General features: G+C 32.0%; 2 protein-coding genes and 1 long non-coding RNA gene across 6 annotated transcripts; all 3 read left to right on the forward strand.

Annotated features, from left to right (window-relative positions):
• The first annotated feature begins 2141 nt into the window (after positions 1-2141).
• On the forward strand, positions 2142-8930 carry LOC143238039 (uncharacterized). Its single transcript, XR_013020388.1, has 3 exons — positions 2142-2163; positions 5000-5208; positions 8711-8930. It is a non-coding gene; the product is annotated as an uncharacterized LOC143238039 (long non-coding RNA).
• Positions 8931-25527: 16597 nt separating this feature from the next.
• Positions 25528-65784, forward strand: LOC143239169 (juvenile hormone acid O-methyltransferase-like). Of its 4 annotated transcripts, XM_076480028.1 has the most exons (7): positions 37875-38008; positions 38697-38846; positions 40328-40535; positions 47283-47570; positions 48954-49161; positions 50249-50396; positions 52484-54912. In XM_076480028.1, exons 3-7 carry the CDS (start codon positions 40510-40512, stop codon positions 52666-52668), a joined length of 855 nt encoding a protein of 284 aa, XP_076336143.1. In that variant the 5' UTR covers positions 37875-38008; positions 38697-38846; positions 40328-40509; the 3' UTR covers positions 52669-54912. The 4 variants fall into 4 exon arrangements, 1 of the variants encoding a protein (XP_076336143.1); XR_013021039.1 differs by lacking the exons at positions 37875-38008; positions 38697-38846; positions 40328-40535 and adding exons at positions 25528-25659; positions 65416-65784 and having other exon boundaries at positions 52484-54573; XR_013021038.1 differs by lacking the exons at positions 37875-38008; positions 38697-38846; positions 40328-40535 and adding exons at positions 45832-45982; positions 65416-65784 and having other exon boundaries at positions 52484-54573.
• A 26228-nt stretch (positions 65785-92012) lies between these two features.
• Positions 92013-102730, forward strand: LOC143238620 (juvenile hormone acid O-methyltransferase-like). Its single transcript, XM_076478997.1, has 5 exons — positions 92013-92169; positions 94250-94537; positions 96760-96967; positions 98485-98632; positions 102401-102730. The coding sequence occupies exons 2-5, from the start codon at positions 94251-94253 to the stop codon at positions 102586-102588; spliced, it is 831 nt and encodes a 276-aa protein (XP_076335112.1). The 5' UTR covers positions 92013-92169; position 94250; the 3' UTR covers positions 102589-102730.
• The last annotated feature ends 41449 nt before the right edge of the window (positions 102731-144179 follow it).

Below are 144179 nucleotides of genomic sequence, written 5' to 3' on the forward strand. Positions count from 1 at the left end.
TACTCAGTGTTCTGTGTATGTTTGGAAAGACAGGTATTTTAATAGGATAGTATACAAATTTCAACTTATATTTATGTATGTATTACTTACGTTTCATAAAGGTGGATGTGTTTCTTTAGGGAGGTGGTTTTATTAGGTCCATTGTTCTTGCTTTACAAAACTAAGGCTCGACACGGCCATGTGGTTAAGGCGCTTGACTCGTAATCTGAGGGTCGCAAGTTCGAATCACTAAAACACCTATCATGATCGTCCTTCAGCCGTGAGGGCGCTATAGTGTCACAGTCAATCCCACTATTCCTTGGGAAAAGAGTAACCCAATATTTGGCGGTGGGTGGTGATGACTACCTACTTTACTTCCAGTCTTACCCTGCTAAATTAGAGACGGCTAGCGCAAGTAGCCCTCGTGTAGCTTTGCGCAATATTCAAATCCACACCAAACCCAATACAAGCGAATGTTATTATTAAGATTAAATATTTATATTGTGTTAGTAATTGTAATTTGATTTAAAATTTCTTTGGTTTAATTATGACTGTTTTCACCTCCAAAGGTTTACATTGTTTCTATGGCTATAAACTATGACTTTGTAATGATGTTGTTACTTTAGGCAAACATTGTTATTTGGAATTTAAGATACCTGCCATTTTGTTTTCATAAGTCATTTAGCTAACTATTATAATTTTGTATATTACATTATATGTTTATTAAATTGTTAGAATGAGTTAGTTATTATAACTAACAATTTACATCAAATCCTGAAGAGATTCCTCGTGTAATTCTCAATATAATTTAACATATAGTGTTACTTTATAAGTGTATAATCACATATAACACATGTTATAGTTATCTTATGTTAATTCTTTGTACATATTTTCATTTTTGCCATTTTTGCTACAATTAAGTTCAAGGAATGAAAAACTTTCTGCTTAATTTTCTTATCGTAGAATCGAATTATAATAGCAACTTTTGCCATAAATCTTTAACTGGCATCAAGAACGCTAATTGTTAGGAAATATAAAGGTCGTCATGTGGTCATTCGTACAAACGGGGTGGAATATATCGACTGTTTGCCTAAACCAAGTAATGCTTTTGTTTTCTCTATAAACGAAAAATTCCATTTTCGTATATTTCAAAACTACATTTAAACTTATTAGTTTTTCCAGATACAGACATAAACGTAATAATTAAAAGATCTTTAACGATAGGTAAGGTGATTTGTTGAATGATATTTCCTTATAATGATTTCGACCATATGTTTTTGTAACATTAATTATAAAGTTTTGTAATTTTCGTATATCGTCACAAGCAGGAAACTGTCCTTTAAATACAGTAACAAGTATTACACATAGTTAACAAAATATTTGGAATTATAGGCATCAAAGTTGATAATATTGTTGGACTAGCTTAAAATAGATTATGTCCATATTACTCTTTGTTCATTCCACTTCAGCTGAGGTAAGATAAACTAATATTGTAATCAATGGGGTTTTACAATAAAACAAGTAGAGAAAGAAATGCTCGACTCACTCAATAGTTTTCAGAATCCACTATATTCATATTGTGTAGGATACTGAGAAGAAGTATTAAAAATACATCATTACACGCCCTCTGCTTGAAAAGGACAAGCACGAAAATTTGAATAAGATAAAAGACGAGCAAAAAGATTACAAATATAGTGTATTCTCCTATGAAAACATATAGAGAGTATATGCAAACAGTATAAAGTCAGAACAGTATTGAGAAGCACAACTCAACTGGATAGCAGATAGAACACGCAAAACCACGTAAAGTAGAAATTAAACTTACGTTTTTATGTAAGAACAATTATTATAATATACCAAGTATATCGTTCCACAAGAACAAAAATTAATTAATATACTTTTCCTACAGCAGCAGTTATCACACGATGATTTTCATTTATATAATTTATATTTGTGACAAATAATGTTTGAAAAGTTCACTTATCAATACATACGTGTTAGTAAGAAACTGTACGGTCACTACAAGTAGACATTTATTTATCAAGGAACTCGATTTGTATTGACTAGTATATCTGATTACTAAGGAAAAAACTGTTTGTCAGAGTTTAAATATCATGACTCTGGACTGAAGTTAGTCGTGTTTATTGAGAGTGAATGAAAGACATCAGGCAGTAAAGTTTTAAAGTAAGTGACAAATAATATTTTATTCAATGTAAGTTATTTAAGATTATATCGATAACTCAAACCTTAATATTTAATTTAAGATTATTCAGGCTAGAATACTAAAACTTTAAGGGTATTAAGCACAGTTTGTATCATTTAAGGCTTCATTTTCAGTAAGTGAAAGATGAATACATATTTTTAATTGTATAATAGTATTATCAGTTGTTATATGATGGTCCTTTCGTTTTTTAACATTTTGGTAATAAACATATTTTCATAAATATTGTGTGAACAGAATATTTATATTTCTCGTAAAGCATAAAAATGCTAAACATTTTATGTGCTCCATCACTGCGGGTTTTGATCAATGGATTCATAAGCCCACTGTTTTCTGCTGAACTACGTGAGCTGTGTGCAGAATAAGTTTAAAATCCAATAGACGTTAAAATGCGACACAACATACGTGGATAACCCAAAGGCCTTTCTTGTTTTATATTAAACTACTTTTAATCTGTTGTAATGTCGGGTCTTGAAAGCTAAGGAATAATACAACAATTGTATAAATATTCAAACACTGTTATTATCGTTATAGTACGTCCTTACATTTTTTACGTGTATTATGTTTTTGTTTTAATTTAAGAAACTTTATTTTCTCTGGTTAATGACATTGTTTTCATTCGCTTGTGAAAATGCGTTTTTCTACACATAAATAGAATACATTATTTGAATTTCCACCTGTCCTCAATGGTACGTCTGAAGGGTTATGCGAAATTGACTCAGTTTACTAACAATATATTCATAAGAAACACTTAAAAAGAGAAAGTACAAAAATAAGCACTTCATAACTTCAAGACTATCACACTACGTCTCGAAGCTAACCGGTTCTAACTGGGACTTTGTTTTAGACTTTGGATGTGGTCCTGGTGACGTAATTAAAAATATACTTTTATCACACTGTCCGAACGCAACAAAACATTTTGCTGTTGATATTCAGCCAGCTTTTGTTGAATTCGCCAGAGAAACATTTAGTGTTTGTTTGTTTTTGAATTTCGCACAAAGCTACTCGAGGGCTATCTGTGCTAGCCGTTCCTAATTTAGCAGTGTAAGACTAGAGGGAAGGCAGCTAGTCATCAGCACCCACTGCCAACTCTTGAGCTATTCTTTTACCAACGAATAGTGGGATTTACCGTCACATTATATCGCCCCCACGGCTGAAAGGGCGAGCATGTTTGGCGCGACAGGGATGCAAACCCGCGACCCTCAGATTACGAGTCGCACGCCTCAACACGCTTGGCCATGCCGGGCCAACATTTAGTGATGAAAGGATTGAGTACATGGTTTTAGATATAATATAAAAGTAAGGAGAAAAGTGTCATTAGATATATATGTGTATATAGAAATAGTCATATATGTTGTGTATTTTTTTTATGTTCAGTTACCTTAGCTAATTGTTTGATTAATGATTACAGTTATTTCAAACCAGATATACATAATTTTAAAGAAGGCATATTTGTTTTACTGATAATATCTGTTTCACTTTTCTTCTCATTCGTTATTTTTAATACCAAATGGTGGTATGCAGAGATAAGGAAGATCTTTATATGAGGTCAAGCTAGACTCATTAAACAGCATATGTATTTTTTTGAGATAATCTACTGTTAATAAATGTGTAAAAATACTATATAAAGAAAGTCTAAAATATAAAACTGTTATATTGTGACAGCTAAGAATACTTTATATTGTAGAAAAATTGAGGAAGTAGTAAAATCGAAATCATAATATAAATTTATATTATGACTCTGACTTACTCTTAAGGTTGCTGTGTTGTCAAGTGGCTTTGTTTAGCAACTTCCTCTTGAACAAATATACTAGTTGTTAAATACGCATGCAAAAATCACTGACACAAACATTTCTATGTATTATTTTGTATCAATAAATGGTGAAATTGAAAGGTTTTAGGAACGTAATCACATTAATAGTAAACCAATAATAACTCGTCTTGAAACCGTACATTCTGAAGATGTTGTTTGTCTTTGGTTTGTTTTGAATTTTCGTGAAACGATACACGAATGTCATCTTCTCTAGCCATCCTTAATTTAGCAGTGATACACTAGAGGGGAGTCGTCTAGTCTTTACCACCCGCCACCAACGTTTGAGCTATTCTTTTATCAGTGAATAATATCAGTTTTTCTGATACATATATGCATGCTTGTGAAGTATTAACAATTTTTCAAACCAGTTAATTAAGAAAGATAAAGAGAAGAAATCGTATTAAATAAAAAATGCACTGAAGAATGAGTTTATGAAGTTATGTAGAGCATAAACTTTCTATGAATACAAATCAAATTGTAAAATTAAGCTGCTCTTATGTAACCATATACATTACGTAAGTAGTGACAGTGAAGCTTAAACCTAATAAAATAAACGTTATATTTAGTCCAGGGACCTAATTACAGAGTTATCTAAAGTATATTTATAATCTTAAGTCTAAGGTAACAAATATAATTGACATTCAACAACAAGATTTACTTATAACTGTCATAACACTTATGATATAAAACTTTCATATAACTGTGCTAGGGTTGATCAAATTACAGGGGTAAATGTGGCTGAATTAAGGACGACAAGAACATTTAACATTTGATAAACTTTACTCACTTCTCCGATACATTATGTTTCTTTAAAATAAAGTTAACTTTACAACAATTGTTTTACCATAGTTATGCGTAATAAATGCATTGTGTATAATGGGATGTGAAATCGAAAATAATTGAAATATATGTATTATTGAGTATTCAAAATAAACTTTTTAGTTAATATTACTAAGAAATGTAATACATCGTAATTTTTTTTTTAGGACTCCTCCGCAATGGGCGAAAATGTTTGACAAAGTCTTCGCTTTCTTTTATTTTCACTATGTCAAAGATATTAGAAAGTTTCTAGAGATTCTTTGTGGTGTATTAAAACCAGGGAGCAACTTTCTATCTATTCGGTTTTCTATTTGGTTAGAGATGTCTAAAAATGATGAGTGGAAACACAACTTTATCGTAATAATTGTTAGCTATGGTATTTATATTGATTTTATAAGTATAATCTGTATATTATGCATTTATTTTAACATAACATGAGTATGTTTGTTTGTTGTTTTAAAGGAGAAATCTGCGGATTCTACGTTCTACTCAAAACGGGTATCAAAACCAAAGTTTTAGCATTATATCTTATCGCTAGCCACTGGTTGATAAACATGAATGTGTATTACTTCAATAACTCTTTCAAATCTGTTTACTTTTTTGTTAGAATGCTACATTTGTCAAATAATATATATGAACCTAGAACACAATAAATATTTTTATTCGGTATTTTCAACAGTCTAAGATATTTCGCAAGTCACTTTAATTTCTGACTTGTTTATTTCATCTTCTGAAAACTGAGGTAAAAGATCAGCAGGCTTATAATTTCCCAACTTTAAAGTTGAATTCAAGACATTTAGGTATTACACATAAAACTGGAACAGTTGCAGTAACAGTTTGAAACTTGTTCCAGAATATCTGACAGTTGCTTGTATTTCTAACGGTACACTTAGTTGTCGTTTAAAATATTTAGAAACCCGACTTAATAAATAAATATAGAAATAGCTCTACCCCTTAACAGTCCAAGGATATCAAAAAATATTTGCCACACTTTAAGGTATGATACTGTCATAAAAGTGACAGTCAATGTCTCAGAATAGACGGTGGGTTAAAGGGTGTTAAATGGCTGCTTTCTCTTTAGTCAGCAGCTCATACGAGCTGTCGTATTTAAAGATAGGAGCAAATATCTTCAGTAACTTTGTCATAATGATAAATATAATGCTCTTAGGCCAAATAAACACAGTAACTGCGCTACTTATTAAAAGTCAGAATGAAAAATAGATTGAAATAAAAATTATATGTTATTGACTAAAGGATGTTTGGGAGGTATGTTGTGAACAGAATAACGTTTATATAAATAATATCCATACATTTATTTTCATTAACATGATAAATTATTTGTGCTAATAAATTTATATTTTTATGTTCAGATAAAATCGGTACGGAATTTTAAAATTATCCTATATACCAACAGGAATTAGAAAAATATATTCCATTTACGCTTATGTCGAATGATTATTTTACTGAAATCAAGAAAGTGGGAGAAAAATGTGGATTTGTCACCCTTGCTGTAACTTTAAGTTTGAAATCTATTATTTTTGATTCAGAAAAACAATTTTTGGGCAAGAGTAGGATTAACTTTGTATTGTTAAGTGTAGGATTAACCTTGTATGTGTTTTGGTTATGTATTCCTACAGTTATCTTTAAAAAAACATGGTAACCTGTCTGTAATGATTCTAAAACTGTCATATCTAAGTGTGACATGTTTAATCAAATACAAATAATTGTTGTTCTAAAAGTAGCCAGAGTACATTATTAAACTATATTAGACAAATAAGAAAATTAGACTGAAATCTAAAGTCATAATAATTTATAACTGAAGATTTCGAGGATAACTGATGCATAGGTGCCATAAAGTAACTAAAGATGGTTTTACTGGTGTCAGGCTTTTCGTGTGTTAGATAGTGCGTGAAGCAAAATGGTGTGTCTTTCAGTAAAGATTTATTGTATTGTTCCAATAATGTTAGTTTTATGAATAAAATTGTTTAAAACGTCTGGTATATATATATTTATATCCGTGTATTATATGTGTTCTTATGATTTTATGTTTTCACTGTTAGCTAATTTTACTTAGAACTAAATTAAAAATCCTCTTTACACTAAATTTAAATAATATTAGGATAATGGCTGAAAATGCGATAACATCGAAACACATAAATTAATGGTAAATTAATACTCCTCGTTAGATTAGTAATTAAAAAGTAACATTATTTAAGATGCCGAATTTTAGTTCTGATCCATATAAATATATTAATTTAATCAGAAGCTATTGATAATGCCAAGAATCTGATGAAGAAAGTAGAACAGATAATTATTATTTTACCAGAATTAAGTGCCTTTGATATTCCAAGGCCGCTCGAACACAAACAAGGTGACTGTTTTTTACCACCATAGAAATCCCCAGTTTATGTGCCAATTTTTTTCTTACTAACCCTAAAACGAGGTTAAAAGCTAAAGTGATATAGGATAGCTTGGTTTTATTGACGATTGACTTTAGGTACAAGGAATTGCAAAATATAAAATTTTAATTTTTTTACCTCACCTTCTTTCATTTTCTTTATAACTTTCAATAACACGTTACTTAATAACTACAATTCATATTTTACGGTATAGCAGTTTTAAAATTAACATATATTTTACATACGGGTAGAGGTAATCGAAAATAATTGTGGTTCTACATAATCACCTTTTTAAGTACTTTACTTTTGTACTAACATTAAAAGTCTGGTATAACTTTAATAGGTATCTGTATGCTACTCTAATCATTGTTTAACTGATAACATACCTATTTCTTATTATAAAAATATATATATATTTGTGTTCGAAAACGAAGCGATGTCTAACATCTTTATTTCTTATACATCTTGAATAGTGTTTATTAGTCTCGCTTAAAAGTATCTTACATAATTTCGGATTACTCTTTTAGCCCTATTTATCAATTACTTTGACTGAGTTACGTTTCAATTATCATTTTACACGCTTGCATTCCATCTATTTAACCATGAAATTAGTTCTTTATAGTGACAAAATTAGCATAAAAAGAAAAAATAAATCATATTTGATCATTTGACACGGAGAAGTTTTATATTATATAAGAAAAATTTCTAACCAAGCTAACTAGAGCTTTATACATAACTTAAGGAACACTCAACTTCCTTTCAATTTCATTATCTAACAATAGTCACTTTACATTTTGAAAAATTCAGATTTCTTCATTTATCAAAAAAAGAAAAGATAAAAACCAATATCAACGGTTTAATAAGGTACAAATATCTAAATATATTTTCCTGAATGTTTAATTACCGAGCGGTTTTTATCTTTAATATTTCAATATTACAGTATTCTTGAATAATATATTATTACATTATTTAATTTAAAATTTATTTTTAGTTATTTTTGCAGCTGGCTTCACTGATTAGCCTAAAGATTCTTAGCAGTAGAAACAAGCATGAAAATGACTGTTAAACGTTTTTTTAATTCGGTAAATTAATACTCCTAGTTAGATTAGTAATTAAAAAGTAACATTATTTACGATGTTGAGTTTTAGTTCTGATTTATATAAATATTTTGATTTTGTCAGAAGCTACTATTGATAATACGAATAATCTGTTGAAGAACGTCAAATAGAGTATTATTATTCTACCAGAAATGTTAAAACTAGCATAAAACCACACTTCACTATAGAGTTCAAATTACCCTATGATTCTCACTGCTACCAGTGACTGTCAGGACATCTGCACGCAGCACCAGAGTACATGCAGCAAGTTTTAATGTATTAATTTAAGTGTGGAAGTATGAGATTAGTTTTATATTAAGTGCCGCAGGTATTCCAAGGTCGTCTTAACACAAAAAAGAATACTGTTTTTTTACCGTCACAGACATCCCCAGACTGACTGTCATTCCCACTAACACCAAAACGATGTCAAAAGCTAAAGTGATACAGGATATCTGAAAATCAAGTAATTGAGAATGCTGACGGAACAGTCACTGTTCAAATTAGTGCTCTTGAGATTTGTTTTCAGTCTAAAAGTTCTAGATAAATGCTGTTGACGTGTCTTACCCAATATACTCTTAAGTTGTTACTAATTATCATATTAAAGCAAGATTGAGTTTTGTATCAGACAAACACAGAGTTTTAAGTTAATCTGTTACTCGAAGAAAGTTGGTCATTAATGGAGTATTAGTATAAAAATTGTAATTTACTTTTTTATCAATAAAAGTTGGATGTAAAGTGTACTACAGTGTTATAATAATAATCCGAAAAACATTAATATTACATATATTCTATATAGAGATTTTACGTTTTCTTCTTTCATACATGTCGCACACGGCTAATTGTAGCCGGAAGATTGATGTCCTGATAGTATCTCAGATGATCTCAGTAGTAGATTTACGTCATGTCATGGTACACCCAAGTAAAGACAAACTTCATAAATGAAATCTGTCATTGTAGGATAGTTAATTTTATTTATAATGTAATTGCAGCACTGTAAAAGAAATGTACCTCACCGGGAGATGAAAACAGTGTTTGGTAAGACGTTCACCAACTGAAAATAGAAAATAAATCGATAATATTATTAACATTGCAAGATTGCTATGGGAAATAATTGAAAACGTTATTTTTGGTGGAGTAATCTATCAATGATTCAGAAATAAGCTGGAAATTGTACTGTTAATTCTAACACAAGTCTGTGGTTTAGGCTTCTTTTTTCTCTATTTACGTGACCTAAATAATTAATTAAGAGCAGCTTAATTTCACAGTTTGATCGTTATTAATAAACCAAGAATATTTATACTCTAGATAAGTGAAAAAAAAAAACTCGTATTTCTTTGTATAGTTTAATTTGTTTCATAGTTCATGTTTTATATTCCCTTAACTTCACGTTTTTAACAAGTTGCTCGAGATTTCAATATTTCACGCTAACACGTAGACCCACAATCATGTACATACACACAACTATGAGATAATACTCCTTATCATTGTTGCGTTACTTATCACTTTGTCTGTTTCTTTATGTTAGATACTATAACATCTTTCTCAACAGGAAGTCTCTTCTTTTCTCTCTCTTCAAATGAATGTACTTTATACTCTTGAAAAAGTTAAATATGTACGATGTTTAATTATGTTAAAATCGGTTTCTTTCCATCTTCAAGGTAATAAACAACTCATTTAATTCCTTGAAAGTTTAAAGTTTTTTTTCTTTTCCTTTTAAAACTCTCCGTCTTGTATAAGAGTTTCTTTTATTTTTAGATATATCCAGAAAATCCCTATCTTTAGGATCTAGGTTTTCATGATATAGTCGTCACTGGTTCATTTCAAATGTTTCGAGTTTCTGAAACCTTTTCAGTTCACCATTTAATGATAAAATTTTGTATACAAAACGCGTATGTCAATCATTATTTTACTCTGTACGAATAGCTAACAGCTGAGCACATTTATTTAACCCATTTACAAGATAGTAACCTCAAGGGTACAATAAATATCATGAAAAAGATTACTCACTAATTATGAGAGTAACTATAAATGTGTATTTCACGAATTATATTTTCAATATATGTTATAAAAAGAAAGTTATAAGCTTTCGCAAAATAATAAGTTTACATCTTAATCTTACTTTTAATAAAATTTTCACATATGTATTAACGTGTAAAATGTGCAAAAATTAGATATGGTGACTTGGTGAGTCTACCAGACTTTGTATAAACCACTATACACAAACATTTGATATCAGACAGGACAAATGAAGTTGATAAATCAGTAATAACGTACATTTTTTGAAAATATATACATATGTAAATAATTGACTGAACATATTTCATTAATAAAACCATCACATTTATCTAACTTTATTCGAACCATATAAAAATATATGGTTATTTCTATGAATATATAAAATACAATTCTAGTCTTAGTTTTTTGCTATATATAAAATCATGTATTCAGTCCATGGAGCTAAACTCAAGCCAGTCATGAGGGTCTAAGTGTATGTTTCCAAAACAATTGAACCTGAATGTAACATCATATCTATCTTACTTGTACTTTCGAGATACATTGTTGGCCAAAATCTTAAGGCCAATGAACATAAAGAAGAAATATGCATTTTGCGTTGTTAGACTCAACCACTTATTTGAGTAGAGCTTCGAATAATAGGGAAAATGTGAACACTATGAAATTAGTCTAAATACTAGCTGGTCAAAAATTTAAGACCATACCGAAACGAAACGTTAATCGGTAAACACGTAACAAAATTTAGTCATTTGTGTTCAAGCATTAGCGTTGTCAACATCTCACACTGACATCTCCTGTGTTACATTGGGCAAAAATATGATAAAGGCTAAAAAGTTGACAGAGTTTGAACGTGGCAGAATTGTCGAGCTACAAAAGCAAGGTCTCTCTCAACGTGCCATCACTGGTGAGATTGGGCGAAGTAAAATTGCTATTGAAAATTTCTAAAAGACCCTGAAAAATACGGAACGAAAATTTCAAGTGGTCGGCTCAAGATAATTTTGCCGGCGTTAAGCAGGAGTATTCGACGGGTTGTGCGGCAAGACACCAGCCGATCGTCGAACCAGATTAAGGCCCTTACGGACACAGAATTCAGCTCAAGAACAAAAGGACGGCATCTATGAGAGAAAGGCTTTAAAAAGCGTAAACGTCTTCAAAGGCCACGCCTCCTTCCACACCACGAAACAGCTCGGTTAAACTTTGCTGAGAATCACCAAACATGGGACGTAGAAGAGTGGGCAAAAGTTTTGTTCTCTGATGAGAAAACATTTAACCTGGATGGCCCAGATATCTTCCAGCGTTACTGGCACGATTAGGATATCCCCCGGAGACATTTTCTACACGACACAGTGGAGGAGGCTCCATCTTGATTTGGGGTGCTTTCTCCTTCCATGAAACAATGGAGCTTTAGGTTATACAGGAGCGTCAAACAGCAGCTGGCTACATTGACATATAGGAGAGAGCATTTTTATTGACCGAAGGCCCTCGCTTGTGTGGAAATGACTGGATCTTTAAGCGGGACACGCTGCAATCAACTATGCTTGCAGAACAAAGGATTTTTTCATGGCGAATAATGTGATTCTTTTGGACTATCCAGCGTGTTCGCCTGAACTGAACCCCATTGAAAATGTTTGGGAGTAGATGGCAAGGGAAATCTATAGAAATCGACGTCAATTCCAAACAGTGCATGATCATCGTGAAGCCAGCTTCACCACTTGAAATAACATTCCAGCCAACCTTCTGCAAACGCTTATATAGATCATGCTAAAGCGAATGTTTGCAGTTATTCGCAATGACGGCCGTGCAACTCACTACTGAGACCTCTTGTTGGGCATTTCATACCCTATTTAGACCTCTTTTCGGTATGGTTTTAATTTTTGACCAGCTAGTATTTAGGCTAATTTCATAGTGTTCACATTTTTCCTATTAAATGCTAAAAAAGTTTTTTTACTTTTATTTTTTCTTTTCTTATTTTCATCTTTCAAAGTTGTTGAGTCTAACAACGCAAAATGCACATTTTTTATGTTCATTGGCCTTAAGATTTTGGCCAGCAGTGTACCTGTAGCGCCTTATTTTAAACTACGTTTATATACCCTTACTTAACTAATATCCTCGCCACATTAAACATGCTCGTTCTTTCAGCCGTGGAGGCTTTATAAAGTGACGGTCAATACCACTGTTTCTAGGTAAAAACGTAGCCCAAGAGTTGGCAGTGGGTGGTGATGGCTATATGCCTTTCCTCTAATATTTCACTGCTAAATTATGGATGGCTAGCTCAAATAGCCCTCGTTTATCTTTGCGCGAAATTAAAAACAAACAAACTTAACTAATGCAGTAAAACGGGTTGCACGTGCTCTGATGCTACATTCAGATGTTCTAAACTAAACTAGCAGTAATGCAGAACCTTAATCGATACATTAGGACTTATGAGAATCAGAAGATGACCTTTGAACTCCACAGTAGAGTGTAATTTCTTTTTTTACCAATTTGAACAATTCTGGGAAAATAACAAATTCAGTTAGCAGTAGCTTCTGATGAAATCGATTTATGTAGATCAGAACTAAAATTCAGCCTGGTAAATAATATAGCATTTTAGGAACTAGTCAAGTGAGAGTATTAATTCACCAATGACTTATCAGTTTGGTACCAATGTCATTATTGCATTTTTAATCATTATCCCAATAATATCTAAAGATGGGATGAAGGTGATCTTTTAAGTTAGTCCTACATCCTCGTAGCTAAGTGTGGAAAAAGAACATTATAATAACAATAGAAATATATATTATATCATCTACCAAAGTAAAAACATATGTTTTGAGCTGCAGCTTCCAGTTTTACACACAAGCACACATACACATATATATGTTTAAGTTATTGTGAAAATGAAGGAAGCCAAAAACAATCTAGGTTTTGACCACACAGTATTTTATGCTCTGAACCCAAAACGAACTTGTATTATCTCTAAAGTAAACAATCCCGCAGTTCTGAAAATTATCAGTATTTTGGTATAGCTCTATTGATGTTTCTTTGTGTAATGGGTTTTACTATAAACAATGAATTGAGACATTGACAATAAATAATTAACTGTCAAAAGCTACCAAACAACTCCAATGTGTATTTGAGAAATGATGAATAACTATGAAATTTCATATATTATTTTTCTAGATGTTATACAAGACTTATCAAGGATCTCTGTTAATTTATGCACATTCATTAACCTTGAACCCGAACTATACCAAGGCCTATTACTATAGCTATAACCTTTGCGCTACAATTCATTTGAGCATCCATGTATTACCTAAAAGCAATACTTTCGTTTGTGGCTAAATTACGTGTTTTTTTCCTACATGCTATTTTCTTTCTCAGAATATGGAAATATCTGTCATATGAAGTGTTGAACTGAACTCATACAAAACTAGAAAAAGGTTTAAATTAATTTGGTCAAAATAGGAAGATTGCACAACGACCTATAAGTGTGTACAGGAGCTGAGATAAAGTGAAAGTGATTGGCAAAAAAAGATGCCAAAACTACAGCAGTCTATTGCAGACAAAAAACGAAAAATCTTTGGAACTGTAAACAAAATATGACATATGCAATAAGATATAAAAAATAAACGATAACATAGTTCATTAGAGTCTACAAAATTACCCAGTTAAATAGTCTAAAGCTGTACTAAAAGAGGATAATGGAGTTTCATTGTTATCCAGGACAAAACATATATATATATATATATATATATATAGTCTATTGAAAGAACAAATAATCTATTATAGTTTTGCTGCTGTAATATTGTATAGAATATGACGTAGACACAGGTAAATTATACTTACACATTCTTACATACTCAGAAGCCAATTTTCTACCAGTAAAATGAATTAACGAATAATGCAAAAGTAATTCTTTGTTCGTGGGGCAATTTTCTCTTTCACTTGCTTTTTCGAAAAATGTGTTTAAAATTAACGGATATTATTCTCACAACAAAAATCTATGTTGACTGCTTTTCAACTGAATTGTAGTTGCCAAAACTATCCCATATCGAGAGATGAATTAGGAGTAATTTAAAAATAATACATTGTTTTCAATAAGTTTTTTTATACACTCAAAAATGATATACGTGAACTTGTATGAGATAGTTAAAATAAGTTTAATGAAATATGAATTTCAGTTTTCTGCCTTTTTTAGTTTATCAAATTCTAGTTTATTTCCAAATCATTCTTAAATTACGTCCCCAAAAATAACATTTTCAACTATTTCCTATAACAGTCTTGCAAGCTAATTACTATTGTTTTTTTTTTCTGTTTTAAACAGGCGAACGTTTTACCAAACACTATTTTAATTTCCTGGTACAGTAAATTGCATTGACAGTGCTGCTGCAATTACCTTATAAATATAGTTAGTTATCCTACAATGACAGATTTCATTTCTGAAGTTGCTTTTAATTCAGTGTACTATGACATGAAGTAAATTTGTGGCTGCGAACATCTGAGACAGTATCAAGCGAGAGGTTAGTAAATTTCATTATTTTTATTAATATTCTATTTATAATCAACTTTCTTCAAATTATACATTAACTGACAACTTTAACACGATATTTAGTCTTGATTTAATCTGGTAGTTATCAACGTCTTCAGGGTATATTGTGTAACACACGTTAACAACATTTAACTATAATTTTTAGACTGAAGACAAATGTCAAGAATAGTAAGTTGAAAAGAGACTGTTCCGTCAGCATTGTAAGTTACTTCACATTTCTTAAATGCTTCCCCAAAGTCTTTCAAGAATTTGTCGAAATTTTTCAAAAGTATTTGTTTAACAGTTTCTTCTGGCAAAACGGACACCTGGAAATCTGCAAATTATTAAAAAAATTCTTACTGTGAGTAAATGTAAAGAATATTCAACAATCAAATACTTTTATGTTTACCATTTCACTCCTTAGCAAGAAAGTTATTTCATGGATCACCCACTGAATTAAAAAGATGTTTAATAGTCATTTTCGTGTTTTTTCTACTAGAGAAACTTTAGATCAATGAGTGAAACGAGCTGCAAACATATCTAAAAATGAATTTCAATTTAAAATATATAATAACATACCACACGAAAATACTATAATACTGACAATCTGTCACTTTTAAGTTAAAAACTTTTGTTTGTTTGTTTTGGAATTTCGCACAAAGCTACTCGAGGGCTATCTGTGCTAGCCGTCCCTAATTTAGCAGTGTAAGACTAGAGGGAAGGCAGCTAGTCATCACCACCCACCGCCAACTCTTGGGCTACTCTTTTACCAACGAATAGTGGGATTGACCGTCACATTATACACCCTCACGGCTGAGAGGGCGAGCATGTTTAGCACGACGGGGGCGCGAACCCGCGACCCTCGGATTACGAGTCGCACGCCTTACGCGCTAGGCCATGCCGGGCAAGTTAAAAACAGCACCACAATTAAATTCCCAAGAAAACATGTTTTTGGTTGTCGTTCCTTGTTCGACTGTTTCTATTGGTTTTTCTTTTATTTTTATAAATCATGAAATCCGAAATTTATTAAATATAACATTATTATTAGGAAATAATAAACTTTGAAGGATTTTGAGTTTTCCTTGAGTTATATGTTAACGCTTTCATTAGTTTAGTTAAAAATTTATATTTATATCGTATAATATAAAACATTTAGCGTGTCGTATGGTAAAATGTTGTTTATTTTCCTTCCTTTTCATGCCAATTTTGTAAGTGAATAGATTTGGTTTCTGTGTTAAATAGATTAAGTACAACAGTGTAAGAAAGATAATTTAAAAGTATCTAAATATAAGTAATAGATAAATAGAGTTAAAAGCCTAATAGGTAAATGCATAATATAGATTTAAGTGATTCTAAGAAAAGCAATTGATGAACTATAAACAATACAAATGTCACTGAACAGGATAAGATACAGAAAAATATTAACTTATATCAGACTTTGTGTCCAATGAAGAACAAAAGTAATTATTACATTAATTACTTTCTATTACCTATATCTGTATATACACTCACGTTTTAAGTCGATTCTAAAAGTGCTATAATTAAAATTGACGAATATTAGTTAGTAAACAACATATTTCTCAATGTAATAATAAATAAAAGATTTTAAGGAAAAAGGTGTAAAATTCTAAATTTTAACTAATCATTGCACCCAAAGTATTTCATCAGCAATACAAGTTATCCTGTATTACTTCAGTTGTTAACTTTATTTTTATTCAAATTCTGGTTATGCCAAAGTTCTTGAAAAAGATTGTGAGAAAATAATTCTCTTTGTGTAATTCTTTCTGTTTTATTTTTGATTCGCAAATTTTAATTAATATAATTCTAGAGAAAAACAGTTTAAAATTTTCTTTATCTGACATTAGAAAGTTTTAGAGATCTGCATATTTATATTTTATATATTGTGAATAAATAATGAACTACAATAGTATATTAATAAAAAGTATAGTTAAACCTAATTTACCTAGTTTACCTAATTATTTCACTTATAAACATTAAAATACACTATTAATTTCATAAAATAATTTCTAATTGTTACAACTCCATGACAATGGAATAATTTGTTTGACAAAAACTTTTCTTTTTTTATTGTTTCTCATGTTAAAGTCTGTAGAACATTTCTTAAGGTACTACGGAAAATATTGAAATCAGTGGCTACTACCTCATTCATGGGGAAACCTCAGGGTCTCTGTTTTTCAATCAGTTAGTAATGTAGAAAAAAGAAAGGGAGAAAAGCATTTTATTTTATAATTTGATTATTTTGGAAAAAATGACTCAAAATAGAAAAATTCATGTAATTTACTACTTTATTTTTAAAAAAATTAGTTTTCTTTTTTCAATGTTTTATAACATGTAAAGTCTAGAAGAAGAAATAATAACGTATTTAAATATAAAATTGCTTAAAAAATTAATGTAATCTGCGAGTTTATTTTCAAAAAAGCATATAGTGTCCTTTTTTCCTGTGTTTTATTACATGAAAAAATCAGAAAATATATTAACGATTTATTACTTTAAGGCTATGGATAAATATAAACTTACAAAGTGTAAATTTAAAAAGAAAACATTTGTACATTCTGAATAGACCTCAAATTATGATCAGTTAATTTAGGTAACAAAGAATGGAAAATATTTGTAAGAAGACCTCGTTAATAAATGTGTATTTTAATGTACACTGAGTTAAGGATGGAAAATAAACATTATTGATATCATAACCAAAAAATTATATATATGTGTTTGTTATTGCAAAACTAAAGGTTATGACATCGCAATTTCTTATGGTCTGCAACAAAAAATACATCTGTACTATCTCTAAGGTAAACAAAATGCAGTCACGAAAATTATTACTATTTTTGTATGATTCTGTCGATGTGTTTCTATCCATAAATGGCTCTACAATAAGCAATAAATTAGGACATTTATAAAATATTCATTCTTTCAAGCTCTCAAAAGACTCAAATGTATATTTATCAAATGGTGAATAACAACCAAATCTTAGTCGGTACTTTTCTAGATGTAATACAAGAGTTAGTTCTCCGCTGATAAAACAGTAAGCATTCGGATTTACAACACTAAAATCAGGGGTTCGATTCCCCTCGGTGATAGCCCAATTTTGCTTTCTACAGGTTTAATTTAACCTGGTAAAACCAACAAAATTGCTGCACGACGAACTGTAAATTGTATATGAGAGCTAAAAAAATGTTTATCGATTTGCCAGAAAAAGGATCCCGACACCTCAGCAATACATTAGTGCTAAAATACGCAAGTTCTTTGGAAATGTTAACTAGGTATATCACATGTAGAGAGATATAAAAAAAAGCCTACCCGATAACATTGTTCATTAACTTCTGCTGAACAACACCGTTAAACAATCTGTACCAGGAGAGGACAATGCAATGTCATTGTTATCTAGGACAAAGCATATGTAACCACCTTAGTGCCTTAAAAAGGCAAATAATTTATTATAGTTCTGTTTTTATAGTATTGTACAGAACATGATATAGACACTGAATTAACGAATATTGTGAAACTAATTCTTTGTTTGTGGGGCTATTCTATTTTACAGTTATTTGTTTGAAAATATGTTCAATATATAGACATTTAATATTAAAGAAAATTACCGTCACCATAAAAATATATATTCATTGCTTTTCAACCCAGTCATAATTAACGGAACTATTCATTTCATAATAATTCAAGATATATAATATTAATGTTTTTCGGATTATTATTATAACACTGGAGTACACTTTATATTCAATATTTTTTCTGCTAAAAAGTAAATTTCAGGTTTTTTATTAATATTCCATTAATGACCAACATTCTTCAAGTAACAGATTAAGTTAGAACTCTGTTTTTCTCAAATACTATATTCAAACTTGATTTAAAATGATAGCACTACGTCACACAAATTTTGTTCCTGGATGTTATTTCTTAATTGTCTATATTGTAAAAGTACAGAAAATGACCATTATTCCCTTGAAACTTTGCTTTTGTGAACTGGATAATGAAATCTAGAAATTAACTTATTTTCTACGTACAAACAGGCAAATTTGCACATTTTTATTTACATAAGGTCTGAATAAAACAACATATGAATCAAGATTTACATGTATTTATACTGAAGTTATATAAAAATGTTTAGAAGAAAATAGTTTCTCGAGATTTGCGACTGTAATGTAAATCACTTTCACGTATCAGCCCCCATATATAGTCTGCAATCATGTTTTCGTTATACGCTCCTTGGTAGCGACATTCAAAGTTAAGTATATCTTGGAGGAAGCGCTTGCCTTGCTTCTCTGAGTATGCTCTCATGTTACCCTTGAATTTATCAAGATGAGCGTCAAGGACATGGACTTTCATGGACATCCTGCAGCCCATTTTGCCACAGTTCTTCATCAGAGTCTCAACCAATTCCACATAATTTTTGGCCTTGTGATTGCCCAAGAAGCCTTGAACCACTGCAAGAAAGCTCCCCCAAGTTTTTTTCCTTTCTACTGAACTTTTTGGGGAATTCCGTGCGCTCCAGAATATTATTTAATTGTGGTCAGAGAAGAAGAAACAAGCTTTGACTTGTACTTCAGATAGCTTGTGGAAGAAGTCTCGTAGGTACTTGAAGGTTGCAGACTCCTTATCAAGCGCTGTGACAAATTGTTTCATAAGACCCAATTTTATGTGCAATGGTGGAAACAACACCTTCTGGAGGTCCATTAGTGGCTCGCACTTGACATTGTGTCTCCCTACAGAGAACTCGGACCGTTGTAGTGCGCTACGGTGTCCCTGCTGTCCCAGCGGGAAAGATAACAGAGAAACTTGGTGAAGTCTCCTTGGAGAACCATCAGGAATGCAACCGTTTTGATGTCTCTGATAACCTTCCAGCCATACTCATCATAGTTCAAAGCTTCTAGTAAGGTCTTGACGCTTTTGTATTCTTCTTTGAGGTGCACAGAATTTTAAAAGGTCTAAAACTTGTATATTACAAATCTTACTATTCAAGCAAGCAAAAATTGTCCGTCTTACATTATAGAGTTTTTCGCAATGCTCGTAGATAAAATGAGGTGCCAACAGTTTGTCTTGATCCCCGACAGGCATGTCGAAATATGCCTTGTAGGCTTCACACATTTTAGTAGATGCTGTCACAGAGTACTTTTTCATTCACTCTTGTCTTGATAAATTGGCAACATACATAGCAGAATGCATCTGGAGAATGCTTACAGCTTCTTGATGTCATCTCTGATAAAATCAATTAGGTCTATGTGTTCACTTAGGCAGTTAGAACTAAACTGAGGAGTTGGAGGTGAGCCCCTGAATATATATATATATATATTACTATGGAACGTCTAGAAAATTCTAAAAGGTTTTTGAAAATTCTCGTAAGTTCTACAACATTCTAGAAAATTCTTGTAAGTTCGAAAAAAATCTTTATAAGCTACTCAGTCCTAAATTAACCGGGAATTTTCTGGAAAATGGGTAAATTTGAAAATTTCATTACACAGGTCACAAAAGCAAAGTTCAAAGAGAAAAATAGGTTTCTTTCATTTACTTTAGGTATAAGCAATTTGGAACTAACACTTTCTGCCCAGAGACAAGAAAAAGCAAAAATTTTGTTACATAGCGTAATTTGTTTGTAAACAACTGTTCATCAGAACTAAGAAAAGGGATACGATATATTTAGATATCTTAATTTTCATCTTTTTAAAGAAGAGAGCATATACGGGAATCATATATATTCAACTGCCGTACATTGGACATAATCAACAGAAGTGTCTTTCTTTTCATAAACTTCCCCTGTTGTTCAGCAGTGTGCTTACTGATGGGCCTGGCATGGCCTAGCGCGTTAAGGCGTGCGCTTCGTAATCCGAGGGTCGCAGGTTCGCGCCCGAGTCGCGCTAAACATGCTCGCCCTCCCAGCCGTGGGGGCGTTATAATGTGACGGTCAATCCCACTTTTCGTTGGTAAAAGAGTAGCCCAAGAGTTGGCGGTGGGTGGTGATGACTAGCTGCCTTCCCTCTAGTCTTACACTGCTAAATTAGGGACGGCTAGCACAGATAGCCCTCGAGTAGCTTTGTGCGAAATTCCAAAACAAACAAACAAACAAAGCTTACTGACTTACGATGCTACAATTTGTGGTTAGATTTCTCGCGGTAGACACAGCAGCTAGCCTAATGCTGTTTTGTGTAAAAACAAATAAATCTGAAGAAAAACGGCGCTAATTTCACGAATAATATCACAAATAATGTTGTGATAACGTTTGAATTCTGTCTTCGATTAAAACTTATGCACTGAATAAACTGTTACTTTTTATAAATTCTGTGAATATACTGATCGAAGAAAGTTTCAGAAAACTTCCTAGTCTTGATCAAATTATAAGAATAAGTGTGAGAAAATGAATGACTGCTAGCTCACGTTTTGTTTCTATACCTTGTGTGAATAAATTGATTGAATAAAGTTTCAAAGAGTGTTTTGTTTATTCATACATTCTAAAAAAAAATAAGATCCTTATTCAAATACCAAGATGTACTTATAATTGTTCTGATAATTGTGACATAAAATTTTCAGTTAACTGTCCCAGAGTTGAACAAATTATAGGGGTAAGTGTAACAAAATGAGGGCCGGCTAGCGCATATAGTTATCAAGTAGCTTTACTTACTTATTCGAAGAAATCCAAATTCTATCTTGAAACGTGATTTGCTCGACTCTTCAACAATATTCCAGCGCGTTTCCGTAAAGAAATATTGTTGCTTCTTACTTTCAAGAATTCTCTACAAGTTGCGAGAGCAGATGGTACTTACGCATACACGATCAAAACTATACGTCACATGCAATAAAATTATATAGAAAGAAGAGTAGGCTCTAAAATATATGTACAACAGTAAAACTGTTATATTATTCACTTGTCAAAAGGGTTCATAACATAGATAAGAATGCCATTGAGCTGCTATTAGTTCGCCTATTAATATTAGTCTACATGGCTCCAAAATCGAGATATAAGTTTGTAGAGAAAGAAATACCATCCACTATGGGAAATTAAACATCGCATTTTAGCTTGTAAGTCCATAAACTTACCACTTATACATCAGGAGACGGAATTGTGAATGAAAGAACCTTGTTTCTATAAATGAGTTACTTTTATCATTCTTGAAAAAACGTTAATATTCTTGTTCAGATTTATTTAATATTGGTAAGATAGGGGAAATGACCTAGAATTTGAAATGCAATTAATTAGATGCTTTATGTATAAAAATATAATATAACAGAATAAGCAGGTTTCACTACGCTATTTTGAAATAGTTTCTGAATGCAAATCAGTAAAGTGTGTGTCAGCGACAGCCCATGCAAAGTTGAGAGAGAATGGAATGTATGACAAGTACATTTTGACTTTGGTGTTATATAATTAGTTGAGTCTTTGAAACTTGATCAACGTTGATCAATAAAGTATACACACTACATTTCTTATCCATAAAAGCAGCATAGTTATCGCTTTCAAGAAGACGGCAGCAAACCAATACATACAAGTATATTAGTAATTCCCAATGAAATCCAGTAGCAAAAACATATATAATATAACAAATACTCTGGAAAACGTACAAAGTCATAGTGAGATGTGTCCATTAGCTTGAGACAACACAAGAAAGTATATGCACCTAAGATTTCAGCGGTCAGTTGAACTCCGTCAGGGTTGGGAGGAGCTTGGATAGTACTTGTGACAGTACATGAGCAAATATTTCAGTTTATGGTTAAAAGAGAGCAAAACTGCAGATGAAATTATCTATCAGTTATTCCTATACAACAAGGGAGTTGATGTTCTTCAGGAAATATATAACCAGATAAAGCCTGTTAAAAATGCAAGAGTGTGTTCAGGAGAGGCAGGAACAGTACCACTGTGTACACAGAGTTGCTCTATTGTTTACTCCAGATGAAGTCTAATGCATCGGTTTTGTGTAATGTAATCTTGAAGACACGCATGAAATGAGCTGTTTATTGTTCAGAAGGCTGGTAGCATTAGCTCAGACAATTATCTGAGTAACGAGAGATAAAGTTTTAGTGTTTGTTTGTAAGAATGAACAATTGGATATCGAGCTGTTAAAGACCAGATAATAAAGGTAAAAGTAATCAGTGTTGGTAGTAGCATCAGATTTGCGAATGTTTTACTGAGGCTGAAAGCACTTGAAGGTCACTTGTTGAGCATTGTGCAAACAATCTAGACTAAATGCGGTGGAAACAACTCAGCGATTTGTTGGTGTAATATGTTAATGTATTTGTCAGACCAGATAGCTGAATGGGTCGAAGAACAGTAATTTGTCACAATTAAGATATGTTCTCAATGTCCAAATACAAATACTTTATGGTGAGAGAAAACTACTTGTATTTTTGCTATTTGTGATATATATTTTTGCCACTACTGGCATATTGGAAGTTTAGCATCAGATGCATCAAGTTTCATTGAAGTGGCTATTTAACTTTAAATTATCTGGTAGATATGATAATTCATTGAAAAATAATGTTGCCTAAATACCACTTTGTCGTAGTGCATTTACAGGCCTACAACATTGTGTTGCTACTCGGCGAGTATTTTCCCATTTCTGGAAAGCCGTGACTGTGGACACTTTGTAGAAATTGATATAATAGCCATTTTCAATATAGTTATAACAAGATATGGAGTAGAAGATGTCACTGGTTGATTAATGCCGAGCTATGTTTAAGTAATACATGTCTACCGTTGTTGAAAGTCAAAAACCTACAATGCAAAACCGAATAATTTTAAACAAAGAACCAAACATCAAAATATGTAAAATACAGGTAACCAGCTCTATTTAACAAAACAGTCACACCATAAACCAACACATCGTAGTACGAAGGAACCATTACCGAGCTGTTAAACAATCTTCTGTCAAGGTACTATTACTGAGCTGTTAAACAATCTTCTGTCAAGGTACCATTACTGAGCTGTTAAACAATCTTCTGTTAAGGTACCATTACTGAGCTGTTAAACAATCTTCTGTTAAGGTACCATTACTGAGCTGTTAAACAATCTTCTGTCACTTGACCTCTTTTTGTTTCTCCACTGTATACTAATGAAAGAAACTTTATTACCCATTCTAGCCTTATTCATATTTAAGTTTTACCTACAGTTTCTTATGATAAAGTTTCACCTGGTGTTTCTTGTAACAAGTTTTATGTGCTATTTCTCGAAAAGAGCAGTGGAAAAGATATTTCAATTGGATCAAATTGGATAAATAGGTAAAATTATATGTCATTATCAATTAAGCTCACAGATATTGGTTTAGATGAATATTTTCTTAATATAATTTCATCAGAATATATAGTATTAAAGCATGGAAGGAGCATCTGATTTGAGAAAGTTTTGTAAATTGTACGTGAAGTTGGTATCATATTTGTAAAGGAAAAAGAAACATTTGTTGAAAACTGCTGGTCAAATGTAATAGTTTGTGTCATCTGATCAAAAACAGCAAGAATGTGTAGAAGCTTGATGTAGTTTCAGTTTTATTACTTCTTACTGGAACAGGACACTGTACAGGGAGAATAATGAACACTTATCAGAAAGTATAACATGTTTCTGTTGTCCAATAGAAACGTAAGACGGCAGCAGAACTACAGGTAGCTGAACAACTGGAAATTTGCAGAAACTTGGAAATTCTCTTGTTCTCAGGATACTTGTTCTATAGGCAATACAGTTGATGAGTGCACGTGTAGGCCACAAAAATATCATTTGACCAGTGCTTGTCGCAATAGTTATTGGTTGTAACAACCTTGCTTTATGATGTCATTTAATTTATGCTTTTGAACGAACTTTTGATTAAATAAACTTCATTCAATCTTATATATGAATATAGGAATTTCGGTATTTAAGGTGACGTTTTAGCCTTGGTCACTTTTCCTATTGACCAGCCACTGGATTTCCTGTGTCGTTGCAGTGACAGTATTCTCGAAGCCCTTTTCTCTTCCTTCGTTTGTTTTGTTTGTTTATCGAATTTCGGGCAAAGCTACACGAGGGCTATCTGTGCTAGCCATCCCTAATTTAGCAGTGTAAGACTAGAGGGAAGGCAGCTAGTCATGACCACCCACCGCCAACTCATGGGGTACTCTTTTACCAACGAAGAGTGGGATTGACTGTCATGTTATAACGCCCCCACGGCTGAAAGGGCGAGCATGTTTGGTGTGACAGGGAATTTTATGTTATAAAAATAATAACGTTATTAGATTCAATTGATATTTTATGTTATTAAATGTACAGAATAACTGACAACTATATTTTTCCTGTAATACCTGTCCTCTGTCTTGACGTTTGGTGATGGTTTATCAAATTTGAAAACTATAACTTGTAAGACATGTTAACTTGAACTTTTGACTGGAAAAACAACTCGAGAAAGGTATGCTGAACGGTTAGTGTTCTGTCAGTATAATAAGTTAATTCATACTTCTGTAAACCTATAGTATTCCAAGAATTTCTCTAATTTCCATATTAAAAAAGCTAGTGATTTTGTACAGTTAGTTCAAAGTTTATATTAATATTTTACAATAATTTAATCTTTTGTTTATGTTTTATAGTTTAAATCAGTGTATCTCAAAGTGTCGTTTATGTCTTACAGGTGGCGTCAGGAGTGGGTTCAGATGGTGCTAAGCAGCGACAGAACATAATCGGAAGGTACCCACTTTATTAAGAAGTCTCTCTTCAGATCCGATTTTCACCTTCAGCTCACCAACTTGGAGTCAGATATCCTTAGCCTACTGTCTGGTCAAAAGCGGTTCCATCCCTCGCACTGAACAGTTGTTTATTTCCAGGTACATAGGTAAGTTTGAATATAATTATTATTACTTTACAACTATGTTCAATGTGCAATATTAATAAAGTTCTTAAGCCTCTGTACATTATGCGTGTAATTAAGTGATTATCTTCCTTTAGGTAGCTGTCACTAAACATGTTCGCCGTTTCATTATTATGTGACGGTCAATCCCACTATTAGTTGGTTAAAGAGAAACCTTTCGTCTAGTCTTACACTGTTAAATTGGGGGAGGGCTAGTGCTTCTAGCCTCAGTGTGGCTTTGCGCTAAATTCAAAAGCAAACAAAAAAATCTTTTAGATAGCAGTTGGACATCGCTAGCCCCTCCCTTTCCGTGGTACACAGATAAGTTTGAGGTATTAAAAGTGGTATGTGGGTATTTAAAGCTTGAAAAATACTACTTTACGTTATGGTCACTTTAAAAATATTTAAGGGTGAAAGGCTATATTTCCAATAAATAATCTGTTAAGATTTCTAATGATTTAGAATTTTTTTTATCATTAATTGAAAGAGATACAAGTTCAATTAATTTAAAAGTTAAACATCCCTTTCTAATATAAAATTTTGTGTTTATCTTTTTGAGTAAAACAGGTTTCAAAAAAAGCAACTGTGTAATACTCATCGCTCTCAGTGAAATATTCATGTAAAGTGCTAAACTTCCATACGTATTAATATAGTGCCTGATGTTGAATATTGTCGTCTGCCTTAATAAGCATCCTTGTGTATAAATGTAGGATATAGTAAATAGCACACATGTTTGTCAAGTTTGATGAATTACAGCTATAAATAAATCGTATTTTATCATGTCATAGATGTTGATCTGCTATTAAGACATTAAGAAAATCAGTATAAGCTCCTATGGTACTGTAAATGGATGGTATGCCAGATGATATAAGCACGATATACGCTTGATTTTAACGCATACATATTTCATATCATACACGTAAGCTTATATATGTTTCGTATTATGCACATGTCGTTACAGAACAAACAGCTGTGGGGAGATTCATCGTTATTCGAGATTGTGTTAGATTACTTGGTAAGTACAATGTCAAGTCATTCAGCAAAAATAACGTATTACTTTCGTTAGTAGAATCTTGCTAAATCACGTTAACTTGCAGTTCTAATTTTGTATGGATATAATATGTTTTTCACTCTTTAATTAAAAATAAAAATGTCAAAAGTATGCTGTTTCTAAGAGTCCTCGGGTCGAACAAAAAGGTAGATAAATAAATGAAAAACTTCTACAATTTATACGGGGTTAACGGAAGTATAGGTGAGGGTTTGGTTTGTTTCAAATTTTGAGCAAAGCTACACGAGAGCTATCTGCGTTAGCCGTTTGTAATTTAGCAGTGTAAGCCTAGAGGGAAGGTAGCTAGCTCGTCATCACCACCCTCTGCCAACACTTGAGCTACTCTTTTACCAACGAATAGTGGTATTGACTATCACATAATTACCGCCCTACGGCTGAAAGAGCGAGTATGTTTGATGTGACGGGTATTCGAACCTGCGACCCTCTGTTTACGAGTCGAGTGTTTTAACTACCTGGCCATTACGAGGTGCGGTGGTAATGAAAGAACGTGGAAGATACAAACTATACTTACCAAGTTCACAGGCGTAACACTTGCTTTCATATAATGTATTGAAGAAAATGTAACTGTTTGTTTGTAATTAAGAACAATGCTACGCCAAGGGTTACCTCTGTTTTGCCCACTACAAGTATCGAAACTTGGTTTCTGGTGCTGTAAGTTGAGAGACATACTACTGTGCCACTGAGAAACGAAATGGTATTAAAAAGTAACTTTGAAATACAAAACTGTATTTTTTCGTATTTTCAAACTTAACTTGTTAAAACATTGAAGCAGTATTTAAAATAAATAATGTAATAGATAAAATTAAAGTTATTCCTATGGCACATGAATCACTTTTATACCAAAAGAAAATCCTGGAGTGAAATTTAACAAGCAAAGTAGCAATAACTAATAAACTTTACGACTTGGAGAGAGGAATCTCTTGCATATATATAACAACAAAAGGACTATAGATGAAATATGAAAGTTAAAAACAGATTTTGAACTTTCAATTAATAGCAGACGAATACAGGGTTGAGTTTCCCATATTTAATCACCTTGCTTATCGTATTATTTTAAAATACATGTTAATTTGATAGTTGTGAAATTAGAAGATAAAGACCCCCTGTTCATTTAGTAGTTATATTATCTAACTTAGGTAAGTTAAAAACATCGAATAAAAACTCAAAAGCTATAAAAGTTAATATTAAATATAATGGAAAACAACAGAACTACTATTTATAAAAGAAAGTAAATTGGATAAAAAAATTGGCGTTAGAATCGGTTACCTGATAAGTATGACTTATTACTATATTTTGAAACCAGTTATCACAAATCGCTTGCTAATTCGGTATATAATCCACTAATGAACTACTTTCTTCCTAAGCAGTGAAATGGTAAACTTGATATTATTTCAACTGGTTAACATTCTTTATATTTACTTAGAGTAAGAAATTTTTATGCTTTTGCAGATTTCTGAAAATCCATTTTGCCAGGAGAAATTGTTAAAAAATACAATTAAAAAATGTCACTAAATTCTTGGAGGACTATGAGGAAACATTTAAGAAATATGGAGTAACTCACAATGTTGACGGAACAGTCAATGTTCGACTACTCTTCTAGAGATTTGTATTCAGTTTAAAAATTCTAGTTGAATTCTATTAACATGCCTTACACAATATACTCTTAAGAGGTTATTAGCTCTTAGATTGAATCATGACTAAATACAATGTTTCAAAAAAACCCACAAGAAATGTAGTTATAAGTAACGTGTATCTTTACTAAAGCTTGTTATTAATGAAGTCTAATTAAAATATTGTACTTTTCTGATTTTTTAACAACAAAAACTGAAAAGCAATATGAATGAGATTTATGATATTAATCTGAAGAAGTATTGAATATTGAATATCTTCTAACAATGACTGCTAAGTTGCCTTATTATACACTTCTTCAAACAACTGGAGAAAATAGATCTACAACCATCACATAAACAGAAAACATTGATTGATTTTAGCTTATCATAGATACAAGATATTAGTTTTGATACTGAGTCATGGGTTTGCAGTCTCAAGTTGACGTCACGAAAGAGTACATATATTTAACAACAAATTTCAAAACCTAGATATGTCATTGTACATAACTGCAGCAACACTCTAATTAACCAATATTGTAAAATAATTCTTTCTTTAAGGGAATGTTCTTCCTTTCATGTTTTGTCCTGTATCCATCTCTCAGAAACGAAGATAAGGGTTTGGACTTTGAGTGATAACAATCATGCAATAGAAAAAAATATGATCAGTTTTTTGTTTTGTAGAAATTAAGAAACGTTTTAGTAAACAATATTGTATCACCGGTAAGTTATGTTTCATTAAGGAAAATGAAAAAAAAAAAAATGTTGAAAATTAAACTTGTTGCCTAATGGTGATAATTTCATGTACAAACGATAATGAGACTTATTTACTCACCATAGTGAGTTAATAATGAAATTGTTTATGCTGCATTATTTTATTGTTTAATAATTGGAGTTTATTATGGGACAATTCTATAGATCTAAACAAATTTATGAACTACGTCTTTAGAAAATAACTTTATCAGATCAATATCTCGCCATTGGAGTTTCTTATATTGAATTTTTTTTTATTAAAATCTTTACATCTAAATAAAATTACGATCTATGTCTTCAGAAAGGGCCTGGCATGGCCAAGCGCGTAAGGCGTGCGACTCGTAATCTGAGGGTCGCGGGTTCGCGCCCGAGTCGCGCTAAACATGCTCGCCCTCCCAGCCGTGGGGGCGTATAATGTGACGGTCAATCCCACTATTCGTTGGTAAAAGAGTAGCCCAAGAGTTGGCGGTGGGTGGTGATGACTAGCTGCCTTCCCTCTAGTCTTACACTGCTAAATTAGGGACGGCTAGCACAGATAGCCCTCGAGTAGCTTTGTGCGAAATTCCAAAACCAAAAACAAACAAAATGTCTTCAGAAAGAAACTTTCTGAGCTCAGTATTTCGTTATTACAGCTTCGTCAGGAGCTACCGTTATCTCACAAATTTAGTTCATGACGAAGTTGTAATAGCGAAATATTGAGCGAAGTAAGTTACTTTTTGAAGACATAGGTCGTCATTTTATATAGATGTAAAAGATTTTAGCACAAAAATAAAAATTCAACATAAGAAACTTTAAACTGTTCTTTTTCAAATTAAAACAACAAAATTACGAAATAAAATTTAATACACCACGACAATTAATTAACTTTTAACATTTAAAATGCCAGATAACACAGTTTCAGGCTACTTGAAATCGTAATACGTAACATAATAAATTGGAGTCTCGCCCAAGATAAACCATATTACGTAACAAGACAAAAAACAAATCATTGTCTGGTTAATTAACTTTTAACATTTAAAATGCCAGTTAACACAGTTTTAGGCAACTTGAAATCGTAATACGTAACAACACAAAAAAACAAAGCATTGTCTGGTGATTTTCCCGTAAAATTTTGGTTCCGAGTTTTAGTACTTTCACTTTCACCCTAGAAGCGTTATAACGTAAATCCCATTATTCGATTACAATGTTAGTATTCCGAGGAATGGACTATTTGTTTTCTTCCAATTTATCTGTAATTTCTACATCAGGAATGATTAGGGTAAATAGACTTGAACGGTTTTGCAAAACGCAATAAGAAAGAAGTAAGCAATTGTTTGGTTTAGATAAGAAAATAAACTAATATAAGAATCAGTTATCTGTCATACGAATTATCGGTTATATAAATATATATATGTACGTAAGTAATAACGTTGTCTATTAAATACTTGTCAAGCGTCTTTTCACATCTTTTAGTTTCTGTTTTGGAATTGTTTCCAGTACAATATCATTCACACCTCTCTCTATATATAAAGTGGCTACGGACAATGGATGTATAGATGTAAATAGATGTATATATATATATTTGACGGTTTTTATAGAACTACATTTAAAATCTTTAGAATGAACAAGGTTTATGATGTAGAAAAACAGACCTGAGATCAAAATTTAACAGATATTGTTAGTTTGGTTTTTGTTGAACCAAAGCCATACCGTAAATATTCTAGGCTTTGCTCATCATGGATATCAAAATCCAATAATTACACACTGTGTAATTTATGAAATAAAGTTAAAAGATCCAATGCAAACACTATATCAAGGGTACAAAGTTCCAAAGCATCCCTTCTTGAATTTTGTAACTACTTTGATATTATTAAGTAAACATGAGTCATTTCAATATTACTGCCTATAGTTTAAGATATACTTTGAACTGAAATTTATTCTATAGTACGGTAATAGCTGATGCAATTGTACTGAGAAAGGTTTTTGTAGTTAAAAGAGGCCCAAACTTTATTAGTAAAAGTTTTGCAAAAGGTCAGTTGTAACAAATGTATTGGATTCACTGTTTTATACTTATCTTAACATCGACGTTTGTGTAAGTTAAATTTGTATCTATAAATGCATGTAACTTGTATTGTTAAATGTATACTTCGAAATTCCCGCCTATTCCTTATATTTGAAGATCTTCGAGTGTAAGAATCCACAAGGTACTATGTGTATATGTAAAATACCAGTGTTGTTGACTTGAATGAAACTTCTAAAAAGTCTTATCTCAAACTTATACAAAGTAACCAACGAAAATATCATTGGTTGCTACAGTTAGCATAACATAAAGCTCGGAAGCCATACATGTTATTAACGCTTATTAATCGTAAAACTACAGATATTAGACCAAAACGTTTACAAATTTCGAACATTAAAATAATTTAACCTCATTGAATTATCTTCAACGGAGAAATTTCACATGAGATGAAGCTACATAACTTTCCTCAAATGAAGTTTATCTGTATATCAACGCAGAATGAATTCGCTCATCGAGAACCGTCAATAAATATTTAGTTACAGACAAGATAGAAGACACAGTATTGTTTGTACTTTTGTCAAACTTTTGTATATACATCATTCTTTGTAATTACCATTATTATGAGTTGTATTGCTGTTTGTATATTAAAATATATTTGTGTTAAGAAAATTTCTCAGTTTTTTTAATTTCGCGCAATTCTACACGAGGACTATCTGCGCTAGCCGTCTCTAATTTAGTAGTGTGAGACTAGAGGGGAAGCAGCTAGTCATTACCACCTACCGCAAATTCTTGGGCTCCTTGTTTACCAATGAATAGTGGGATTAATCGTCACATTATAACGTATCCACGGTTCAAAGGGCGACTATGTTTGGCACAGGTATTCGATACCGCGACTACTGGAATACGAGTCGAGGACCTTAACCACCTGGTTATTCCAGAGAGTGTGTGAAAAAATAAAATTGTGTGTATCAATCTTGTTAACAAATAACACAAATTTGATACACATCAAATGATATTATATCAGTCAAACGTGAAACTGCTTCTAAGTCATTGGTGCGTTTCCTCAGAAAACCAGACAAGCTAAATTGTCATTCACAGCATAAACAGACAATAGTTATTAGTTGGTTTATCTAAGACAGAAGTGGCAGTTCGCAGTCTTAAGTCAACGTCATGTAAATGCCTAGGCAGTTAGAAGCAATCTTCGTTCAAATGATTTGTTTTTATAAGATGGCTAAATATGAGTTTATTGAATTGTAGTAAAGCTATGGGGAACCTTACTTTCGTGGAGGAAGAGACAAACACAATGTTTACTAAAACTTTCACAAAAGTAATAAAATATAACTTATGATGATTTTTATTTTCCTAACGTAGTATTTTAAAGTCTAATAATTAGTTCTGGACGTGACTGCAATATTATTATGAAATGAACTGGAATTTAACAAGTTTAAAAGGTATAACTGTAGAAGAATTATTTAGCTAAATTCGTTTTTCGAACTTGTCTCTGACAAGTACACGTGTAACATTTTAGTGTAGATAAAACTTCTATCTTGGATTCATGATGTCGTGCAGAACGCTACGATTACTTATGTTGGTTTTTGTTTGAATTTCATGAAAAGCTACACGAGGGCTATCTCAATTAATCTTCTCTAATTTTGCAGTGAATGCCTAGAGAGAAAGAAGTTAGTTTATCACTACTCACCGCCAGCTCTTGGGGCTATATTACCAAGGAATAGCGGAATTGACCATCACATAATAACGCTCTCACGGATGAAAGAGCGAGCTTGTTTGGTGAGAGAGACACTTAATCTCGTTATCTTTAGACTGCGAGTCAAGTTACCTGCGTTAGTCGTCCGTAATTTAGCAGTGAAAGACTAGAGAGAAGGCAATTACTCATTACCAACCACCGTCAATTCTTGGGATACTCTTTCAACAAAGAATAGTGGGATTGAGCGTGACATTATAACGCCTCCACGGCTCAAAGGGCAAGTATGTTTGGTAGGATGTGCATATGGATCCCTGACCTCAGAGATTACTAGTCGACTACCCCAACCATCTGACTTTGAATGTCCATAGAACATAAGCCTGATAGTATACAGAGTTTACCTTGCATTGTTTACTTGAACTTTATAGCTACAACTTTCAACCATAATAAAGCATTTGAGAAAACCTTTACAAAGTGTTCAGTACAATGCTTGAAATGTATCAACATGAGGGCGATAATAAGTTACTATGTCTTTCCTATCTGAAGAAATCGTTAACGACCATACAGCTGAAATGGCGAGCAAGTTTGTTTGACGGGATATTAATAAAGTAAGAATGTATAAACGTAGTTTAAAATAAGGTGCTACAGATAACCTGAGAGTGCAAGTAATACAGGTATGATGTTAGATTCAGGTTTAATTGTCTTGGAAACACTTAAGCACACATGATGGCTTGACTTTAGCTCCATGGACTGAATACGTTATTTTAGATATAACAGAAAAGTAAGACTAGAATTGTGTTTTATATATCACATAAATAGCCGTATATATATGGTTAAAATAAAGTTACCTAAATGGGATGGTTTTGTTAATAAAATATATTTAGCCATTTCAATTGTTTACATATATATATTTTCAAACAATGTACGTTTATTGTTGATTTATCTACTTTTTTTCTCCCGTCATTAGTAATATCAAATGTTGGTGTACAGTGGTAACGAAGGACTTTATATAAAATCAAGCTAGACTCACCAAGTCAGCATAAGTAATTTTTTTTTTACTAATACACAGTTAATACATCTGTGAAAATAATAAGATTAAGACACAAAATTATTAGTTTGTGAGGCTTAGAACTTTCTTAATGTAACGTATATTAAAAATATATTTCGTGAAATGCACATTTACAGTTACTTTCATGATCTGTAAATAAGCTTTTTCATGACATTTGCTGTATACTTGATGTTACTGTCTTGTAAAGTGGTTGAATAAATGTACTTAGTTGTTAAGTATTCGTACAGGATAAAATGATAATTGTTAAACATTTTGTCATCAAATGGAAAACTGAAAAGTTTTTTGGAAAATCTAAACTTTTGAAGTAAACCAATGACGAATATTCATGAATACGTATATCATGAAGATAGCGATATCCTGGAAAAATCTAAAATCAAAGACTTATGGAAATTTCAAAAGAAAAAACGACTTTAAACTTCAAAACAATTAAACGAGTTGTTTATGGCCTTCAAGATGAAAATAAGTCGAGTTTCCTACTCTTAAACATCGTAGATACCCTCTCCAAATAAGTACGTTAATTTGATAGTTGTGAATACTTGAAGAGAGAAATGAAAGACACTTCCTGTTGATAAAGATATAATAATATCTAAAACAAGCAGACAAAATGATATGTTACGCAAAGAAGGCCTGTTATATTTTATTTGTGTGTGTATATGTGTGTACATATATACAAGTATGTGTGTCTGTATATTAGTGTGAATTGCTGGAAACTTGTGCATCTTGTTATAGACGTGGAGGGAAAGGAATAGGAACCATGGACAATGAAGTAGATAAAACAATACAAAGAAATATAAGTTTATTCACTTATCGAGAGTATAAACATACTTTGAATGAATACCAAACTGTGAAATTAAACTGGTCTTAATTAATCAACTATGTTAGTTTAATAACGAAAAAGAAGCCTAAACCACAGGTTTATGTTACAACAAATAGCATAAAACACTTAGGTATCCAGCTACTCCACAGATGTAAAGCGTTAATAATTAGAAATAATATGAAATAGTATTAATGTTAATAGAAAACGTATACTTAGATGGATCTGTGAGATACGAGGATAAACTAAATTAAAATATATAGACAAAGTTGGAAAACCAATAACTGAAAACTTTCCTTTGAGACATATGTCTTTTATCCGCGTTTCTGCATAAAATGTGTTTTACGACCAACGTGAGATATTATGTTCAAAAATTTGTTTGTAAACAACTGTTCTACAGAACGAACAAAAGGGATACGATATATTTATGTATGTTAATTTTCTACCCTTTAAACAACAGTGCACATATGAGGATCATATATATTCAACTGCCGTACATAGCACATAAATGAAAGAGGAGTCTTGCTGTATATAAATTTCTCCCGTTGGATCCTACGTCCTGGTGTTAGATTCTCCGCAGTAGACGCAACAACTAGCCTAATGTTGATTTGTATAAAAACAAACAAATCTGAAGAAAATCGCCGTTAAGTTTGACGAATAATTCAATAGATAAAGTCATGATGTGCTAACTTTTTAATTTTGGAATTAAATCAAGATTATTATCTCTTACTTTAAGCTCTGAATCAACACCTTATACATAAACCTAGAACAGTTGTTGTAACGACTCAAAACTTGCTCAGTTATTCCGCTATTTGTTTTGCCTGTCTTTCTAATGGTACACTTGTTTGTCAGATGTTTAACACAACAAAATAAAATACTGTTTCAATAAATATATTGAGAAATATCTTTATCTCTTAGGTCGAGGAAAAGTCCGTCCAATACCACCAAATACTAGCCAAACTTTACCCAGTGAGTGCGTTATAACAATAACAGTTAATGTCTTAGTTAGTGGGTTTTTCGCTATTGTTAAATGGTTTCCATTTATTCTGTCACTATGGCAGCAAATAGCCTTAAATGTTAAACAACGACAATAGCATCATATGATAACAGACCCAACAATTATACAGTTAAAATATTTCCTCATGCTTACGAAAAAGTAATAAAAATTCATATAAATTTTTTATGGAATACAAAGTGCGTTTAATACACTTACAGTTTTAGTATTTTAATCTTGTTTAGATTTAAGCTAAATATCAAGGATTACGTCAAACTAGATAGGCCTGAGTAACATACTTTATATAATATAATTTATTATTTACTTTAAAACGATGCTTTCTGATACTCTCAATAAACACGACTATTGTGAGTCCAAGATCAAGATATTAAGCTCCTCTCGACCAATATCAGGTAATATGTTATGTATCCAGAAAAACTAAGCAATCACGAAATTGCGTTCCTTGAATGTGGTTTTTTTTGTTGTTGTTTAAACGTAGTGACTGAATAGTTTTCTGTTAACACAAGTATATTCATAAGGGTACTTTTTCAAACATTATTAGTTGCTAGCGCTTAAATACGAATCAATATAAAATCAATAAAAATATTTGAAAAGTATATTAATTAATAAGGGGTTGATTTCTTTTACTACATTATAATACTTGTTTTATATAAATACTTTAATTTAGTTTCTACTTAATGAACTTTACTTGTTAGATATTAATTACTTTACAGCCTTGGTTTCAGCTCCTTACATAGATAACTAAATATTTTCTCACCAAACAGAATAGCTATAGTCTTATTTGTATTGTCTGTCAGCTACTAGTGTCTACCTCAGATAAGAAATTAATAGACTGTTATGTGAAGAAAACACTGTTTCAGGAGAACATGGAGAAGAGTGTAGTTATTATGGTATTATCATCAGTATACTGAAAAATGTATTATGAAAGTAGAGGTTTTGGTGTATTAGAAACATAGGATATAGAAGAGAAGTGACAAAACTGAACTTTGTGGAATTCTTACATGTACAGGGTGTTCGGAAAATCACTGTGCAGTTTTGTAATCATATTTTATTCAGTCTATTTCAAGCCAGCAGCTGATAGCGGTGTTTAGAAACAAAATAAAAAGGATCCAGGCCTGTATTGATGCCAACGGGGGTCACCTTCAACATTGTTTATGATTGTCATTCATATTTACCTCCTGTATTCTATATTGAAACATGTCTGTTAATAAATATATAAATGCACAGTGACTTTCCGAACACCCTGTAGAATAAAGGTTCAAGAATGTGCATTCAAGAAGGTGATTGTCTGACCATTATAAGGAACGAATTTATGATACGAACAATGCAAAATCTGACAGACAAAGAACGTTACTTGATTATTAAACCATAATACCTTAGCAAATCAATATATATTTTTTAAAAATTGTAAACCATTATACAAAAATGTTGGTTTACATTAAAGTGATTGTTAATGTCTTTTAAAAATACAGAATTTTACGCTGTGAAGAAAATAGGGAATGAAAACCATCGCGCATTTGTTGCAACAGATTATGATAAGAAAGAAATTACTTACGATAGTAAACAAGGATATGCTCAAAATATTTAATAAATACACATCTGAATATAATTGTATGGTAGGTAACACTTAAAGAAGGCGTATTTTGCTTAGAATACTCATATGAAGAAATAGAGTTTTTAATGTGCAATGAAGAGAGGTGTCTGCCTGACTATTATATAGAGTGAACTTATAACACGAACATTAGAAAACCGAAGTGACGAAGAACATACACGATTATAAGACCATGAGATTTATGTTGATTACAACAGATTTTTGAAATGTGATTAGACTGCATTCTTACTATGTAGAGAAACTAATAATTAATATTAAGGATTTACACGGTCTTTGAGTACGACGAGTAACACATACAGTTTATTTTGAATAATATGTTATTAATGTAAGCTAAATATTTTAAAGATAAACTTAAAATTACAGGATTTATATATTATTAAAATGATACAACGGAGACTTTCTTTCTTAGAATGAATTAAAAGCAGCCCAGTATTATTCGAATAGTCTAAGAGAGATTTTAGAGTAGACAGATTCCAGACTATTACATTACGATTCGAAGATGGCCAGCTCTAACAGGGACTTTGTTTTAGACTTTGGATGTGGTCCAGGAGACGTTACTAAAAATATAATTTTATCACACCGCCCAAACTTGAAAATCACTTGCCATTGATATCCAATCAGATTTTGTTGAGTTCGTCATGAAAGAACTTGACGATGAAAGGATTGTATACATGGTTTTGGATATAACACAAAAGTAAGGAGAAAATTGTGTTTAGATATGTATAAGAATAACCATATATTTAAATATATATTATGTTCATCACTTTAACTGGATGATTTGAATAATGAAACCTGTTTTGATTTTAATACTTTCAAACAATACATACTTATTTTTAAATAATATACATTTCCTACCGATATACCAACATTATTGTTCCTATTCTTATTTTTCTCTGATATCAAATGGTGTGTACAGTGTAAGTTAGATTAACTAAAACAGTATACGGAATGTTTTGAGATAAACCACTGTTAATGAAGATGCTGGTAACGTTATTGAAGGTAATTTTTAAATATAAAGCAGAATTTTTTTGACAGCTTTGAATCTTTCTTATAACAGGAAAGTTGAGGTAATATCAAAAAATAATGTAAATTATGTTACTGTTATAATATGCGCTTCACTTTTTAATCACTTTTTCTGTACACTTAAGGTTGTTGTCTTGGTAAATGGCCTTACTTAGCTACTGCATAAATGTGCTAGCTGTTAGCTGTTCGTACAGATATGATTATTATAAAAAATTCTCTATAATGTTTTCTATCATTACTTGGTGAAATGGAAACGTTTTAGTAACCTAAAGACATTAAAAATAAAGGAGTAAAGTCTCACCATGAAATCATACATCTTGAAGGTATGGTTTTAGTGTGTTTTTTAATTTTTAATTAAGATACACGAAGACCGTATGTGCTGGCCGTACATAATTTAAGCGTCATAGAGGAGAGGGAAGGAGCTAGTCATCACAACCCACCTACAGCATTTGGCTACTCTTTTACCAAATAATAGTAGGACTGACAGGCACATTATAACACACCTACACGTGAGTGTTATCTGATATATATGTACATACATGTATGTAAATAGTTAAAACTTCTGAGACTGTTATTCAGAAAAAGGTAAAGTGACAAAAATAGAAGACTTATAAAATGAAGTAAATTGTATGCTGAACTATGAATATATGAACTTACGGAGAGTATAAAATTTTACGAATATAGATCACACTGTGAAATTAAGCTGCTCTTAGAAAAACCATCTAGACCAAGTAAATTGTACAAAAGAAGCCTAAACCACAAGTTGCCTTATAAGATAAACATCATAAGAAGCTTAGGAAGCCAACTCCTCATTTATCTAACATATGTAAAGCGTTAATAATCTGAAAGCTAACGTATCTTACAATGTATGAAGTGTATATTTATTATATATATATATGTATTAATATATGTATTGTATAATCAACAGTTTGCATCCATAAACAAGTATTAATATGAGAAGTAAATGTGTACTTAGGTGACCCTATTATAAACTAAACTAAAATATATAGATTGACGTTAGAAATTCAATAACTCAAAACCTTTTTTTTTTGGGACGCATCTCCTTTCTCTGCTTTTCTGCACAAAAAACATTTTAGATTGAAATTAACTTAAAATAATTCGAATGTATACAATTGTTCTCAGAATTAACAAAATAGGCACGACACAGTTAAGTATCTTAATTTTTTCTCTTTAATGAATAGAGCAGAGACGGGGATTATATATATATTAAATTGTCGTACACAGCGGATAACGAACATAGGTGTATTCCTATATATAAATTTCCACAGTTAGTCAGCGGTATCTCAACGGACCTACAATACTACAATCTGGGCTAGGTTCCCCTCGGTTGATACAGCAGCTGGCCTAATATTGCTCTGTATAAAAACAAACAAGTATAAACAAAACTGGAGCAATGTTTCACGAATAAGTCTACAGATAAGGTTAAACCTTGTTGTGATAATGTTTTAATTCTAAAATTAAAACGATGTCTTCACTTTTCAGTTGATTTGTGTTCGATTAAAAGTTGTATACTGAATAAATCGTTTAGTGTTTACCTTTTGCGAAGATAATGATTTAATAATGTTTCAAAGACCGTTTTATTTATTTATATATTCCAAAAGAAAATAAGATTGCTATTTTAACACGAAGATGTACTTATAAATTTGCTGATATTTATAATATAAAACTTTCAGAAAACTTTCTTGTGCTGATCAAATTATGAGAGTACGTGTGGCAAAATGAGGAACGAATTGCTCCCGTAGCCTTTAAGTAGATTTACTCACTTATCAGAAAAAAGTATCCAAATTATATGTTTGAAATAATGTTAATATTAAAATTTTTTCCCAGTGTTATCCAAATATATACATAGTGTGCAATGGGCTGTTAATTCGAAAATTATTTTGATATATGAATCAGCCGATTTCAAAATAAATGTTTAGCTTATATTGTTTAGAAATCTAATACATCATTCATTCATTTTTCCTTTTAGGACACCTTCTCAATGGGCCAAGATCTTTGACAAAGTCTTCGCTATCCTTTCAATTCCCTGTATCAAAAACTTTAGAAAATTTCTAAACATTCTTCGTGGTATATTAAAACCAGGAGGTTATTTCCTATCATTCAGTATAGCATCATCTCCTCAGTTTTCTGTTTGGTTAGAGATGTCAAAGAATGAAGGATGGAAACAGCACTTTATCGTAAGAATTGATATTTCTCATATTTATATTGATTTATATGTATATTTTGTACTTATTTTAATATCGTTTCAAAGTTTTGTTTGTTTTTATGATGAAAGCAACGTAATCTGCTACCAATGTTCTACGTAATTTATATGCAAAAACGGCTCGTTTGGGCTGAGAAAACACTTTACATAGAAGAGCGAACAACGTTTCGACCTTCTTCGGTCATCGTCAGGTTCACAAAGAAAGAGGTAACTGACCGGAAGCTGACCACATGTTTGAAAGGGGTTGTGTAACTGTGTGTCGAAATGTAGAGGGCGGTATTAGATGTTTGAATATATAATTTTATTTATTATATTAATATAGGTATAAAGGCGTTCCTTTATATTGGTTTATTTTGGGTTTAAGTTGTTGTATAAGTAAGGCTTCTTTAATTTTACGTTTGTTTATGTTTGTTTCTTTATTTAGTATTTGAGTGTTTTCTATGGTTATGTTGTGTTTATTTGACTTGCAGTGTTCGAAAACGTGTGAAGGTGACTTTTTATGTTCTTTGAATCTGGTTTCCATTTTTCTACTTGTTTCTCCAATATAGAAGTCGTGACTTATCGATAAGTCATCGGGTGATAAAGATGAACGTATATTATTTCAATGACTCTTACAATTCAGATTACTTTTTGTTAGAACGCTACATTTGTCCAATAATGTATTTGAAGCTAGAACACATTAAATATTTTTATTCTGCGTTTTCAAGAGTTACGTATTTCGCGATTCACCTTAATTTCTGACTTATTTATTTTTTCGTCTAAACAATCTGACTAAAAAGATCCGCATGTTTATAATTTCCCAACTTTGAAGCTGAATTCAAGACATTTAGACATAATGCATAAAACTGAAACAGTTGCAATTTACAGTTCGCAAATTGCTTCAGAATATCTGCAAGTTGCTTGTTTATATAACGGTACACTTGATTGTCGTTGAAAACATTTTGAGATCCTGTTTCAATAAATATACTTGAAAGTAGCTCTATTCCTTAAGTGTCCAAGCAATATCACAAAATATTTGACACATTTTGAAATATGAGAGCATCATAAAAATTACAGTTAACATTTTAGAATAGAAGTTGAGTTTTAAGATGTTGAACCTTCTCTTTAGTCGGTAGTTCGATACTTAGGATGACGAGAGATAGATAGCCTCAGTAGCTTCGTCATAAATAGAAATAACATATTTTTAGACAAAACTGACCATTTTATTACGCAACGTATCAGTCTTAAAAGTAAAAAAATAGATTGAAATAAAGTTTTATATTTTATTCATCTAAGGACAGAACAAAGTCAACATAAACGATATCGATCAATGTATTTTTATTAACTCAGTAAACTGTTTAAATTAATCATTTAATGATTTTAGTATCACAGACAAAGTACACAAAATATTAAAAGTATTCTATTTTTATAATAGGGATTGAAAAATATATTCCTGTGAGTCAAATGTTGAAAGATTATTGTAATGAATTCAAGAAATTAGCAGAATAATATGCATTTGTCTCCACTGCTGTAACTTCAAGGTTGGAATCCTTTACCTTCAGTTCAGAAAAAAGGTTTACGGGTAAGTATAGTGTTAACTATATATGTATTTCAACAAGGTATTTTGGATATGGATTCTTATGGTTAACTTTATCAAACACAGAAATCTAATTGTGATGATCTCACAACATCAAATTATAACTGTGAAATATTTTTCAATTACTCAAACATGCGTACATTTTTTTTAATTAAATACAAATATTTTTCATTTTAAAAATAATCAGAGCATGTTTTCTCGAATACAAGTAAAGACTAATAAATATTGAAAAAATAAGAAAAGAAAACTTCGAAAATTAAAATTAAAGTCTCAAGTTATAATTGTTTATCAATTAGCACATCGTGCGTTACTGCTGCATAGACATAACAAAGTAGCTGAAGATAATTCATCTAGTATCATGCTTTTTTGGCGTCAGATAGTGCGTGAACTAAATCGTTTTGCGTTTTTCAGTAAAGTTTTATTACATTTCCTCAATAAAGTCATTTTTATTAGCATGGTTTTTAAAACGTTTCAGGTATATGTTTCTATATTACTCTGTTAGTAATTTAATCTTAAATCAAAAATCCTCTTCACACTACATTTAGATATCATAGAGATAATTACTAACATTCGATAACATAAAGGGCACCTAACTGGTAAATGAATTGTAAATAAATACTCCAAATTAGTCTAGTTATTAAAAAATTACATAATTTACTGGACTGAATTTTTGTCTGATCTACATAGACAGCTTGGTTTAATCAGAAGCTACTGATAATACAAAAAAGCTGGTGAAGAACGTGTACTAAACTTTCATTATTTTACCAGAATTGATAAAACTGGTTTAAAGGTTCCATGTATTGAGTTAGATCCTAAAACACTACCAGTTTATCTTAGGACATCTGCAGGTAGCACCAGAGTACATGCACCAGGTTTTAGTGAATTCGTTAGGGATAAGAACTTAGTTTTAAATAAAGCGTCTCAGATCTTACAAGTATGTCATAAAAATAACATGCAATTAAGGTTCAGTGACGTTGAAATCCTACACATGATGGCTGTATTTTTGTACCGTGAACATAAGCCGAGTCCGAGCACAAAGTGTTGTCCTACTAAATCCAAAAAAAAAAAAAGTTAACAACCGAAGTAATACAGGGTAACTTCTATTGTTGACCAAATACTTTTGGTGAAAGGATCAGTAAAATTTAGAAATTTACAACCTTTTTCTTAACATCTTTTATTTTTTTGTTATTTTCAGTAACATGTTCTTTACTAACTAATATTCGTCGGTTTTACGTTATAGCAGTTTTAGAGTTGACTTAAAACGTGAATGTATATACTGATATAGATAATCGGTAATAATTAATGTAATAATGACTTTTACTTTTTACTGTATATAAAAATTCTGATATAAAGTTAATATTTATACGTATGTTATCCTGTTCACCAACATTTGAATTGTTTAGAGGTCATGAATTGTTTTCATTAGAATCACTTAAGTCTACACTATGCATTTACGTATTAGGTTTTTAACTCTATTGTATTATTTAAAATCTCTTTCCCGTACTATTGTGTTATTTAACCATGAAACCAATTCTATTTAGTAAAAAAATTAGCTTGAAGAGGAAGGAAAATAAACCATACTACACCAGCTAACACTGTAAATGTTTTACATTATATAACTTGAAATTTTAACCAAACTAACGAGAACATTAACATATAATTCAAGGAATACTCAAAATTCTTCGAATGCTATATTTAATAAAGTTAAGTTTTCATGATTTATAAAGAAAAAGAAAAAACTAATAGAAACATTCGAACGTGTTTTCTTGGGACTTTAGTTATCGTGCTGTTTTTAACTTAAGAATTAGTGTTTTTCACAATTACAGTATTCTAGTGTAATATGTTATTATATATTTTCAATTAAAATTTATTTTTAGATATGTTTTCAGCTTGTTTCATTGATTGGCCTAAAGTTTCTTTCTGGTGGAAACAAGCACGAGAATGACTATTAAATGTCCTTTTAATTAGGTGGATGGTTCAGGAAATGACAATTTCCAAACTGAGGACTGAAATGGTAAACACAAAAGTATTTTGATTGTTGAATATTCTTTATAGTTACTTACAGTAAGAATTTTTTAATCATTTGCAGATTTCTACGCGTTCCATTTGCCCGAATAAACCATTAAACGAATATCATTGGAAAAATTCGAAAAATTCTTGAAAGATTATGGGGAATCATTTAAAAAAATTGAAGTAACTCACAATGCTGACGGAGCAGTCACTTAACCTACTGTTATTGACATTTATCTTCAGTCCAAAATTTATAGTTAAATGTTGTGAACGTGTCTTACACAATATACTCTTGAAAAAACGTTACAAATTATCAGATTCAAGACTAAGTATATTGTTAGATTCATCATTTAATCTATTATTTGAAGAAAGTCGGTTATTAATAAAATATTAATAAAAATAATGAAATTTACCTACCTCTGGCTTTTCATAGTTCACGTGTATCATTTCTAAGTGGAAGAAAACCGATATTACAATAAACAGTGTATTGAATTTAAGAATATTCCTGATTTATCTCACGATAAGAAACAGTTTTGCCAACTATAATTCGGTTGAAAAGCAATCAATGTAGATTTTTATGGTGAGAATAATTTTTTAAGCACTTATAGTTTTTTAAAACTTTGGTGTAAGAGAGTATTACCCTACAAACAAAGAGCAACTTTTGATTATCGTTTAATTCATTTTACTGGTAGTAAAATGGCTTCTTAGAATGTAAGAAGGTGTAAAAATATTTTACACTGTGTTTACGCTATATTCTGTACAATATTACAACACCAGAACTACAATACATCAGTTGTTCTTTCAAGATACTTAAGTAGATATATATATAATTTTTTCCTAGATAACAATGAAACACCGTTATCCTGTTTTATTACAACTTTAGACAATTTAACTATGCACTTTAATGATAGACTGAAATGAACAATGTTATCGTTTAGTTTTTGACTAACTTATATCTCATTGGAATATTGACTAAAAATGCAACAACGAAACGGGTAAATCAATAGCACATTAATACTGTTAGCTAGATTAGTTACAAAACATTAATATTTACATGATTTACTAAGCTGATTTTAAGTTCTGATCAATGTAGATAACTTGATTTGTCAAAAGCTATTAGTAACAGAAATAATCTGACAAAGAAGAATGTATACTGGAATTTTATTATTTTACCAATACTGCTGAAGGAACAGTTAAAGGAATCACACTTCATTATGGAGTTCAAAGGTCACTTTATGATTCTTAGAAGTCACAAAAGTATCGAATAAAGACCTTCACTACAGCAAATTAAGTTTAGGATATTAGCGCGTAACGTAGTTTTACTCTATTAGTTTGAATTTGGGTGCATAAACGTAGATTTAAATAAGGTGCTCCAAATATCCCGAGGGTGCAAGTAATACAAATATTATGTTAGATTCAGGTCCACTTGTCTTGGAAAATTAAAATGCATGTTTTGATGAATGTTTTATTGCCCTAATGTGGTCAACGTGAAAGTTGTTATCTTGATTAATATGATGACCAGACTATTCTTTACATTTACTCGCAGTAAGATATTCTTTTGATCATTTGGAAATGCCCTAACCTTTAAAGTATGTTAGACCATCAGTAACTATTATTAATATATACGTGCTCACTTATCAATATATACGTGTCAGTAAGAAACTGTACAGTCACTACATGTAAACATTTATCAAGAAGCGTGATTGTTTTTACTGGTATATCTGATTACTAAGGAAAAAAAAATGTTTGTCAGAGGTTAAATATTGTGACTCTGGACTGAAAATAGTCGTATTAACTGAGAGTGAATGAAAGACATCAGTCAATAAAGTTTTAAGGTAAGTAACAGATAATATTTTATTCAATGTAAGATATTAAGAATTATATCGATAACTCAGTCCTTAATATTTAACTTAAGACTATTTGAGGCTAAAATACTGAAAATTTAAGAGTATTAAGCACAGTTTGTATCATTTAAGGCTTCATTATAAGTAAATATTTGATCTCTCCTTAACGATGGTATTTTCGTCATTTAAGCTTCTAATATTAAACATAATTTCATAAATATCGTGTTAATAGAATATTTATATTTCACGTAAAGCATAAAAATGCTACACATTTTATGTGCTCCATCACCGCGGGTTTTGATCAATGGATTCATAAGCCCACTGTCTTCTGCTGAACTACGTGAGCTGTGTGCAGAGTAAGTTTAAAATCCAATAGACGTTAAAATGCGACACAACATACGTGGATAACCCAAAGGCCTTTCTTGTTTTATATTAAACTACTTTTTATCTGTTATGATGTCAGGTCCTCAAATCTAAGGAATAATACAACATTTCTATAAATATTCAAACACTGTTATTGTCATTACAGTACGTTCTAAACATTTTTTCATATGTATTCTGTTTTTGTTTTAATATAAGAAACTTGTACTTTCTCTGGTTAATCACACTGTTTTCATTCGCCTGTTAAAATGTTTTTTTCTACACATAAACAAAATTCGTTAGTTGAATTTTTACCTCTCCTCAGTGGTACGTTGGAATGATTATACGAAATTGACTCTATCTATTAACAATATCTACAGAAGAAACACTTAAAAAGAAAAGTACAAAAATAAGCACTTTCTCTATATTGGCAGTGACTTGTGTAAATTTCTTGAACCTTGATAATCTAATTAGTAAAAATACAATGTGATGTAAGGCGGCAAAACTATGTTCAATAACTTTGTAAACTGATCACACTTTTACAAAATCATTTAATCCTCAAGATCCTCGGATGGATTAGCCTTAAAGTTCTGGAATTACAAAACTAAATCCAGAGTGCCTTGATACTGTATTCCAGAGCGCACAATACATTTTGCTGAAATGAACAAGAACGAAAACTAGAAGACTATCTAGTAAGAAGTGATCTTTATAGATGTTAGCTTTATTTTCAAATTAATATACCTCTTTTCAACTATAAATTTGAGTATGATTGATTTTTATGTTCTATGAGTAGGACGAGTAAAACATACAGTTTGTTTTGTATAAAATGTTGTTAATGTAAGCTAAAAATCTAATAAAAAAACTTAGAAGTATGGAATCTATATATTATTAATATGATGTTTTCATACAACGGAAAACTTACTTTCTTTAGAATGAATTCAAAGCCAGCTCAGTATTGTTTAAATAGACCAAGAAAGAATTTAGAATGGATACATTCAAGACTATCACACTACGTCTCGAAGCTGACCGATCCTAACTGGGACTTTGTTTTAGACTTTGGATGTGGTACCGGTGACGTTACTAAAAATATACTTTTACCACACTGTCTGAACGTAACGAAACTTTTTGCTGTTGATATTCAGCCAGCTTTTGTTGAATTCGCCAGAGAAACATTTAGTGATGAAAGGATTGAATACATGGTTTTAGATATAACACAAAAGTAAGAAGAAAAGTATCTTTAGATATATATAGAAATAGTCGTATATTTGATGTGTATTTTTTATGTTCAGTTACCTTAACTAAATGTTTGATTATGATTTCAGCCATTATGAACAATATGTAGATAATTTTAAAGAAGGTGTATTTGTTTTACTGATAATACTTATTCAGTTTTCCTTTCATTTCTTATTTTTGATATCAAATCGTGGTATACAGTGGTAAAGGAGTTCTCTATATGAGGTCAAGGTAGATTCACTTAAACAGCATGTGTATTTTTTGAGATTTTCTACTGTTAATAAATATGTAAACATGTTATATAAAGAAAGTTTAAAATATAAAACTGTTACATTGTGAGAACTTAATGTAGCAGTGATACACTAGAGAGAAGTCAGCTGGCCTTCACCACCCGCCGCTGACGTTTAGGCAACTCTTTTACCAGTGAATAATGGGATTTTGCGACACATTATAAAGCATGGATCAGCTTTCTGATATATATAAACACACACATATATATAAATGTGTATGGATGCTTGTGAAGTATTGAAAACTATTGAAACAAGTTAATCAAAATCAAGGAAAAAAATCTATAAAATAAAAAAGTGCACTGAAGAATGTTTGAATTTCGCACAAAGCTACTCGAAAGCCGTCCCTAATTTAGCAGTGTAAGACTAGAGGGAAGGAAGCTAGTCATCACCACCCAACTCTTGGGCTACTCTTTTACCAACGAATAGTGGGATTGACCGTCACATTATACGCCCCCACGGCTAGGAGGGCGAGCATGTTTAGCGCGACTCGGGCGCGAACCCACGACCCTGATATTACGAAGCGCACGCCTTAACGCGCTAGGCCATGCCGGGCCCTGAAGAATGAGTTTATGAAGTTATGTCCAGTATAAGCTTTCTATGAATACAAATCAAACTGTTAAATTAAGCTGCTCTTATGTAACCATATACATTACTTAAGTAGTACCAGTGAAGCTTAAACCTAATAAAATAATCGTTATAAGAAGCTCAGGTACCTAATTACACAGTTATCTAACGTATACAATAATTTTATGTCTAAATGTCATAACACTTATGATGTAAAACTTTCGTATAACTATGCTACAGTTAGCCAAATTATAGGGGTAAAAGTGATGGGATTGAGGACGAGTGGAACATTTAATATTTGAGTTCCTTTACTCACTTCTCCGATACAAATTGTATCTTTAAAATAAAGTTAACTTTACAACAGTTGTTTTACCACAGTTATGCGTAATAAATGCATGGTGTATAATAGGATGTGAAATCGAAAATAATTGAAATATATAAATTATTCACTATTCAAAATAAACGTTTAGTTAACATTGTGAAGAAATGTAATACATCGTAATTTTTCTTTTTAGGACTCCTCCGCAATGGGCGAAAATGTTTGACAAAGTTTTCGCTTTCTATTCTTTTCACTACGTCAAAGATATTAGAAAGTTTCTGGAGGTTCTTTGGGGTATACTAAAACCAGGGGGCTACTTTTTGTCATTAGGAATAGCATCATCTCCACAGTTTTCTGTCTGGTTAGAGATGTCTAAGAAAGAAGAGTGGAAACAGTACTTTATCGTAAGAATTTACAGCTGTGGTAGTTTTTGTGATGTTATGATATATTCTATATATTATACATTTCTTTTATCGTAGGGTGAAAGTTTTTGTTTGTCGTTTTTAAGGATAAAGCTACGGGTTCTTTATTATACCCAGAACGTTTATGAAAACCCAAGTTTTAGCATTATAACTTATCGCTTCGCCACCGACGATAAACATTACTTCAATGACTCTTTCAAATCAGTTTACTTTTTGTTTGAATGCTACTTTTGTCTAATAATATATACGAACCTAGAACACAATAAATATTTTTATTCGGTATTTTCAACAGTTTAAGGTATTTCGCAAGTCACTTTAATTTCTGACTTGTTTATTTCATCATTTAAAACTGACTTTAAATATCAACACGCTTATTATTTTCCAATTTAAAAGCTTGAATTCAAGATAGTTAGATGTTATACATAACACTGGAACAGTTGCACTAACAGTTCGAAACTTGCTCCAGAATATCTGACAGTTGCTTTTATTTCTAATGGTACACTTAGTTGTCGTTTAAAACATTTAGAAATACTAGTTCATAAATATGTATAGAAATAGCTCTATTCCTTGACTGTCGAAGCAATATCACAAAATATTCGCCACATTTTTATGTATGATACTATTATAAAAGTAACAGTAAAGAAATGTCGCAGAATGGATAGTGTGTTATAGGGTGTTAAATGACTGCCTTCTTTTCCGTCAATAACTCAAAACTAAAGATAGGACTATATATCTTTATGTCGCAGAATGGATAGTGTGCTATAGGGTGTTAAATGACTGCCTTCTTTTCAGTCAATAACTCAAAACTAAAGATAGGACTATATATCTTTAGTAAATTTGTCACAATTATAAATATCATCCTTTTAGGTAAAACAAACAGAGTTATTGCACCACTGATGAAAAGTCGAAATGAAAATTAGATCGAAATAAAGTATTATATTTTATTGAATTTATTGTCATAAATAATTTATCACATTAATGAAAATGAATGATTTATGCTAATAAATACATATTTTTGTGGTTAGATATAATCGGTACTGAATTTTAAAATTTTCCTATGTACCAATAGGGATTAGAAAAATATATTCCATTTACGCATATGTCGAATGATTATTTTACTGAAATCAAGAAAGTGGGAGAAAAATGTGGATTTGTAACCCTTGCTGTAACTTCAAGTTTGAAATCTGTTACTTTTGATTCTGAAAAACAATTTTTGGGTAAGTGTAGGATTAACTTTGTATGTTAAGTGTAGGATTAACTTTGTATGTTAAGTGTAGGATTAACTTTGTATGTATTTTGGTGATGTAGTCCAACAGTTATCTTTAAGAAACATGGTAACCTGTCTGTAATAATTCTAAAACTGTCATATCTAAGTGTGACATATTTATCAATTATTAAAACATGCATACGTCATGTTTAATCAAATTCAAATAATTGTTGTTCTAAAAGTAGCCAGAGTACATTATTAAACTATATTAGACAAATAAGAAAATAAATTGAAATCTAAAGTCATAATAATTTATAACTGAAGATTTCGAGGGTAACTGATGCATAGGTTTCATAAAGTAACTAAAGATGGTTTTACTGGTGTCAGGCTTTTCGTGTGTTAAATAGTGCGTGAAGCAAAATGGTGTGTCTTTCAGTAAAGATTTATTGTATTGTTCCAATAATGTTAGTTTTATGAATAAAATTGTTTAAAACTTCTGGTATATATATATTTATATCTATGTATTATATGTGTTCTTATGATTTTATGTTTTCACTGTTAGCTAATTTTACTTAGAACTAAATTAAAAATCCTCTTTACACTAAATTTAAATAATATTAGGATAATGGCTGAAAATGCGATAACATCGAAACACATAAATTAATGGTAAATTAATACTCCTCGTTAGATTAGTAATTAAAAAGTAACATTATTTAAGATGCCGAATTTTAGATCTGATCCATATAAATATATTAATTTAATCAGAAGCTATTGATAATGCCAAGAATCTGATGAAGAACAGATAATTATTATTCTACCAGAATTAAGTGCCTTTGATATTCCAAGGCCGCTCGAACACAAACAAGGTGACTGTTTTTTACCACCATAGAAATCCCCAGTTTATGTGCCAAATTTTTTCTTACTAACCCTAAAACGAGGTTAAAAGCTAAAGTGATATAGGATAGCTTGGTTTTATTGACGATTGACTTTAGGTACAAGGAATTTCAAAATATAAAATTTTAATTTTCTTTACCTCACCTTCTTTTTTTCCTTTATAACTTTCAATAACACGTTACTTAATAACTACAATTCATATTTTACGGTATAGCAGTTTTAAAATTAACATATAATTTACATACGGGTAGAGGTAATCGAAAATAATTGTGGTTCTACATAATCACCTTTTTAAGTACTTTACTTTTGTACTAACATTAAAAGTCTGGTATAACTTTAATAGGTATCTGTATGCTACTCTAATCTCTGTTTAACTGATAACATACCTATTTCTTATTATAAGAATATATATATATTTGTGTTCGAAAACGAAGCGATGTCTAACATCTTTATTTCTTATACATCTTGAATAGTTTTTATTAGTCTCGCTTAAAAGTATCTTACATAATTTCGGATTACTCTTTTAGCCCTATTTATCAATTACTTTGACTGAGTTACGTTTCAATTATCATTTTACACGCTTGCATTCCATCTATTTAACCATGAAATTAGTTCTTTATAGTGACAAAATTAGCATAAAAAGAAAAAATAAATCATATTTGATCATTTGACACGGAGAAGTTTTATATTATATAAGAAAAATTTCTAACCAAGCTAACTAGAGCTTTATACATAACTTAAGGAACACTCAACTTCCTTCCAATTTCATTATCTAACAATAGTCACTTTACATTTTGAAAAATTCAGATTTCTTCATTTATCAAAAAAAGAAAAGATAAAAACCAATATCAACGGTTTAATAAGATAAAAATACCTAAATATATTTTCCCGAATGTTTAATTACCGAGCGGTTTTATCTTTAATATTTCAATATTACTGTATTTTCGAATAACATATTATTACATTATTTAATTTAAAATTTATTTTTAGTTATTTTTGCAGCTGGCTTCACTGATTAGCCTAAAGATTCTTAGCAGTAGAAACAAGCATGAAAATGACTGTTAAACGTCTTTTTAATTCGGTGCATAATCCAGGGTATGATAAGATTCTTACTTTGGAGTAAAGTGATAAACATAAAATTATCTTGACAGATGAATATTTCTTTAGATTAACTGACAGAAAGAATTTTTTAATTATTTGTAGATTTTTATGAGGCTACTCTGCCTGAAGAAATCGTTAAACAAATACCAGTGGAAGATTTTGACAGATTCTTGAAAGAATATGGGAAAGAATTAAAGAAAAATCAAGTAACTAAGAATGCTGACGGAACAGTCACTGTTCAAATTAGTGTTCTTGAGATATGTCTTCAGTCTAAAAGTTCTAGATGAATGCTGTTAAAGTGTCTTACCTACTACACTTTTAAGTTATTATTAGTTATTATTTTAAATCAAAATTGAGTATAGCGTTAGAGAAAAACAGAGTTCTAAGTTAATATGTTACTTGAAGAAAGTTGGTAATTAATGGAATATTAAATATAAAAACTGAAACTATTTTTTGCAAGAAAAAATGGGATATAAAGTGTACTCCAGTGTTATAATAATAATCCGAAAAACATTAATATTATATATCTTGTATTATTATGAAATGAATAGTTCCGTTAATTATGACTGGGTTGAAAAGCAATGAACTATATCTTCATGGTGACGGTACTTTTTCTTTAATATTAAACGTCTGTATTTTGAACATATTGTAAAACAAATAACTCTAGGATAGAATAGCTCCTAAAACAAAGAATTAATTTGGCAATATTCGTTAATTCAGTGTAGTGATAGGAAAATGGCTTCTTATTGTGCAAACATGTAGAAGAATAAACAACGACATTAAGTGTTTTTTTTCTGAAATTAAACTAACATATTACATTAACTTTCAAGCATTTTTTATTTAAATACATTATTGTTTCTTATTCTAGGCTTTTCATGTTATAAAACATTGAAAAAAGTAAACTAATTTTTCAAAAATAAAGTAGTAAATTTCCAGAATTTTTCTATTTTGAGTCATTTTTCAAAAATAACCAAATCTTTATTCAAAATATTTTTCTCCCTTTCTTTTTTGAACATTACTAATTGGAAAATAAAAATCCTGAGCTGAGTCCATGAATGAGGTAGTAGCCAATGATTTCAATATATTCTTTAGTTCCTTAAGAAATGTTCTACAATATTTAACATGAGAAACAATAGATAAAGAGAAGTTTTTGTCAAACTAACTATTTCATTGTTATGGAGTTGTAAAAGTTAGAGAATTATTGAAAAAAAACATTAGTTTATTTTAATGTCTATAAGTGAAATAATTATGTATAGACCGAATTTTGAATACACGTTTAATTAATATTTTGATTAATATATTACATGTGATCATAATTTATCCACTAGATATAAAACATGGATGGGCATATCTTTAAAACATTCTAATGTCAAAAAATAAATGTCAGATAAAACAAACTTTAATCTGTTCTTTCTGAAAGTAAATTTATTAGGTTTGCGAATCAAAAATTAAATAAGTTCCTCACAAACAACACAATTTGTCTGAGGCTTCTGATTTCTTTTTGTAAAACCACGAAATTGCAAAAAAGGTCTCATCTACAACATCTTTCTAAAGTGAAATGGTATGATGTCCTGTACACTTTTGTCTCCACAACAAGTAGTTGCCGCGTATCCTACAAAGTTTAATCATGAATCCTCTGCCGAAACAATATAACAAAGAATGGTCCGATAAACTTGTTTTCTCACAGTGCAGAGACCTAGTTGCTTAACAGTAGTGTGAAGTGGATTCTATAAAACTGTCAAGGGGATAATTCTGTCTATTTTACATTGTTTTCCAAGGAGACATAACTCTAGTAGTACAGTTGGCTCTTTCAATACAATGGACACAATAATGCCATCTAATAATTCTATCACTAATCCTCTGTATTTTATGACTATCCCTGCACTAAGTTTCATCCATATTAACGGGTATTTTTCTAAAATAGCATCACTCACTAAGCCTAAGTTGTTTTAAATTTTATAAACAAGCGAGATATATAGAGGGAAACTAGGATATCCAGGTAGAATACCTAAAATTTCTTTTTATTAACATTTGTTCATTAAACGTGCATCAATCAGCATTGAAAATACTCGTGGCTACCAACTGAATCTAATGACTGCTTCCTTCTTTAATCTTTACAGCCAGTTAAATTACATAGTTACGTTTTACACCATTGCGACAATCCAACTGGCACTAGCAAGACAGATATTGCGGTAAGTAATCTGGATAGTGTTACATTTCGAATATACAGAACTAGATGAGTTACAATCACAAATTATTCATAATTACTCTCGAGCCATGTCATCATTCTTGTTATACTTACATGTATTCTTTCTTCCACTAGTGCAGCGATAAGTCTGTATGGAAAAATACAGATGTAACTATCTACATTTGAGTTGGATATTCGTTTCTTCATGGCCACTTTCTATTCCTTTACCATAATTTTCGTACCTATATCTTTATACCTTATATTAATTATTATGGTATGTCTCTTTCTGAATTATTCTATTTACTTGAATCATTTTGTCTTTACCATTCTGTACTCGTCATGATTGTAATTAATACCACTCATTATGTAGATATGATTTAGACATAACTAGTAAAAGTTTTAATTCTTCACCAGTTGGTAGTGATAGTCTTTTAAATCTCATCCAGCTAGACACTAAAATATATATGGAAGAAAAGTGAATTAGAATTATACTTTGAATTATGGTAATACATCTTCTAACCAGATTTATATGAAAAACAACACTCAAGCTTTTCTTTTAATATACATAAAGATCCGTCAGCCTATCGAGAAGTGTCATATACTTAACATTTCCTCTTTATTTCGTGAATATTTCCTAGCCTGAAATACAATTATCCTCAATATATGTGTTCAAAATACTTCGCGTAATGATACTTTTTTAGTTAAAGGTCTCAGGCACCGAAATGTCTGTAATGAACTTGTTAAGCCCTTCAGTTCCTCTCACAACTGAGATCAGATTTTTTACATGACTTGCCAATTATGCTATCCCATTTACTTGAATATAAACGAAACTTCTACATCAACATTTATTGATAAAGACAATCCTTTTGTTGTCTTTTGAGACAAAAAGTTCCAATATCTACAAGAACAAATACTGGAATTTGAAATTTCTGATGACGTATACATGTTATCCAATACCTCCATACCAGATCTTACAACCACCTTTAATTGCACCGTGGAGAACAAATACATGAATGGTCCCGTAATAGTTTTAACCATCTAGCTCTACAAAAAAACTAAACAAGTGAAACATTGCTCCTAGCCTGGATAGAGTTATCAATAAACATTCATTCCATGTTGGACTTTCTTTCTGATTTTGTCAATACTCTTCTTCTTCACAATTGATTTAACCTCAATCTTAAAAAACCTCCTACTTTTTCTGATACACAATAAGCCTTTCTCAACTATTATCTACAACCATCCTATCAATCTTATAATATTACCTAATAAAACATTCAAGTATATATTGTTAAGTGTTTATATTAATGAATTACAGACGATAACCTATTGCCAGATACACAGGTTGCGTTTCATCTCTTCCTTTCTACACGATGTAAAGAAATCACTTTAATATAAAGAAACGTTTCTGTAGGTTATCTATTATTTTTTTGGAAAGACTTCTAAGTTAGTCTGTTAACAGTAGTAGGTCGTATATAGTTTAAAGTACAAATTCAAACCTCAACGAATAATATAACACATCCTACAGCATTACTCGTATGTAATCTAGTAATACTAGAACTTGCTATGACATTTGAAAAAGGGCTAGTTAACGAAATGCTTAACCCATTAACTAGATAATTTTCATTATAACTACATGAAAGATGTATATTTATCTATATAGGACTGACTTCAAAGAGTGAGCTAGATTTGTAGTATAATAAAACAATCAGATGAATAACACATCAACACAACCTCTTTGCATATGAATATTAATATCAATCAATAAAGATGAAATAAAGTTGAACACCAAGGATAAACAGAAACAAACTTACAGCATATTCCAGTCTATCAAAGGTTTTCCAAAACCTAAAGTTTCCGAAATGAAAAAGGTTTATAATATACAAGATTCTCAGGAGAATCGTAAAGCATCAGATCTCATGAAAATGAATACATCAAGAGATTAATAATGAAACAATGAAGAAAAGCACTAAGAATATTCAGACTGAACAAAACATGTTCTTCTCAATTAAAGTTGTTTTTTTGATTTTATATAAATAAAACAAAATCAGATATTTATTTATAAGGTAACAATTCCGTTCAGAACACTTAAATTCACCAAAGGCTCCAACGGAAAGTAAAACATCATTTACAAGAGTTAGCTTTAGGGATGTGTCAGCTTTTAGGTCTGTAATAATGGTTTTAACCATATTTTGGTGAGCCAATATCTTGTTCAAGGATCGGTGTTCTCTAATTATATCACCCTGTGTCTGTGGTTTCTGATATACCTTTAAACACAGAAGAACGTATTCCTCCTTATCTCTCAAGTTGACAGATCCCAAGAAAGTGGTAAGCAATCCACGATACATAGTACGTACCTGTATACAAAAACAACAGGTGTTAGTTCCAAGTTAAGGTTTATAATTTGTACTTTAAACATTGTATGAGCTATTACTGTAAACATTTTTAATATTGAGCATTTGTTTTTTGAAAGCATACATATTGTATGAGTTTATGTTTAAATGAAACCACAGTTAGGGCACTTCACTCGAGTTTGTGGGTAGTAAGATCGAATCCCTGTCTTACCAAACATGATCACTCTTCCAACCGTGTGAAATTATAATGTTTCGGTCAATTCCACTAATTCTTGGTAAAAAAAAGTTCATCAAGAGTGATGATTAGCTTTCTTCCCTTAAGTCTTTCACTGCAAAGCTATATGAGAGCTATCTGCGCTAGCCGTTCCTAATTTGGATTCACGATGACATATGAAACAATGTCTCCACTTATGTTTATTTTTTAATTTCGCGCACAGCTACACGAGGGCTATTTGCTTTAGCTTTCCTTAATTCCAACCTCAGACAACTGGAAAATATAGAGTGTTTGTTTTCTTATAGCAAAGGGACATGGAGCTATCTGCTAAGCCCACAGAGGAGAATCGAACTTCTGATTTTAGCGTGGTAAATCCGTAGACATACTGCTGTACTAGCGGTAGACCCAATTATATGAGGAAGTGTACTGTTAATTTGAAAGTAATTCCAACTTTAACTACTAAGAAAATTTAGCACCTCTGATTAGAAGATATATAATATTCAATACTTATCATATTCCCACTATTCGTTGGTAAAAGAGTAGCCCAAGAGTTGGCGGTGGGTGGTGATGACTAGCTGCCTTCCCTCTAGTCTTACACTGCAAAATTAGGGACGGCTAAGGTTTCTCCTCCTGGGTGGGGGTTGTGCGGTAGGCTAACAATCTACTCACTTAAAAAACCAGCCTGTTAATGAATCCGCAAGCGATTGCTACCCCATGTTCCTTCATGGAATCGAGAGGCATAATAATAAAATAAATGAAACTTATCACATTATTATTACAATTTTCATTTGTATTTCTTTTCATTTTTTATTGTTAAACAATTTGTAACGTCTAATAGTATTTTTATTAGATTCCATTAATAATAAGCTTTCTCGAAGTAATAGATTAATTTATAATTATGTTTTTCTGTAACACTGTATTAGTCTCAATTTAATCTGAGAAATAATAACATATTAGGAGTATATTGTGTCAGGCACGTTAACAGAATTCAACTAGAATTTTTAGACTGAAGACAAAACTGTAGAAGAGTAGTTGGAACGGTGACTATTCCATCAACATTATAAGTTACTCTATATTTGTGAAATGTTTTCTCGCAGTCTTCCAAAAACTTTCGACATTTTCCAATGGTATTTGTTTAACGTTTTCTTCTGACGAAACGGATTCGTAGAAAAATGCAAATGAGTAAAAAAAATTAATACTATAAGTAAATATACAGAATGTTCACAAGTCAAAATAATATGAAGTATTACCATTTCACTGCTTATGATGAAAGTATTTAATTACTGGATTGTACACGGATTTAAAAACCTTTATGACAGTCACTGAAGTTCGTTGCGCTCGTATATACAAACATATTTTTAATTGAAAGTATGTAATGGCACATAACACAACAATACTGTAATAGTACCTATTTTTAAAAATTAAAAAGCATGTAGTGTAGTAAATGTAAAGAACAAATTGAGAAATAACAAAATCAGAAGAAATTTGAGAGTCTCTGGTGTTATGTATCAGCGTTCTGTTGAGTTTTTATTAGAAATTTCTCATTGTGTATTAAACATTCTGAACTTTTAAAGAACGTAATATGATTGGTTACGTTCTCTCTTTTTCGCGCTAATTTTATCACTCAAGGTACGTCGTTTCTTGGTTAAACAGATTATATGCAACTGAAAACAATCAACAGTTGTAAGTAGTTTATTTCTTTTTTTGTGAAAATATCCAATATTCTGAAATTAAGCCGAACCTTGTCTTTAGAATTTCGCGCAAAGCTACACGAGGGCTATTTGCACTAGCCGTCCCTAATTTTGCAGTGTAAGACTAGATGCCAAGTAGCTAACCATCATTACCCACCACCAACTATTGGGCTACTCTTTTACAAACTAATAGTGGGGTGACCGTTACATTATAACGCCGCCACGGCTGAGAGGGCGAGCATATTAAAAAAGTATCCATAAGGTTCCACATAAAAGGCGTGTAAAAACATTATTTCTGTGTATTATTTTCTCTTGATAAGAGAATTAGAGTGGATCTGACAGAAATCTATAAGATTGCAAAGGGAATTGTAAGTGTTGATGCATCATTGTTTCTCGTAGTTAAAAGTGAGGACAGTAGGACTATGGTACAAACATATTAGCAGGCTAGAAGTCATCTTCAACAAAGACAATTCTAATTTACCTTCCATACGTATTAATATAGTGTCTGCTGTCGAATATTGTCGTTTGTCTGAATAAGCATACCTGTGTATAAATATAAGCTATAGTACACAACAAACGTGTTTGTCAAGTTTGATGAATTACAGCTATAAATAAATCATATTTTATCATGTCATAGATGTTGATTTGCTATTAGGACATTAAGAAAATCAGTATAAGCTCCTATGGTACTGTAAATGGATTGAATATCAGATGATATAACCATGATGTACGCTTAATTTTAACGCACACATATTTCATATCATAGACGTAAGCTTATATATGTTTCGTATTATGCACACACTATGACAAAACAAATAGCGGTGTTGAAATTCATCATTATTCGAGATTGTTGTAGATTACCTGGTAAATACAATGTCAAGTCATTCAGTAAAAATAACGTGTTACTTTTGCTGGTAGAGTTTTGCTACAATCACGTTAACTTGCAGTTCTAATTTTGTATGGATATAATATGTTCTCTGGTCGAACAAAAAGGTAGATAAATAAATGAGAAACTTCTACATTTAATACGGGGTTAACGGAAGTCTAGGTGAGGGTTTGGTTTGTTTCGAATTTTGAACAAAGCTACACGAGAGCTATATGCATTAGCTGTCTTGTTTAGCAGAGTAAGACTAGAGGGCAGGTAGCTAGCTAGTCATCACCACCCTCTGCCAACACTTGGGCTACTCTTTTACCAACGAATAGTGGGATTGACCATCACATAATTACCGCCCCACGGCTGAAAGAGCGAGTATGTTTGGTGTGACGGATATTCAAACCCGCGACCCTCGATTTACGAGTCGGGTGCTTTATCCACCTGGCCATGCCGGGCCAAGTTGGTGAGGGCCACATCTAATGGAAAAACGTTGTTTTTAATTAGTGAGTTGGTTCAACACAATTCAATCATTATTTTCTGTTCTTCGCTGATACAGCGTTAAGTCTACGGACTTACAACGCTAAAATCAGGGCTTTAATTCCCCTCGGTAGACTCAGCAGATAGCCCGATGCGGTTTCGTTATGAAAAAACTCACACATTTTTTTCTTCTGTTAAGAGCTGAGGATTTAATGACGTGTTTAAGACAATGTTCAGGCATGGAAAGGCGGATTTTTTAAAGGCTTTCGCATGTTTACTACTCTTAAAAATTCTAGCGTAGAATATCACAGACTGTACGGATCAATCTCCATAGTTTACATAGTTTTTCAACTACTTGTGAGTACGTATTTCCCTCTTTTAAAACACAAGTATTCTGTTTCTGCTGGGTTTTATGTTGGTTGTTACGTTTTAATTCAGTTAGTTTCAATGAAAAGCCCCTAGCGACAATTTTGAGTTTTTTCCACTTTTGTCTGCTTCGCTGTAAATGAATTTGTTTAACAATTTTACTTTCTATGAAAAGTTTAACATTTTGTGCTTCACCTAAACTATGAGTTATTGGTTTAGCTTATTTAAAAGTGAAGCGTTAGTTTAGTATTTTCATTCACATTAAGTGTGAATTGATTTTTATTCTATTGGTGAAATCCAAATAAGAACATACATTTCACCGAGTATAGCGAGAATTAGTGTTGATGTATCTTACCTTAGCTGGAATCATTTATTTTTAACTGTACTTCTTGTAGTGACAAGTGGTTTTTATTCTATAAAACCTAATTTATCTCTTTCTAGTCACCCATTATCACACATCTGTGATTACTTGTCCGTAGTTTGTTGTCTTGTTGTGTATTGTGTTATAGTTTATTTCCATTAGTAACTGTGAAAGTAACATCAATTATTTATTCTTTATGTTCAACTATGTTTTGTCTCTTTCCTTTCTGTGACTCAACTGTTGCATTTTCTTCGAAATACGCTTTTTCTTACCAGAAGATTTAAATTTTCTGTTTTGTTGGCCAATCGCGAGATGTCACATTTTAAACACTAGCTCCGAAAATAATGTAGGTCTAACTTCAAATACGTTTCAATAAAATTTAAAACCAGTGGTAAGTGCTTCTAACTTAATTAACTCTAATAGATAACCAAACACTTTATTAACCAATTAGCTCGATAACAAAATAGACGTCATAATCTTACTACCAATAGTCGCTGAACTGACATTATCAATCAGCCAATATTCAGTTACTCGTCTTTTTTTTCCTAATAACTTACTTATAATAAGATGATCATTTGATTTTTCACTTCTACATACGTTTTTGTATGTGTTTCGTAACCTTGTTTCTTGGTGATAATTATATGAAAGGTTTAGATCATGATATAGCTTGTTAGAGTTTTTAATAGATCATAGCTTAGAGGGGTGCATATTAATATGTTGATTAAGTATGTCCCATGAGGAACATTTACACTTAACATTCACGTATATATATATAGCTTTAGGGTGCTTGAAATTCAATGGTTTTCAGCGAGATTTTTATTTTTTAAAACTATCGTACAAATTGTGAAGACTTTAGAATCTGTTATATTTCAACATTTTCTCTGTAAACCTTATAGGTTTACATTATATTTTGAGTTAACATGTACTTATATAACAGCACTGTTTAATTGGTGTTTATGACGACATAAATTAAACGTAGCAGAAATGAATATTCATAAGGAGGGAAAATTATGTATATATTTGTAATGAAACTGCAGCTCGAGTAAAAAAAATATAAAAATGATATTTTCTTTGCCTTTGTGTGGCCTGTCATTTCTTGACGAATAAGGTAACAACTGTACTTTTGTAATGAGAGTCGTTGCCCATACCGTCGACAAGATATTTTAATTATGTCGTCGTTGATTCGAGAATCAAGTTATATAGTGTCTCTTTAGCGTGAATAAAAGGTATCTGTTCTCAAAGGTTTAATTACCTCACTGAAGTTAGAACTATCCTGCAGTCCCAACAAGACTTTTTCTTAATGTCGGGTCCTCGAGGCTTAGGAATATAAAAAGATTAGAAGACTATAGATGTTCAAACACTGTCATTATTTTTCGTATAAGTGAGAGAGTGTATTTATTAATTTTTATACCTGCTCGCGGTTCGTATAAGAAATAAAAGAATTATATCTTGTCTGCATAATCAGCTTGATTTTTCCTGTTTGCCAGAAAGTTTCTTTATATGTGTTCAACCAGAATCAAATTTCATTATCACAATGCCTCGACACAGGAGATCAGCCGTATGTTTAAGCGCTTGTATAACTAAAATTCGGTGCAAACAACAGATAGCTCAATCACTGCTTTGTGTCTAACAACAGAAAAACAACTACAGCAATGCAAAATCCAGAAGTGCTTCAAACTGAAATACATGAAACAAACATTTTGTGCAAAAAATTGACAATATATCTAAATGTCATTAATGTTGATATTTAAGCTAGTAGACCTGGTTGTTAATATAGTCCAGTAGAACAGGCACAACATGGCTGTTAGGCGGTCCAATAGACCTGGAATGACCTCGTTTTCAACGTAATTCCCTGGCAATGTGAGGTCCGTGAGTTTGAACCCTATCTCACAACATGCTTTCTTTCCAGGTGTGGGGGCGTTAGAATCTACGTTTCAAAGAACATAAAACAATCTATGTTTCAAAGAACATAAAAAGTCACCTTCACACGTTTTCGAACACTGCAAGTCAAATAAACACAACATAACCATAGAAAACACTCAAATACTAAATAAAGAAACAAACATAAACAAACGTAAAATTAAAGAAGCCTTACTTATACAACAACTTAAACCCAAAATAAACCAATATAAAGGAACGCCTTTATACCTATATTAATATAATAAATAAAATTATATATTCAAACATCTAATACCGCCCTCTACATTTCGACACACAGTTACACAACCCCCTTTCAAACATGTGGTCAGCTTCCGGTCAGTTACCTCTTTCTTTGTGAACCTGACGATGACCGAAGAAGGTCGAAACGTTGTTCGCTCTTCTATGTAAAGTGTTTTCTCAGCCCAAACGAGCCGTTTTTGCATATAAGAATCTACGGTCTATCGCGCTATTTGTAAAATAAGAGTAGGTCAGTAGTTGGCGATGAGATGGTATTAAACACATGCAGGGACAGTAAGTGCAGATAGCTGTATGTTATTTATGTATTAGATATAATATATTTTGTAGTATATTTATTTACATAAGATAAATTACAAAATTCAAGAATAATGCATTATATCTCGAAGGTGAACGAGTCTAACTATGATATTGTTTTAGACTTTCGATTTGGTCTTGGCGAAGTTACTAAAAATACAGTTTTGTCACTCTGTACAAATTTGATCAAGATTACTGTTGTTGATATTCAGCCCGTATTTGTAGACTTCGCTAACGAAACATTTAGTCATGAAAGAATAAAGTAAATGGTCTTGAATATAACACACACATACATACATAGATATTTAGATGTATTTTTATATATATTTCTTATATTAACGAGGGATTTTACGAATAATTGTGCGTTTTAGATTTTAGTCTTTTCAATTAATAGATATTTTAAATTAGTGTACATTTAATATTAATCTACATATATTAATTTTCCTTTGATTTTGCGATTATAATAAATAATATGATGAGGTACAGTGATAATGAAAGAACTTGGAAGATATTAAACTATACTTACTAAGTTGACACGCGTAATATTTGATTTTATATAATGCGTTTGTGGAAATGTTGTTGTTTGTTCGTAATTATGAAGAAATATACGCGAAGGACTATCTCTGTCCACCACGAATATCGAAACCCAGTTTCTAGCATTGTACGTCCACAGACATACAACTGTGCCACTGGGATGAGGCGAAATGCTATTGAAAAATAAGTTTAAAATATAAAACTGTCATTTTTTTCGCATCTTCAAACTTAACTTGTTAAAACATTGAAGCAGTATTTAAAATAAATAATGTGATAGATAAAATTAAAGTTACTCCTATGGCACATGAATCATTTTCATACCAAAAGAGAATCCTGGAGTGAAATTTACCAAGCAAAGTAGCAATTACTAATAAACTTTACGACATGCAAGAGAGGGATCTCTTGCATATATACAACAACAAAAGGACTATAGATGAAATATGAAAGTTAAAAAACAGATTTTGAACTTTCAATTAATAGCAGACGAATACAGTGTTGAGTTTTCCATATTTAATCACCTTGCTTATCGTATTATTTTAAAATACATGTTAATTTGATAGTTGAGAAATTAGAAGATAAAGACCCCCTGTTCATTTAGTAGTTATATTATCTAACTTAGGTAAGTTAAAAACATCGAATAAAAACTCAAAAGCTATAAAAGTTAATATTAAATATAATGGAAAACAACAGAACTACTATTTATAAAAGAAAGTAAATTGGATAAGAAAATTGGCGTTAGAATCGGTAACCTGATAAGTATGACTTATTACTATATTTTGAAATTAGTTGTCACAAATAATGAAAAATAAATCCAGACCAAGATTATTCTTAAAAAGAAAAGAAAATTATACAGGTGAATCTGAGAAACTGAGCCGTTTTTAGAAAACTACTTAGGTAGCATAAATACCGCAAAGGAAGCTTGAAACAAAAGTATTAAAATAAAATAAATATTATGAAAATTTAAGGGAACTAATCAAAATATGTAAACGTTAAAAGTTTAATTATTAATATACAGTGAACTTTATACCCGTAAAAGGTATTAACATTACTCTAGTACAAGTATAATTAAATTAAGTGATCAGAAAGAAGAATAAACCTAATAAAATTACATAGAATGCGGTTGGAGAGAAAGCTCATTTATAAGGGTACGTGGCTTCACTCTGCAATTCTTAATAGAAGTGTTTTATTAAACATTCGTCGGACAATTGTTGAAATAATTATTCTATACGACTGTCCTTCAGAGCCAAAAATAATCACAAGATATTAATGTTATGTGACTATTTTTCCTTTGCTTAGCAAAAAGTCATACTAGGATAATCTATCCTAGTGTTTAACACATCACATTGGAATAAAAAACCTATGGGCTAAAATTATGTTCTGATATATGAATTAACCGGGTTTTAAAAGAAACAGTTAATAATTTAAATAAAAAACAACAACTAATCTATCTATCTATCTATCTATATATATATATATATATATACATATTTCTGGTTTCTATGTTAGGACTCCCTCGCATTGGGCCAAGATGTTTAACAAAATCTTCGCTTTCTCTACAAATTATTATGTCAAAGATTTTAGAAAATTTCTGAAGATTATTCATGGTATATTAAAGCCAGGGGGCTACTTTATCTGTCTTGGTATAGCCTCAGCTCCCGAATTTCCTGTTTCTATAGAGATGTCAATGATAGAAGAATGAGAACAGTATTTCATCCAAAGAATTTATATTTGCAATAATTATGTTATTTTTTGTGATTTCCTAACATTCTTCGCACATTTCAAGGAAGATGTTACAAATCTAATACTTATTTTAATAGAGTGTCTTCAAAAGAAATTGTTAGAAATATCCGTCGCTTTGCACCATAATGTATTTTAATAATCACGAAATAAATCCTTTTGTTTTGCAATTCTTTGTTTCAAAATTTTTGAGTAAAGCTACACAAAAGGTTATCGAGCGTGATGGAACACTAAAAGGAATCCAGCCAGTAAACAATGTACATCGACAACTCTTAGGATATTCTAATCTGACTTAGTAATGCAACCTGACATTCACTTTAATAGCCTTAGTCAGTTTATTTTATATTTGTGCAATGGATTTTCAACCATGAATTCTGTGTCGTGCCCAACCTACCACCTTCACATTGAGTAATTACATTCATCATTAATGAAACAAATGGAATCCCGGGGTAGGCAGGGGATATAATATTTCGTTTGATCAAACATTAAGAATTTTTCTTTGTTAAGCAAGAAGATACCAATAAGCTAGCGGTTTTCTGCCCACAGCGAGTGTCGAAAGTCCAATATAAGCACACAAACTTATCGTTTAGCCACAGAGAAAAATATTAAAGCACTACGATTCTTTCAAACTAGTTTACTTACTAAAAGAATGCTGCACTTACCAGTTGATGTATGTGAATGAGAAACACTTTAGGAGTTCATATTATGTATGTCCAACTGGATATGTATATTTCACAAATCACTTGACCAATTGTCATATCGCATGAGTTTTGTTAAGATTAAGATTTAAGACATTATATTTAAGGTTGAAATAGTTACAGTAACAGTCCGAAATTTACCCCAAAACGCCAACTTGCAGTTTGTTTGATTGTTTAGCAGTTAATTATACAATATGTATACCATATTTTATTAATTATATGTAGAAAAAAATTCCATCCTTTTAGCTAAATAACTTCTTTCTCTCTATTTAATAATTAGAGATGGCGGTAGGTAACTTTGCCACAGATATATATAACATCTAAGGATGTATTGGAGTGTATTTTGGATAGACTAATATAACACTTGTGATATGGATAAGTTTCGTTTCAGTTACTTAAGAAAATCTATAAATTCACTGTTTCAATATCACAGAAAAACAAGTACATATAAATAAAACTATTTTGCTATTTACCTACAGGGAATAGAAAAAAAAACCATCCCATTTTGTCATATGTGGAAAGATTATTGTAACGAACTCAAGAAACGATCAGAAGAATGTGGAATTGTCATCTCTGTTGTAACTTCAAGTTTGGGATCCTACACTTATTCTTCAGGAAAACAATTTATTGGTCAGTGCAGTATTAACCATTTACACGTTATACCAACACATTTTGATAGTATATATATACTTGGAGTTAGCGTTATCAAACACGGGATTCTAATTGTACTGATTCAAAACTTTAATTTCATATTGTGTCATTTTTATTAATTAACTTAAATAAATATGATTAAGCTAATAATTAACATTAATATTATTAATTATACATCATATTTAGTCAATTACAAATTACATTGATGAGTGATCGAGGTTTCCTCGAAGACAAGAAAAGTTTAATAAATATTAAACATGTTTGGAAATACAGCTCCGAAGATTATAATTCAAATCACAAGTCATAATAATTTATAACTGTACACAACGTGGATAACTGATACAAAGATACGAGAAAGTAACTAAAGATGATCCTACTGGTGTCCTGGTATTCAACTTTCAGATAAAGCGTGAAACAGACTAGTTTGTGTTTTTCAGTAAAGTTATATTCCACTTTTACTGCTTCGTCAGTTTTATTAATAACGTAGTTTAAATTTTCAGCTATTTATATATATATGTTACACATATTGTTGACTGAAAAATCATCTTCGCGCTGTGTTCAAATGTTATTAGCCCTCCAATGGCTCAGCGGTATGTCTGCGGACTTACAACGCTAAAAACCGGGTTTCGATACCCGTGGTGGGCAGAAGACAGATAGCCCATTGTGTAGCTTTGTGCTTAATTCAAAACAACAACAATTAGATGTTATTGGGATAATGGATAAAAATGTTGACAGCAATAAGGTGTACCAAACTGGTCGACCCGGCTTTGCGTAATTAAATAATAGTTAAGGTAACGGGCAGTTTTGCTATGCTCCCGATTTTCGTTATATGTGACCAGGACTAAAAATAACACCAAAATAAAACAATAGAATAAAAAGTAAAATAATCAACGATTAAGAGAATGTATACGCATGCGTTAAAAAGTAACTGGTAACCCTTACACAGCAAATACTTACTGTCAGTATCCTTACCTTGTTTAATATTATGTTAAAGGTTGCATCACACAAGATAATTCTAATTAACGCACGTTATATAAAATGTCATTTACAACTTGCTTTAAAGCTTTACTGTCTGATACTTTTCATTCACACTTTTGGGTCTCTGTATTATCATTTGTAGGAATATATAGATTTTTATGTATTTATTTCCACATGTAGTTCATGTATCATATTACAGTATCTTACTATTACTTAGTTTACTGTAATATCATATTCTCTAACCTGATGGGCTATTTCAGATAAATCGGTTTTATTGTTTTCTCTTTCGAATTTCATGCACTTAAATTAATTTTTTATTGGCCCAGTAATTCCTTCATTGTAATGGAACCCATATTCACATAAGAAGTGTTAAATTATGCTTTTCTCTCTATTGAATATTTAGATGGTTTTATGAGTTCAATCTGCGATCATGTCTTGTTGTGTCTTCTGAATAAGGTTCTGACTTTATGTTGTTTATATATCTTCTATACATTTTCAAGTAGACCTTTGATGCATTAGAACGTACTGCGTCTTCAAAGTTCTTTCTGCTTATTCTTGGTGTTTGTTTATTTTCTCTTTACTGAATGTTTAGAATATCAAATCACTTTAATGAAGATTGTAGTGATGTATGTTTATTCCTTCTTATGTGTATCTTCAATACTACAAACCTTGTTTGTCCTCATTACTTTAAACAAGACTATGGCTATACACATGATGGCTCCGTATAATAAATGAATTTCATTGTACTGAAAAGAATTTTAAAACAGAAAATAAAATACATGAAACGACGCTCGCCAAATGTTCAAAATGTTATTATTTGTACATCTACAACAGATAACTAACTGACCTTCATATTGCTTGTTTTGTCTAAACAGACAACTGTTATTTATATCTCACTGAATTTTGCGCAGAACTATTCCAGGACTATTGCGCTATCCGTCTCTGATTTAAACGTTAAAACTAGATGGAAAGCAGTTAGTTAACATCATTTATTGTAAATTCTTAGATTAGTAATACCATAATGGGATAACAGGATTCTCGATTCACAATATATCGCCTCCAAGCTGAGAGGGTAAATATATTCGTTGACAGGATTTAAACCCAAAACTCGCAGTTTGCAAGAGAATCGTCCTAATTACAAAAAAAAATGCTTTTGTTTGTTTGTTTCTTTTAAATTATGCACAGAACTATACAATGGGCTATCTGTGCTTTGCCCACCAGGGGTATCGAAATCCGGTTTTTGACGATGTGAGCCCGCAGACATACCGCTGTCCCACTTAGGGGCCGGAACAATGTTAAGTCCAAACAAAGAAATAAATAATAACAAATTATCAATTTCCAAAGCGTAAAACAGCATAAATGATGTAAGTATTCGAATTATGTTTATATCAAAATATTACGAAATCATCGTGATGAAATCATATAATTGTTTGGTTTCTCGTATTTAGTTTTTGTTTTGTAAATCTGGTTATTTTAATCAAAAAAAGATCCTTTTGAAGTTACTTATGTTGAACATTTATCTTTAATAGCATATTTTTGAGATATGTATGTCAATATATCATGTATGGTGTATGAATAATGAATTACAGTAATATATCAGGTAAAAGGTATACTTGAACATGTATTCAGGAACCAGTTTACTTATGTTACAGTACTTACATTATGTTACCTAGAAAGAAATTGTCATTTTTACCACTCCATGACAATGTAACAAATTGATTGCCAACATGTTTTTCTTTATTTATCCTTCCGTATGTTAATGTTTGAAGCACATTTCTGAATATAGCTCTAAATGTATTGAAAAAAAAAGGAGTTTCTGCCTTACTCGTGATTTAATTTCAGGGTCTCTGTTTCTCCTTCGATTAGAAATGTTGCATTACATATAAACTTAGAAAAGCTAACAGTGATCCATTACTTTAAGGCTAGGGGTAACAATAAGTTGGGTGAGGGGGTCCACTTACAAACTATCTGTACATTTTGCACTGATCCTCTTATCATGTTTAATTTACATAATTATTCAAATCGCACTCACGACAAGATTTTTCAGAAAACAAAGAGTGAACATAACTTTATACGAAAAACATAATAAATGTGTATTTTAGACACATTAATTTAAAGATGAAACGAACAAAAAAACATTATCGTAACCAGTGCCAATAACATGGATCTGCAACAGTTTTATTATTTTAATTTCTATAGTTCTACACTAATTCCTGTACGTTGAATCCGAAAATCCGAAATCCATTTTTGCTCCATCACGTACAGATTTCTCACAAAACATTATATGTACTTTTAAACAAGTAAATTATTTTTCATTGAAATCGGGTAATCAGTGGTAAATGTTAACCTATTTTATGTACCTTCCAGTGACAAATTTCATCAAAAGGTTTGACATATTTCATGTAAATTTGTTACTGCCTTTTTGTGACAAATTTCATCTACATTTTTAGAGAGAACTTGTGTCATATTAATATGTATCATACATATATGCACCAAAATCACCACTATCATCACCATCTATTGAGGTCAGGCTGTTTATATTTGCTTCCACCTTTTAAAGGCTACTATTTGTTAAAGAAAAAAAACCAAATTACTTATTTACCTGATTTATACCAGTCCTGCTGATGTTAAATTTATGGAAATTTAATATATCTTTTTGTTGTTTTGTAGTTGTTCTTCAATGACAACTATTTTGTACGTGTATACATATAAATCATTTTTGATCAATTCCATACTTTTAGATTCCAGAGAGATGGTTTTATCCTACCACATTACTACAATGAAAAACAAATTGTGGTGTCAGTGGATGATCTGGGATTGTTGCCCAGTAAGATTTCTGACAACATAAATCTGGATGTAGATGCTACCAACTTGTCAGCTCAAGTGTACATGGAAGACTGGCAGGACTGGATGGATGTTCAGTGGTCTGAAATTCCAAAAACACGAGCAAAGTTGCACGTTTCTCTGGTTTCCAATGCTGGGGCCTCTGACGGAGAGATAGCTGTTGTGGTGAGTCGATTGTAAGAATGCGCAACCCATTTAACTTTGAGTGATTATAATCATTTATGTAGTCATTGTAAATCATTCTGTGGAAACTTTATTCCGAAAAAAAGAAGTAAAATTGTTCAATATACATTATCCAACATAGCACAATTACGGATGCTAATTTTTTATTACAAATTTAAACTCGTTAAAAATGTATTTTTGACCAGAATCCACCGAACCCTGAAGTGCCTTCAAGCAAGCAGAGTGCATCTTCACCCGGTCCGAGTACTGAGCAAATTCAGTCCCTATCATCATGGTAGGATATGTTCTAATGAATGTCAAACAAATTTTTCAATCTGTTGGAGAAATAGTTTCATCTTTTACTTGAGACAATTAGGCCTTAGTTAGTATTTTATTGCAATCAGTCAACCCCAATTTGCAAGTGTTTTGAACTATTTGATATTTTCTTTAGTCAGCATTTTAGCATTCAAGCCTTGGCCAGTACCCTTTAAGCTGGAAAATTTGTCAAGTCTGCCTATATCTACTGCTTTGCTGTTGTCGCAAGGGAAGCCTGTTGAGAAAGAAGGTCGCTTCCATTTACTGAATGCAGTCTACACTGAGGATTCCAACTATACTTTGTAAGTGCTGTGCAGTGAATACCATGTGTACCATTTCTGATTACAAGCGTGTAATTATATCTCTTCAGATGTCTTCATCTGTACTTGATAACCTGCCCAACCTCTATTTTCCAGATATCCCACTTCAAGGCAGTATAATCAAGTAGTGGATGGAATATTTAAGCGCTATTCTCAGCTATCAGATGTCCCAAATCTAACACCCCAAGGTGTTCGTGTAAGTATTATACACATGTGCATTATGTTATGTTTGTTGTGAAATATATTTTCATCACAAATATATTCTTTTATCTGTACATTTGACTTTATGAGCCCAATAAAATTCGCCCTAAAGTGCATAACAGGAATGACCATATCACCACTTGTAAGGGTGTAAATGTATTCTGCAAGAAATATATTCATTAGTTACAAAATAAATTAAGTGGCATTTGTTGTGTTGCATCATATCGGTGAAGAAACAAGTGAAAATTTTGTGGGAAGTTATATTTTTTTAACATACACACAAGTACATATATCTATCAAGAAGGGTCTGTGGAAAATACTATTTTGATACTTTGAAATATTTGTTTTGTTTGTATACGATGTAACATGACTCAACTAATGAAACTCAACTAATTTGATGCTAAAGAGAATACATTGTCAAGATGAACTCGTACAACTGTTTTATTAACCAGTATGTGTATGACTTTCAGTTTCTAAAATTAAACCTGAAAAATGCCAAATGTGGTTTAAAAGAAATACTGTTTAAAATAACTATAGTTATACCAGAGCAGTTTTGTTATTCATTATCAATAGAACTAATTCTGTCAATTTAATTGCAGGAGCTGTGGAGGATGAGGCTTTGTCAGAAATTCCAGAATAATAGAAAGCGGAAGGACTCATCATTGCCTATAGTCCAAGCAAGAAAGGAAACAACGCAAACTGCAACAGATGAAACCCCATCTACAAACCACATCTCAGAACAGAGGCAATATAGATTAAAGCAATACATGTGTGAAAAGCCAGTTGGGGAGGATGAAACTTCCACCGAAAAATACAAGGAATGGATGAAAACTCGTCTGCATTGCAGAAAAAGGATGATCTTTGTAAAGTGGCCTTGCTTATGGAAAAACTCTGCGTGATCGTAGGAAACTGGTCATTGACAACATTCCTGTCAATGAACTTATAGAGCATTATCCTTTCCTTGTTGCATCACCAGCACAGCTATTGAATGAATTTAAGCGGCTAGGAAATGATGCAGAAAAAGAAGTGTCGAACTTTCTCAATATAAGGACTCAGTAATTCTCACCTGCAGGACAAAAACATATCACCAGGAAATAATCCATTGCTAGCATTTCTTATGAAACAGTCCTCACACATGCCTGATGTTACATCTAATATTCCCATTCTTGGTATCCTTTTTCTCCTGAAAGAAAGTGGAGGTACTGAAGTTAAGGAACCTGCTGAGAGTGGTATATACATTCAATGTATTTCAATTTCTCATTTTTGTGATCAGGAATTCAAACTATATGGTGATGGCTTTGATATTTGTGCCACTGAAGATTTTGTGGAATTTGATTAAGATGCAGAGAGATGTGTTCTTCAGTTGCTTGATCTCTTGAATGTCAAAAAACATAGCAGCAGGAAAACTGTCAAAACGTTCAAAGTTAAAGGAAGAGGAAAGTGTTCAAAGCCATAAGGTTATATTAGATCTGGTAATAGTAACTTGTCATGTGTATTTGATCCGGGCTGAATTTTTAAAAACCAAGTGTAAAGTTCAGTTGTTTATTTTCAAATTGTTGCTGCATTTTGAATTTTATTTTGGTACATGTATATTAATGTACACTTGTGCTCAGTTTAGAAAAAAAATGGTGCTGTTAAAATGCATTTTATATTTTACAGGATGGTGGCAGGTTACTGGAACTTAGGTTTAATCATCAGATGGCTACAGGATTAACTGCTCAGTGACAGTTCTGCTGACCACAACTGACTGAAGATGGTCTCTTTGCCTAACAGTGATATTACAGAGGCGGTCCTGACCGGGTCAACATGACTTGGTGGTCGTTGGATAGTCATAATGACAACAGTCCGTTGTTAATGGATGGTCATAATGACAACCGTTCCTTCGACGAATAGGGTCTAACTGACTATGTCATGACTACCCTGTATATGTCATGACTACCCTGTAGTGGTTTGCAGGTAGGCAGTGAGACTATTGTCAGGTAGTTAGCATTGGTCAGAATGACAACCTAACAAAAGCCATAACGACTATCATAGAGCAGTCAAATTTATTACCTGCCAGGTATCCCTGCCATGATCACCTGACTATTTCCGACTACACAATAGTAAAAATGACTAATATTTAATAGTCATATTAGGTAGTCATCGATTTTAGCGACTACTTGGAGAGTCTTTTTTGGCACCGATTGACTACCTGATTTACTATTCAAAAGTTATCGCTTTGACTAGTTTTTATTTTGAGTGTACAAGAAAGCTTGTACTTTAAGTAAGTTATATTAGATCCAAAGTGTTTCTACTTTATCAGTATTGTTTAATTAATTTTTACAATTTTTGCATTATACATTATATTTCTACCTGACAATATTATCAGTGAAAGGAGAGTAAATATTAAAACGTACATAGAGCTAGTGTAGTGTCTTTTTCTGTCTGTATACATCAGGAACGTAGCTGAAAGAACTGGAGCAGCTTTGAAACCAGAAACAATCCTGATGTTAGGAAGAACATTACTTTCAGTACAGAGACGTAAATTTTTATATGGTTTGACAGTATAATCAATTTAAACGCATGTCGTAGACTTTGAGGTGATAGGTCCACTAAATAGAGTGGACTTGTCTTCTTTTAGTTATTAGTGCCCAATGACCAAGAGTTTGAAGTTAAATAATGTGAAAGGTCATGGGAAAGGTTTCCTGTCTATACAGTTTCTCATCCTGTTTAGTTTGTCTTGAAAGATAGCTTTATCCAACTAAATGGCATCAGATTATATTTCACATCCTTGAATATAATTACTTAAACTTGCATATCCGTCTAGTTAGAATCACTTTACGTGAGAATTCTTTCATTTCTTACTGATATACCAACATTGTTAGTTGTTCTTTGATAGATTGTTTAGGCAGAGTATTCATGATGAAATTTTGTAGAATGGACTGCAATTGCCTGTTGTGGAGACACAAGTGTAGAGGACAAATTTTTCCAATGGCATTTGCTTAATGATTGTTTCGGGCAAAACGGATTCGTAAAAATCTGTAAATAAACGTTTGGAAAGTTATTACTCTCAGTAGGTATAAAAACAAAAACAAAAAATATAATTACTTTTTAATGAATTATCAATTCTTTATTTTTCATCTACTTGTTAGTTTTTTACTATGTTCACCAGTCAAATATAGTCGAATTCACGATTTCACATCGACAGATCTCTCTAATACATAAATATATATATATATATATATAGACATTATAAGCAACTTTTATTAATAAATCTGACATTATAGCAGAAATGGAATATAACTTTAACCAAACACACAAACCGGTTTGCTTCACGTACTATCTGATACCTGAAAAGCGTGAACCAGTAGGATCACCTTTGGTTACTTTCTGGTACGTATGTATTAGTTACTCACAATGTGTCCAGTTATAAACCACAATGACTTGTGATTTTAATTATAATCTTCAGATTTGTATTTACTCACATGTTTAATGTTTATTAGAGTTTATTTGTCTTCGAAAAAACGTGATAACTCCCCTTTAAGGGCTGTTACGTATTGTATTGTGAATCATTTGTTTAATTTAGTCTAATAATGTATAAATATGTATAACAGACTAATCCAGATATATACACATTCTTATAATTAACAAATGTGTCACAATTAGAGATTATAGTTAGGTTACACTATTAGATAAAGTTAACTCCAAGAATCTAAAACCAAAATGTTTTATTAAAATATGTACATAGTTAACGCCAAACTTACTTGTAAACATTTTTCTAGAACTAAAAGTGAAGGATTCAACACTTGAAGTTACAACAACAGGGACAAATCCACATTCTTCTGCCACTTCCTTGATTACAGTACAATAGTCATTCGACATATGGGTGAACGGAATATATTTCTCTATCCCCTGTTGATAAATACGATAATTTTAATATTTGTTGCATATTTTCCGTGACCTTGAAATTTATTATCATGAATAATTTATGAAATTATTGAAAATAAACTAATCGTTAATATTTATATTAATGCTACTTGTCCATAACATAAACCCACACATCCTTATATTAATGAAATATAATGCTTTATTTCATTTCATTTTTAAATTTTTATACTGAATAAGTTGCGTAATAAAATTGCCAGTTTTCTCTAAAAGGATGTTGTTTGTATTTATGTCAAAAATACTAAAGCTGTCTGCCGTCACCCTCAGTATTGAGCTTTTAACTGAAAAGACAGCAGACATTCAACACACAGTCCATTTCAAAATATTAACCCAATTTGCCCCTGCAGAAGAAAGATCCGCCTTTCCAAAGTGCTCTGGTTTTAGGTTTTTTTATTCATTTCTATTAAGACTTCTTGAGCCTACGTGTTTTTTTAATATGATGAATTAAGAAAACTGACTGACACTCTATGACACTCTAATGTCTTATAGTGTGATAAATATTTTGTGATACTGCTTGGACTCTCAAACATATATTCTAAATATATTTATTGAAATAGGAGTTGTATATATTTTGAACGACAATCAAGTGTACCGTTAGAGAGAGAAGCACTAGCAGATATTCTGGAGCAAGTTTTGAACTGTTACTGCCACTGTTTCAGGTTTATGTAAAAGATATTGAATTAAATTATTAAAGTGGGAGATAATAAATGTGCTGTTTTATTATTATCAGTTTCTTAAAGGATGAAATAAACAAAAATTTGGTAATGTGTATAAGAAGTTATAAACTTATAAAAAGCAATATAAACATTAGAAATATCAATTCTTACAATGAAATACTGTTTCCATTATTCCTTCATTGACATTTCTAACCAAACAGAAAACACAGAATCTGAAAGTAGACCTATAGAGAGAAAGTGGCCACCTAATTTTAACATACCACGAAGTATTTTCAGAAAGTTTCGTAAATTTTGTACATAATGAAGACAAAAGAAAGAAAAGACTTTGTCAAACATCTTGTCCCATCCTGGTGGAGTCTTGAAAAAGAAAAGTTTAAACAATAATAATGAAATATTTCTCTCAAAAGAGGACAATTCATATATCAGAATTGTTTTCGAATTAACACCCCTGTACATTATATCTATATATTCACACAAACACACTTGGAAGTACCATTATTTAATATTGGCATTGTTTTCAAGTTGGAATGTGAATTTCTTCGAATAACTGAGTAAAGCCGTCCCTCATTTTCTCACACTTACCCCTATAATTTAGTCAATACTAGGACAGTTGTCTCAAACCTTTGTATTACAAATATCAATATATTTTTATGTAAAGCTTGGTTTTGAAATAGCGATCTTATTTTTCCTTTGAAGTGTATATATATATATATAACATTCTTTGAAACTTTTTTGAAACATTTTAGCTGCAGGAAGTCTCTTTCTTTTCTCTCTTCAAATATTCTCTAGTTCAAATCAACATGCTCATTTTGAAAGAGCTGAACACATATGGTGTTTAAGTATGAGAAACTATATTTTTCCATGTTCAAGACAGCAATTAATTTCTTAAAAGTTCGAATCTGCTATCTACAGTTTCTTTGGCATTAGATATATGCACGAAATCTATCTCTATCTTAAGGAAGTTGTTTTTCATGATTAGTAGTTAGTGGTTTGTGTTTATGTTCTGAATATCTTTTAATTTCACCATTTAATGATGACATTTTTCCACAATAATTTGTATGTCAATTATTCTTTTAATTCATACGTATAATTAAAAGTTAATAGCTGGTCATGTTTCATTGACCAAACCATGTAATTTAGTTAACTTTACTCAATCCATATATATGGATATTTGTATAGATATATAAATACAGTTCTCTTTACCTTCCTGAATCATCCAAAACCATGTATTCAATTATTCCATGACCTTAGCAAAATCAACAAGTGGTAACTGAATATCGACGGTAAATATTTTTGTCATATTTGGACAGTGCTTTAAAAGTATATCTTTTGTTACATTACCAGGACCACATCCAAAGTCTAAGACAATATCCAAGCTAGAGCCGGTCATCTTCGAGACGTAATGTAATAGTTTTGAATCTGTCCACTCTAAAAGCCCTCTTGGTGGATCAGAACAATACTGGGCTGGTTTTGAATTCATTCTAAAAAAATAAATTTCGGTTGCATTAAACCTTTATGTTATAAACACGTAAATACTGCACTTTTAATTTTTTCTGTTAAGCTTCAGCTTACACTAACAAAGAGATATTCTATTAAAGAAATTGTATATTTCACTCCTTGTTCACTTAAAACATTTAACTTAATCATATTAAAATTTTGTTCGAAAAGTGGAATAACAATTTTTAAAAAAGAGAGTGGATGTTTGAAAGTACTATACATTTACAAAAATGTAAATCAAATGATAAGCACAAAATGTAAATAACATATTTTTATTTCACTTCTCACAAGGAAGCTTTCTAGCTTTCGTTGTTGTTGATTTATACCATATGTGCGTTATTTTCATCACATATGAGAAAACCTTAGATGTTAGTTTTGTCACTCAACACTTAAAGTTAATCCTCCAGAGACCTCTAGCTTTTATACCTTTTATAATTTTTATTAATGTAAAATTTATATGTTTGTTTGCTTTGAATTTCGCTCAAAGCTACTCAAAGGCTATCTGCACTAGCCGTTCCCAATTTAGCACTGTAAGACGAGAAAAAAGGCAGCTAGTCATCACCACCCACCGCCATCTCTTGGACTACTCTTTTACCAATGAGTAGTGGTATTGACCATCATATTATAATGCCCCCACAGCCGAAAGGGCGAGCATGTTTGGTACGAACTCCCGATCCTCAGATTATGAGTCGAACGCCTTAACCCACCTGGCCGTGTTTACTTTCTATATATTACTTTCAATAATTTCTAGTGTATATACCGTATATATATATTTCTAGTGTATATATTGTACATATATATATATGATACGAAGTTGTGTTTTTTTCATACTTCCATTGTAATAGTTTTTTTTTTCTTTGTGGTAAATCGCAAGATTGAGCAAGACGTTTTTGTTCTCTGCATACATCATGGTATCGAGACTCAAATTTTAATGACTTAAGCACTCAGACTTACCGCTGAGCCACCTGGGTTTGGGTATTATAGAATTGGGATTTTGAAAAAAAACAAACATATCGGGAGACAAGTGAAAACAGTTTATGGTAATCCTAATTTTCTTACGGACACAAAACAGACATAAAAATCTAAATACATGCAGTCCATAGTTGTTGTTTAGTTTTGAAAACCTGGCATCAAAACAGATAAAAAGTTATTTGAAACAGTAAGCATTACTTGTTATATGCTACGACTGGAACACAGATTGTGTTGCATTATGCTTTATAACCAATAAAAACAAATTTTGTGTGTACACAATATTTGTAAATGAATCCAAAATTTTAAATAACGAAAAAGCATCACGTACCATTAGATACAGAAATTATGCAATTTAAAATATTTCCTCATCTTTAAGAAGAAGTAATTGAAATTTACACAGCTTAATAGGCGTATAGTTTCTAACTTTGTGTAATATTAAATTAATGTTAAGATTTGCGTCATAAAAGAGAATCCCAAGCAACTAACTTACACAATAAAATATAATTTATTATTGACTTTAAAGCTTTACTGTCTGATGAATTTCATCTAATAATTAACTAATTTTCATCGCATAAAGTGTTATTTATTACTTACGTTATAGCTTTGCTCTCTGACACCAGTTATTCACTCTCAAGAAACATTACTCAGTCAAGTCAGAGATCAATATTTTAAATATTATCTGACAACCACCGTAGTTTTAAATTTAAATCTTATTAGTTACTGAACGATTTGTCCCAACCAATGAAAATCGCGTTTCTTGAGTGCAAGTTTCATGTTGTTACTGTAGTTTCTTGTGAACACATACATTCTTAAAATGTCTGTTTTCATATTTTCAATACCACTTGCTCTTAGAAATAAAACAATATCAGGGGCCAGCTACTTTGCTAGGTAAGCTATATTAATCAAGAACTTTGAATAAATGTAATATGATAAAAGGACTACGTATTCACTAAATTATAATTCTTGTTTTTCCTATAACATTCCTGTTAGTGGGTTATATAAACGACTAAGTGTACTTTGTGCTTAATAAAGGTTCTAGCGAGATGCTAGTTACTTTATATGTTTCGTTTCACCAGTTTACTTGGTGTAACTAAATATTCAGAAGGTTTCAAGACCGGATTTAGTTAAATTGGATCATCAGTTACTAATCTAAACCAAGTAAATATCTAAACGATCTGAATTTTTTATATTCTATGCCAGAATTGCCTGAATGTGTAGATTCTGTTGTTTCTTTATTTATTTCGTGTGTGGATAATTTTTTCATACTTTGCTATTATTCCTTTTATTATACAGACTTCTCTACCGTAATGAGCTCTTGTAGGTAGGCTTATGTAATATTTTTCGTCTGTAATGGACTTGAATTGTAACTTTTTGTTGTTGCTTGTGTTTCTTCAAACTAATGGAGCCCACATTTATACGGGATTTTATAAAAGTGTTTTTATTCTTCCTTTATTTTTTAGATTTTTTTTCTTGTATTACAATTTATTGTAATTTAGTGTAATAGTATTCTGATTTTATTTTATTTACATATCCTCTCTATGTTTTACAAAAGAAGCTTTCAAAAAGGAAAACATGCTGTGTCTGTGCAATTCATTCTGCTGATGTACTGTGTTATTCTTTACTATAAGATGTTTAGGATTGTGGCTCAGTTGAAATCTATATATTCGAAGAGGAAGACTATTCCGATTACTTTCTAAAAACGGTTTGGTAGATTGTACTTAAATCATTGGTACAATATCAAATAAGGTGCTGTGACAGTTTATGGATATGAAAAGATCGATCTGTTTCTTCTGTATTTTATATAACCTAGAAACATAATTGTAGCGTAAACGATGCTATCAGTGCCATTTGTTTGTTTTTTGAATATCACGTAAAGCTACACGAGGGCTATCTGTGCTAGCCATCCCTAATTTAGCAGTTTAATACTAGAGGGTAGGAAACTAGTCATCACCATCCACCGTCAACCAATGGGCTACTCTTTTACCACCAAATATTAGGACTGACAATCAAATTATAACGCCCCCATGGCTAAACATGTTCACTCTTTAAGCCGTGGATGTGTTATGATGTTATTATTGGTTAGTAAAATGGTAATACAATGGTTGGCGGTAAGTGCTGACAAATAGGGGGCTTTCCCTCTAGCCTTAGCTAAATTAGGGACGGCTAGCACATATATCATACGTGGAGCTTTATGTGAAATTTAAAAATAACAATAACAGAGACCTTCGATAAATCTTACAAAATATCAAGAAAATTAACGTAGGAAAGTTTTTAACCATTCATCATTTGATAAATATAAACTGAAGTCGCCTGATTGTTGGAAAGAAAGAAAGTTAATTACTTTTTTATAAAGGTCACAATTCACTGCTAAAAGCAGTGGTTCCCAAACTATGTGTCGCGGTGCCCCATAGTGCCGCAGAATATTTCAATTTGTTTAGGGTAACTCAGCTATATGAACATTACAGCATAGTAGTACATAAAAGTCAGGGATGGAGAGAGAGGGCTTTTGCACCTGACCCTCCTGGACGTTTAAAATTCAACATAACCAAATACCCACAAAGAAGAAGGAAAGCGATATGAATACCTATTGGACACCACGCGAACTATTAGCTCGGGGTAGCTCGTAGTTTTAGTTTACATGTACTTTGGCTACGTCAGAAACATTTCGAACTTTCTTGTTTCTTAGATTTTGTACATAAATAGCTATCGACTCTTCAGGTTTGTTAGTAATTAAAGTAACTAAAGAGTGCTGTGATCAAGTGTCTGCAAAGTTTAGAGAAGTTCAGTGAATTATTTTGTTGATTTTTAGTCCTTGTGCATAAAAATGGAAAGATCTTTGAACATTAATAAGAAGTGTGGGAGTGAAGAAAATGATGGCAAACCACAGACCAGTGGCAAATTTGTGAAGAAACTGAAATATCGGAATTATGACGATAGTTATCTATGTTGGTTATTTTTCTGCTGATGTCGGGAATATGTGGTATGCAGTAGTATATGGTTTCGTGATTTTTAAGTGTATGTTCTGTAGATGTGAATCCCGCAACCGTGTCATCTACATATCTGTACCAGTATAGTGGTGGATGTAATGCTGTGTTAATTGCTTGTGTTTCAACTTGTGTCATAAAAATATTGGCTAGAACTGGTGATACTGGATTGCCCATGCTTAGGCCATTTGTTTGTATATAATTGTGGTTGTTGAGTATGAAGTTTGTCTTTATCGTGGTGAATTCTATGAGCGTTGCTAATTGGTTGCTGGAAATGTCTATTAATTGGTTAGGGTCTTGGATTTAGAGTTCTAAGGCTGTCTTGCAGGTTTCAGCGGTTGGGACTTCTGTAAAGAGGGATATAACGTCGAGACTGGCCATAAGCTGGCTGATGTTACATATTTGGAGAATGCCCATGCTATGCATTTACCAAGATTGTAATCAAACGATTCATGTGTGGACACTATTGGTCGTAATGGACAATCTGGTTTAAGAGATTTAGGGATGCCGTATATTTGTGGTGTGCGTGAGTAGGAATAAAGTTTTTTTTGAAATTGTGCTGTTTTTTTTTTCATTTTAGTAGTATTTTGTTTAGTTGCGTTTCGTGTGTCTTTGTTAGATTTGTGTGTATTGGTTTAAATTTGTTTGTGTCTGATAGGATGTTCTTCATTTTTTGGATGTCTTCATTCGTGTTCATTATGACTATAGTGTTTCCTTTATCTGCTTTTAGAATTTTAATGTTTTTGTCTTGTTTTAGGTTTTTAATGGAATTAACGTCTCTTTTTGTAAGGCTGTTCTTTAGTTTTTTGTTTTGTGAAATTAAGTTGATGGTTTTGTGAGAAAATTCTTTGAAAAAATCGTTTAAGGTGTTGTTTTTAGGTGTTTCTGGAAAATATAAATATTTTTTTTCTGGAAAGTTTGGCTGTTGGATGTCAATAAAATTGTCAAAGTTGTCTTCTTTCTGTTGGTTGTTTTCTTGTTTTTGTTTTCTGTGAAAAGTATCAAGTCTTCTGGCTAGGTTTTCTGAACATGTTTTAATTTCTAAGTTTGGAATGTATCTAGGTGCTATTGCAAAGTTGAATCCTTTGTTTAGTAGATGTATCTCGTCTGTGTTTAATTGTCGGTCGGATTTGTTAATTATGAGGTTAGTTAGCGGTTTGTCATGTTGATGTCTTTTTCTGTTGCTTGCATCTTATTTTTTTTTAGTTTTTTGTTGTGACAGATCTTTTTGTCTCTGTCATTCCTAGTGTTGATTTGGTTTATGTTTTGTTGTATAAGTCTGTAAATTTCTGGTTTAATGCAGCATGCCAGTTGATAGTCTAGGTTCATTTTTTGTTTCTGTAAGTCATGTAGGTTTTTTGTACTTCGTGTTCAACATAGCTTTAAGTAGTTTTTTCTGTAAATTTTGCATAATGTTTGTGCATTGATTAAATGTTTTTAATTGTTTTACCTTTACAAAGTTAGGGGCTAGTTGTTCCTTTCTACATTGTTGAATGAAATAGATGTCATTTCTTCTGTTGATAATTCTTTGGTTGAATTTGCTTAGTTTCTTTATGATCGTATGAGTGTGTACTGTTTATAGTGGTGCAATATATGTTAGTTCAGACATAATGGTTACATAGATAAGTACAAATGCATAAAGAAAACACAAAGATTTACACTTCTCGTACAATCGCCGTGATGAAATAATAATTTTTGATTACGAGAAAACCCACTTGTAGAGAAAAATATATATGTAAAAACGGCTGGTATGGGTTGAGAAAATTCTATGTAGAGGAGCGAATAACAAACATTTGGCAAAAACTAATAACATAATATAACATTCCAAATTATTACCAAATTTATTCAAAAACCAGGCACAAAACATAAGGTCTATACTATGTAAAAACTACACTGACAAACACAACATCAATATTATTTATAAAATATAATGTGATTACTGCCACGACTTCTATATTGAAGAAACAAGTAGAAAAATGGAAACCAAATTCAAAGAACACAAAATGTCACCTTCACACGTTTTCGAACACTGCAAATCAAATAAACACAACATAACCATAGAAAACACTCAAATACTAAATAAAGAAACAAACATAAACAAGCGTAAAATTAATGAAGCCTTACATAAACAACAACTTAAGCCCAAAATAAACCAATAAAAAGGAACACCTTTATACCTATATTAATATATATAACCAAGCATCTAAGCACGCCCTTTACATTCCTACTCTCAATTACACAACCGCCTTCAAACATGTCTACAGCTATCGGTCAGTTACCTCTTTCTTTCTTTGTGAACCTGACGATGACCGAAGAAGGTCGAAACGTTGTTCGCTCCTCTACATAGAATTTTCTCAATCTATACCAGCCGGTTTTACATATATATTTTTCTCTACAAGTGGGTTTTCTCGTCATCAAGGATTAATCACACCTTACAATAAGTTCACACTTCTTAGAAGCCAACAAAATCCCTGCCTATCTCTTCTCTCGCCAATCGTAACCTTTTCTCAAGCTGGGTTTTCAGTGGTTGCTGTGACAAAAAGCAAGCACAGCGCGAAAATCGATGTGGAACAGGAAATGAGGGCGGGTGTGTCCAATCTGATTCCAAGGTTTGAGAAGCTGTACAGACATCATATGTGATATTCCAAACTGAGAAAATTTACATCTTTCATTATTTATTTGTTTGTTTGGACTGAGCATTATTTGGTAATTAGAGCACTTCCTTGGAAATTGCCTGCTTCAGCTTCGAATCCAATCATTGAATACATGATTAAGTAGAGTTAACTAGCTACCTTCCCTCTAAACTGTCACTTCTATTTCAGAGATGGTAGGACTAGATAGTCCTCGATTAGCTTTGAGTAGAATTCAGTTAAAAAATAAAACAAGGAAATGCTTGTTTTGTTGCAAAGTTACATAGTCAGCTATCTCAGCTTTCTCTCTCTCGTAATACTAGTCCTGAATTTTAACGTAATAAGGATATAATGTTATCGCTCCCCAACTTTGGACAATAATTATTATGGTTAAAAATTCATTGGAAGAATATTTTATACAGAGTAAATTAGATTTGTTTTATCTGGAATGTCTTAGGTTCATTTCATCACCGCTTATTTCATCTTTTGGACTCAGATCCCAAATTAAGGTTGTAGAGTACAATAACAGATGAGATATATTCGGAAGCCCCATGTAATCACGTGAGAAACATACAGAGGTTTAACACATTATACTAAAGTGATCTTGTATCCTCGCGATGTCGACATTATCGAGATTTTAAAACCTAATTATATTCTTTTTGACGACAACACATATGGAAAATAGTTCTACACTATCATTTTCTTTACAAAATGCCCTGTCATAAGGTTGTTAAAGGAACACCATTACTTCCTGTAATTTCATATAATTAGCTTTGTGCAAGACGACAAACTTTTTATTTCACTGCACATACCAACAGTCCTGTCATACAGAAATCCAAAGGTACTGCCTCGGGTGATTCTACTGATATTCCATTCTATAAAGTAGCATAAATACTCATTACAATCTCCAGCTGTTTTAGCTGGATCAAAGGTTAATCTTGGATATAATTTGTTTATATTTGATTTACGTAAGTTTTTGAGATGGAGATTTATTCTGATTATGTAAAGAAAAGGGTTCTACACAACTTTCAGACAAAAATCATGAAATTTTCGCTGAGTTAAATAGTGAAAGTCCTAAATTTAAGAACACCATAACTTTAATAGGAAACATACCAAACAAGTAGTTATTGTATCACTTAGTAAACGGTTACTTAAATGTTGTAAAACAGAAAACTTAAAAAATAATCCTATTCACAAAATGGAAAAATAACTTAAAACACCGTATATAAGCAAATAAGATACAAAAAAAAAACTGATTGATGAAAACAATGAACCTTCTATGTGTACAAAAGATATCACCAGGCACAGAGATCATTTATGTAGCAGGTATCATTGACTCCTAAGATTATGTGGGCTACAAAGCGTTTTAATCGTTTAAGAAAGATACTATAACGTTATGTAAAACGTGATGGATAGACACCTTATAATTTTATTAGTGTTTTAATTAAAAACTATATGAAACACCATATAATCACTGGTCTATTGCAGGAGGTAACAATATACGACTAAAAATCATTAAAAAAAATATAGTAATATTGTTAAAATCGTAATCTGTAATAATAAGACATTATTATTGGTAATAACACTGAATATGAAAAATAGGGCACTCGTAACGTGTCATCCCCTTCTCAGATTAGTCCTGTTTCTGGCTTGTTAAAGCTGAAGGCGTGTCATCATTTGTGTGGAGAAAGATGAAAGAAGATTGTTTTTCATGCAAGGATCACACAAGAAGTGGTGCAGTACATTTTTGGGAAGCTATTATTCATAGTGGAAAACTGTTTTTTATACTCTTCAAGGAAATATCAATGGTGCATTTTACAGGCATCACATGGTAATGATATTTTTGCCGTATGCTAGGACGACTAGAATACTTAGCATTTGACTAGCTTTAATCACTTCTCCGAATAAATCTAAATTGTATTTTCAAAATAACGCTGACTTTATAACAATTGTTTTTTTTTCAGGATTATGCATATATTTACATAGTATATAATGGACCGTTAATTCAAAAATGATTCAAATATACGAATTATCTGTTAAAAAACGGTTTAGTTAATATTTTCAAGAAATGTAACACATCGTAATTTTTCTTTTTAGGACTCCTCCGCAATGGGCGAAAATGTTTGACAAAGTTTTCGCTTTCTTTTCTTTTCACTATGTCAAAGATATTAGAAAGTTTCTAGAGATTGTTTGTGGTATATTAAAACCAGGGGCTACTTTATATCATTAGGGAGAGCCTCATCTACTCAGTTTTCTGTTTGGTTAGAGACGTTTAAGCATGAAGAGTGGAAACACTACTTTATCGTAAGAGCTAACAACTGTAGTACTTATTTTGATTATATAAGTATAATATGTATATTATGCAATAATGCAATTAATTGATGTTTGTAAACGCATGTAACTTGTATTGTTAAATGTGTAATACGAAATTCCCGCTAATTCTTTAAATGTGTAGATGATCGAATGTAAGAATCAACAATATACTGTGTGTGTACGTAAAATACCAGTATTGTTGAATTCGCTGAAATTTCTAGAAAATCTCCTCTCAGGCTTATAAAAAGTAACCAATGCAACACGGAGAAACAGTTTGATATTGTTGGTTTGCTACAGTTAGTATACACTAAAGCTATAGATGTTATAAATGCTTAATCATTGGAAAACTACAGATACTTCTTCAGAAACATTCACAGATTTCGTACAAAACATTTAGCTTCAGACCAGATACAAGACTGGGAATCGTTTGTAAGTTTGTAAAACGTTAATATATAAATCATTATTTGTAATAATTAATTATAATAACTGCTATTACAATTTGTATTGTTGTTTGTATATTAAAATACATGTGTGTTAAGAAAATTGTGTGTATCAATCTTGTTAACAAATAACGTATTGTGATCCATATTCACATTAGATGTCTTAAATGATGTTTTTTTTTTAATATCCATTCGTCATGTATGTTCCAGCGATGTGTTATTCTTCCTTCCTTTGAACATCTTCTATATTATAAATCTTGTTCTTTCTGAAGACTTTAGAGGTAGACAACTATATATAAAGTGGCTATGATAATCGATTGACATATGCCAATTTTATTGCGCTGAAAATAATTCCAACACGGAAAGTAAAAAGTGCGAAAAGACATTTGTTAAACGTTCACAACTTTATATATATATACCATGTATTAACAATAAACGTTTTCTAGCTGATGGGTTGTCCAGCTTGTTCATTAAACATCATTTTTAAATACGTATGAGAAACCACACTTCAAACATTCTCATGTTAACAGATCCCATGAGAGTGATAAGTCGTTTACGATATATTTTAAATTCCTGGATGCAAAATAAAAACGTAAATGTTAGTTCCTACCTCAAATTTGTAATTTGTTTCACAAACCACGTAAGAGTTACTGCTGTCAATAGTTACTGCTTGGGAAGGTTTCTAAACGTGCATGTTTACCAAAAAAAAGGAAAATTATCTAAGTCATTTGAATATAAAATTGCAAACACTTAAGTCTACATGTTTGATTTTGTAAATACGTTTAACTGTTTTGAAATATACCAACATAAACAGATTCCAGTGAGGAAATGATGATTTTAAAGGCTAATCCATTTATTGATTTGCCACTTCGTTGTAACAGACAAATTTCGACGAATCGAAACCTAATATGCCTGAAGGAAAGATTTTAGACAGTTTTAAAGTAGGAGGTAAACAATTTTTATACAAGGTATGTTAATTAGGATTATCTCATGTGAGGCCCGGCGTGGCCAAGCGTGTTAAGGCGTGCGAATCGTAATCTAAGGGTCGAGGGTTCGCATCCGGTCGCGCCAAACATGCTCGCCCTTTCAGTCGTGGGGGCGTTATAATGTGCCGGTCAATCCCACTATTCGTTGGTAAAAGAATACCCCAAGAGTTGGCGGTAGGTGGTGATGACGAGCTTCCTTCCCTCTAGTCTTGCACTGCTAAGTTACGGACGGCTAGTAGCTTTATGCGAAATGCAAAAAACAAATAAACAATCTCATGTGATTCACCAGTAACTTAAGATAACACTAGGTTAGCATACTAATAATAAGCATTTATTGTGAATGGTTATTATCTTAAACACGTCTAATTGTAGTCAACGAGAACTTTGCTTTATCTTTTTTATTTTACTTTGGCGTTATTTTCGGTAATGGTCGCTTGTGTTCAACTGCAAATATAGCAAAAATTACGACTCTCAAGTGGAGAACTGTCTGTAGTAAACTTTGGAATACCTAGCGTTCCTGTAGGTACTAACATCGACGTAAATTACTGACTGGACAATTTTGCTCACCTTTTTATTCGATGTTTGTATGTTTTTAAATTTTGCGCAAAGCTACAGGAGAGCTATATGAGCTAGCCGTTCCTAATTTAGCAGTGTAAGGCTAGAGGGAAGGCAGCTATTCATGACCACCCACCGCCAACTCTTTGGCTACTCTATCACTAATGAATAGTGAAATTGACCGTCACATTATAACCCCCATGGCTGAAAGGACGTACATGTCTATGTCTATTTGACTTTACTATTTTCACTTTCAAACATATATTCTTTCCAAGTTCCAGAAATTCATTTATTTCGAGATCCTTTACCTTCCATGCAAGGTTTCCGCAAGGTTCAGTACTCCCACGTTTCCTCTCCCATATATCCTGCATATTTCCAATTTGACACAGATTAACAGTTTTAGTAATCTAATGGTGCTGCGACAGTAGTGACTTGCTTGTATATGGTCACGTTAAACAGGGTTCTACAAACAACAATAAACTGTTTCTTCTGTTTGTTTCAGATACTTGTGGCTTACAATCTATACCAATAATAACACAGCTATTCCGTTTGATCCAATCGTAAATAAGTATCTATAATCTACTGAAATCCTGATTTCATTAATTCTTATATATGACATGTTACACATACCATATATGAGCTTATTATATGTAACAAAATTAAATATTTATATGCCACCTTTAACAAGCATCTCACGAAGTAGATTTGCTTTACAACAGTTAAAAAGACCTAAATTTCTACGATTTATAAATAAAGCAGTCTATGGTCTGAATCAATCTTTTGTCCTCTACTCTTATAAGGCCTACACTCTTTCTCACCGCATACGGTCGCACCTCAAATATATTTGTTCTTCGGTTTTTGTGAAAGACTTATAGTGATAGAAAGCCATGACCTCTGTTTGACTTTCAGGATAAAACTATCCAATACAACCCGGGAAATGTATGATTGCAATATATTTCCAAATATTCTTCGTAATTTTAATAAGCTTATTAGTATATATGTATATATATATATCACACTTCTTTCTGACCAACAATGCTACTCTTGTTGATGTATGAGATGTTCTTTCAAGAAGGATATCAAGGACGTGCTGTTTCCCCTTCGATAAACCTGACCCACAATATTTATCCTGCTTGAAGGGCTCCCCCTTATACCTCACTTCATTTCACAACTGAAAAGAAAATAATGATTATATTTGAACATATGCCGAGCATTATTTCATACTCTTCATTTTTTTTTTTCAAATTGGAATCCTTTTCAGTACAATAAAAGGGAAACCAGTTCATTCGTTATATATTGTCATGTTTTAGTCCATAGACGAAGTGGGCGCTTAACTCTCAGATGGCCTAGAAGCTCTATAGACTGGAGTGAATTGAGAGTAAAATGGAATATATTACTTCGCTCTTACAAGTATCACTGATGAGTCGTGAATTCGGCAAAACTATCCTGTTACAGAGAAAGTAAGAAACCAAATAATTAATTATACTTCTAAGACATCTGTTCTTTCTAAAATTTTTGGATCTTGGTATAGTTCTATACTCTTGAAAAAATAACAACAAAATGAAAGTAGTTTCTGAAAAAAAGAATCAGGTTTTAACATATCTTTCAGAAAACAAAACCACTTTGACGAAACTATCAATAGCAAGTAGTTTCAACTTCTTAAACAGGATAATGTGTATTATACTGAACTTTTATAAGCATTTTAAATTTTCGATTTTGTTATTTTTTTGTCTCCCGCTGGTACAGCGATAAGTATTTGGACTTACAACACTACAATCAGGAAATTCGATTCCATTCGGTGGACTCAGCAGATAGCCCAATGTGGTTTTGCTGTAAGAAAAAAACACACACACATTGTTATTGCTAAATATGTATGTTTACAAAAACTCTGCTCAATATTAAAAATAGCTCATGCAATGTTTAAAATACAAATTATAAACCTTAACTAGGAACTAGCACGTATTGTTTTTGTATACGGGTACGTACAATGTATCGTGGATTACTTATCACTTTCTTGGAAGCTGTCAACTTTAGAGATAAGGAGGAATATGTTCTAATGTGTTGAAGGTCTATCAGAAACCACAGAGGATATGTAAACAATATTCTGAAAACACAACACAATACGATCACAGTTAGAATATACAAGACTACGTAAAGATAAAATTAGAGTTAAAATACCAGTTAAAACATCCCATATGACTGTGGACTCTAGTAAACTGGAGAAGAAAGAAACAACAAAAACTATCATGCCGGCCTAACTGTAGCAGCAAATCAGGTTAGCAAATTAGTTTGATTATTTGAGTGATCTTTTGTATATGTGTGTCTTTTCTTATAACAAAGCCATCTGCTGTGTCCACCGAGGGAAACTGAACCCCTGATTTTAGCGTTGTAAATCCGTAGACTTGCCGCTGTCCCAGCAGGGAACTGTTATTTGTAATTAAACACAAAGGTACACTCTGGGTTATCCGTGCTTTGCCCTTCACGAATATCGAAATCCAGTTTTTAGCGTTGAAAGGTGGTAGACATTCGGCTGTGACACTGGTAGGCTATTTGTGTGTTTGTGTGAGTAAAGTTTTATTGAGCTAGCTACTACATATTAGCGTTAAAAGTCCATAAAATTAGTGCTATCTGACAAAGAGAACATGCTAGAAACGGAGATGATATAATAAAATTAATAACTGCAAAGTGTTGTGATATGATTTACCCACGAGATAAATAAATAAATAAAAACAAGCTTCTATTCACAAAACTGATAACACACATACAGGCAGTCTTAACACAAAATTTAAAAAAATAAACCTGAAATTTTACAGATATTTTGTTATTTCAGGTAAACAGCTCAAACTAAAAATATAAATTTATTGGGATCTAGCAAAAACTTCATTAAATAAAACGTACACTTAAGTGTTTATATAACCTACTAACTCTGCAAATATTAGAAAAATTGGTAACTTAATGTTCAAGATATCTTGTTGTCTTAGAGTAATATGTTTATTAAACTTTATTAATCAATATACTTTTGTCCTATGTCTCTAGTTAAACTTTCTGAATATTTATGGATTTGAATCTATATTTAACAGCTAGTGGAATCTAAAAGTAATAGTTGTATGTAGTTTAGATTATAAACTTAAGTGTCCACCGACACTTATAAGTACACTTTTGTTAACATGAAAATAAGCAGCAGTTAATAGAAAACAACATTTAAAATGGAAGATTTCTGATTGGCTGAGAGTTGTTATTTTGTAACTTATAAAGTAGAAAAGTGAAGTTTTATAGTAAACGTTTTCAAAGGGGGCGCAGAGACTGAAGTTTGCGGTTTGGACTCAGTTGTGATTCTTGAGTGTGAATAAAGGGTGTCAGAAAATAAAACTTTAAAGTAAGTAGTTTAATCTTTGGCTTAAATGAGGACCCTTTTATATGATTTAATTTTTAATATTTAACTTAAGATCATACGAAGTTAAGACGGTTATTGTATCAAAACTTTAAGATCGGTGTGTAAGTGTTATCAGCTTTGCATGAAAACTACAGAATTGGGCTTGTCCATATTCATAGTGGTCTATAATTTTCCTTTGCTGAATTTTATTATAATTCGGGCTTTTTTTATTTTATTTGTCGTAATAATGAAAATGGACAATATAGTTCAAGTTCAATACCATTTTTCAACGCAGTGATTAAACACATTTCAACTACATAATCCTGATAAGACTTTAAATCTCACCCGTTTTTTGTGACTTGAGCGACAGATTGATTGATTTTGAAATCATGGCTGGAATCGCGGCAAGACGTTTAATGACTACTAACTAGTTTGTGAATTTCATTAAATGTGTAACACAACAGTAAACTGACAGCATAGCTTCAAAAGAAAAAGTGGCTTTTTATAACGGTGGGGGTGAAGGAGTGTTTACTGTGTGAGGACTCGTAAATATACCTATAACTATCAAACAATGATGATGTCATTAAGTAGCTGATCTCGAAAATATGTGAAAGATAAGAAACTGGTTGTAATGTCTTTGCTACGCCACATTTATCTAAATGTTAATAGAATACTTTTTGCCCCTCGTCTTTCTTTCTGTCTCTCTCTCTCACATATATATACACACACACACACACACACACACAAACGTTTGACTTGCGTGTGTATTGCTCGACATTAAACCCTTGTTTTGGGTTCTGCAAGTCAGTTCTTTCCAATTATGCCCCTATATATTGTTTGTGACCTCAAGTATAAATGTAAAGTTATCCGTAAAAATTATTTACTTTATTATAATATAATAAATTACTTTGCGTTTTAAGATGACGTGCCATTTTGTTGACTATCTCGGAAAGTAAACTGTTTATTAAACAGTGTTTAATTATTTAAAATAATTATTTCTTCAAGGTGACACAAAATGAAGCATTGGGAAGGTAGGGTTTGTTTTAGGTTTGTCATTGTCCAGGTTATGTATTTCGTGTACATTTTGCGGACTCGTTCTCAAAGTTGAAGGACTTTAATGTTCCAGTTAGGTTATTATATCTGTTTTTGTCGTTATTTTAAATTTGTTACATATATAGTGCACATTAAGTTATACGAGCATGAAACATAAACGTTAAAAGCATTAAGATAACATTTACAGTTACTGTTTTACTTTTAATTTTAATGTTTTCTAAATACTGACGTTCGAAGCTTAGAAGAAACATGATGTTAATGTTTCATAACGGAGAGTATTTTTAACCCTTTATTCATGTCCTCTGTTCATATAAAACGTAGAGTATCTAATCTTGACAAACAGATTATCTTCATATGATTGTTAAAATGTAAACAAAACAAAAACGATTGAAATGTAAATATGAAACTGAATTTACACCTAAAACACTTAATTAAAATACATAAACATTTTATGAACTCTTAATAGATCTGCTACAATTGATGAATGTTGACGTCAAAATTTTAAGCTGGTATAAGGTGAGAAACGTATTTTGAAAATTATTATATATATAATAAAGTTAGATCTAATACATTGTAACCAAATTATTCAAAACGCATCAAAATCTAGGAAAGGGAGCGCCAAGTTTTTTGACTTAAAACTGTAAAATTTGGGGGTGGAGCTCAATGTGATGGACAGTGTTCATATAATCCATTGTATAGTTTTCAAGTAAAAATGAACAAAAAATATAGGAGGCTTTAGAGTGGAAATTAGTTTAAAATAATTAGCCCACATCTTGTATTTGATAACATCAATTATATTTTTGTGGGTGTTTAAGACTGTCATGCATCCTTGACATTTCTAGACAGTTACTAAACCACTTTTTAACCTTTTCTGTTGTCTGATCTTGATGTTCTGTGAATACAAAATATGAAACGTACAATCTATTTTGTAAAATATTTCCTTATTAATATGAGTTCAATAAAAACTGAAGTACAGTATTTATATATTATGACATTTTGACACAGCGTAACTTCGATTTTTTTTTTATAGAATGAATACAAAACCATTCCAGTTTTATTCGAATAGACCAGAAGAGAACTTAGAATGGACAAATTCAAAACTATCATATTACGTCTCGAAGATGAGCGGATCTAACTGGGACACTGTCTTAGATTTTGGTTGTGGTCCGGGCGACGTCACGAAGAATATACTTTTGAAACACTGTCCAAACTTTACGAAGATTATTGCTATTGATGTACAGCCAACATTTGTGGAATTCGCTAAGAAAACTTTTGGTCATGAAAGGATTGACTATTTGGTTTTGGATATAACAGAAAAGTAAAAAAATATTTTTATAGTTATAGTACTTTTATATATGGTTGTTTGTAAATTTACGCTAACGAGGCGGTTTTATTCGTTTTTACAGTCATTTCAAAACTTGTATATATATTTGAAAGAATGTGCATTAATTTTTGATTTACTTTATTTACTTTTATTTTTTACGTTTCCCATTTGAAATAACGTCGTAGAATCATGATGCCTTTATTAGATATCAAACTATACTCACAAAGTCTATGTACCAAATGTTTTTGTCACATAATCTACTTTTAACATAAACGTGAAAGTGTTAAAGAAAAGAAAGTTTTAAAATATAAGTTATCAATTTTGTTACGTCTCCGTATTTTACGTACTATAATAAGATTGAAACAAAATTTTGAAACACTGTAGAACGTAATATTATAGTTAATCGTATGATCTATGAATGACTTCTTTTTCATCATATCTGCTGTACACTTATTGTCATGCCCAATGGTGTTGTTTAACAGTTTTCTATTGAAACGGTATATTTAGCTGTCACTTATTCGTCCAGGGAAAATGTAATCAAGGATAAAATTATTCTTTATGTTTTCTGTCATTATGTGGTGAGAACTAAGTATATAAGAGCACAAGAATAATGTGAAGAATAGAATATTCCTGAGAATACATTTGTGACAAGAGTAATGTGAAGAATAGAATATTCCTGAGAATACATTTGTGACAAGAGTAATGTGAAGAATAGAAGAATATCAATATGTGAGAAGGAAAGGTATACAGAAAAGGAACAATAAACTGAAAAGAAACTGATAAGCAAAGACAAATTTAGCAAAACAGGAAATGTCGATAATTAGAGGAATGGGACAGCCAAGAAAGACTGGGTGTTTTCTAAAATGAGGTAAAACAAATTGCAGGTAAACAACAAACTGGTGTAAGTGGTATCTACCGGGTAGAGAAGGCAGAAAAAGTGAAAAATTTAAGTTTAATTAAAGATTTATAGCTAGGAACGATTAGATTTAAAATGGAAGTGACAAAAAATAAGGACAGTGAATCTGAAAAGTAAGTTATCCTTGAAAGTGAAATTGTAGTAGTTATGAAAAGTATGAAGGTAGAAAATATCAACATAATCTCTTAAAAAAATAAAACAATAAATGATTTTACTTCACACTGCAACAAGCTGTATGAGAGAAGTAAATGGTTATTACACGAAGAAATTAAAAGTGATACCAATTCCAAAGAAACCAAAGATAATTGACCTATCGAATTTTAGTAAAATTAGCCTGATGCTGCACATGTAAAAAAAAATGTGCTAAATCTATTCATTCAAGGACTGAAAACAAAGGAGAGATTTACATTATAAAGAATCAATTTAGGTTTGCTTATTTTTCAAAAATTCTTCTCCAGTTTCATAATATGATGTTTTGTACGAATTTGAATTCGAGCCTACTCGTCTGGGCTACAATATCTGAGCTTTTATAAACTATTTTTTAACGTTTTGTACTGGTAGGAAAACAGTCAACGCTAACATATCTTAAATTGTTCCTTGTTATTTTACCTTTCTTCTGAATCAAGCAACCAAAAGTAATCTTACTTCTTATAGTATTCACTTGCAATGATATGACGCAGCTTTAGTTGAAATGATATGGAATACCCAGCTTCATTAATTCTAAAAACTGTTCTTGTATAAAAAATATTCCAGAAGTATAAAGTTACATTACGAATTGTTTATACATTCTGAATAGTGTAGAATATTCTGGGATATCCCACAATATGCCATAACGTTAGAAAATAGTAGCCTTACAGAATTATTTAGAAAATTTTAAAATACATTAGAATATTCTAAATGTACAGCTACAAGATAAAACTTCAACTAGATTCAGTAACCTCTAAATGTTATTGAATACAGAAAGAAATTGTTGTAACTTGCTTATTTATATATTGGAACAAAACAAGGCGGTGAGTTTGTAAGTCAACTTTTTTTTTTTTAATTTAATAGGTTATACTTTTAGCACAGCCCATCTTAACAACGATATTAGGTTATACTTTTATAGCAAAGCAACATCACGTAAAAGCCATTGTTGGGAACACATTCTTATCACAACACATTTGCTTTTCAAAATATAAGTTCTTATATAGTTGGCTATTAATACAACATTAAGAACGGTATTTGGATATTTCTGTGTAAAAATATTTAATTCAGTTGGATTATGTTTAATACATCAAGTTTTTAACTTTTTGGTTTTTAGGACTCCTGCACAGTGGAGGGAAATGTTTGACAAAGTCTTCGCCTTCTTTTCTTTGCATTATGTCGGTGATTTTAAAAAATTTCTGAATATACTTCATGATGTATTAAAACCAGGAGGCTACTTCCTCTCTCTTGGCATAGCCTCAGCTCCTGCATTTTCTGTTTGGCTAGAAATGTCAATGACAGAAGAATGGAAACAGTATTTCATTGTAAGAATTTATATTTGTGATAGGTATATTGCTGTTTATAAGTTTTAAACATCCTCTTTACGTATTAAGTGAGCAGGCTCGATATTTGTTATATATTTTAAATCATTGGTAAAACAAACTCATTAGACCTTAGTTTTAATAATCGTAAATCTTTAGAATTTCTTGTTTTAAATTTATTTGTTTCAAAACATGCGCAAAGTTAGACACAAATTCGCTCTCGCCCTGTCTGACGAGGAGAAAAGAATACCAGATGTTAACATTGAAAGTCTGGAACTACTAGAAGTTAGATTGACTAATAATGTCCGCCTATAACTTTCGGATATTCTTATTGGAGTGAGTAGAGGAAACTTGGGGTCATTTTTATACAGTACTCAAAATTTCAAAAGTGCAAAAGTAGTTTTGTGCACACGAAATGGCATAATATCGGGACATCATGGTGGAGGAAAGAAGTGGAAGTGGGTTGTATAATATTTGTTTTACAAAATATTAGTTTTTGTTTTATTGTTCTTAAGAATAAAGCTACACAATGCCTTATTTGTGTTATGCCTACTACAAGTATTGAAATATAATTTTCTAGTGTTAGAAGTCCACAGTCTTATCATTTAGCCACTTGGGAGAAAATATAATGCCTAATCGATTCATTCAAATTAGTTTATTTACTGTTAGAATGCTAAGCCTACCAATTAAAATATGAGGTAAAAGCTGTTAGACATTTATATTCGGTACTTCCAACTGCATACGTCAATTTCGCAAATCGTTTCAATTCTCGACTTTTTTGATCAAGGGAAACAGCATAATTTTTAACCCCCACGGTTAAAACGCTATGCTTTCGAAACTTGCTCCAGATAATTTGTTTGAAAGTTGTCTTCCTCACGATAAACAAGACGGGCTATATTACATAATAGAAACATAGCGATTTTCTATTTCGCTAAGTATAGTTTTTGTTTTGTTTTTTGAATTTCGCACAAAGCTATTCGAGAGCTATCTGTGCTAGCCGTCCCTAATTTAGCAGTGTACGACTAGAGGGAAAGCTAGTCATCACCACCCACCGCCAACTCTTGGGCTACTCTTTTTACCAACGAATAGTGGGATTGAAAGTCACATTATAACGCCCTCACGGCTAAAAGGGCTCTATCGTGTTTACAAGATGGATAATCAAGCGATGTCACAATATATTCCGTTAGCATAGAAGGACAATGATAGTGTCGTTGAATAGTTAGCTGATGTTTTTGATCAGTAGTTTGAAATTACTAATGACAACAAATAGACTCGGTATTTTCGCCATAAATACAAATAACACCCTTTTAGATGAGTCGCATAATGTTGTTATAGAAATGGCATCATTTAATAACAATCTTATTGTATTTATAAACCTCAGGAAATTGTGTTTTGTAGACAGAATAACATTAATATTAGTAATGATAAATTTTATTTCAGCAACTTGATACATTATTTGTCAGTTTCAATATAACCGAAAACGGAGACATTGTGTTTAAAATTAACCTATTTATCCACAGGGAATAGAAAAATACATTCCGGTTACCCATGCCATAAAAAATTATTGTGATCAATTCAGGCAATTAGCAGAAGAATGTGGATTTGTTCCCATTGCTATAACTTCGAGTTTAGAATCTGTTACTTTTGATTCAGAAAAACAACTTGTAGGTAAGTGTAGTGTTAATTATATATCTCAATAAAACATTTTGATTATAGATTCTTAGTGTAAACTTTATCAAATATAGGAATATAATTGTATATAAACATATTTACCAATTAACTAAACGAATAAATGTTTTTTCTGATTATTTTTCAATTCGTTTGAACTATTATCCATTACAGTTTGAAATGGCTTGAAACCGAGTTAATTAAATATCGAGAAGTATCCAATTTATGATATATGCCAACAAGACTGATACAATTTTCTCCTAGTGTACAATTTACAAAATTGAGATTATTACAAATAATTTATATACAAAAGTTTTAGGAACTTAGAAACAATATTGAGTGTTTTATCTGACCCAGAACTTCCTTTATTTTATCGAAGGCTCACGTAATCGGGAGCCTGGTAGCTCTTCGCTAATCACACGTGAGTTTTCCACAGCTGAAGTTGTATGTGTTCGTAAAGTCACAAAGATCTAATGTTAACCTGCTGAAGTTAAACGGTTTATACTGTTCGAAATCTGTAAAAGTTCCTGATCAATATCAAAATTTCTCGATTAATAAGCATTAGTCACAATAATAGCTTTCGAGATGTATAATATACTAACTATAGCAAACCGATAACGTCTCTTTTTCGCGTCTTTTATTAGTTATATTTCATAAGCGTGAGGCGCGATTCTAGAAATTTTAGCTTTCACAACAATATTGACAGATACAGTGGTGGTGTGTACAATGTTGATTCTTACGCACCAGAATCTTCTAAAACTTTAGTGAATAGACGGTAATTTTGCAATACAGATTTAACAATACAAGCTACGTACATTTATAAATATAAATTTGACTTGTACAGACATCAATATTAAAACGTGTATAATCGTAAATCCGTCACATGTCTAATAGATTTTTAACAAAATGAAGTAAGAAAACACTGAAGATTAATGAAAACCCTAATTTGTAATGTTACGTAATTAAAGATGATTCTACTAGTGTCACGCTTTTCAAATGATTTTTGCTTGTTTTGTACTTAACCACAAAATTACATAAGACTATCTGTGCTCTGCCCACCATAGGTATCGAAACCTACTTGTAGCAGTGCAGCTCTGCAAACATAACGCTGTGCCTTTGTAAGATATTTTCAAATGGAAAGGCATCTGTTATAATACGTAAAAACGTAAAACAAACTAATATGTATTCTATTGATTTCTTTAATGTTAGTTTTATTTATAAAGGTTGTTGAAAATGTTTTAAATTCATTTATTGTTTTTATTAATTGATTTTGCAGTATTAGCAACATGATTTGAGAACTCGCCTAATTCTCTTCTTCACGCCAAACTTAAATATTATTAAAATAAAGCCTAAAATATGGACAATAACAAGAGTGCAAAGCTGGTAAACCAAAACCTTTTAATCATTGTGGGGAAAGGCCTAATAAAAGACGCTTCGTAAAGTCGTATAACAAAGTTCATAATTATAAAGGATGGTCAGTGTAGTTTCATGACTGAAAACGTTCCTTACAAATCTTTTGACATTCTTTCAAAAGGTTACTGCTTATTTAGTTGAGGGTAAGGGTGTATCTAGATTTGCAGAAAACATTTGACTAGATGCTTTCTAAATGACCTCAAAAATTAGCTGTAAGTGTGGGTGATAAGTTAACAAATTGGATAGAAGAGTTGATCGATGAAAAAAGCAGCTGGTTGTTACAAATAGAATTCATTCAAACTGGAATAATATCATTCTTGGGGCCTTTTGATCTCTATTGATTTACAACAATGACATAAATAAACAAATGGTCACTTAAATTTACCAATAATATTAAGGTCTTCTGTGCTGCTAGCTGTGAAGAGAATGCTACTGCTTTACAAAAGGATTTATATCATTTATTGGGTTAAGCAAATAAATGGCATGTGTTTTAATTATAATAAATGCAAGATAATGCATGTGGGTTATTATAATTTGAAGAGGTTTAAATTTCTTAATGCTTTATCTTTGCTTTAAAATTTTTTTAAATACATATTTATAAAAAAAAGTTCCGTTTTAGAGAGCAGAACAGCAGTATCTTCAGATTTACAAGGCTACAAATCTCGTTTAGATATCTGTTTTGAGCAGAGCGCAAATAGTACAGTACATAGCTTTGTGCTCAGATTCAAACAAAGATAAACTAATGCTTTTTCCTAAATGTTATTACAAGTTTAATACTTTTAGATTGGTTATTAGGACATTATTTTATTTATTGAGTTATTTTTAATACCATCTACTCATGTAGCATTCTTTGACCATAATTGTTGATGATAACAATCTGCTGCAGAAGAAAGCGTATTAGAATTATTTTACCACAGTTGTTAAAATTAACGTAAAGTACTCGCACTCTAAGTTTTATAGGCTTCCTTAAGATTCATTTATGCTTCAGCGTAATTATTAAACTTCTTAATTATTCTCAACTATTTGAATAGAGAAACCAAAGGAAGTTCGTTCCCTAAATATGTTAAAGCATCTGAACGTGGTACATGAATTCCTTTGCCAAGTTTCTTGTAATGACAATAAACCCACTTGAAGTATAAATGTATTCTCAGGACGGCTGTATGGGTATTATAACTTTAATTAAAATGAAGTATAGAACAAAGTTTTGCTCTTCTTAGGTCATCTTAGAGTTAACAAAGAGTTTGCAACTGACCGTTGCTGGGCATGTCTTTTTGTTAACGTGAAAATGATCTAAAGGGGTCAAAACATTGTTCTTTATTTTAAAGTATTAATATCCGTACCAGCTGTCTTGAATACGTCTTTGCCAAGTTTGATCCCTTTAACAATTTAATGTGAGAATGGGGAGAGTTTCAAACATTGAGCACCAAGTATCCAGATACCACATTCGGGTTCAATGACTATCTACACTTAGTTCCTCGTCATGCGTCGCTGAATATATTTGGAAATTATGAGACTACACCATTTAAATAAGGTCACTCTGAAGTTCACCTGCTATGTTTGGTCTTGCTATCTAAACAACTGGAGCATGAGCTAGCTGGACTTAAAATTATAAGGGAAGCAAGATAGCTTTCATCAACAATCTCAAGTTTGTTTGTTTTTTATTTCATCAACAAGAAGTGTTGTACATGTATTACTAAAATCAAATGTTATATTTTTCTCCTCCTATTCGACAACAACGAACAAATTAATGCCAGCACTTTTGTATTTATTTATTTAACGCAAATTTCTTTTTGCCAGCACAACGGTGATTTTACTTTACATCTTTGTACATTAGATCGACGTAAAGTTCTTAAGTTAACGTGAGGACCATTTACATAATGTGTTGTTGCTGTTCAATAAATAGTGGTTTACGGTCCGTTTTTTTAATATTTTAGTATTAGGTATAAATCATTGTCATAAGAGTACAGTAGGCTAGATTCAGCAACAAAAGTTATTATTAAACGTCTTGTACCTTAGGTGAATAATTCAGGAATTACTATACCTCTTACTATGTGACGTAATTACAGAGATGCGTCACAGTGAATTGGCCATCCAGTCGCTCGAAGGTATCTTGCTATACTATACTAAAAGTAGGGTTTTGATACCAAAAGTGGGCAAAGCACAGATAGGCCATTGCGTAGATTTTCTTTAACAACAACTAAACCACAGTGAAATGGATAAATTCAATTAATTTAGACTGATAAATAGAAGAATAATAAATAACCGTGAGCAAAGATGAACAGTAACTAATTCATCAATAATTCATAGTAAACTTTGTATTCACTTGCAGTAAGAGATTCCTTTAATCATTTGCAGATTTTCATGAATGTGTTTTACCCGAAGAAATCGTTAAACAGTTACCTTTGGAAATGTTTGACAAATTCTTGGATGACTACAGAAAAGCATTTCGGAAAGATGAAATAACTTACAATGCTGATGGAACAATCAGCGTTCAGCATACTATTCTTGAGATTTTTCTTCAGTCTAAAAATTCTGCAAGTTGAATTCTGTTAATATTTCTTGCACAGTATACTTTTAAGATGCTTTTACCAGATTAAATCGAAATTAAAGATGTTAAATTATTAATTTATCTGTATATTTTAGAAATGAAACTTTTAATGAAATAAAGCTATTTTTAGAACGGAATGTACTTTGTTAATTTTATAACAAAAGGAATTAAATTACAAATGAATATCATAAGAACCAAAAAGTATTGAATATTAAATCTCCATAACTACAGTTGTTACTGTTGAAACATTTTTTGTCAAAGTATTTGGCTTAATTAAAAGGGCTTAGTAAACCGCATAACGGAAATATGAAATATGTTTAAGATATTGTCATTACTATAAAGTCGCATCAAAGCTCAATGGTTACATTTAAACCTAAATGTTTTGACCATTTTCAGGTCATTTAACAATATGAAGTCAAGACTTTATAAAGGTAGAATAACTATTGTTTTTAACTATTTTTCCATTTTTAGAAGATAGTATGGAACATGGTCAAAACTAAATTATCTTGTGGCCTGGTAGGTGTTGGAGAACCATGAAAATATCCAAAGAGCAATAAAATAAAGCACCCACAGTACTGGTTATCCTGGAGCACAAGGTAAGTTGCAACTACTAAAATATAATAGATGCTGCAAGGCAGTCATAAAATCCCTTCAGTGCTCTAGGATGGGCCCAATATTAATTGTCATAAAGAAGGAAAAGAATTTTTATATATATTTTAAATCCAGTAACGTCTATTTATATCTTTTTAGTATGAGAATATGAGTGCCAGGATGTGTTAAGTTTCCCATTGGTTCACACTGGATTCAACATATGGATTCGAGTTAAATGGTAAGAAGAGGTTTACAATTGATTTTTAGTACAAGAGATGGCTTTAATGAAATCATCATGCTTTTCAGTTTGTATAATCAAACAGCTACATTTGATTGGTAGATGGAGCTTACATTGAAGGAACTGAAATGCGAGATGCGTAGGTTTACATAGACAAAGTTTTGGTTGTTTAGCTGCACTTTCAATTTTGCATCACAAAATAACATTCTAGTGTGTCCAAAAACTAAAATAGGGGAAGTTTCTTGTTCGCCTTTTGATGAGAATCCCAGTGGACCTGCTTCGAATAGTTGAATTGAGAGATAGGCTTTGACCTATGGAAAAGGGCCTGGCATGGCCAAGCGCGTAAGGTGTGCGACTTGTAATCCGAGGGTCGCGGGTTCGCGCCCGCGTCGCGCTAAACATGCTCGCCGTTCCAGCCGTGGGGGCGTATAATGTGACGGTCAATCCCACTATTCGTTGGTAAAAGAGTAGCCCAAAAGTTGGCGATGGGTGGTGATGACTAGCTGCCTTCCCTCTAGTCTTACACTGCTAAATTAGGGACGGCTAGCACAGATAGCCGTCGAGTAGCTTTGTGCGAAATTCCACAACAAACAAACAAACCTATGGAAAAGTGAGAAATTTACAGTTTGTTTGGTTTTACACTGTTTTATAAATATTTCATAACCCACTTTTCAAAGATAGCGTATCGTTTGCCAGATCTCAAGAGAAACAATGCACATTTTGGATGGAACAAGAAACGTGATAAAGCATTCTAATTTCTAAAATTTGCGCTATAACATACGAATTTCTAAAGTTAAAAATATTTCATTCTAATAGAATGCTAATGCTTTTCTGAAAGTAGTGGGAACTCATTTATACACTGCCAAAACTGCATAAAAATTCATATACCATTCTATATTAGACAACGAGTACTATAACAAAGCCTTTAAAACGAATCTTCTTATAAAATAAATGAAGAACTTCTACAACACTATCTTTTGAGTTCTGTTCCCTGAGTCACGCTTTCTGTAAAAAGAACAGAGGTATTAAATAAATTTTGCACTTTGGGTCTCTGAATGTCAGGTTTAGAGTTTTTTTTTGCAGAAGGTGACTGAGATTTTGTTGATGATAAATTCAACAATAAAAAGACAGCACGCAATCCACACGTTTAAAAATAATGCATTCAAAACAAGTCAAATGTGTGTAAAAATAGCCGTTAGTTTGTTATAACCAGTGTATCCAGAGTTTTAAATAATTGTCCATTTCACCAAAGTCCAAATAAGAGGTTCAATTACTTTTGAACACCCTATGATAAGACACTTTTCTGTTATTACACTACAATATATCAAACTATTTTAGAAATCTAACATCATAATGTTAGCCATAGCTAAACTGGCATACAGTCTACCTTCACTATTTTAGCTTTTAATTTTATCTTCTTACTTGTTCGCGTATATTGCCCAGTGTGATCCAAAACTTTCTACGAACTACTAGCTGTATGATATAACGAGACTCAATTAAAGAAAAGAGAAATTCAGAAAGTTTTAGTAGTACGACTTCAATTCAAAACCCTTCGATATGGATTCCTGTACGTGGTGTGGGGACCTCCCAGCGAAGGTTCTGTTCTTTCAGTTTACCTCCTCTGGGATGTAAACGTGTTTGCCGTGTGGTGACCTGTGAAGGAGAGACGAGGATCCTGGTGGTTGAGAGGTCCAACCCTAACACACCACTTTGGCCTTGAATTCTTGTAGACGGGTGGCTTATGGGTTGCCCTTGAGTCAATCGGCTTGTCCACTTGGGCTAGGGTCAACCAAGGACCAGTGTTAGATATACTCAACAGGTGTTGTGGACATTGTATATGATGCTGGTGTTTGGGTATAGTGCTTACGAAACCCTGGCATTGCTGCAGTGTCCTTGTTTGTCATTCTAGTGCGACCCCTCCTAGGGCTCCATTGTGGGCACTGAAATATTCCTTTTTTGTTATAGATCCTTCAAATAAAAACTTAAATAAAATAGTGAAAAAACAATCCATAGGTTAACGACCACGTCTTGAAGATTCTGAGCAGAAATCTTCAACATCTGTAACACATGTTGTACCTCATTTTCTGTTACTATATTCTCTTTCAGAGAAACCTTTAGGTCAGCTATCTCCCTTTTCTATTCAGAAGGAACTAGTGAACTCCTCTTCCATTCAAAGAACTGGGAATATAGCTATTGAGGTTTCACCTCGTGCTACTTTGAATTCATCACGAGGAGCTATTTTTGAGAGAGATTTGAAAAATACTCCGGAGTCGGAGATTCTCGCCAATTTCTCCACCCAAGGAGTTTCTGCAGTAAGGCATATCTCCACTCGTAAAGATGGAATTACGATGCTGACCAATGTCCTCATTCTGACATTTACGTTACCATGTCCACCTGTCACCATCAAGGCAGGTTATCTTAATTGCAGAGTACGGTCATACATTCCTAACCCTCTCTGATGTTTCCAGTGTTAGCGATTTGGTCAGTCAAAAACGTCATGTCGTGGTTTCTTGACGCGTACTCGTTGTGGTGGGAAGGACTACGATGTCTATTAGCATGAAGAGAACCCTTATTGCGTCAGTTGCAATGGCTCTCACTCGTTCTACTTTCGTTGTTGCCGTAAATGGTGCAGCATTTGAAAACGATTCATAACATTACTTACCCTGAGGCTCGAAAGTTGCTGTCCACCACTTCATCTCGAACGTATGCTGCTGCGCTTCGTTCCACTACTACAGTAGTGCTTCCAAAAGAATCATTCTCAAACCAAATGAAAAGTCTTTTGACCTCCATGTGTAAATAAGTTGATGAATCAACTTCAACACCCATCTCTGTCCCTAACATACATTCGAGGAAATCCCAAGATCCATTTCCTTTAGTTCAGGGTACAAGCATTTCCTCACGTACATCTACCCCCACCCCAAGATGCAAAACGCTCATTCATTTACGTCCTCAGTCGCTGGAATCCTTTTCCAACAGCAAACCCTGCACAACTGACACAGGGTAAGATCCATTGAGGTCAATAGACCTCCTTCAAATGAAGACCCTAAAGAAAAAGGAAGTAGTCATAAACAGAAGGGTTCTCCAGTAACATTTCTGAAAAACCTGCCGATACAATCACATTTCGGCGGTTTCCTTTATACAGAAATGACAGGCTGTGTAATGGACGAGTGCATAGAGGGGTGGTACTATCAGTCAATCAGCATGTGCCCACCCTGTCTTTGCCACTCGACACACCCTTAGAGGCCGTACCCATCCGTGTTTCCTTGGGTCACACCCTCACTGTTTGTTCCCTCTACCTGTCACTTGGAGAGACATATGATCAATCAGACCTTGATGCTCTCATTGAATAGGTGCCGTCTTCCTTTATAATCCTGGGAGACTTTAATGGATATCATCCCTTTTGGAAAAGTGCTGATACTGATAGGAGGGGTCGCTCTTTAGAGCGTATGCGCTCTGATCACAACCTTTCTCTTTTCAATACTAGTTCTTCTACTTATTTTCATGCACCTAGTCAGTCCTTTACTGCTAATTATCTCTCAATTTGCTCCCCTTCATTATTTTCCCATTTTTTTCAAGGAGGGCTGACAATCACTCATGAGGCAGTGATCATTTTCCTATAATCTTGAGAGAGACTGTCCGAGGTCGATGCCACTCGACCCGCGTGTCCCGGTGGAAGCTGGATCAGGCAAACTGGCCTTCTTTTACTACTCTTGCAGAACTTGATCCTGCCATCGTCTGTAACTCATCAATAGAAGACAGTGTGGCAGCAGTAACTGACTGTATTATACAAGCAGCTGCAAAATGTATTCCTAAAACCTCGACAAGTTTTCCACGAAATCCTTGTCCGTGGTGGAATTTTGCCTACTAGATGGCACGGAAGTCTCAACAAGCAGACCTTGGATACTTTTCATAGGTATCCCACACTCTTGAACTGCATTGCTTTCCAGTTGGCACACGCACATGCTGGGTTGCTAAGACGTCAAAACCAGAAGGCATCTTGGAATAAGTTCACAACCAGCATATCTTCTACCACCAGTTCCAAAGTCATATCGGACAGGATTTGAAAGATCACTGTGCAATATAATTCTCTCCCTCTTTCGATCTTACTCTCCGATGGCCAGTAAGTAGCTGATACCCGGATCGTCGCCCATACTCTAGGTGAAAGATTTTGCCGGGTATCCAGCACTTCAGCTTCGTCCTCCATCTTCTTAGCCATCAAGACTCGGGCTAAGCGGATCACCTCTTTCCGTTCGAGCTGATTGTCTCTATGACTATAATCGTCCCTTAACACTGGTGGGACTGAAACTGGCCCTACATTGGTCTAGCAGTACATCGGTTGTACCTGATGATGTACTCTATAAAATGCTGCGACATCTCTCTTCTGCTTTTTTTGCTATTCTTCTGATTGTTCTTAACCGGATCTGGCAGGAGAGTGTTTTTCCTGATGCCTGGTGCCACGCTATTGTCCTACCATTCTTTAAGCCTGGAAAGGATTCCAAGATTCCTTCAAACTACCATCCAATTGCTTTGAGCTGTCTGTAAGACGTTAGAGATGATGGTTAATTTGGTTTCTCGAATCAAACAACCTCCTCTCGCCCACCCAATGTGGGTTCCTACGACAGTGCTCTACTGTAAACTACCAGAGAAGCCTTTCTGAAACGAAAACATCTATCAATATTATTTGACATTGAGATATCTTCTATCTTTTGTGATAGAACACGGAGGTATGGCATTTTGCGAGGCCTCACATATGGTTTCGTGACGACTTGTCCATTTTTGTTTAATTTTTTAATGTACAGGAAATTCCAAGTTCGTGTCGGTTCGACACTTTCCCGTTTTTTTTACAGGAAGTTAGAGTTCCTCAAGACTGTTTTTGAGTTTTACAATTTTCAGTATAAAGATTAATGCCATTACTGAACAACTCTCTCTTACTGTTGCAAACGGGCTCTATGTCGACGACTTTCACATCTCATCTCAGTCGTCGAACATGAGGTATATTGAGCGGCAGCTACAGACTGCCCTCAATCGTTTAATGAAATAGACCACAACAAACGGTTTTAACTCTCTTTCTAAAAACGTTTGCACGCACTTTAGCCACCATTGAGTATTCACCCTGATCCTGAAGTTGTGCTGCCTGTGGTCCCTGAGACAAAGTTCTTGGAGCTTATCTTTGACTATAAGCTGACCTTTATACTACACATCAAACAGCTATGTGTCACATGTAGAAGAGCGCTGAACGTCCTCCATGTCCTCTCTTCCACTACTCGGGGAGTGGATCGATATTCTATGCAAAAGATATATCATGCTCTTTTCCGATCGAAACTCGACTATGGATCATTGGTCTATGGCTCTGCTAGGACCTCGGCCTTAAAGAGGACTTCATCAAGGACTTCAGCTCTGCACTGGGGCTTTGTGCACTTCCTCAGTTCAAAACTTTATGTATGTCTCGTGAACCTACTTTGCACCTCCGCCATTTGCAACTGTCTTTACTATATGCTTTGAAACTTCGTTCCTTACCAAAGCATCCCACCTGGGGTTGTGTTTTCCTTCCTCCGTGGGCCATATTTTTTCAAAACAGACTATCTACCATTGCTTCTTTTAAATTTCGTATTCAGGCGCAGATGGATGAATTGGGTCTGTCCTTGAATAACATTTTTGTATCCACTGGTCAGCCCATCCCACCATGGCTTCTTACAATCCCCAAATGTGACCCATCTTTAAGTCATCTGAGAAAAGGAGACACTCCTGAATAGAAGTACTGTTTGTTATTTGTTGAGCATCTTTTGAACCATCCTTTCACTCCAATTTTTACAGATGGTTTGAAATCAGGTGACTGTGTGGGCTCTGCCATGGTTTGTTGTGGTTTGGTGGTTGCACGCAGAATCCCCTCTACAGCTTCTGTGTTCACTGCTAAACTGCATGCCATTTCTCTTGCCCTGGATCACATAGATGCTGAGCAGTACTTAAACTGCACTATTTATTGTGTTTGTTTTGTTTGTTTTTGGAATTTCGCACAAAGCTACTCGAGGGCTATCTGTTCTAGCCGTCCCTAATTTAGCAGTGTAAGACTAGAGGGAAGGCAGCTAGTCATCACCACCCATCGCCAACTTTTGGGCTACTCTTTTACCAACGAATAGTGGGATTGACCGTCACATTATACGCCCCCACGGCTGGAACGGCGAGCATGTTTAGCGCGACGCGGGCGCGAACCCGCAACCCTCGGATTACAAGTCGCACACCTTACGCGCTTGGCCATGCTATTTATTGTGACTCACTTAGTTCTCTACTATCCGCCCCTGCTAGTACAGCGGTATGTCTCCGGATTTACAACGCTAAAATAAGGGATTCAATTCCCCTCGGTAGGCTCAGCAGATAGCCCAATGTGGCTTTGCTATAAGAAAACTCTCTACTAGCCCTAGAGTCGCTTCACGTTAGTTCACACCCTGTTCTCGCCAATATTCTTTTTAACATCTACTTCTATCCGGTTTTCTGAATATCAGGCCATGTTGGTATTTGCGGGAACAAGTTCGCCAATATCGCAGCTGATTCTATCTGTTCTGGCACTATCGCCACTGTGTCTGTTCCATACATGGACTATGTTCCTGTTTTGAAGGCTCGTCTGCGTGCCAGTTGGCAGTCGACTTGGAGTGAGCATTGGACTTTTACTGTCTTGATTTTGTAAGAATCGGAAAGAGGAAGTTGTTCTAACTAGTCTATGCACTGGTCACAGTTTTTAACTCATCGTTTTCTTTTATCTGGGACACTTAGGTCACAATAAGCCCAATTTTACTTTCTTGCCATTGTTATGACTCAACGACGGTACCATTTTAAATATGTTCTGTCGCAAGTTTTATGTTTTATCCATAATGTTAGACAGTGTTATTGGTGATGGTGACACTGTCCACCTTCGAAATGTTTCTAGTTTTCAAAGGCTATTAATATTTTAATGCTATTTAAGTTTTTAATTTATACATTAGACGTTTTTTTTAAATCTGATTTCCATTTTAAAATTCAAAGTGCATCTAGTTTGATTTGAAATTAGAAAATGGCCGTAACGTCAAATAACTCTGAACCAGAACTGGAAAGGCCAACTTCAGGTGACTGTTGGCGGGTTTTGAACTTACTTGTTAGTCTTTCTGGCGAGTTATGATAATTACAATTATGCTACAGAAAGTCCTTTACAACTTGCATTACCTTAGTTTTTCTCTTACCGCTGTAGACTAGATGTAAACATTGGCTTTTAATGCTGTTTGTTATTTTAATTTTGTTTTAGCTTAATTTCCTTTTATGAGTTTTATTAAATTTACTTTAGTTTTTAACTTTTTACCGAATATTTGGCACAGATAGCCTAGCTGCTTTGTACCATAAAACACCAAACGAACCAACCAATCAATTACAACCGTTGAACTACATAACAAAAGGTTTGTAAACAGTTGTGTAAGCTAGCTTATCATAACTATTACTTCTAAAAACAACTTTAATTATTGCATTATGTAACTAAATAAACTATCGTATTAAATTTTAAATGAAAGTCTTTTATATTTAACCCTGACAATATCTGTGGTACTTTTAATTTATACTCCACAATTTCAATTATACGCATATTTTTTATTATTGTACCTTAAATTAAATACGGGTCCTTATGAAATTTTTAATTATGCAACTGTGTATATTCATAACATCACAGATTAGCATAATTTACAAAATGTTTCGGGCCTTTCAGAGTTATTGGTTGGTTAATGTTATATGTTGAATGCGTTTTTAATATAAAATATACAAACTATGAGAAACTGCTTATAAGACAACATAAAGAGAAAATTTGAAATATTCATTTAAGTACCAAAACTCCTAACTAAGATGCATAACTATCTTAATATTTGCAATAAATAATAGCCCAGCTAAAGAAAAGCTCAAAGCACTGTATCACTAATGTTTTATCTTTGGACGCTTCAACATATTGCGTAAAATGAAATATTTTCCTCTCTGTTTTCTCTGTAAGTGTATGTAGAGTTGGCCTGAGAACTCCTATAGAAACCTAAGTTTTTAACTTAGGCGGAAATTAATGTAAATACTTATATTAAAAGTGCTTTGCTTCGTAGGTGACCTAAAGAGGTGAAAAGTTATGTCCAGGAAGAAACGGAACTTGGACTTTTGAGTGTATATTTTCCAATAACTTGCAACATTTGAGTCCCAAAACTAGAGATTAACACGAAAAAGAAATATTTAAGGTTGTTGTAAATTAACAACACCCTGCCACACAGGATACAGTTTTACTGTACGTCTTGGACACTGAGCACGTGTGTGAAGATGAAGCTGACAATAGTTTAATACTTCATTGAAAAAAGTACTCTTGTCGGTTTATGAACTTTTCCTTTGCAAATTAGTCCAAGTGAGAGAAAGCAAAAAACGGTTAAAATGATTCCATTTGAAGTTTAAGATACTCTAAATAATTTTTGGTACACCCTCGTCGAAATTTGATTTCCAGGTTTTACTAAGAATACAATAATCAGTAAAAGTACAACAATAACATGTTTAGTGTGAAGTAAAATGATAGCCCAGTAGTTCATTCCTTAAATGGAAAATCAAATATATTTTACATTTAATACAAAACAACATGCTAAGCAAATTTGCTTAACAAAGCAACTATTAAGAGAACAGAACAAAAACTAAACTTTTCAATTAACTGTTAAAAGCTTGAAAGAAGGAACTATGTATACACCAGTAAATTGGAGAACTGTGTAAATAATGGAAATTATGAAAAATGCTTCGTACAATTTGCGATGTTCAATAGACAACTCTTGTAATTGTAGAAACTGAGAAAATCTGTTCTCCCTAGCATGCACACTAGTTTTCATTAAATAGCCAGGGTTTTCCATGTTTACCCATGGGGTACGTGCCTCAGCTAATGCCAATGATGCCTTTTATTGGAGGTCTTGCAGAAAAATAGGAGTGAAGTTTTTCCTTTATTTGTTGTCTCGTTTTAGTGATATGTGAATTTTCTACTCATTGATGAGCAGCAAAACGAACAGGGATGTCGATTACTGCTAATAACTCAACAGATATCAGCCATACAATAATACTAAGACTTTGCTTAGAAACAAAATAGACGATATATCGGTGACACTGAGGACAACCAGTAGCAAAATGGATGTTTTAGAAAATATTTTTGAGAACTATTAGGACTGGAGAAAGATCTGGCCACTGGCTTGAGAGCGCTGTAGACTGTTTATAGGAAATATATTTTTAGAAACTTGTCTGTCTCAGCGTGAAGCTTGGCATATACCTGTGAGGGCACGAGAAAAAAAAACAATGAATTACTGATTGACACAAGTGTAACAATATCATTGGTGGACCAACTAGACGTACGGCAGAAATTATGAATAACTTTTTCTTATGTAACAGGTAGTTATATTCTGATAAAGAAAAATTAACCATTACGTTAAATTCAGTTAAAATTTTAGATATTTAAAACTGATCACTACTGGAAGAGTTACCTACAGGCTTTGTAATACCATGCTCTTCATTTTAGGTACTTTAAAAGCATGCAAGCTTAAACTTTAGAAACTTTAAGAAAAGGGTATATGAGGTTTTGTGCAATGTTAATAAAACAAGGAAATGTGTAACTTAATCAGGTAATGAATTAACTACTCCACAACGACCGACAATTGGTATACAGGAGGTGATAAAAGAAATTATGGAGTTTGCCACTGAATCATAACTATCCACTGCAGCTAAAACAGAAACCATTTTTTAGAAGTGTTAACAAAACAAGTTACACGCAATGAGGTTTATAAAATTATAAAAAGAACTAATTCACAAGCTTGTTCTAAATTTCACAGTTAAATGAATGATCGACAGTTAAATATTGTACTCTGGCATATAACAAATGAAAAGTTGTCTTATTAGATGAGGATTATACCAATCTAAATGTACGTAAAATGACTAGAATTTACTATTGTCCTACTGTTAATACATTTGAAAAATTGTACAGAACGTTTTGCTAAAGTTTAATTTATGGTAGCTTATGTGATATACTTCTAAAAGGAAATAATGTCTTCTAGCCATTTTCTTCCATACTAAAATGTTATATATAAACCTATCAAAACTATTTAGTAAAACAAATTTAATAAATTTAACTTGTGGATTCTTACCTTTGCATTGAAAGATTACTAGCTTCCAGCTAATTTTGGAGTGGCGTTTAAGATGCATCCAGTTGTTTTGACTAATTTCTTTAATCTTCTTGCACTGGGGGAAAAACATCAATTACTGTTTTGTTTATAGGTAAGGTGTTTTAAGAATTATTTTTATTTCTACGTTCCAGAAGTTTCACACACAGTTGCTCCATTTATGTTAATAATATATTTAACAATCTGAAAACAACAGTTTTTCTGAAGTTTGTTTCTAACTGGCTGTATTCTGAAATGGGTGTAATGTGCTGCTGCAAACTTATAATTAAGCTTCAGTGTATTCATATAATGTGATTATGTGAAGCCAAAGTCTACAGCAATCTATTGTTCATTATGTAGTTTATCTTGTTATCTGAAGGGTTTTTTCATATTTAACGAACAAGGTGTGACATTTTTTGTCATTTTGTACCAGCTCCAGTCCTGTGGTTGTCATTTTGAATTATGTTCCGATGATTATTCACACAAGTGAAACTAGCAAATCCGTTTAGTTGATAACTAATTACGATAAGTGTGCAAAATAATGCATTTTTTAAATTTTGTGAATCACTTAACTTTATCTCAATCGTCAGTTTAGTAAGTTTGATTTTTTAAAGCAAAGCCGCATTGGACTATCAGCTATGCTCACTACGTGGAATCGAATTCTAGGGTTTAGTGTTGTAAAGATTATGTGGAAACAATAAAGTATAACCTGAATAACCAGTTACTTGCATCTTAATCTTAACCCTGAGTTACACAGTAATCAGCTGATATGGTTAATTACCATTATTTTATAACTTATTTTTCAATTAGAGTAAATTCAGTTCCGATTTCCTGTATTTTTAGTTGGTTTTAAATAGTTAACTCTTTGTTTCTATTGTACAACAAAATTAACTTGAACAAGTATGTAACGTGAGCCTTTCGATCTGTACTATTACCGAATGAATAAAAACACGTTTTAGAAATGTTCTTATCGTTATTAGAGGTGAAGTTCTGTATGCTTTACAGTATACTATCAGATTTCACCCATAATCGCCTTTTAAGAGGGAAAAAATTAGCTGGAAACAGTATTTGTTGGTATTTTCATTACATTTATTGAAATAAATTGTTAAGGAAAATGATAAAAGAAGACACGTTAAATTATAAGTTACTTCTCAACCGAAATGTGCCCCCCATCCTATGGCATAGCGGTATGTATGTCTTTGGACTTGCAACGCAATAGAAACCGGGTTTCTATACCTGTGTCAAGCACAAGACGCACAGCCAAATGTGAAGTTTTGTGTTTAATTACAAAACAGGATTTCAGTGATGTAAATTAGAAAATTTGCGGCAATCTCAGCTGGGGACTTTCGTTTTCTGAAAAAAACCCAACAGGAAACAATAAATACTTTATGGTATCCTGATGTGGAAATACGTTAATATAACTTACACAAGCAACAACAAGAAAGAAACATTAACTATAATTAAAACAAAAACCCAAATACTAAGCTAACAAACAATCATAAAAAGTAAAACTAATAAATACTTACGAAACATTATTAGAAATAACTAAACTGCAATTTCTCCAATAATACCAACATACAAACTGAAAATACAGAAAAGAAATAATTCAGAAAAACGAAATTGCAATGATTGAAAATGCAAAACAAAATATATCATAAAAGAATAACAAACCTTAGCTTAAAGTACAGACGGGTTAAAGCAAAAACGAAATAAATGAAATACAATCATAAAAAAAATAAATATACAAAACAAACAACACTAATAGAAAAAAGAAATGTTGTAATATACAACCAAGTAAAATAACCAAAAACCAAAAACACAAACTACTGATGAAAGAGAGACGTTCAAAATAACAAATAGTAAATTACTAAAAATATAAAACTATTTTTAGTTACCACTGTAGTTCTTCGCTGGTACAGTTGGAAGTCAACGGATTTATAACGCTAAAACCAGGGGTTCTATTCCTTTCGGTGGACTCGGCTGATAGCCCGATGTGGCTTTCCTATAAAAACACGCATGCACACACACACACACACACACACACACACACACACACTTTGTCATAGTGAACCTATTTATATATAGGGTTTGGAGAATGCTTAACATTTGTGCTACTAATTTTTATCTAAATCTGTAGTATTGCAATTACATATTGAATTTGAAAATCTGCCAATATATTTGTATTATGGAGTAAGATGTAAATAGGCCTAGAACCTTCATTGTTTTATTGATATCTTATTTCTATTTTGTGTTATATTTAGATGTATTTTCTGCACTACTTTTCAAGTATAAAGTGCTGTTATAAAGAGTTGTTAACTTCTCCTTTGATTCCTAAACTTAAGATTTTCAAATATAATTAATATTTTATCATCTGTACTATATTATCTTCACACATCTCATTTTCACTGATAGAATAAGTGCATTCTAGAATTCCTAACACCAATAATTCAAAATATTTGTCTCAAGTTTCCTAACCACCGTTTTTATTCTCATTAACTGACTTTATTTTCCTTCTTATGAAAGAAGTGAAAACTTTACGTAAACTCCCAAAATACCTTTAGTGCTTTTTTTTGTGCTTTTCCTATGTTTTAATGATTTCAGTTTTACCTTGTACTCTACGTAATACAGCAAAACCAAACTGAGCTATTTACTGATTTAAGGATTACAAGTTGGTAAAGTTACTGCTTTCTAACCAAGAGACAAAGTATACTGTTTTTTATTTTTTGTTTAAATTAACAAATTTCTTGTATACGTCATCTATTTAATAGCTATTTATTTTCACTGATTTTCATACACAATCTGTTTTAAAATCTTGTTTCCATTTTTAGTTATTATTATCTCTAACACCATTACTGAATTGGAATATGTGTTTTTTTCAAATTTCCTCACATTCTTCAGTCTAGACAATAAAACGTTGGCAAATTAATTTGTGGACCAACCAAAATTAAGAACTTTCGTAAAATGGATTCATAGATTTCAGTATTGATAACAAAAATCAGATTAACAATGCCTTGGTAACACTATGTTCCAATAATGGCTTTTGTGTCATATTCCTTAGGGAAAAAAAGCATAACCTAATACTGTTTTAGTATATGTAGTAAGTATAAACTGAAAGTTTGGATGACAAATCTGGAAAAAAATCTGTTGATTTCTTAATACAGAGTAAAGAGACTTTATATTAAAAACATTGGTAATATAACAGAAAGTAACGTTTACTTTGATACACTTGGCTCTCGGCTAGGTGATCCAACACTACGTCTTTACGCTTATTAAACTAGCACTCACTACTGCAGTCCTCTAAAATCGTAATTGCCAGACATTAAAAATCAAGCGTTACGTAACTTCCCCCCAAACTGACTCTTATATAGGTTAGATATTAAAATCAGCACTATAAAATTAAAAACGTTCTGATAAAAGTAAAGCCATTTATATATGTAAAAAGTAGTTAGATCTATATAAACGTGCACTTTAATATATATATACATCTTTTAAAATAGTTATAACCACAATTTATACTTTTTCTAAAAACCTCGTGTATCTAAATAAATATGTAAATGAGCTATAATTACTCAAGTATTTACCAACAAGACTTCATAACGTATAATATCTGTGGTCATAGCAACCAAACGCTTTGGGAATTTCCATCTATCGGAAAAAATATTTACGTTGATGTCAAACTAGGCCATTGAGTTTTTATACTAGATAAAGGATCAGCACTAACTTAACTATAATGAGAATGATCTAGATAAACCACACACCTGTAATGAGTGGTCTCTGAAAATAAATAATCAATGTAAATCCAATTACGTTGGTCAATGTTACACGTAAATTTATGTAAATAGTCTTTATATATATATATTTTCGCATAAAATAATTGATATGTCATATATTATAACCATAACTATTGTAGCAAGATAACAAAACTTAGAAAATATGTTTGTATTAAAAAAACGTTCACTTTCATATTCATGGTACTTATTGTTCCAATGGTAGAGTGGTGTAACATCATAATATTTAACACATTTCTCGCCCTCAGTGTCGTACAAGAGTGTCGTACTCTGTCTCTACAGAAATGCACAAAATCGTCAAAACGTCACAGTTACTATGTTCAGTTAAGGCATAAAGAAATATCTACCGTATTGAAATCCTGACCTATTTCTTGCTTAACAGATATAAGACTGTTTCCATAGATTACATCAAAATTCTCCAGAATAAATAATATTTATAAGGTAAAAGATGCTAAACAGAAATAACAATACATATGTGTAGGTTAATTAAAATGCAGAATTTGTAAATCTTCAAATTTAGATCATCAAAAAGTAAAGAAATGAGGCTGAAGATACCGTATACATTATTCACTTAAACAACAAACAATTATTTTAATTCAATGATGTCAGGAAGAATTACATTTGGAAGAGTCAAATACGGATTTGTAGTTTGAGTAAATTATGTCTAAAGTATCTTCAGGCTTGTTTCTTACTTTTTACAATCCCTATTTTTAGGTCTTTAAAGTTAGTGCTTTTTATGCACAACAATGGGCAAAAGATTACTTAGTGTGATAGATGACTTTATACATTGGAATGATAACAAACATTCCAAGTAGCTAGCTGATACAGTTCATAATAATTTACTGTAATTATTGTCTATTTGATCATATTAGTTTGAGATATTAAATGTTAAGCTGCAGCTGGAGACAGTCATGACATATTTTTTTGAGAATATAGTGAGCATTTATAATTTATATGTCACTAAATTTTCTTTATATATAATATTACACCAGTAAAAAAGCAGCCTCTTCAAATAAAACATGTACGTCTGAAACATTTCTTTAAATAAACCTTCATCTTTTAAATCTTTGTTTCTTTAATATGAAAAATGGTCCCTTGTGGGACAGCGGTAAGTCTATGAATTTAAAACGCTAAGATAAAGGGTTCGATTTCCCTAGATGGATACAATAGTAGCTTATTGTGGCTTGGCGAAAAAAGTAATTATTATTAACTAGACGTTATCATTATCATAATAAGTAACATTTCTATTGTGCTCACTGGAAAAATGTAAATGGTAGTAAAAACATAAGAACTAAAAATAACAATTCTAACGATAAAACACTTATTCACTTTCTTGAGTTTTACATCTCTAACAAAATAGAAACTTGAGGGCTGATGCTATATTAAGATAGAAAGAAAGTCGCCCCTGATTTTAATTTACCACAAAGAATCTTCAGAAATGCTCTAAAATATATAACATATTGAAGAGAAAAGAAAGCGAAGACTGTGTCAAACATCTCGACCTATTTCAGAGGATTCCAAAGAAAGAAAAATTAAGATGGGTTAGATTTTTTAAGTATATTAATTGATAATGCTTTTGAAATTCATCACATAATAATAGAAAATTCTTTGTACAATAATGTCATATTTATTCATCCCTTCTAACTGTACGAAGGGTTAACAGCTAAGCATATAGTTTTAACAAGGAATTGTTTGACAAACCCACTTGGTAAAACAGTAACTTCGAGTTTATGAAGTGAGCAAAGTTATTCAAAAGAGTGACTATAAATATATATATTAAAAGGTTTTAAAATCTTGCCTCATACTTACTTGCAATGACATTAACAACGGGTTATGGAAATAAATTACTCCATTAACACTTTCATTAACTGTCAAAACATGAGAGAAAAAGTGAAACATTAATAATAATATTATTATTTGAAATGTGTGAATTTGAAACATTTTTATAAGCTTATTCCGTTAACGCAATTTAACTAATATATATATTTATATGTATCTAAGTATGTAGTTATCACTATATATATATTTATGGATAGTTTTGATTTATTTCTCTGTGATATCGATAATCATGCATTCAATTCTTTCATCAACAAATGCTTCCTTAGCGAAGTCAACAAATGTTGGCTGAATATCAACTGCAATAATCTTGGTGAAGTCTGGACAGTATGATACAAGTATGTTTTTACTGATGTTGCCAGGACAATCAAAGTCTGAGACAATATCCTAGTTAGATCCAGCCATCTTCGAAACGTAATGCGATGGTCTTGAATCTGTTCACTCTGAGCTTTTTTCTTGGTCTTGTCGAACAATAATGGACTGGTTTCAAACTCATTCTTAAAAAAGTAATATTCCGTTTTACCAAGATTGCATATTAATGATATATAACTACTGTAATCTAAAGTTTTTCCGTGAATGTTAACCTTACAATAAAAAATAATTTTTGACAAAAAATTATATATTTGACTCCTTGTATTCATAGAACATACAAATAAATCGCACTAAAAATCATGGTTGAAAACGGATTAGTAACTTGATAAAGATATGGTGGATGAGCGACAGTCTTAAACACTCATTGTAGTATAACGATCATTATGAAATTGATTCACTGATTGATTGGTTGAAATTAAGCACAAAGTTACACAAATAGGCTCTCTGTGCTCTGTGAATCCGCAGACATAACGCGGTGCCACTAAGGGGGGGCATTATTAAATATCAAATGTACTTTTCTCCATTGTAAAACTACTTTCCATTGTGAAACCGAAATTTTGTTGGTGTTGCTTTTAACCAGAAACTACACAATATATTATTTTCACTTTGTTCTCCATGTACAATCGATATTTGATCTTTGAAAATACGCAATCTTTCTTCTTTGTATTTCGAAAGACCTCTAGTTTTAATGCTCTCAATATAAAAGAGAATAAGTTAATTTTACAACCTTGTACATCAAAATTGGTTGTACTAGTCTGAATCTCAGCATTCATGAAATAAGTGTTTTTGTTCTAGATATTTGAGTCAGTTTCACATTTGTAACACAATATTGTGATTGTTGGGAATCCCGAAGCTGCACAATAGGATATTTGGAGGTATTGAAAATTACATTTCAGCTTTAAAACAATCTAACTTACTTGCTGAGCCACTGGGTAGACGGAGAAAGGTGCTTTGCGACAAAGAATTATGTTGCTGGAGAAAAAAAACAAATATTTTGACAAACAAACGAAAACGATCTGATTACCCAGTCTCTATATAATCTTATTACGTTTGTACAAACTGAAATATATTCTCTACTACGAAACAATAACTACAATGTTTGATCATTTACAGTCACGCGGATATTTTATGTTCCTTGGCCTTGAGGGCTAATATTACGAAAGGAGGTGTGTGTGTGTGTTTTCTTATAAAAAATCCACATCAGGCTATCTGTTATGTTCACCGAGGGGAAATTGAACTCCTGATTTTAGCATTGTAAATCCGTAGACTTACCGCTGTACTCGTCGGAGACATTATGAAAGGCAAAGTTTTGTTTAGAATAAAATAATAAATACCTTTTAATTAGATTCCTATAAACTAACCAGAGTGATTGTCTTTCATTTCTTCTAAGAAACAAAAATAAAAAATAAAAAAAGAAGCTTAATATTATTATTGCTCTAACTCTTGTATAATTTTATAACATTGTTAGTTTGTTTGATTTTTGAATTTCGCACAAAGCTAGTCGAGGGCTATCTGTTCTAGCCATCCCTAATTTAACAGTGTAAGACTAGAGGGAAGGTAGCTAGTCATCACCGCCCACCGCCAACTCTTGGACTACTCTGTTATGAACACATAGTGGGATTGACCGTCACATTATAACGCTCCCACGGCTGAAAGGGCGAGCATGTTTGGCGCAACGACGATGCGAACCCGCGACCCTCGGATTACGAGTCAAACGCCTTAACATGCTTGGCTAAGCCGGGCCAGGGCCAGTATTTTTAGTATCTTAACCTTTGTGTAATTTTATAATATTATTAGTATCGTAACCCTCATAGCTTCTTCTTTGTGGGTATTTGGGTATGTTTAATTTTTGAATAGCTAGAAGGGTCATGTGCACAATACCTCTTCCTCCTCGTAACCCTCATGTAATTTTATTGTTTCATTTTTGAATTTCGCCAAGGGCCTGGCATGGACAAGCGCGTAAGGCGTGCGACTCGTAATCCGAGGGTCGCGGGTTCGCGCCTGCGTCGCGCTAAACATGCTCGCCCTCCCAGCCGTGGGGGCGTATAATGTAACGGTCAATCCCACTATTCGTTCGTAAAAGAGTAGCCCAAGAGTTGGCGGTGGGTGGTGATGACTAGCTACCTTTTCTCTAGTCTTACACTACTAAATTAGGGACGGCTAGCGCAGATAGCCCTCGAGTAGCTTTGTGCGAAATTCCAAAATACAAACAAAATTTCGCCAAAAGCTACACGAGTGCTATCTAGGCGAACCGTCCATAATTTAGCGGTGTAAAACTAGAGAGAAGGCAGCTGGTCTTCACCACCCACCATCAACTCTTGGGCTATTCTTTCACCAACGAATAGTGGGATTGATCTTAACTTTATAACGTCCCCACGGCTGAAAGGGCGAGCATGTAATTAATACTACGTATTGAGTCATTCGAAATAATCTTAACTAACATTTTATAAATGGTTATTTGCTACTTTTTTATAGATTTACTGCCTGACACATCTCATCCACAAACAATAAAAAGTACTGTGGGTATTTTTTTTAGAAAAAAAATACTTTCAATTACACCTCTTATTCCACAGAGTGTGGAAAGATCTTCACCAAAATTTGTACGAAAGTTTATTAAATACATGGGAAAATACACATAAATTTTCAATTTTGCATTTTGCGGTTTTCGTGAGTGTATCTGGGGTTTTTCCTTTCCACTACTTCTCCTCTATTTATAGATATTCACAAAATCTGCCATAAAGATTTATGTGGTCTATGAGTAAATACATGCACATTTACGGTTTCAAATTTTGTGTTTTGCTGTTTTTATTTGCGTTTTCGGGTTTTTAAAAATAATATATCAAAGATAATAATATTCATGCCCTAAGACAACCTTTCATTAATCATAAGTTTATATAGCTTTCGTCAGTGATATGGGTATCCCAGGTCGTTTTAATAAACGTTCTTTCCTGAGATGATGATAAGTTTACTACGCTATAACAACTTTTTTTTTAATCTTCATGAGTAGTACATTATATAAACACTTAATTGAAATTTTCACTCAATGATTGTTTTCTTTTCGTTTTTGCAAAAGCGATTTTTCTCAATGTGTCATCAACTGTGTGAATAGAAGGCTTCTTTCTTTATTTATTCACAATACTCTACTATTATCTGTTTTATAATATGATATTCTTTTATTTCAAGGCTGTTATAGTAAGGTCGGTGTGTAAGAGTTTTGTTAGTTTATCATTCGCCTAACTTTTCACTTTTTGTTTCTTTAATGTATTTAGTAATTGGGTCTTTAAGAGGTTTTGTATGTTCTAACGAAAATATGATAGTGTTGTAGACTCTGGACACTGTTCTAGTATTATTTTAACATAGAAACATTTTAACATTATTCTAGTTGATGGGTTACTTCATTCGATAATTAGCTTTATGGATAAATCTGGTTCAAAAACTACACATCATGTAGTTTCATGTTACCAGTTGTCATGAATGTGGCAAATAGTCTATGACATGTTGTAAATAAATGAATGCAAAAACTGTGCGTTTTAGTTTGTAGTTGAACTTTGCATTTTGTACTTTGAACCTCGTGCGAGTTACTATTGTCAACATTTCAAGTTCTAAACACGTTTTCTAGAGATGCACGTCTAACAACAAAAAATCTTGAACCATATATATATATATGTATATATATATTTAAAAATTCATTACAAAATGAGAAACAGTTGTGTTTGTTAGCTTTTATAAAAGTGATTTTGTTTTAATAAAAGGTTTAAACATCTCTTTTATATCGTTTGTTCAAATATACATTTTTTAATATAAGAACAAGTAAAGCAAAAAAAATATTCAGAGAAGCGAAAATTATGTAGGTTTACTTATTGAACTGTTCGAAACTTCATCCTTATTTATGTTTTAAGTTTCAGCGGAAGTAAGGTACGAGAAAAAAAAGTATTTCTATAAAAAAACAAAAACAGGTAGGTTTATGATAGAGATAAACATGTCGTGATTATCTATCTGGAGACATCTTGTACACCGTGATTTACGCCCGGCATGGCCACATGGTTAAGACACTCGACTTATAAAACGAGGGTTGCGGTTTCAAATCCCGGTCACACCAGACATGTTCGCCCTTTCAGCCGTGGGGACGTTATAATGTGATGATCAATCCCACTATTCGTTGATAAAAAAGTAGCCCACGGTTGGGGTGGTGATGACTAGCTGCCTTCCCTCTAGTCTTACATTGCTAAATTAGGGACGGCTAACCCTCGTGTAGTTTTTAATGAAATTCAAAAACAAACCAAACAATCAAAAAACTTTCAAAACTTTTATTATAAAAATTATTTTTTTCCTTTTATATTTTGAGCTAACAACAAACAAGAGCAAACTTTCATCACATCGCTGATTTTGTTAAATATATGAGTTTATATTAGATAAAGTAAAATTTCACTTTTGAAAACTCGGATAATCCTTCTCAGATCCAGAAGGATCAACTATCTGGACTATTTTCTGTAGTGTAATGAAAAGTCTCAACCCTAACATGACCATGAAATTTGGTACAATTCGATTACACATTACGAGGTTATTAGAAATATGTGTAATTGGGAATTTCATCTACCTCAGCAAAATTTTACCAAAAAAAAAAAGACAAAGTATAACATCAAATTGTTATAAACAGTGTCTGTAACATTACATCAGTTCATATTAAACATTCGTTCTCGTACTCCTTGGCCTGTGGATGGTCGTGAATTACTTAGTTTTCTTGCTAACCTCTGAAGGGATGATCCAGAACTCATTGAAATTGTTGGAAACAAATGAAACATGGTCTTTATAGAATACTAACTCTAAACTTATCTTGTATATTAGAGTAAGTAGAAAGCAACAAAAATACTTTTTGTAAAAGACATAGACTGGTCAAGATGGAGCCTCTCCTCTCCCCATACTAACTTTCTGGAGGATTCAAAGACAAATTGAAAACAACAATGAAGTATAAGTTGATAACGAGAATTATCTTGTATTGTTCTCTCTTCTCTGCTTTTGCTTCATGTTGGAGCCTTAGGTCGATTTATATGTTCTAGATGGGATAGTAGTGTACCTTATGAATAAGTTTCTCATTTTGTTTTATTTAAATATAACCTTTACGTAAAAAAACAACTTTGGTAGAGGAGAATATGTTGTGTTCAGTCTGGTTATCTTTGGTACTTATCTTCAATTTTTTCATTATTAAGTTTTTGATGTTTTTGATTCTCCTGAACATCTTTTATATTATAAACCTTTTTTAATTTTGGCGACTTTAGGTTTTCGAAAAACCTTTCACAGAGTGGAAGTTGCTGTAAGATGGTTTCTACTTATCCTTGGTGCTTAGCTTTATTCCACCTTTATTGATTAATATTAATATTCATTTGCAAGAGGGTTGTGTTGATGTGTTCTTCATCTGATGATTTTCTTGTATTACAAATCTAGCTCACTCTGAAAGTATTCGATGTTGTTCTGTGAAGTCAGTCCTATATAGATAAATATACGTCTTCCATGTAATAGCAGTGAAAATTATCCAGATACTGGCTTAAGCATTACGCTAATTAGCCCTTTTTTAAGTCTCATAGTAAGTTCTAGTACTACTAGATTACATACGAGTGATGCTAAGTCCACAACGTGCTGTAGGATGTGTTATATTATTCGTTGAGGTTTGAATTTGTACTTTAAACTATATACGACATACTACTGTCAACAGATCGACTTAGAAGTCTCTCAAAAAAAATAAAGTACCTACTAAAAGACATGTTTATATTAAAGTGATTTGTTTACTTCTTGTAGAAAGGAAGAGATGAAACGCAACCTGTGTATCTGGCAATAGATTATCGTCTGTAATACATTAATGTAGAAACTTAGCAAGATATACATGAATGTTTTATTAGATAATATTATACGATTGATAGGATGGTAGAAGCTAACAGTTGAGGAAGACTTATTGTGTTTCAATAAAATTAGGAGGTTTTCAAGACTGATGTTAAAATCAATTGTGGAGAATAAGAGTATTGACAGAATATTAAAGAAAGTCTAAGAGCATGGAATGAATGTTTATTGGTAATTCCATTCAGACTTGGTGCAGTATTTCACTTGTTTAGTTTTTGTAAATCTAAATATATAAAACCTATCATGGGACCTATTATGTATTTGTCTCCATGATGTAATCTCAAATTCAAATATGTATTCTTGTGGATATTGGAAATTTGTGTTGTAAAATACTACAAAGAGATTGGTTTTGAATATAAATGGGTTAGCATAATTGACCAGTCACGTATAAAATTCGATCTCAATTATGAAAGGAACTGGGAACTTAACAGGTTCATTACAGACCTTTCAGTACATGAGACCTTTAACTGCAAAAAATATCATTACGCGAAGTATTTTGAACACATATATTGAGGATAATTGTATCTTAGGTTAGGAAATATTCACGAAATAGAGAAGAGGAGATGTGAAATAAATGACACTTCTCGGTAGGGTGACGGATCTTTATGTAAATTAAAACAAAAGCTTGAAATATGCTGGTAGTAAAATGAAGTAATTTTAGTTTCAGATATTTTAGCAAAGGGGTTAAGTTCTCGACAGTATAGAGATCTGAACAAATTCTAAAGTGTTGTTTTCCATATAAATCTGGTTAGAAGACCAGTATGAATTACGATAATTCAAGGTGTAATTCTAATTCACTTTTCTTACACATATATTTTAGTGTCTAGCTGGATGAGATTTAAAAACTATCACTACCAACTGGTGAAGAATTAAAACTTTTACTAGTTATGTCTAAATCACATTTACATGAAGAATGTTGTTAATTATGACGAGTACAGAATGGTAAAGACAAAATGATTCAAGTAAATAGAATAATTCAGAAACATATACCATGATAATTAGTATAAGGTATAAAGATATAGGTACGAAACTTATGGTCAAGGAATAGAAAATGGTCATGAAGAAATGAATCCTCAACTCAAATGTAGACAGTTATTATCTATAGTTTTCCCTGCAGACTTATCGCTGCACTAGTGGGAGAGGCAAAACATATAAGTAGTAACAGGAATGGTGACATGAGTCGAAAGTAAGTACAAAGGAGCGATGATTATGACTCATCTGAGGTCTGTATATTCAAACTGTAACACTATCAATATTACTTACCGCAACCTCTGTCTTCATGGTATCAATGGAGTTGCCACTATGGCATAAAACGTAACTATGTAATTTGACTGGCTGAGAAGAGTAAAGAATGAAGCAGCCATTAGATTTAGTTTGTAGTCACCAGTGCTTTCAGTACTGGTTGATAAACGTTTGATGAACAAATGTTGATAAGACGAAATTTTAAAAGCTTCTCTATATTCTACCTGGGCGTCCTAGTTTCCCTCAACGTATCTCGTTTGTTTATAAATTTCAAAACAACTTAGGTTTTGTGAGTAATGCTATTCTAATAAAATGCCAGCTGATATGGATGAAACTTAGTGCAGGGATAGTCATGAAATACAGAGGATTAGTGATATAATTATTAGATGGCGTTATTGTGTCCATTGTATTGAAAGAGCCAACTGTACTACTAGAGCTATGTCTCCTTAGAAAACAATGTAAAATAGACAGAATTATCCCCTTGACAGTTTTAAAGAATCTACTTCATACTACTGTTAAGCAACTAGGTCTCTCCAGTGTGCACAAACAAGTTTATCAGACCATCTCAGTTCAGAAAGGTGTTGTAGATGAAACAAATTGTACAAAAAAACACAGAAACCTCGAGTAAATAATGTTGTTTGTATATATATGTTTCATGCTGTATTTAATGAAATTCTTGAAAAAGATTGTGAAGGAATCAATATCTTTATGTGCTTTTTTTGCATTTAATTTTGATTCCCATATCTCATTAATTTAATTTTAGAAAGAACAGATTAAAGTTTGTTTCATCTGACATTTATTTTTTAACATTAAAAAGTTTTAGAGATATCCATATCTATATTTTATATATTATGAATAAATAATGAACTACAGTAATATTTTTATCAAAAGTATCGTTAAACATGTATTCAAAATTTGATTTATACATAATTATTTAGCTTATAAACATTAAAATACACTACTAATTTTATAAAATAATTTCTAATTGTTACAACTCCATGACAATGGAATAATTTGTTTGACATAAACTTTTCTTTATTTACTGTTTACCGTGTTAAAGATTGTAGAACATTTCTAGTCGTTCTGCGGATTAAATTGAAATCATTGGCTACAACCTCATTTATGGACTAAGCCCAGGATTTTTGTTCTCCAATTAGTTAGTAATGTTCAAAAAAGAAAGGGAAAAAAGTATTTTGCTTTAAGATTTGATTATTTACAAAATTACTAAAAAAATCATGTAATTTAATACTTTTAAAAATTTAGTTTCCTTTTACAATGTATTTAAACATAAAATTGCTTGAAAAGTTAATCTACTTTGCTAGTTTATTTTTTAAAAAAGCATTTAGTGTCCTTTTATCCTGTAAGTTATTGTATGCAAAAACCAGAAAAGCTATTAATGATCTATTACTTTAAGGTCATGGGGAAGAAAATGCCAACTCTTTACCATTTTGAACGGACTTCAAATTATGTTCAGTTAATTCAGGTAGCAAAGAATAGAAAACTTTGTTGAAAATCCTTGTTAATAAATGCGTATTTTAAAGTACATTAAGGTAAAGACGGAAAAGAAACATTATTGTAATCATAACCAAAACATTATATATATGTGTGTGTGTTATTGCGAAAGTAAAGGCTATGATTTTAAAAATTTGTATGGTCCTGAACCATAAACATATTTGTACTATCTCTCAAGTAAACAAAATGCATTCACGAAAATTATTACTATTTTTGTATGATTCTGTCGATGTGTTTCTATCGATAAATGGATTTACAACAAGCAGTAAATTAGGAAATTTATAAAATGTAATTAACTGTCATTCTTTCAAGCTATCAAAAGACTCAAATGTATATCTATCAAATGATGAATAACAACCAAATCTTAGTCGTTACTTTTCTAGTTGTTATACAAGAGTTAGTTCTCCACTGCTACAGCGGTAACTCTTGGGATTTACAACGCTAAAATTAGGGGCTGGATTTCCTTCGGTGGACTCAGCAGATAGCCCACTGTAGTTTTGCTATAGAAAAAATTACGCATGCAAGAATTATCGAGGAGGATCTATATTATTAAATTTATATTTAATAACCTTGAAACCGAGCTATAACCAGTTATATTGCTATATAGTTAACCTATGTTGCAGTTCAGATAAGAGTCCAAATAATATAAAATTAATGCTTCCGGAGTGGCTAAATTATACACTGCTGGCCAAAATCTAAAGCCAATGAACATAAAGAAAAAATATGTATTTTGCGCTGTTAGACTCAACCACTTATTTAAATAGAGCTTCAAAAGATAAGAATATAAAAAGGGAAAATGAAAATAAAAAACTTATCTAGCATTTAATAAGGAAAATGTGAACACTATAAAATTAGCCTAAATACTAGTTGGTCAAAAGTTTAAGACCATACTGAAATGTAGCGTTAATCGGTAAACACATAACGAAGTTTAGTCATTTATTTTCAAGCATGAGCGTTGTCAACATCTCCCACTGACATCTCCTGTGTTATATTGGGTAAAAACATAGCAAAAGCTAGAAAGTTGACATAGTTTAAACGTGGCAGAATTGTCGAGCTCCAAAAGCAAGGTCTCTCTCAACGTGCCATCGCTGGTGAGATTGAGCATAGTAAAACTGCTGTTGCAAATTTCTTAAAAGACCCTGAGGGATACGAAAGGAGAATTTCAAGTGGTCGGCCCAAGAAATTTTCGCCGGCGTTGAGCAGGAGGATTCGACGGGTTGTCCGGTAAGACACCAGCCGATTGTCGAACCAGATTAAGGTCCTTACGGACGCAAAATGCAGCTTAAGAACAATAGAACGGCATCTACGAGATAAAGGCTTTAAAAACCGTAAACGTCTTTAAAGGCCGTGCCTCCTTCCACACCACGAAACAGCTCGGTAAAATTTTGCTGAGAAGCACCAAACATTTGACGCAGAAAAGTGGACAAAGGTTTTGTTCTCTGATGAAAAAACATTTAACCTGAATGGTCTAGATGGCTTCCAACATTATTGGAACGATAAGGGTATCCCACTGGAGACAATGGAAAGGTTTTCCATCATAATCTGGGGTGCATTCTCCTACTATGGAACAATGGAGCTTCATGTCATACAGGGGCGTCAAACAGCAGCTGGCTACATTGGCATGTTGGAGAGAGCATCCTTATTGGCTGAAGGCCCTCGCTTGTGTGAAAATAACTGGATCTTTCAGCAAGACAACGCTGCAATCCACAATGCCCGCAAGACAAAGGACTTTTTCATGGCGAATAACGTGATTCTTTTAGACCATCCAGCGTGTTCGCCCGATATGAAACTTATTGAAAATGTCTGAAGGTGAATAGCAAGGGAAATTTATAGAAATGGACATCAATTCCAAACAGCGCATGATCATCGTAAAGCCATCATCACCACTTGGAATAACATTCCAGCCAAGCTTCTGCAACGCTTATATCGACCATGCCAAAGCGAATGTTTGGAGTTATTCGCAATGACGGCCGTGCAACTTACTACTGAGACCTCTTGTTGGGCAATTGTTTAGGACTTCTTTTTGGTATGGTCTTAAACTTTTCACCAGTTAGTATTTAAGCGAATTTCATAGTGCTCACATTTTCCCTATTAAACGCTAAAAAGGTTTTTGTTTTTATTTTTCCTTTTCTTATTTTCATCTTTCGAAGCTCTACTCAAATAAGTGGTTGAGTCCGACACCCAAAATGCATATTTTTTCTTTATGTTCATTGGCCTTAAGATTTTGGCCAGCAGTGCATGTTTTTTCCGATGTGAAGTTTCCTTTTTAGTGAATATAAAAGAATGCAAAGTTCAACGGTTAAGAATACGTGAGAAAAGGTTATCTGAAGTGTTTAACCATGCTTGTAACAAAAATGGTTTAATATAAACTGGGATGAACATAAACAAAAATACTGCATGATGAAATACAGGGGGTATAGAGAAACTAAAAAAAAGTTAAACAGTTTGCCAGAAAAAAGATCCCAACACTACAGCAATCTATTAGTGCTAAAATACGAACTTTATTTGAAACTATTAACAACATATGTGACATGTAGTGAGATATAAAGAAAAGCCTTCACGATAACATTGTTCATTAACGTCTGATAAACTACACAGTTCATAAACAATCTAAAGCAGTACTAAGACAGACAATGCAATACCATTATTATTTAGGACAAATCTTATATATCCAGGGCAAATAATTTGTTATAGTTCTGCTGTTATAATACAGAACGTGATGTAGACACAATGTTGAGTGCTCTCGTTGTTTATACTTCCACATGCTAACCCAATAATTAACGAATATTGCCAGATTAATTTTTTTTTGTTTATGGGACTATTCTATCTTATAGTTACTTGTTTGGAAATATGTTCAAAGTGTAGACGTTTTACATTAAAGAAAAATATATATTCTTTGCTTTTAAACAGGCTCATAGTTAACATAACTATTCCATTTCGTAATATGAATCTCGAATGTTCTTGATATCATTTTTTATTCCACTAACACATGATATACGTGAACTTGTAAAAGACAATAAACACAAGTTTGATGAAAAATGAATTTTAGCTTTTGCCTTTTTTAGTTTGACAATTTTCAGCTTATATCTGAATCATTGTTAAATTATGTACACAAAAAAATAACATTTTTCAATTATTTCCCATAACAATCTTCCAATGTTAATAATATTGTCGGTTTATTTTCTATTTTCAGGTGGTTGACGTTTTAATAAACTCTGTTTTTATCTCTCGGTACAGTACATTTCATTTACAGTGCTACAATTACGTTATAAATAAAATTAACTATCCTACAATGAGATATTTCATGTATGAAGTTTGTCTTCAAGTAACTGTACCCTCATGATGCGAATTTACTGTTGTGAACATTTGAGAGAGTATCAGGACATATATCTTCCAGTTACGTTAAGCCAGATGCAACATACTGCAGTTGTATATTTATGTTGTAAACGTAAATCTTTCTTGTCCTGTTTTCTGAAGAAGAGTGGTATTGTATTGGGAGCAATTTTATATATAATAAGAAAACTTAAAATTTCTCAAAAGAATATATATATATATATATATATATATATAATATTAATATATTATTATTATAAGACTGAATTAAACTTTATTTCCATTTTTTATTGCGAAAAAAGTGAATTTCAGTTTTTATATTAATAACCAACTTTCTTCAAGTTAATGATTAATTTAGAACTCTGCTTTCCCTTAACACTCCACTCAATCTTGATTCAAAATGATAATTAATGAGTATGTAGGTACGATATGTTAACAGCATTCATCTAGAACTTTTAGACTGAAGACAAACAAATCTCAAGAACACTAATTTGAACAGTAACTGTTCCGTCAGCATTCTGAGTTACTTGATTTTTCTTTAATTCTTTCCCATAGTCTTTCAAGAATTTGTCGAAGTCTTCCAGTGGCATTTGTTTAACGATTTCTTCCGTCAGAGTGGACTTATAAAAATCTACAATGATTGAAAAATTTATTTCTGTGAGTTAATGTAAAAAATATTCATCAGTCAAGATAATTTGATGTTTACTTTCACTCCTAAGTAAGAATCTTTTCATATCCTGGATTATCCACCGAATTAAAAAGACGTTTAATAGTCATTTTCATGCTTGCTTGTACTGCTAAGAATCTTTAGGCTAATCACTGAAGCCAGCTGCAAAAATAACTAAAAATAACTGCTAAATGGAAGTATGTAATAACATATTACACTAGAACACTGTAACATTGAAATAACTCTCACTTTTAAGATAAAAACAGCTCGGCAGTTAAACATTCAAGAAAATATGTTTTAGGTTTTCGTATATTGTTAAATTGTTTATATTGATTGTTTCTTAAGTCATATGTTAAAGTTCTACTTGGTTTGATTAGAAATTTTTTCGTATCTGACGTAAAATTTATCCCTGTCAAATGGTGTGATATTTATTTTGTTTCTTTTTAATGCTAATTTGTTACTGTAAAGAACTTGTTTTGTGGTTAAATAGATGAAATACAGTCGTGTAAAAAGACAATTGAAAAGTAACTAAGTCTAAGTTATAGATACATAGAGTTAAATGTCTAATCCGAAAATATGTAAGATACTTTTAAGTGAGTCTAATAAAATCTATTCCCGAGATACAAGCAATAAAGATGTTAGAAAATTCTTCTTTTTTATATACAAATATATATATATATATATATTTATCATAAGAAATTGATGAATTATCAGTTAAACAGTGATTAAGGTAGCATAGAAATACCTATTAAAGTTATATCAAAAGTCATTCCTCAACAAAAACCAAGACAGCCTGCACCACTTTAGCTTTTAACCTCGTTTTGGGATTAGTAGGATCAAACTTGGCAGGGATGTCTGTGGTGGTGAAAAACAGTCATCTTTTTTGTGCTAAGGCGATCTTGGGATATCTGAGGCACTTAATTTAAAACTAATCTGATACTTTCACACTTAAAGTAATTCACTGAAATCTGCTGCGTGAACTTTTGAGCTAGGTGCCGTGACAGTAATTAGCAGTCGTGGAATCATAAAGCGACCTTAGAAATTTACAGTGAAGTGTGGTTCTTTTATGCTAGTTTTAACAATTCTGGTAGAATAATAATATTCTATTCGACGTTCTTCACCAGCTTTTTCATATTATCAATAGATTTTGGTTAAATCAAGATATTTTGTAGATCAGAACTAAAACTCAGCATAGTGAATAATGTTAGTTTTTAGTTACTAATCTAATTAGGAGTATTATTTACCGTTAATTTATACGTTTCGATGTTATCGCATTTTCAGCCATTATTCTAATTTTATCTAAATTTAGCATAAAGATGACTTTTAATTTAGTTCTAAGTAAATGTAGCTAACAATGATAATACAAAATTATAAGAACACATATAATATATAAATATATATACCCCAAGTTTTAAACAACCTTATTAATAAAACTGACATTACTGGAAGAATGCAATAAAACTTTGATGAAAGACATTATTTTACTTCTATCTGACACACGAAAAGCGTAACACCAGTGGGATTATTTTCAGTCACTTTCTCGTACCTATGTATCAGTTATCCACGAAGTCTTCAGTTATAAATTATAATGACTTTAGATTTCAGTTTTAATTTTTTAATTGTTTAATATAGTTTAATAATGTTCTCTGGCTACGTTTAAAACAACAAATATTAGTATTTGATTAAACATGACGTATGCATGTTTTAATAATTGAGAAATATGCCACACTTAGATATCAAAATTTTAGAATCATTACAATCAGATTACCATGTCTTTTAAAGATAACTGTAGGAATACATAACCAAAATGTCTTAAAGAAATACATACAAAGTTAATTCTACACTTACCCATAAATTATTTTTCTGAATCAAAAGTAATAGATTCCAAACTTGAAGTTACAGCAATGGGGACAAATCCACATTCTTCTGCCATTTTCTTGATTTCAGTAAAATAATCATTCGACATATAGGTAAATGGAATATACTTTTTTAATCCCTGTTGGCACATAGTATAGTTTTAAAATTCCGTATCGATTTTATCTGACCATAAAAATATGAATTTATTAACATAAATAATTTATCAAGTTAAAGAAAATAAATTATTGATATCATTTATATAATCGTTATTCTGTCCACAACACACCTTCAAACATCCTTAAATCAATAACATGTAATATTTCATTTCAATCTATTTTTCATTTGGACTTTCAATAAGTGGCGCAATAAACGTGTTTGTTTTGCCTTACAAGGATGATCTTTATAATTATGACGAAGTTACTAAAGATATATGATCCTATCTTTAATTTTGAGCTACTGACTATAAAGAAGGGAACAATTTAACACCCATCGCCTATACTGAGACATTGACGTCCACTTTTATGACAGATGTTAACAAAAAAGGTGTAAAAATTTTAAGTTTTACTTGTCATTGCACCAAAAGTACTTCGTCAACAGTACAGACTACTCTGAATTACTTCAGTTAACTTTTTTCTTTTCGAGTTGGTAGGACAAAACTTGGTATTTGGACTGAGGTTATATTCTTAATAATAAAATACAGCCATCTTCTGTAGGATTTCAATGTCAATGAACCTCGATCTCATGTTATGATTTTTGGAATCTCCGTAATATTGAGGCGGTTTTTTAAAATTAAGTTATTATCCCGAACAAATTCACTAAAACCTGGTGTATGAACTCTGGTACTACGTGCAGGCGTCCTAAAACAAACTGGCAATGTTGGATGACCTTAGGAAATGCATGGGACCTTTGAACTCCATCATGAAATATTGTTTATTTATGTCAATTTTATCAATTTTTGTAAAGTAATGAAATTTTAGTCCACTTTCTTCACCAGATTTTTGTATTATCAGTAGCTTCTGATTAAATCAATGTAGATCAGACATATATTTAGTCTAGTAACACAAAAACATATATGTCAGACGTTTTTAAAAATTGCATTAATGAAACTGACATTATTGCAAAAATGTAATAAGATTTTACTGAAAAATGCATACCGGTTTGCTTCACGCTCTAACTGATACGTGAAAAGCGTGACACCAGAAGAATTATCTTCAGATTTTATGTAGTACTTATGCAGCAGTTACGCACGATATGTTAATTTATAAACAGTTATGACTTGAGACTTTAATTTTAACCTTCGGAGTTTTGTTTTTTATCTCTTTAATATTTATTAGACTTTACTTCTCTCCGTGGAAACGTACTGTGATTATTTTTAAAATGACAAATATTTGTATGTAATTAAACAAGATGTATGCATGTTTAAGTGATTGAAAAATATATCACAATTAGAACTTATAATTGTGAGATCATCACAGTTAGATTTCTGTTTTGATACAGTTAACAATAAAAATCCATATCCAAAATACCTTATTGAAATACATACATAATTAACACTATACTTACCCATAAAAACTTTTTTTTTAATCGAAAGTAAAAGATTCCAGCCTTGAAGTTACATCAGTGGGAATAAATCCACATTCTTCTGCTAATTTCTTGAATTAATTACAATAATCTTTCGACATTTTGGTAACAGGAATATATTTTTCTGTTCCCTGTTATAAAATAGAATAGTTTTAACATTTTGTGCACTTTGTCTGTGACACTAAAAACATGAAATTATTAATTTAAACAGTTTATCGAGTTGATGAAAATACATTGATCGATATCGTTTACACTGAGTTTATTATGCCCACAACATACCCACACACATCCTAAGATGAATAATATATAATGCTTTATTTCAATCCATTTTTTTATTTTTAACACTTGAACGTTGCGTAATAAAGTTGCCAGTTTTGTCTGAAAAGATGTTATTTGTATTTATGACAAAGCATATAAGGCTACCTGTCGTAATCCTCAATATTGAACTACTGTTCTAAAACTATCCTAAAACCAAACTTCTATCTTACGATGTTAACTGTCATTTTTATGACGTGCTCATATTTCAAAGTGAGGCAAATATTTTGTGTTATTGCTTGGAGTCTTAAGCGACAGAGCTATTTCTAAATATATATTTTTAAAGTACGATTTGTATATGTTTTAATCGACAATCAAGTGTACCGTTAGATAAACAAGCAACTAGCAGATATTCTGGAGCAAGTTTATTTTAATACATAGCAACATTAAACTAACTGCTGTGTCCACCACGGGGAGCCTAGCACCAGATTGTAGTATTGTAAGTCTGTAGACATACCGCTGACTAACTGGGGAAATTTATATGTAGGAAGACACCTCTGTTCATTATGCGCTGTGTACAACAGTTGAATATATATAATCCCCGTATCTGCTCTGTTCATTAAAGAGAAGAAAAATTGAGATACCTAAATATGTCGTGTCTCTTTGTTTGTTCTGAAAACAGTTATATACATTCGAATTATTTCAAGTTAATTTAAACCTAAAATTTTTTTTTTTTTTGCAGAAAGGCAGAGAAAGCACATACGTCCCAGAAAAAAAAAAAAAATTCAGTTAACGTCAATACATTTTAGTTCAGTTTATACTCGTTTATAATATGGTCACCTAAGTATACATTTACTTGTCATGTTAATAATAGTTCATAGATGTAAACTCTTGATGTATGTAATGCACATACTAATATGTATAATAATTATAGACATTGTAGAATACGCTAGCTCTCAGATTATTAATGTTTTTTTTTTACATCTGTTAGATAAATGAGGAATTGGCTCCCTAAGCTTCTTATGATGTTTATCTTATAAGGCAACTTGAGCTTTAAGCTTATTTTGTACAATTTACGTTGTCTAGATGGTATTTCTAAGGGCAGCTTAATTTCACAGTGTGAACTATATTTGTAGAATGTTTATACTTTCCATAAGTTCTCATATTCATACTTCAGGGTACATTTTACTTCATTTTATAGGTCTAGGCTTACAGTTGTGTCCCTTTACCTTTTTCTGAATAACAGTTTCACAAGTTTTAATAATTCACATTCATGTATGTATATATATATCAAATACCACTCACCTGTGGGGGCGTTATAATGTTCCAGTCAATTCTACTATTTTTGTAGCCTAGTGTTGTAGGTGGATTGTAGGGACTACTTCTTTCCATCTAATCTATGACGGCTAAATTATGGACGGCCAGCACATGTGGCTTTCGTGTATCTTGGCGCGACAAATAAAAAATACAAGAATAAAGTAAAACCATACCTTCAAGATGTATGATTTCATGGTGAGCCTTTACTTCTAAAACATTAATATGTTTTAGGTTACTAAAACTTTTCCATTTCACCAGGTAATGATAAAAAACGTTATAGAGAATTTTTATATCAATCACTTCTGTACGAACAGCTAACAGCTAGCAAATTTATTCAACAGGCAGTAGCAAAGCAAGGCCATTTACCAAGACAGTAACTTTAGTGAACAATAAAAGTGATTGAAAGATATTCGCATATAATAACTGTAAGATAATTTACAATATTTTTAATATTACCTCAGCTTTCCTGTAATTTTAAGTTTTTCTATTAAATATTTAGCCTACAATAATAACATTTTATACAAAATAAACTGTATGTTTTACTCGAAAAGTGATATAGTAATTTGAAAAGGTACAAGTGAAAATATACGTATAAAGTGTACACAATCTATTTTAAGATCACTACTCACTAGGAAGTCTTTCGTTATTACTAATTTCAGCACAAAGGCATGTGCACTCTGTAATCCAGTATAAATGAACCCTGGATTTAGTGTCGTACCCCAGTAACTTAAGACTTACCCACAGAATGTACTCTAGTTTCTAAGGCTTTTTATAAAAGTTGATCAAACCTACGAAGTTATTGAACACAGTTTGTAGCCACTTTATATCATTATATATTTACTAGTTAGATTACCAGTGTTCATAAAAACACTTTGAATGTACATAAGATGAATTATGAAACAATAAAAATTGAATAACGTGGGTATATTAATCAGAAGATTTACGTTATGGTAACCTTGATAGCCAGACTGGCCTCTTTGAAACACTGCTGGTCATTAGAAATTTGTTGAAATTATGACTGGACTAGCAGGACCATAGTGGATATCCATACAGCTAAAGCTAACTAAAGGGGGTCGTGAGATCGAATCTTCATTCAATCAAACATGCTCGCACTTTAATTGTGGGAACTTAACAAGTGACGGTCAATCCAACAATTCGTTGGTAAAAATTGGCGGTGTGTCGTGATGACTAGCTGTCTTGTCTTCAGTCTTATACTTGTAGATTAGGGACGGTTAGCGCAAATATCCTTCTTGTAGCTTTTAGCGTAATTCAAAAACAGACATCCAAGTTGATTGAAGGAGATATAAAACGGTTGCAGTAAAACGATGAACGACCTGGCAAAATTCAATGAACCCGAGTAAGATTAATTACCTCTCACAAAGTGCCCAGATATCCTGGTGTAAGTAAAGTAAACATTAATAAACATCGTAGTTGTACTAACCACATGTTACAAATAAAAATCAAGAACGGAAAATCATCATTTGCGAAATAAGATGCTTACAGAAAGCTGTTAACACAGCTTGAAAAAATAAAAAAATAACTATAAAGGTCGAAGAAATGGTTGTAATAGCTCTAATCAGTAATACATTGAGAAGCAAAGAATTAAGTAGTTTGTCCACATAGTTAGAATGCAGTCCGATCACATTTCAACATTTTGTGACAATCAACATAACTATCGTGGTTTTATGATCAAAGTACGTTCTTTGTCACTTAGAATTTCTAATGTTCGTGTTATAAATTCACTCCATATAAGAGTCATGGAGACACCTCTCTTTATTGAATATTAAAAGCCTTCAGTTCTCCATATGAGTATTTTAAGCAAAACATGCCTTCTTTAAGTGCTACCTACCATACAATTATTTTCAGATGTGTATTTATTAAATCTTTTAAGCATATTCTTGTTGACTGTCAGCACTATTTTTTTGTCACCATTATTTAATGCTATAAATGCGAGTCGGATTTCATTTCCAATTTTCTTCACAATCGCACGCCTTACGCGCTTGGCCATGCCGGGCTCTTGACATAAGGAATAAAGATATTTCCAAATATATTAATTGAAAGATTATTCTTCCTTTGTGTAGGGCCATGCATAACCAGGTGGGTTAAGGTGTTTTATTCGTAATCGGAGGGTCGTGGGTTTGAATCCCGGTCGCACCAAAAATGCCCCCACTTTCAGCCGTGGGGGCGTTATAATGTGACGATCAATTCCACTATTCGTTGGTAAAAGAGTAGCCCAAGAATTGGCGGTGGGTGGTGATGACTAACTGCCTTACCTCTAGTCTTAAACTGCAAAATTAGGGACGCCTAGCATAGTTTTGGGCGAAATTCAAAATATAAACAAACAATCTTTTGTATTGTTAAAGATTTGACAAACAAGTGTACCGTCAGAAATACAGGCAAAACAAAGAGAGGATTAGCAAGTTTCGAATCCTTGCAACAACTGTTCCAGGTTTATGTATAAGGTGTTGATTCAGAGCTTAAACTAGAATATAATAATTGTGATGTATTAAAATTAATCTTAAAATTTTCTTTTACGATGAAATAAACAAATAAGAAGTTAAAGTAATTTGGTAACAGGTAAAAGAAGTTTTAAAATTATAAAAAGGAGTATAAATATCAGAAATATTAATTATTACAATGAACTATTGTTTCTTTACTTGTTGCACTGACATTTCTAACCAAACAGAAAATACAGGATCCGAGACCAGACACAGAGAGAGAAGGTTGTATTTTCAGAAAGTTTAGTAAATATTTTTATTATTAAAAAGAGAGGAAAGCAAAGACGTTGTCACACATCTTGTTCCATTGTCGTGGAGTCCTTAAAAAGAAAGTTTAAAATATATTATATTGTTAAACAATAAAAGTCAAAGATACTTTTTAAAAAATGATATTCGTATATCAGAATTGTTTTCGAATTAACACCCCTGTACACTTTTTGCATATATACACAAATACACACTGAAAATACAATTGTTTTAATGTTGGCATCACTTTCAACATAGTGAGTAAAACTACTTAAGTGGTACCTTACCCATATAATTTATTCAATACTAGTACAGTTAACAGAAACTTTTATATCACAAATATCAAGATATTTATAAGTAAATCTTGGTGTTGGAATAAGGCAATTTTATTTTTATTTATTTTCAAAATTAAAACGTTATCACAACATGATTTTAACCTTTTCTATATAATTATTCGTGAAACTCAGCGCCATTTTTATTTAGGTTTCTTTGTTCTTATACGAAGCAACATCAGGCTAGCTGTTGTGTCTACCTAAGAGAGTCTAACCACGGATCGTAGCATCGTTAGTCAGTAAACATACAGCCGTCCAACAGTGAAAATACATGTATAGGAAGACACCTATTTTCTTTATGTGTTATGTACGGCAGTTGAAGATATATGATATCCTCATGTGCTATCTTCTTTAAAGGGAAGAAAATTAAGATATAGAAATATATTGTTTCTCTATTGTTAGTTCTAAAGAACAGCTGTTTACAAACAAATTATATGAAGTTAATATCCACGTTGGTCTTAAAACACATTTTATCCACAAACGCGAAGAAAAGACTTATGTCTCAGAGGAAAGTTTTCAGTTATTGATTTTTCAACCTCATCTTTAGATTTTAGTTTATCCAAGGTTCTCATAAATCCATCCAAGTACATGTATACGTTTACTAGTAACGCTATTACTGTTTCCTACTCATGAACTTTAAAGTCTATTAGACCTCAGATTATTAACGCTTTACATCTGTGGGTGACTGGTCACCTAAGTGTTTTATACTGTTCATTGTAACATAAGTCTGGGGTTTAGGCATCTTTTTCAATATTTACGTCACCTAAATGACTAATTAAGATCAGTTTAATTTCACAGTTTGGTATTCATTCAAAGTATGTTTATACTCTCGATAAGTGAATAAACTTATATTTCTTTGTATTGTTTTATCTACTTCATTGTCCATGGTTCCTATTCCTTTTCCTTTACGTTTATAACAAGTTGCACAAGTTTCCAATAATTCACACCAATATACAGACACGCATACTTGTGTATATGTACACACATATACACACACAAATAAAATATAACAGGCCTTCTTTGCGTAACATATCACTTTGTCTGCTTGTTTATGTTAGATATTATTATATCTCTATCAACAGGAAGTGTCTTTCATTTCTCTCTTCAAGTATTCACTACTATCAAGTTAACGTACTTATTTGGAGAGAGTATCTACGATGTTTAAGTGTAGGAAACTCGACTTATTTTCATCTTGAAGGCCATAAACAACTCGTTTAATTGTTTTGAAGTTTAAAGTCGTTTTTTTTCTTTTGAAATCTCTCCGTTTTCCATAAGTCTTTGATTTGAGATATATCCAGGATATCGCTATCATCATGATATACGTATTCATGAATATTCGTTGTTGGTTTACTTCAAAAGTTTAGATTTTACAAAAAACTTTTCAGTTCCTTATTTAATGACAAAATGTTTTATACAAAAATATGTTCATCAATTATCATTTTATTCTGTACGAATACTTCACAACTAAGCACATTTATTCAACCACTTGACAAGACAGTAACATCAAGTATACAGCAAATGTCATGAAAAAGCTTATTTACAGATCATGAAAGTAACTGTAAATGTGCATTTCACGAAATATATTTTTAATATACGTTACATTAAGAAAGTTCTAAGCCTCGCAAACTAATAATTTTTTGTCTTAATCTTATTATTTTCACAGATGTATTAACTGTGTATTAGTAAAAAAAATTACTTATGCTGACTTGGTGAGTCTAGCTTGATTTTATATGAAGAACTTCGTTACCACTGTACACCAACATTTGATATTACTAATGACGGGAGAAATAAAATAGATAAATCAACAATAAACGTACATTGTTTGAAAATATATATATGTAAACAATTGAAATGGCTAAATATATTTCATTAACAAAACCATCCCATTTAGGTAACTTTATTTTAACCATATACATACGGCTATTTTTGTGATATATAAAACACAATTCTAGTCCTACTTTTCTGTTATATCTAAAATAACGCATTCAGTCCATGGAGCTAAAGTCAAGCCATCATGTGTGCTTAAGTGTTTCCAAGACAATTAAACCTGAATATAACTTCATACCTGTATTACTTGCACTATCGGGTTATCTGCAGCACCTTATTTTAAACTACGTTTATACATTCTTACTTTATTAATATCCCGTCAAAACAAACATGTTCGCCCCTTTCAGCTGTATGGTCGTTACAAAGGTCGGTCAATTCCACTATTCGTTGGCAAAAGAGTAGCCTAAGAGTTAATAGAGAGTGGTGATGACTATCTGTCTTCCCTCTAGTCTTACACTGATAAATTAGGGACGGCTACCCCAGGTAGTCCTCGTGTATATTTGCGTGAAATTCGAAAACAAACAAACTTAACTGATGCAGCTAAACATGTTTCACGTGCTCTGATGCGTACACTTAGAAATTCTAAACTAAACAGTCAGTAATGGAGAATCTTAATCGATACCTTAGGGCATATGGGAATCAGAAGGTGACCTTTGAACTCTAGAGTAATGTGATTTCCCTTTTACCAATTTGAAAAATTCTGGTAAAATAACAAATTCTGTTACACGTTATTCTTCTTCAGATTTGGTCTTCTGATAAAATCGATCTATGTAGATCAGAACTAAAACTCAGCCTACAAAATAATATAGTGTTTCAATAACTAGTCAACTGCAAGTATTAATTTACTATTGACTTATCAGTTTGGTACCGATGCTATAATCACATTTTTAACCGTTATTCCTATAATATCTAAATATAGGGTAAAGAGGGTTTTTAAGTTAGTCCTAAGTCCACGTAGCTAAGAGTGAATAACAAACAACAGTCTAGGTTATTATCTCACAGTCTGTTTTGCTCTGAACCCAAAACACATTCGTTATATCTCTAAAGTAAAGAAAACGCAGTCCTGAAAATTATTAGCATTTTTGTATAGTTCTCTCGATGTTTTTGTATCTATAAGGGGCTTTACTATAAGCCAGCATATCGTAAACTTCCTCGTTTCACAGCGCCCTTAGTGTCTCAGCAATTCTTTCACAGCAAAAGGTTTGTTTGTTTGTTTTGGAATATCGCACAAAGCTACTCGAGGGCTATCTGTGCTAGCCGTCAGTGTAAGAGTAGAGGAGAAGGCAGCTAGTCATCACCACCCACCGCCAACTCTTGGGCTACTATTTTACCAACGAATAGTGGGATTAACCGTCACATTATAACGCCCCCACGGCTGAAAGGGCGAGCATGTTTGGCGCGAGCGGGATGCGAACCTGCAACCCTCAGATTACGAGTCGCACGCCTTAACACGCTTGGCCATGCCGGACCCACAGCAAAACGAAAAACTTAACATATCAATTTATTAATTAGTTAGGTTCAAACAACTTGATACTTATTCTTAAAAGTGTTTATGTCCTAACAACTCGGGAGCCATTTGAAAGAATAATAGACGTAAATTGAAAGTAAAAACAATATTTGTATTTCATTTTTAAATAACCACAATTACTAATTTGCTGACATTTAGCACTTAGCAGCGGATATTTATCTTTTACTGATATTCAAAACTCATTTAGTTCCATGCTGCTAAATTTTGTTTTTAAAAACTTGTCACAAGACAGCTTATTAAGATTTTCTTTTTCTGCAGATGAAAATTCAGATAGGGCCTTAGCCTTGAATAGGTCTTGGATCCATGCAAACCTCTCCATATCTTCTGGAAAGTAATTTTCAAAAATGTTAGTGAGCTGTGTCGGGTGCTCCTCAGAAACAGATTTTAGTTTGTAGATCAAATCAACTTCATTGGATGTAACAAACTGCTGGAACGGGGAAAACAGTCTTTGCCGTCATCTTCATTTATTTTTCTTCTTCATAATTTTTAGCACATTATTTGGATTATG

The sequence above is a fragment of the Tachypleus tridentatus genome, chromosome 13 (assembly GCF_004210375.1).
Source record: "Tachypleus tridentatus isolate NWPU-2018 chromosome 13, ASM421037v1, whole genome shotgun sequence".
NCBI classification, from domain to species: Eukaryota; Metazoa; Arthropoda; class Merostomata; order Xiphosura; family Limulidae; genus Tachypleus; species Tachypleus tridentatus.

What these genes read in the sequence shown, in the direction of transcription:
- LOC143239169 (XM_076480028.1), top strand. Translation starts at nt 40,510, where the DNA reads ATGAAGGATGGAAACAGCACTTTATC. An exon ending in GTTTTAGATATAACACAAAA is followed by an intron (nt 47,571 to 48,953) that starts GTAAGAAGAAAA and finishes TTTTCTTTTTAG; the next exon opens with GACTCCTCCGCAATGGGCGA. An exon ending in TTCTGAAAAACAATTTTTGG is followed by an intron (nt 50,397 to 52,483) that starts GTAAGTGTAGGA and finishes AATTATTTGTAG; the next exon opens with ATTTTTATGAGGCTACTCTG.
- LOC143238620 (XM_076478997.1), top strand. Translation starts at nt 94,251, where the DNA reads ATGAATACAAAACCATTCCAGTTTTATTCGAATAGACCAGAAGAGAAC. An exon ending in AATGGAAACAGTATTTCATT is followed by an intron (nt 96,968 to 98,484) that starts GTAAGAATTTAT and finishes ATTTATCCACAG; the next exon opens with GGAATAGAAAAATACATTCC. An exon ending in TTCAGAAAAACAACTTGTAG is followed by an intron (nt 98,633 to 102,400) that starts GTAAGTGTAGTG and finishes AATCATTTGCAG; the next exon opens with ATTTTCATGAATGTGTTTTA.